General features: G+C 39.3%; 1 protein-coding gene and 1 long non-coding RNA gene across 3 annotated transcripts; both read right to left on the reverse strand.

Annotated features, from left to right (window-relative positions):
- Window positions 1-16,255: 16,255 nt before the first annotated feature.
- On the reverse strand, window positions 16,256-36,927 carry LOC103883880. The gene is made up of 3 exons (XR_646257.4): window positions 31,720-36,927; window positions 21,343-21,543; window positions 16,256-16,566 (listed from the first exon to the last, which is right to left on the reverse strand). It is a non-coding gene; the product is annotated as an uncharacterized LOC103883880 (long non-coding RNA).
- A 9,596-nt stretch (window positions 36,928-46,523) lies between these two features.
- SIM1 (SIM bHLH transcription factor 1) lies at window positions 46,524-121,674 on the reverse strand. 2 transcript variants are annotated; one of them, XM_003897950.5, is made up of 12 exons: window positions 121,181-121,674; window positions 119,881-120,503; window positions 110,307-110,389; window positions 106,816-106,905; window positions 106,140-106,248; window positions 105,912-105,997; window positions 105,030-105,229; window positions 104,696-104,802; window positions 103,837-103,984; window positions 77,368-77,536; window positions 50,129-50,531; window positions 46,524-47,771 (listed from the first exon to the last, which is right to left on the reverse strand). In XM_003897950.5, exons 2-12 carry the CDS (start codon window positions 120,053-120,055, stop codon window positions 47,041-47,043), a joined length of 2,301 nt encoding a protein of 766 aa, XP_003897999.1. In that variant the 5' UTR covers window positions 120,056-120,503; window positions 121,181-121,674; the 3' UTR covers window positions 46,524-47,040. The 2 variants fall into 2 exon arrangements, with proteins under 2 accessions (XP_003897999.1, XP_017813642.1); XM_017958153.2 differs by lacking the exon at window positions 121,181-121,674 and adding an exon at window positions 120,964-121,141.
- Between the last annotated feature and the right edge of the window lie 8,693 nt (window positions 121,675-130,367).

The raw sequence follows: 130,367 nt of genomic DNA on the forward strand, positions 1-130,367 counted from the left end.
CACCATAACTGTGTGAAAACCTTTTTTCTATATAAATGTAACATTTACAGACATATTCTCTATTAACTGGACAAAATCACTTTATGCCTAAAACTAACTTATTGTTGGTGATGGTGATGACCTTAATAAAGATAGTCATTGATGAGCAAACTATTTTGCCCTCTATCTGTCCACTAATATTCCTTCAACCAAAGCTAAAACTCCAGTGTTTCTTTGCTTCATTTTTCTCTTTCCCTTCAGAACCATCAGTCTCAAAGGAATGTTGCCAAGGTGTCTGATTTCCCAGAAGTCCACTGCCACAGCCGATAATTTGATATTAAACCACAGTGTTTCTTCTGCCCACCCTGTTGGTGGTGATCCCATTTCAGCTCAGTGCACAGCCTGCATTGCCGCCCATTCTCCACACATGTCTGCCCCCAAAGATCTTGTGTTGCCGACAGCTTTGCCACAGGATAGTCAGGCTGGCTGAGATCCAGAAGCACGTTGTGGGTGATCCTGCTTTGTGTTTCATGTTAAGTACGGCTGGTGGACGATGATGAGGGAATGACTGGAGGCGCCAGATGTGACATCTAGTGAAGGTTGGATACGATCACCATGCCAGAGAATTTCCATTTGGTGTGGAACTGGATGCCATGTTGGTTTCTCGCAGTCTTCTGTTTTGCAAAGGCTCATTGCCAATGTTCTCGATGTGATTATCTTTGCTGAGGAAACTGAATTAATCCAGGTAGCAAAATTCTTACTGTCTCTAATATGCTAATTAATATCATTTGTTCCATATGTGCATTTTAAGTCATAAAAAAACATGTTTCCAACAAACCAAAAACATTCCTTCAACTAATATTGCTTTATTCTGAGACCTGTGCTCAGTATAAGGATAAAGTGGAGAGTAAGATAACCTGTAGACTTACCATTAAATTGGGTCTGTATTTTTTCCCTTCTTCAATGAATTGCTTTGGCATTACAAACCTGATTCCAGAACAGTCTTTAATTGTGCTATCAGTGGAAATGCCACAGTTTTGGAAATATGCCAGTATTATACTATAACCTTGGACTGACTAAAAATACTGTGCAGCTAATTAATTAAACCATATCTCTTCTTGTTTAGAGTGTGGTTTGTTGCAATACCTAAATGTAGTTTTGTAGATATTCAAACTGAAAGTCTCTTACAGAACAAAATATGTTACCTTCTAATTCACTGCTTCCCATGCCACCTATGAAACATAGATGTTCATACACATATGCACACATATACACATATCTACTTTCTTCCCTAGAAGTAACCTCAATTGGTCATTTGGTGTGTGTGTCTTGTGTTTACATATATGTATGTTCACATCACAGTTATATTTCATGACTGTTTTGTATACATGTGAATACTACTATTGTTTCATGCATTGTTCACTTAAAAATATGTCTTAGAAATCTTGCCAAGTAAATGTGTGTTAAGTCTACCACTTTCTTTTCAACCACTGAATAATATTCTTTACTACAGATGGACAATATTGGATTTAGCCCAGGCCTCCACTGATGTATCATGGTACCATTTCTCATTTAGAAGGAATAATACTTTATTGCCAATTTTTTTCTATTTAAAGGAATTTCCGTGGAAAAGCTACACCATACATATGATCTCCATTTTCAATATGCTATTCTTTTTCATTTGTAGTGTTTGAAATGTATCAAAGCTCCGTAAGAGAATTCTGGGTCTAATTCTCTCTGGAGTCTTCTCTACAGTACTCATTGCTTGAAGGCATAAGTTTCAAGTTATATATTTGGTGGCAACAGTAATCTCCAAAGTATTTCACACTTTGCATTTTTTAAGATAATTAATTAGTTTATAGCATTACATACCCAGCACTGAAATTTAAAAACTGTACTTTGGAGCTATAAACCAAGTGACCTGTAAATCTTTATTTAGATGACTTGGAGAAGGTCATGTCTCATAAAATCTGAGAATATTAGTACAATTTGTTATCCACTTGATTGAATTTTGAAAATCTAGTCTCAATAGGAACAGAGGATGGATCAAGATTAAATCTGTGTGCTTTGATTATAACCTTCAGAGACAAGACATACAATTTGTCCCTTCAAATTCCTTTTTGGTGAAGATATAAACAAATATCAATGGAAAAGAATATATCTGTGAGTAGTGATAATGATGTGGTCCAAATAACTCAGAGCAGCAATTTCATCCACACTTCCAGTTACTAGTTGAATTTTGTCCCCTAACAGAGATGATAAGTCGCTCAAAATCACTATTTTTTTGAAATCTCTCTCAGGTTGTAAGCTTTTTGACATTCTGTTAATACAAAATATGTCAGCATACACAGCTGGTGCCATTTCAAAGAATGGGCATAATACCAGTTTCTTGAGAATTTCTAAGTTGAATATTGTCATTTTTATTATCTCATGCCTCTCTTTAAAGGATCAACTAATTGAATTTCAGTTCTCCACATATCTCTACACATTTAACCAAGTTCTGCATAAATCAGTATGCTTAATTTCCATAGTATACAAGATTGGTTTTGCAAAGATTTTAGACTAAAGAATAAGCCCCAGACTGTCTATGAAGCACATTTAAGGCCAAGAGCTTTGGGCATAATTATTGCTGACTCAGGAGTATTGGTTTTTTCTTTAACCCCTGCTCAGGTTAGCCAATAGTCTGGCTTTGTCCTTTCTACTCTCACAGACCTAATCCAAATGTTATCCCAGCACACCAAATTCTTAGCAGAAACTGAAGGGGAGATCATTGTCCAACAATGGTAAATATTCAATTCCATCCCCTTTGTTCCTAGGTTTAGGAGGTGAAAGAGTGAGTCAACCGGAGAAGTAGAATTTTATATTTATTAATGCAACCTCTATCAGCACAGTGAGAAAAGTAATCATTCAGCCTCAGGAATGTTTGCCTGCTTCTACAGGCTAAATGCTGGCACTCTGTCTGTCTCAGACTTTCTCAAGCAGCTCACAATACTGCTGCTGCCTCTGTGGCCTCATCAAAGGATGTCTAGGAGTCTGTTCATTTCAAATAAATCAAAATATCCATACTTCATGCTATCATCTCATGTGATAAAGTCTAATGTCTTTAGTTCCTCTGTAACGTATAATTTTTCTTTAGCTTCTGATTTTCCATTGTTTTCACTACAATAGTAGATAATAATTTTATGGCCTATTTTTACCCAAAAACTGTATGAAAAGATTGTATCAAAACTAATGGCCAACTAAACTGAGATACCAGTTCACACCCCCAGAATACTTAAAATTAAAAAGACTGACAATACCAAGTGTTGGCAAAGATGTGGAGCCATTGGAACTCTCATCCATGACTGGTAGAAATGTAAATTGGTTAAGCTACTTTGAAAAATAGTTTGGCAGTTTTCTACAAAGTTAAGTATGTACTTTTCATATGATCCAACAATCCTCCTCCTTGGTATTTACTCCCAAAAAATGAAAATATATGCCTACAACAAAGACCGTGTCAAAATGTATAGATCAACTTTATTCAGAATAACCCAAAGCTAGAATCACTCCACTGTTCAACAGTAGGTGAGCCAATGAATAAACAAATTATGGTATATCCATACAATAGAATCCTACTTGGTAATATGAAGAAGCAAACTACTGATACACACAACATGAGTAAATCTCAAAAATATTTTGCTGAACAAAATAAGACAGACACAAAAAAGTACAGATGATATGATTCCACTTACATGAAATTCTGGTAAAAGTGGAAAAACTAATTTACAGAAAGCAGAAGTTGCTGCATGGGGCCAGGGTAAGGAGTGTATTGACTGCTAAGGAATACAGGAAAATTTAGGGGAGCAATGGAAATGTTTTATAGCTTGATTGTGGTGTAGTTACATGGATATATATAATTGTCAGACTTAATGGAATTGTATATGAGCACATTTTATTGGGTATGTTATACCTCAGTAAAGCTGATTTTTAAAAAATTAAATGGCCAGACACTAAGAAAGAGAATTCCTAAATCTGTCGAGATGAGCCTGAAATGAATAAACAAAGAGCAATTCACACTTCTATAAGGAGCATATTTTAGCAAAATTTGGGGAAAACAATTAGGTTCAGAGATGTTTATATCGTCAAGCCAGTAATCTCACTTCTAGAAGCACATCTTAAGAACATTATGCGATCATTAGAAAAAGACATATGTAGGAAAATATTAACTTTGGTAGCAAAAATAAACATTATTTACAGTAGCAGGAGTAAAAATTTACAAAGGAATCATCCCAATGCCCAACAATAGGAAAATGATTATGAAAATTTTAACACAACTCAATAAAAGATTATTCAATGATTAAAAACATTGAAGATCATATAGCGGTGTGAAAAATGACCATCATATAATGTTAAAGAATACAAAATTGTGTCTGTACAATACATATCTCAGATATTTTGTTCACATATGACATGAATTGAAGGGAAACATAGAAAAATAGTTATATTTGTAGAGGTAGAAAGAGAAGCTGTTTACTTTCTTCTGTTAATGTTACCATGTTATTCTTAGAACAAATAATGAATAAATGTTAGATGACCCAGAAGTGCATTTTTTGTGTCCTAACATCATCATAAGCTATTCTGTAGGCTGCATGCTGCTTAGACACCTGGGACAGGGACAAATCAATGTACCCAGTGGAGTTGAGGGGACAGTACTCATCTGTAAACAAGAATGAACATAAGCCATGCTTTTCTCTTTACAAACTTGAAGTCCATACTTATCTTTTTCAAGCTTTTTGTTTCTTTCATTTTCACCTCTGTCGTTTATGATTTAACGGCAATTGCATTAGGTTTTTTAGCTGCATAACAAATTATATCCAATTTACCTGCTTAAAACAACACATACTTATTATCTCAGAGTTTCCATAAGTTAGAAGTCCAGGCATGGCTTAGCTGGTCCTCTGCTCAGAGTCATGTAAGGTGGCAATCTAGATGTAGACCATACTGTCTTTCCCCAAGCTCTCATAGTTGTTGGCAGAATTAATATTTTTTTGATTGTAGGACTGAGGTCCCTACCTTCTGGCCGGTTGTTATACAAGGCTGCTCTCAGCAACTAGAGGCTCCATCAGTTCCCAGCAATGTAGGTCTCTCACAGGCCCTCTCACAACACTGCAGTCAACTTCCTTAATGCTAGCAGAAGCATCTGTCTTTTCAGAAAGGGTCCAATCTTTCTTTTAAGGGCTTTCATTTGAATAAATTGGGCCCACCCAAAATAACCTCCCTTTGAATCAACTGACTTGGGTCCTTAATTACACCTACAAAGTTTGAATGAATTTTATTTAAATAAAGTGGACCCACCCAAGACAATCTCCCATAGTCAACTGATTTGGGTCCATAATTACATTTGCAAAATTTTGTAATCATAAGAGTGGCCCTCCATCATAATCATAGGTCCTGTTTATACTCCAGGGGAGGGGATTATACAGGGTGTAGGCGCCAGCAGGTGGAAATCTTGGGTTTCATCTTAGAATTCTGCCTGCCACTGTAATTGATATTTATTGTATTTACTTATTTACATTATTACATTATATTTACATATTACATATATTTGCTATGGTAAAAAGAGGATTCCCACAGAGATTGAACCTATCCTCATATGTGTTCACTACAATTTATAAAGGTATTGCCTGAAACAGACAAACACAACACACACACACACACACACACACACACAAACCAATAATAATGGAAAATGCTGTCCTTGCAAGACTGGCATCCCCATAAGCAGAGAGGCCACTCACCTTCATATGTAAACATAACTGGCCTCCAGGGAACTCACCATTTCCTTCATTTAAGTGATTTATTATTAGGTTAAGATAAGGATAATTAATATGAGCAGGAATTCCTCCAGTTCCTTTTCCATGTCAGTGACAGACATCACTAGTAGATCACAGTATTTCTTTACACTGTGTCCAGACACGGCTTCAGAATTCTCAGCACAGCTCTTCAGAATCCACAAAAATAAGTAGCAGTTGACACATGAGATTAAATCTACTTACCATCCCTGGTTTAAAATACTGTTTTCAGAAAGTGCAATTAAACAACAAATTTGAGTGCCAGCTATGGGTAAGGCACTTCAAAGAACTTACACCCAAATTCAGAAAAAAATAAAAATATTCATAATGTATTTCATTTTGTTTTCATTCAAATTAGCACTCACTGAGGTTCTTAAAGAAAAACATATATTCCCTACCATTTAGATCACTAACTTAACTGACAAAAAAAAAAAGAAAGTGGGAAAAGTTGTATTGTGCTTCTGAAAGCATATTTGAGAAGAGCAATGGAAAGACAGCTTTCTTATTTCTTATCGTTTTCCTCCATAGGACACTTCAGAATTTCCAAAGTGAATTCATGGTATGATATCACTTAATTCTTGAAATAATGTTGCAATACAGGCATTATTATAATCTTTCGTTTAAGTTGGAGAGGTCAATATAGGTCAATTGAGATCATACAGGTGACCACATCACTTGCCGAAAATGAGAGTATTCTCTGCAGATAGAACCAGAATCAGTTTATTGTAGTTAAAACTACATTTACTGTCTGCCAAAGAATCAGCCTTGAGAAAGGGCTTTAACAGAATTATTCAGGCTACAAGTAACACCAACTCAAGCTGTGTTAAATAATAAAGTATCTCACATAACAGGAAGCCCAGGCAGTTGTGTCAGTTATGTTAACAAGGACTCAGGTTTTTTCTGTCCATCTGCTCTGCTGTCCTCAGCAACCACTTCTTCCTAAAACTAGTTTCCTTTTCCCACTCTCCATGGCCTCCATACAGAAGCCTCCTACTCTCCCCAAACCCTCTCTGATTCATGCCTAACTGCTAACTGTGCACCCACCCTGAATCATTTTCTGCCTCTTCCTTATCCTCTCCATTTGACTACACCTTTTATCTTTAATGAGTTCTCACTCTTTCCAGTAGAAACATGATTTAGTATTTTTCTCTTCCTGCTCGGATAAGCAATTTCCATTTACAGGAATCAAAACATTATTTATTCTCAGCTACTGAGATGAGTAATATGCTCATGTATTTACATTCAGGTGCTAGAGCTATTCAAACTATCCAAGTACCTACAGAATAAGCTTTTCAAAACTTAAGCACAGTTTGCAAAAACATAGCAACAATTTTCCAAAGTCCACTTTTTCCTTTTTTACAATCTTTGCTAAATCTGGTTTTGAACGTGTATCTAATAATAATTCCTTAGATGTGTATAGTAATAGTCAAACCTTTTCAAACCACATAAAATAACTGATTTGAGCCTTACAACAATTCTACAGGGCTGGAAAAGTGTGTACTCTGACCCCATTTATATCTGAGGCATTTCTTTGCTCTTACAGAGGCATGAGCGTGATAAACAGAACGTCATAGACTCCTCTGCAAATTACTGCAACACGCATTGAAAGCTTACATTTGCCAGGCATGATTAACTCAGTGATTACATTGAAGAACACAGAGTGGTAATATGCATGTAGAGGATGTTATAATATACATCTTTATTAACACATATTAATTAATAATATATTCATATCGATTTGTGATTAATATATTAGCTATTATATGTTATATAATCAATAACAAGTAGGTATGTATTTCACAATACTTAAAGAGATTTGTAATTTACGATGCACTTTCACATCTGCTCTCCCATGGTAGAGGCTGCCATGCTTGCTTTGTTCCTGTGACCCTGCTAACTTAGCTAGCCCTGGTTAGATTTGGAGCCCCAGAACCCAACAAATACTTTGGCAGGAGGAATAAATACCCTCAGCTGTGTACCACACTAGGCGACACCTCATCAACTGATGACGATCCCATGAGACATACAGTGAGAGGACTCACTGGTTAAAAATGAAGAGAGAGCAGATAGAAAAGGAAAAGGGAAAGGCTGAGCCACAGAAATGTGCAACTAGTAGAGCTGCCACGTTATCCTGGAAGATGTTCCAGTCTTCGCTGACACCTGACTCTCCAAACCGGAGGCAGCTTCTCGGCTTCCTTACTTTCTCGTGAATCCTTAGAAACCCCCCACCATCTGAAGTCCCAGAATTTGTTGTTCCTTGAAACTTGAAAAAGCCAACACACTGATTTTATGAAGTGAAATGTCATTAAACATTCTCTGGATTAATCAACAAAATCAAATCTTTTTTCCTTCTAAATGAGAAAGACAAAGAAAAAATAGTAAAGATCGAATATTTTAGTATTAGGAGGAAATCATTTTATTTTCCTGAACAAAATTATGTTTTCAATTACCAAAGGGTTGAAAAATCTTCAGACTAGAAAAGAAAAAGTACTTTCAGTTTTCCCTCTTTCCCACCCTAATTAAATAAAATATATGTGCAAGGGACAGAGTATCACAATGTTTGCCATAAATGAACCAAGCACACGACGTCTATGCAATTTTACAGATTGTTCAGTTCCATTTAGGTCACATTGGACTTTCATTTAAAATGCATCACGTTTTATTTATTATTTATAATTATACTACTAAATGCTGCTAAACGTACCGAGTCTAGATGGTACTTGTAGCATGCAAGGGTCTGGGCCCAAAAACTAAGGTCACATAGACCTGGAAAGTGAGGCTTAATATCCACTGGCTTACAGAGTGAATGTTACTTTTCCAACACTATCCACCCTCTGAAACTGTGTTAGGATGAGAGAGTTAACTCCATTTTGTGAAATCATGTTTCAGGTTAAAGTTACCTTTAGCAGTTTGCTGCCCCCGCAGGGGAATAAATAAATATAAGTAAATAAGAAATAGGCATCTTGTAGCTTAAAAAAAAAAAAAATACACATCCCTCGTGTATGTTTTTCTTCTAGTGAGTTGTATGTGTATTTGGAATGGGTAAAAAATGAATCAGGAAGCAATGATTCTTGCTTTAAAGGAAGAAAAACATCACTTCTTATTGTGCCAATTTCCAACAGAGAATTAATCTATATATGTTGTTGCCACTTAGTAGTCTGACCCCAGGACAGCAGGCAGAGTCAATCTCTCTGTCTCTCTCTCTCTCTCTCTCTCTCTCTCTCTCTCTCTCACACACACACACACACACCTCACACAAAACTCTCTCTCTGTGTCACATACACCTGCATGTACTAAGGTCCAAAGTGTCATTAGTAGTACACACAGTCTCTGTTTAAAGATGATAACTCAGTTATTCCAAGATAGGAAGCTCTCTCTTACCCTTAACACCTGCATAAAAGTGCCAGGTATTTAAAACAAGTTGCCTGGTATTTATTTCCAAATACCAACAGTATTACTGCTGCAGCTAGATAAATACCACATGACATGAGGGATAATCACCATTCTGCCATGGCCCTAGATAGATCTGAGTTTACAAAGATTAAGGCAGATAACACTGAGAAACTCAGGGCAAGCAAAGAAACTAAAAACATGACTTTCTCTCAATGGTGTGAAAAGCTATGGGAAATTAAAAAAATAAGCTTCATAGAAAGCTTTGTAAAAATGACCTGGAGAAAACACAAATATGAATATCAGTAATAAATTAAACATACCTGGAAGTGGGTGTTGACTCTGACAATGCAAAATTTTGAAACTGGGACTTGAGACCAGTCCTTAGAAGGATATGAAATTGGCAGCAACAGGAATGGGCACATCACTCACAAACTTTGAAAAGTTAAAAATACTATCCTCAAGTAAAGTGATTTTTATTAAAGTTCAAAAAGCAGGACTTAAAGTTTCTTTTCTCATGCAGTTCTCAAGAGCACTCTTCAGCTTTCACTTCCTTCTTGCCCAAAGGCAAAGATGACATAGCTGTGTCTTTATGAATTTTCATCCACTCTTATAAGAAAACTGAGACACACCAACACTTTCAAAACATTTAAAGATAGTTCTATTCTTGAATCTGTGCGACCAGGAAATCCAAAATAATACATTGACTCAAAGTCTTGCAATGTTTTGATTCATATCCAAGATCTACACAAAGAACGGCTTTCATTCTTTGAACAAATAATTTCTGAATGTCTACCATATGCCAGGCTCAGCACTGGGCACTGGAAACTTAACAATGGTATAAGAGGCATTCAGTAAGTATTTTTTTTCACTCATTTGAACCAAAATTAAGATGAAATGGGGCAAAAGATGTAAGTTAGGAATTCTTCATTAAAGACTATTTTTAGAATTGTCTTAATTTTAAAATAATTTTATTTTTTAATTGATGCATAATAAATGTACATATTTTGGTGATATGTGTGACAATTTATACATTCATGTAATTTGTAAAAATCAAATCAGTATAACTGGGATATCTATCACTTTAAATATTTGTCTTTTCTTTATGCTAGAAACATTCAAATTATTCTCTTCTACCTATTTTAAAATATACAATATATTGTATGTAGTCATTCAACTGATCTCTCAAACTCTAGACTTTATTTCTTCCATCTAATTGTACATTTATACCTATTAATCAACTCTCTTCATTCCCCCGATCTCCAGTTTTATCATTGTGAAATATGATTACAACTCAAACTGATATAGCAAAATTAACTTGACAAAGTAATAAAAAATAAGACAGATTAATATATAATTAGGAACTCAATTTGTACACATAAATAAATACTTCTAAAATATTCAAAAACCATTTTTTCTCTACTAATTTACTCCTCCACAATTTTGTGCATACTATTAATTTTAAATTTTAATGTACTGAGATTTTAAGAAAATTTTTAACTCAGTTTTCTCCTAAATAATAAAAATTTCCACATATAAGAGACCAGATCCATAAGGTTTGGGGGGCTTCTATATGCTCTTCTGCGTTCTGCTCTTCACACTCCCATCCCATTTAGAGCCTTCCTCTTAGGTGTCTTGGTTAATTCTGAAGCTGGCTGGGCACATGAAAGTGTGCAGACATTCAGTGCTCCCATTGGAAGTTTGCCTCACAGCCCAAAATATAAACATTTGCATTCTCACTTAGAAGAGGGTGAGAGAAGAGAGCAAATCAAAGTAACTTAAAAGCTGTTACAGCATTTTAAATGTTCAGTCATTTAATCACTACCTTAACATAGATGTGTTAGTTATATTTATTAATACTAAAGAAAATCCTGTCCTGGTTATAACATCATTTTGTTATGTATTATAAATAAACCTTTGTCTGTTGGAATTGTTTTGTGCAAAAGTAATTGAGTCACATGACAGCATTCGTGATTTTAACAGAAACCTTTTTTGCTGGTGGAAGCTTCTGTTAGAATGTTACTCACAGAGAAATCACAAGTGCATTTTTTGTTACTAGGGAAAATAGAACAGATATGCTGTTAGACTTTACCTTCCCTTAAAGCCCAAAGAAAGAAAAGATTTCTACTGCCTTAACAGTTTGAAAGCAAGTGAAATAAGCTTTACTTCCCAAAGCATTCTTCTTGTTTAGAACACTATGTAATTCAAATTCACTTTGCAGAAAATAAAATCAGAACATTTAAGAGGAGAGAAATGATCCTAGAAGAAAAGACTGAAGGAAGCCATGTGTCATTAATTCAGTTATAAATTATTAGCCAAAAGCAGCCTCTCAGCATTTGTATTTGATGAACAAAAATTGATTGCTTCAAGGGCATTTCAATCCTTTTGATGTTCCCATCTTTTAGCCCACCACAAATCTGAATCCTTAACAGAATGATTATAGCATTATAGTAATCCTGAGAGCCAATACTAAAGGATTTGCAAGAGCAATGGAGATCAATAGTTTGAAAAAAGAATGTCTTTTTGAATTGACAGCGCTGTCTCGCCTGATCGTGAACCTGAACAAAATAAGTGGAGTCTAAGTACACAAGCAATCTCACAGGCCAAGCTGAGCTGCTGCGATGAGCCAGTTCTCTGAGAGCTTGAATAGGCCTGAGCGCTGAATATTTCTAAAGGATTAAACCCAAACTAATGGCAACCCAAAGATATTTTGCAAACAATCAGCTTTCCCCCAAAATAGTTAAGATAATACATTATGGGTCTTGGTTTGGTATTCAAAAGACTGAGTTCAGCTACAGGTTCAACATTTGCTTTTGCATAGAGTTTGAGATTATGGGAAATTGGATTAGCAGCCACGTTGTCTTAATGGCCATCTCCTTTGGGCTACTTTGAAATTGAGAATCCCCGCAGTATTTCAGGATGGACTGGAAAAAACTACATCCTTAACACATAACATGTTAGAAAACCCAACGAGCCAGAATTATTTAAAGACACAATTGCCTGCATCTATGGGATTTTCAAGTTGTAACATTATTTGATACCTCAAAAGACAGAGAAAGACAGCTGACTGTTAAAAGCTTCTTGAACAATTCAAGGATTAGCATAAAATTATACATAAAGGAGAGTAAGTACAGCACAGGCACTTGCTCACCACAGTAGGGGCATTGTTAGGAAACGCAAATGGACTCAGTGAAAGTGTGAAGGCATCTTAACATTGTCTGACGGCCCGCATGTTTTAACATTGATGTATATATTTTCCAGTTCTTTGTTTCCTCAAGAAGAGGCAGCTTAGTCCACTGGAGAAAGAAGTCAGAAGACTTCAGATGGCACACATCTGGAGAACATCCCATGGAAAATTGTGAATGGCTAAGTAATCTCTTTCAGAACCAAGACAAGGAGTGGTAATTTATGGTTTAACAGACTACAAAACCTGCCATTAGTTCTAACATACAAACTTTAAACCAATGATTTGGAAGAGTACAATACACAACAACAATTAACAGAAGGAAAATAGCCATCCTGCATGACACAAGTTCCACACTTTCAAAGATTAAAAAGAAAAGAAATCCTTTCTCTAACCGAGTTTATGTTTTCAGCCACCGGGCAAGACAGCCTTGCCGGCCATTGCACTGGTGGGATGGTGCTGATCCTCACATTTCTGGCATCTAAAAGAGTGGCTCAAATTAAAAGCATGTTGAAGTCACAATCCTTGAGAGTTGTGCTGGAGCAGGCTTAAACTTTTTATTTGGAGGCTATGCATGATAACATGTGATCCTTAAAGTTAACCTTTTTTTTCAAGCTGTTTAAAATGTTTTGTAGCTGTTCTTGTCTAAATGAATCAAAAGAAGGATAAGCAGGAACTAGCATAAATAATAGCTGCTTTAAAAGGGGGCAGCAAAATTGATAGCTCTACAAATGGCAGCCACCTGTACCAGGAAAACTCAAAGAAAGAGAATAAGTATTTGAAAGAAAGAATAATTGGAGATGTGACAGCAAAGAATAGAAATCACTCCCCAGAAGGTGTTTAAAAAGCTCTTCTCTCTCCTACTTAATCACTGTTCCCTTAAGCCCATAAATTAAAATGCAATGTGTATGTTATATGCATTATGAGCATGAATACTCGTGTAATCTAAAGAATCTTTGCTCAGCTTGTTTTCATACTGCCAGACTCAATTCCATAAATAATATAAGAACAACAAACTCTTACAGTGAACCGTTCTGCATTACATTATCTCACAGTTTTATTGAATTGTGGTATTGATAGTCTGTTACTTAAGACTCTCATATTAGTGCATAAACAAAGACTTGATTTCTCAAAAAAAAAAAAATATCATTCTTTCCTTTAGAAAAGGTATAACAGATACATCACTAAATGTGAAAGAAATTTATAAAAGAATAAAGTACTCGTTAGCAATATATCCCTGAGAACTTAAATGGTACACATGACGGATGATGGAGTGAGTCAAATGATAGCTTTGTTGTATTAAAAGAAGTGCTTTAAAGAAGTCCTTTGTTGGAAAAAGAAATGCACAACCTTGTAATTTTTGAAAGAATAAGAAATATTTAACCCTAACTCTTTAGTAAATTAATAATTCAATCCAACCAACTTGACTGGCATCAACTGGTCTTGTAATAGGGATTCAATGATAAATAAGACACTTGAAGGAGCATGAAATCTAGTAGGGGTGATCATTGTGCCCTTGAAATGTGCCTGTACTATAACAGAAAAATGTATGTCATCTTTATCCTTAGGTTCCTGGCACAGAGTTCCTAAAACCGTTGGAATTTCCTGAGTGATAAGAATGGCTTTTATTATTCATAAGGAGCCCCTTTTGATCCTGTCAGAGTTTATGCTAATGAAGTGACTTGGAATGGTGTCCCTAGGTAGACTCAGGATAGGTCTGGTCACCAGGAAGACCAAGTGATTAGAACTAGAACTTTCACTTCCTCCCACCAACATCCAGGATATAAGAAGGAGATCTAGAGATTAAGATCTGTAAAAACTCTTGACATGTGATGAGCTTCTGGTTGGCAAGCACATGGAGGTACTGGAAGGGTAGCTCCCTAGAGAGATCATGGAAACTCTGCACATACACACCCCAGCTCCCATACATTGCCCTGTGCGACTTTCCTGTTTGGCTGTTCCTGAGTTTTCCTTTATAGTAAACTGGAAAGTACAAATAAAATACTTTCCTGAATTCTGTGAGCCATTCTAACAAATTATCAAATCTGAGAACAGGGGTCATAGAAACCTCAATTTATAGCTGGTCAGTCAAAACACAAGTGGTAACTCAGACTTGAGTTACTGGCATTTGTGACTGGCATTTGAAGTGGGGGGTCAGTCTTGTGGAGCTCAGCCCTTTAACTTGTGACATTTGACACTAACTCAGGTAGATAGTGTCAGAACTGAATTGAATTGTAGGACACCCAGTAGAGAAACAGTTTTCTATTAATGTCATTAGTATTATGGTTTTATTATTGCCAACGTCACCTAAAAGTTGATCTGATTTTCTATAAATACCTATAATTTCAAAGGACTTTTAGCATCATTTACAAGTGAAAAAGCTATGTAATCAGTTAAAGAGCAGGTCAAGCCTAGCAACACTATGCAACACAATCTTCCCCAAATACTTCCCTTAGAACAATACACAACAAAGGTTATAGGTTTGTTTGCCTGGTGTGCAGCAAGTCAACATACAAGACATTGGGGATGGCAGCAGAGAAAGAACTGAATGGGGAGATAGAAGGGAATCTCAAATCCACCTCTCCAAGGAGCTGGTTCTAAGGAGTTTAAAGGGTTTGCAGGAGGCCGAGGTGTGAGGACTACTAATTAGTTGAAGAGTGTAGAGTGAAGTCATGAGAGAGAGAGAGATGAAAAAACTTCATTATTACACTGATGTGATTCCTCTATGGGGGTCTATAAATTGGTTGGCATCAGCCATTCCACTGGAATTCAAGATCTGAAGAACATCTTAAGCAATTCTTAAACATAAAGCCTTGTAATTCTTTTTTTTTTTTTTTTTTTTTTTTTGAGACGGAGTCTCGCTCTGTCGCCCAGGCTGGAGTGCAGTGGCCTGATCTCAGCTCACTGCAAGCTCCGCCTCCCGGGTTTACGCCATTCTCCTGCCTCAGCCATCAGTGATCCTATCTGTAAGACCAGTGGGAATGCAAATGGTCAGTATTTAGTGCTACATGACTTTTCATTACAAGGAAATGGGCCAAAGTGCAGTCTGACTAATACATAATTATAACTGTATTTCTGCCGAGAACCCAGCGTGTAATCCCCGTTAACCCTGTGGGGATGGTTTCTATAACATGTGCCAAGGAACACTAGTCTCAAAAGATGTTCTCTATAGAAAAAAGGTTCCATGGCCAATTAGTTTAGTAATTACAAAACTATACACAGATTAGAGAATCACAATATATATCACCATATAAAATCGCTTGTAAAAAAAATTAATGAAGAAAAGAACTTAACTCTCTTTAAATTCAGTATTGCACAGCATGTCTGAACATGGAATGCCTTTATTCATTACACCATTAACATCCTTGAAAACAAGAGTTCTAGCGAACATACGTTGGGAAATTTCTGTGGATCATCCTCAAGGACCAGTTTTTGAGCCAGACCAAAGCAGTGATTTCCTTTGCTCTGAAATTCTATCTCAATTGATACCAGAAACATTACATCATTTTGTTCTTTTTTAAACTTTTAAGTTCAGGGGTACATGTGCAGGTTTGTTGCATAGGTAATCTGTGTCATGGTGGTTTGTTGTACAGATTATTTCATAACCCAGGTATTAAGCCCAGTGCCCATTTGTTATTTTTCCTGATCCCCCCCCAACCTTTCACTCTCTAATAGTCCCTAATGTGTGTCATTCCCCTCTATATGTCCATGTGTTTTCATAATTTAGCTCCCACTTATAAGTGAGAACATAATGGCATTTGGTTTTCTGTTGCTTTATTAGTTTGCTAAGGATAATCTTTCCTAAACATGAGTTAGCACAAACCATTTCAAATATTCTTCACAGATTTAGAGACATCCCTCAAAACCTTGGTTAGAAATAAATGAATTAATCAATTATTTATTAAACGTTCAGCACAACTATAAAATTAGACTAATTCCAAATTTACATAACTAAAGCAGATGAACCGTTCTGTGTTCCAAATGTTAACAAAATTTAACTGTTTGAAACACACATGGAGATTGAGTTTCACTGCATAAAAATAGAAGAGCAATAGAATAACAGAGGGCCACAAAGGAGTGGCAGGAGCCTGTGGGTGGTGGCAATGGACTTGTGCACTTCATTTGAGATCATCGCTGATGAGAACCAGGAGTCTTTAAGGTATCTGGATGCTACTCTGCTACCTTAAATGAAAACAGAGCATTAGTTATATACATGGAGAATTCTTCATGAAACTGAAGGCCAAGAATGCAACTGGGACTGCACACCAGGAAGCATCCTGGAGGTCAGCTCTCTTCCAATCTCTCCAAACTGCATCTTGGCTTCTTTCTACTGTCTACTCCCTTCCTCTCTCTCTCTCTGCAGATAGGCCTTTCTCCACTCCTCACCCATGACTCATTGCAGCCTCTGGCCTCCAGGTCTACATGTTCAGCCACATGAAGTAACTAGAGGTCTAGTTTCAAAGCCAAATCATTGAACGAAAAAATGTGACTGGTCCATTGCAGATCAGGTGTCTTGACAATGCTGCCTAAAGGCACAAATAAAGATGCACATCAAAATGACCTCCAAGAGCCCACCCTGTGAAGCTGAAGCATAGTTAACCAAAGAACCAGAGATAGACCATGAATGAAGGAGGCTCTCTGATAATATCCACTGAAGGTACTGAAGCTGTGGTTTAACAATTTATTACTTCAGAAAACAGACAGGGTTATAGTTTTACACATGTAGGTAGATTGGCAAATGCCATTACTAACACTAATAATGGAAAGGCACGATGAGCAAATTAATAGTAAAAGCAGAATTTCAGCGGTACGTGGAATATTGTTATCTCACTTCAGAGGAGATGCAATGAGAAGCTTTTTCACTTCTTGTCTGATAACACAAACCAAATTTTAATAAGAAAAATGCTTTGTTTGTTTGTTTAGTTTGAGATCGAGTCTCACTGTCACCCACGCTGGAGTGCAGTGGTGCGATCTTGGCTCACTGCAACCTCCGCCTCCTGGGTTCAAGTGATTCTCCTGCCTCAGTCTCCTGAGTAGCTGGGACTACAGGTGCATGCCACCACGTTTTTGGGTTTTTCTTTCTTTTTTTTTTTTTTTTTTTTTTTTGCATGTGTGTTTTTAGTAGAGACAGGGTTTCATCGTGTTAGCCAGGATGATCTTGATCTCCTGACCTCGTGATCCCCCCACCTTGGTCTCCCAAAGTGCCTGGATTACAGGTGTGAGCCACATTGAAGTGAATGTTTCCACTTCAAAATAATTGCTAACATGTTCTGAGACACTATTCTAAGCTTTTTAGGTGTAGTATCTCAATTAATAATCCAGCAACCCTATCTATGATAAGGTATTAGTTTCATCTCCACTTTACAAATGATGCAACTGAGGCTTAGAGTGGTCAAGAAAATTTTCAAGGGTCACATAGCTAGAAAACAGCAGAGCCAGGGCTTCAACCAAAAAAAATCACACTGGAACCCTCTGAATAATAAGTCTGTCCAATCCAGAGTCCAGGAGAGGGAGAAACTGAGGCTGCCTGGAGCTGCATAGTCACATGAATGTTGCTTCAACATTAGTAGGTATCACCTACCTTCCTCATAAAACAAATATACCCAAACTTAGAAATGAAATTTAAATCAGTGCACTAACAAAGGCTCAAAACATACAAAATTCACCAACTTCTCAACACTAAGCATTACTGCCTTAGTAGACTGTTAAGCACACATGCGCTGCACCATGTGTAGAGAGATACTCATTCCACAGGTCCTGGGAGTTAAATTTTTTCCTCATTTCATAGGAATTGAGAAGAATTAAAGGAGTTTGTGTTGGGGTGAAAAGCTTTCCAGGCAGGTTTTGTTCACTGAAGTTAAAGGACAGTTAATTTTAAAATATGTGCTCTTAAGAACAGCGTTTGATCTGCCAACAAATAAACCAAGAATTTTCAGTAAAATGGAAAAAGTTTTAAGGTCTGGAAGTGATATAAAATTGTCATGAAAAATAAAATGTTTCAGTTGCTTGATAGCAGCTTGGTGCCAGTTCTGATAGACACACTAGGATCCAGAGATTTCCCAAACCAGGGGCATATGGCAGAGAATTGTTATGTACAGAGGTTTGATCTAGTACTGTACCACCCTGTTAGCATTCAGCAGTTAGTAGATACTTAAATGTTAGTTTTCATCTAGCCTTAGTTGGAAGGAAGAGAAGATCTTGAAGTTCCAAAGCAAAACTGGTGAAGTTCTCTGTGTCTTTCAAACTCACTGTTGCTACCTCTGCACACACTTCCCAGTAACCTGGGTGGGCTCTCTCATGGATGGGCTCACATTGCTCTCAAAGAGCACAAATGCTGTCAATTAAAGCAATGACTCTCAATGAAACAAGTCTACTCTTAGCTATACAGTTCTGTGCATGGAACTGCAAAGGCAACAAAAATTCTAATAGCAGGGATGGGAAAATAAAAGTTCAAAGATTAGGAAACCCTAGGGCTAGAAACAAATTCAAGGAGAGTGTTGTAGGGCTGAACAGAAGCATCCAGTGAGAGCAGAAACCTGAATATGATTATCACAGGACTTCCTAAGGGGAGAACCTGACTGGAATGTGAGGGAGAAGAAGGCACAGTGGGAAGCCCTAAAATACACTTTCCTTCTCTGGTCCTCAACAAATGAGCCTCATCATCATCCCCAGACACCACAGTTAAGTACCCTGAAAAGCTCCACTTCAAAATAAGAAGGAATATGAGTTAGAGAAAGTCAGTTTGTTGAATATAAATTATCCACAGCCTTATTAGAAATAAAATGTCCTTATTAATAAAGCACTCTGGTTATCATATATGCTGTATATGGATTACCATTTTTATCATATATGCTGTATATGGATTTTATCGTATATGCTGTATATGGATTACAGATATGAATGCAAAAAAGTACATTCACTGTCTTAAATGGAATAAATTTGTTTTTTTTTTTTTTTCCTTAATGGTGTGCAGGCCCTTGAGGATCCCATTCTGTACAGGCACAGCATCATTTAGCACCATTGATCATTCAGCTGAAGATGTGTGGAATTGCTAGTTAACACAATTCCCTTTGATGGCCTGTCAGATGAAAACTCAGTTCTCACTGTTCGCAATATGTGTTCTATATATACATTAATATATTATAACTGAAGTCAAAACCACAGCTAATATTGACATTGCCATATTTTTAGGCAAGGGTCCATTACGTGTTCAGGAACTCCAAGTTGCTGCCTTGCACAGATAACACCCACACTAACCAGCTCCTCGTTTCCCTCCCTCTCTCTCTTTTCCTCTTCTTGAGTAGCCCTTTGAGTACTTTCCCATCTTACTCCTTTTTAACTTGGACTGCTTTCCTTATGATGCCTTTTTATGTTCCTGTGAGTTAGAGCATCTATTCTTCAAATTTGAATGTAAAAATCAGTCCAGAATGAGTCAATCGATAGAATGTGCTAGAATTACTACTGGAAAGATAGAGGAGGGAGGGAAAGGAGAGAAGGATTTAACGCTTTGCAAAAAAAAACCAACCTTCTCTATCAGCAGAAAGCATAACCCATTAGCATTTCAAACAGGCTGTGCTGAACTGGTCCTGCCCCTCTCCTCATGCACACACATCCCAGGGGTATCTCCATCCTGGAGCCTCCACACACACGGCTGGCACTGCATCTGGAATTTTATCACCATTGCAGAGAGAGGATCTGGATGGACCCACTGCTGGTTACTCCAAATTTTTCTCATGACTGAATGGCTTGATATGCATTAACTTGCATGGTATTCTTTGTAGTTGATTTTTGCAGATATTTGCTCTTTCGACACATTTGTATTACAAAGAGGAACATATGGTCCTCAAGGAACCATTTCTATATGTATACGTTCCAGAGTTTTCAGATCTTTTTTGTTTCTAATTTAGCTTTTAAAAAACTTTTTTTATTTTTACACTTCAAAGATGGTTTTTCTACAAGGATCACATATAATACTTAAAATTCCTTAAAGTCAGTGGCATTTTAGTGAGCATACTTTACGTAGGAGACAAATATGTAAGACAAATACCTAACACAAATAGACAAGAGGCTTAAGAAAGAAGAAATACAAATAATATATTCCCATGGAGTAAAAGTATAGAGGGCTGCATTTTTGTCTGTAGAATGGCTATCCCTTAACTGGCATTTCCTCTATTCACACAAATTAACACAGGCCACCTCTAGCATCTCAACCAGGATCTTGGCGTTTTAAAGGCTGTTCTCCTTTTATAGCTGGAGTACAGAGAGAAATATGGAAGATGTGGACTAATGGGAACAAAAAGTAATCCTGCCAAATAAAAAAAACAACAAAAAAAATGGGTAGACATGATATGACATATCTCAGTGGAGGTATTGTGGCCCAGCTGAGAAAGAAAACTGTAAGGACAATGCATATATATTTGCATTGCTATAAGTGCTGCAATAATTATTCAGTGACCTAAGGACTGAGGTTTTCAGCTATGAAAATTATAGTTACTTGTAGCTACTTATAACAAGATTTTTTTAAATGATCAGAGCAAAAAGTTAGCTGAAGCTCACTTCACTCCATGATTTACTTCTTTAAAGCAAAATTAATGATAACACGATATGTTTTATAAACAAATGCCAAAGCAAAATGGATAAATGCATGAACTTCAAGGCCATTCTTCCCAGTTTTCAATCCTGGTGCTACCACTCATTATCTGGTGGCCTTGGTTAAGTGAGTTAACCTCTCTATGCTTCAGTCCTTGGCATTAAATTAACAGACAATAGGTGTTGCTACTCTTATTATTTTGACTCATTTTTGTATTAGCAAATATATAAACACTTATGCTAACTGGTTTAGGTGGGGATAAGTAATGTTAGCTAATATAACAAACTCCAAAATTTAAATTAGCTTAACACAACAAAAGTATTTCTCACTCATGTCAAAGGACAGAGTGTGGAGATAGTTTTACTCACCAATGTGGGAGCTAGGTTCCACCTATTTGGTAGTTGTAGTTTCTTCATATTCTATGGCCTTGGTGTCCATCACTGGATCTCCTGCATCCAGTCTGCAGAAAGAAAGCTCAGGAAAATGCAGGGGATTTAGGAGCCAGGCCTAAAAGAAGCTTGCATCATGTCCACCACATTTTATTCTCCAAGACTTAATTATGGCCCCATCTGGATACAAGGGGGTTAGAAAATACAGTCTTATAGTATGCCAGAAAGAAGAGGAGAAAATAGATTTTGGAGAGCACTACAGGTTTTGTGAGAAGACACTCTCCTTCTTACTAGCCATCTTTGACACAAAGGGCATTGGTAGGAGTTTACTTGGGATTTAAAGATGGAAAAAGGAAGCAATGCCTTGCAGACATACAAGTCTGCAAGCAATGCCTTAACAGACTTATCACAGCAATAGTATGTATATGATGTAACATTTATGACCATTAAGTGAGAGAGTATATGTAAAGAGCCTGGCACCTAGTAGATATTCAATAATTGTCAGCTGTTTCATTAATTATTGTATATGAATTTACAAATCTTGGGCACATCATATACCAATTGCCTTTTTTGAGAATGTAAAATATTCTTCCCACAGACCTTTCCATACTAGTGTATATATTTTATATTCTCCTTTTACTTGACTCAAAACGAATATCCTTTGTAACAGGAAGGTCAATCCCAAGCCCCAAAGCACACTGAATTCTATATTTTCTAATAATCTTATTACTTATTTCTCCTAGATCTCATCTCAGTTTCTCTTAGTTATTTTTCTGAGAGTCCTGAGAATGGAATAAAGTAATGGTGTTGGGATATTATATGTAACCTGAAAATACTGTTGTGTTACCAGTCAAGAACATGATCTTCCTCACAATTTCTCTATCTATCTCATAGCTTTCATTTTGAAAGTGATTCTGGGATTCCACATATTTTGCAGAAGATCTTGAGAATCAATTAAATTGAGAGTACCAATGTAAAGAGTAATAAGCTTTATACTAACTCACTACAGGTATTATAAAATGTAGTCCTGTTAGAATAGGAGGAAAATGTAATTACGTGATTCAAATCTAGAGGCAACTTGTGTCTGTTAGGTCATGGAAATACACTAGCAAACAATCTCTTCCATGGTACTATCCTGTAAGAGCTAATTCAGGAATTATGTTTCTTCTATAGAAACTATAGTTATCAATGTGGTGGTCGGGGGGCAGGGTGGTGGTGGAATTATTCTCTAACAAAGGAGCAAAAATTGCTCTGTTTAGAAATTTTTACTTTACTTTTGTCTAAGACACTTTGTTTCGATCATTTCTCAGCAAGAAGATCAAGCTACCTGTATAAGATTGACAAAAAAAGAACACAAAATAAGACTAAATTAAGCCTTCTATACTTCATGGTAAGAAAATGTCAGCCAACATATTCTGAGTCCTTGCTATGTGCCAGATGTTGTTCTAGGTCCTTTGAGGCAGGTTCTATTATTGTCCCCATTTTACAGACAGGAAATGGAGACTGGGAGAAGTAACTTGCCAAAGGCCAGGGGCTGATTTGGGGTAACACTGGAATTTGAATATAGGGAACCTGGCTCCAGGGTCTAAGTTCTTAACCATGACCAGCCCTTAATAACTAGAAGGTGACAAACTACCTGAAACTGATACCCAACATAATGCGTTAAATACTTCTCATGTCGTTTATGTGTAGAAAAATAACTATTTGTTATTCCAAACCAATAGCTGGCCCCATGCCTGAACATAGAAATTCTTCCCAAGCAGGACCTTGGGCTTAGCACATTGATATGGTTAGGCTTTGTGTTCCCACCGGAATCTCATCTTGAATTGTAAGCCCCATAATCCCCATGTGTCAAGGGAGAGACCAGGTGGAGGGAATTGAATCATGGGGGTGGTTACCTCCATGCTGTTCTCATGATAGTGAATGGGTTCTCATGAGATCTGATGGTTTTATAAAGGGCTCTTCCCCACTTTGCTGGTCACCTCTCCTTCCTGCCACCTTGTGAAGAAGGTGCCTTGCTTCCTCTTTCACCATGATTGTAAGTTTCCTGAGGCTTCCCCAGTCATGCTGAACCGAACTTCCCCAGTCATGAGTCAACTAAAGCTCTTTCCTTTATAAATTACCCAGTCTCGGGCAGTTCTTCATAGCCACATGGAAACGACTAATACGTACATATTGCCCTAAGGATCTTAGTTCCTATTAGGTGGCTCAAGACATTGTTACTTAAATATGAGTCAAATGATGTAACATATGAAACAGATGAACTTTATCCCACAGTCCCCATACAGTATCTATGAGCTTTGTCTTTCAACAAACCCATGAAAAGATAATAAATAGCGAAGAGTAACTCCAGGAGCCTAAGAGCTTGGCCTCAGTAGCAGACAGGAGGCTTTGAGGCCTAACACTCTCTTACCACTTGTGTGACCAGTTACTGTAATATGATAATAAAAGTACTTTTCCTATTAGGTTTTCCTTTTTTTTTTTTTTTTTTTTTTTTTAAGACAGAGTCTCACTTTGTCACCCAGGCTGAAGGGTAGTAGCGTGGTCTTAGCTCACTGCAACCTCTGCCTCCCAGCTTCAAGCGATTCTCCTGCCTCAGCTCCTGGGTAGCTGGGATTACAGGTGCACACCACTACACCCGGCTAATTATTGTATTTTTAGTAGAGACGAGGTTTCACCAGGTTGACTAGGCTGGTCTCGAACTACTGACCTTAGGTGATCCACCCACCTTGGCCTCCTAAAATGTTGGGATTACAGGCGTGAGCCACCACGCCTGGCCCTATTAAGTTTTCTTTTTTTTTTTTTTTTTGAGACGGAGTCTCGCGCTGTCGCCCAGGCTGGAGTGCAGTGGCCGGATCTCAGCTCACTGCAAGCTCCGCCTCCCGGGTTCACGCCATTCTCCGGCCTCAGCCTCCCGAGTAGCTGGGACTACAGGCGCTGCCACCTCGCCCGGCTATTTTTTGTATTTCTTAGTAGAGACGGGGTTTCACCGTGTTAGCCTGGATGGTCTCGATCTCCTGACCTTGTGATCCGCCCATCTCGGCCTCCCAAAGTGCTGGGATTACAGGCTTGAGCCACCGCGCCCGGCCCCTATTAAGTTTTCTAAGGCAATAACATTTCTCAATCTTTCTGTGTGGAAGTACAGAGGAGACTTAAGGCGTGATTTGGTAGATTATAAAAATGGCAGTGTTTTAACCTCCCTGTGACACACAGGCAGAATTCTAAAGATGGTCTTCCTAACCCCAAGATTTCTATTCCATGCCCATTCAAACGAACACTAATCTACATACTGCTGTGAAGGGAATTTGTAGGTATAAAGTTCCAAGTCAGTTGACCTTAAGGTATGGAGATTTTGGTAGGCCTGACACAATCAAGTGAGACCTTTAAAAGGAGAGAGTTTTCTCTAGCTGGTGGCAGAAGAGGAAGTTAGAGATTCAAAGCATGAGGGAAATTTTATAAGCCATTGCTGGTTTGAATATGTGCCAAGGAGTGAGAGCAGACTTTAGGGTAGAGAGAGGACCCTGCTGAAAACTGACACTAGGAAACAGAACCTCAGTCTTACAACCAGAAGGAGCTGAAGTTGTTACCCAAATTACCTTAGCAGAGTTTTCCCTCGAGCTTTCCAGAAAAAAGCCCAGCCTGGCCAATACCTTAATTATAGTTTTGTGAGGCCTTCAGTGGAGAACCCTGTTGTTCCTGCCCAGATTTCTGAACTAGAGACCTGTGAGCTAATGAATGACATTGCAGCCAGGCACAGTGGCTACACCTGCAATCCCATCACTTTGGGAGGACGAGGTGGACGGATCACTCGAGCCCAGGATTTCAAGACCAGCCTGGGCAACATGGCAAAACCTGGTCTCTACAAAAAATACAAAAATTAGGCAAATGTGGTGGTGTGCTCCTGTAGTCCTAGCTACTGGCAGGGCTAAGGTGGGAGGATTGCCCGAGCTCAGGGAGGTTGAGGCTCCAGTGAACGTGCATGATCAAGCCACCACACTCCAGCTTGGGCAAGAAAGAGCTCAATAATAACAACAAAAATAAGAAATGGGTATTGCAATAAGCTGTTACATTTATGAAAATGTGTTACACAGCAATAGAAAACTAATACATTCCCCAACCCTTTACTACTATACCCTTCATTTAAAAACTCTTAATCTCAGTAATTCTTAATTTGTTCACAATTTCACCAACTTCTGAAAAAAATGTATTTTTATTTGAGGTTTTCATGCCATTAAAAAGGCTGCTATAGACTGGATATTTGTGTCTCCCCGCCAAAATTCGTATGTTTGAAACCTAATTCCCCAATGTAAGGGTATTTGGAGATTAGGTCATAAAGGCGGAGCCCTCATGAATGGGACTAGTGCCATTATAAAAGAGGCCCAGAGAGTTCCTTGCTTATTCTGCCATGCTAGGACAGAGGAAGAAGACGGTCTTCTATGAACCAGGAAGAAGTCCCTTACCAGACACCTAATCCAAGCACCTTGATCTTGGACCTTCCAGCCTCTGGAACTTTGAGAAATAAATCTCTGTGGTTCATAAGCCACCTGGTCCATGGCAATCTGCTATAGTAGCCTGCATGGACTAAGACAGAGGCCTACACTGAGCAACTGTCAGCCCTAGGCAACCATTTTTGTTTAAAGTACGAGGTAAGCTAAGTACACTGCACTTCAGCCTGTAGAGAAAAGAAACTTCTCAAAGCACACTACAGATTTGCAGCCTCTGCTGTGTGCCATAGAGTTGTGTGCCGAGTGTCACACATCTTAATCTTTGACCAGAAAAATAAAATCTCTGCTTTTCCCTTATTAATCATATGAGCAGGAACTGGTTTGATTCAGCAGTACTTTCATCCATTCTCCTCTTTTTTCCAGGTTACAGGTTACATACACATTTCACTTTCCCTTCAAAAGAGTTATTTATATCATCAATTGACTGTCATCTAGAGATCCTCTTTATCACAAGCAAATATATAAAGAACAGGCTACCAAACAGTATATACATACACAGTAGATAGATATAGATAGACAGACAGACAGATAGATAGATAGATAGATAGATAGATAGATAGATAGATAGATATCCAGATAGATAGATCCATAGATCCAGATGGATGGATAAATAAATAGATATATAGATAGGTAGATAGCTAGATCCATAAATTCCAGAAGGAAATATACAGAAATTGTAAGAATTGTTATCTCTGAATGATGGGATTGTGAATATTTCATAATTTCCTCTTTATTTCTAAACTTCTACAATGAAAATGCATTTTTAAGTCTGAAAAAAATATTATTATAAAAGAAAAAATTTCCTGCTAGTGCATAAAGCAACATTATTCATGCACTTGGAACTTTTTCTTGGATCCTAGACAAAGGTTTGAACCACTCACTCGCCATGACAAAATTTGTATAGCATTTGCCCTGCACTAAGACACAGATGATCCGTTAACTTGAACTAGAAGATCCAAGTTCAAGTCCTAAACTTGCCACATGTGGCCTCTTCAGCAAATCATCCATTTTTCTCTTATTTTCTTCTTTATAAAATACAGCTGGTGACATCTGCTCAGTCTTGAGAGGATCAACAAGATCCATATGAAAGGAGCTTGTAAATTTAAAATCATTATGTACATGTTTAGGTGATATCATTTTTAGTTTAATTAGTGTTAACAATCCTCTTTCCAGAATTGCCTTGTGAATGCTGATTTTCCTCATCCCAGTCATTAATACAATAACATGTTTTTCCATAATTTGGAAACATTATTTTTGAAAAACCACTTCTTTCTTTCCTTTATATACTGTCCTTATAGAAAAATCTTTGTTTCAAAATATTTATTAAATCAATCAAATCAGTTAGATAAGATTATGGGCAAGTATTTCTCCATTGTTGCAAAAAGAACCCAAAGACTAACTCAGATTCTGTGAAGCAGTCTAATTTCACAGACCAGACCTTTCTCTTTTTAAAAAATTTGTATTAATTTGTGTACAAATGTGATTTTGTTACATGGATAGATTTCAAGGAAACACAAGGTTACAGTAAAGCCTGCCCTGGGCAAACTGAGATCTATCTACATGAATATTACCTTTCTGAATATTTTCCCTCACCCATTTTTTCCACTTACTATGTTTCTACTATATTTGTCATTTGCCTACTTCCATAACATGTAACATCCAGTGAAAAAAACCACGAACTAGTTCCCACTAAGGAACAAATAAATAATGAGGCTATGGTGTCCTATTGTAACAGACTGTCAGGAAGAAGTGTTAGAGTTTCAGTCTTCACAAACAGGTTGAAAGTCAGAAGGCCTGTCTAGACCATTGAAATCTTATTGTGTAGGCCCAATACTTACTCCGTACCTCCACCAACCTACACAGTGTGCTAACACCCTAAAATTATTCCTTATTGCTTTTCTCTTCCATCCCACCAGCCTGCATCTTACTCACACCCACACCACACCCACACACACTGTCAGTGTTGATAATATTAGTTATAAATTTCCAAACAAAGTTTAATGTTTGAGTGACTCATATATTAGGCACATTTAAAAAACAGGAACTTTTCAATTTGAATTATTTTTTTCTTTTGTAAAATATATGACTGACATTGTTTGATATCATCAACAAACTCTCCCATTTGTCTCATACACCAGAAGTATAAGTGGCAATTTAGTGCGATAGTTTTGCACAGATTAGAACATGAACTTAGGAGGCTCTGGGCCTTGCTTGGTTTCTATGGTGGTTCAGATCATCAGCTCTGTCAGAGCCTGTGTTTAAATCTCAGCCCCAGCACTAACTAGCAGTGAGAACTTAAGCAAATATGTTCCTGTGAATCAAGTACTATTATTATCTACATTGTGCATTCCAAACCTTCAGTTAGTTTGGTCTATACAATTGGATAATAATAGTACTTGATTCACAGGAGCTCAGGTAAAGATCTGAGAAGATACTACATATAAAGTCCCCAGCACAGCACAGGGTTGGCCATGTAGTACACATCTGATATTTGTTAATTATTGTTATTATACAAGTAGAGGGTGAGGCTAAAAATCTCCTCCTGCACTAGGATTCTATGATATAATTAGGGTGACATGCCAACGTTATTTCTCCCTAAAAATAGTACTTTATTTCAAACATTTTTTATCCAGAATATGCAATGTGAATTTCTTTCTTCTATTCTCCAGAGGGCCCGAAGTTTCCTTCTGAATGGAGCATAGTTTGCTACCTTCATTGAGGCACTAAGCAAGACAAAAGAACTTGTCCCTGATTCCCTCACATCATGTAAAAGCATGTGTGAAACTAAGGAAACTTTTCACTATTTCTCCTTACCCATCTCCTCATCAAAAACCTCTCCCACTGAAAGTGACTGCGTGCTTTTAGCACGGGCACTGAAGAGCATAGAAAGTTGGTGAAAGCAAAGAGAAATAAAGAGCCCAATGGTGTAACCTTTCGAAAGGGGATTGGGCAGGACAGGATGACAGTGTTGCAAGCACTGCAGAAGTTCATGCTCACATGCATCTTGAAAACAACATCTCCACTCCCAAATGTCTGGTCCTAATTCCACTTGGAGGCATTGGCTTTGATATGAAGGAGCACAGCCAACACCCAGGAGCTGGATCCTCATGTCACCAGCCTCCTGGGGAGGGCTGGAGGCTGCTTCACTGAGGATCCTGTCCCTCCCCGAAAAACTCCAAGCGTAAGGAAAGCTCAAGCTTACAGGAAAGCCACACAGAGGATGGGCTTTTTTTGCAATATGGGATAAATGGATAATAGATGGATTGCAAAAGAGGATATTCAAATGTCCTTGGTTCTTTTTACTTTTCTCAGTTGGTGTTTGCCATGCAAAGGGTGAGAAGCTTGTTCTCTTTTTTGTACATTGAAGGGTATTAACATTTTATGGAGAGGAGATGGATTGGTCTTTTTGAAGTGCTTGCTTTGCTATTATTGCTCAAAGAAAGAAATCAGTTCCGCATTAAGCTGCGGCTCTCATGGTAGCCTGGGAGGCCAGAGGGACGTTTCCACTTTCTGAACTCAACACACACAGCTAAGAGAAAGTCGTGGGATTCCTCAGGTCTGCTTAGAGCCACTTGCAAATTATGTGGCTAAATTGGATCCAAACTACCCAGCTGTTGTTTGTTGCTAAATGGGTGCAGCAAGAAGCCCCTTCTGTCCCCGGTGGGACTATCAGAAAGTAGGGGAAATGCCTCAGCCAGATTGCAGATTAGACAACAGTGAGGCCATCTCTCAGGCCTTAGGGAAGCTGTATCTTATACTCAAATTTCCCCAATTGTGGTATAATGAGAAAACTTGGAAGCTCACTTCAAAAATGCACCCAGCCACTCAGAGTGAAATGAGGAAAGTGCCATCTTCCATTGGGCTTCCTCATCAACACACCTGAAAACTCTCTGGCCATCCATCCTACACACCCAGTGCCAATATCCTCGTCATGGCGGTTTGGCAGCTTCCATTTGCTTTTGGACTCGCAGCTCCTGTGGCAGTCCAGGTTTTCCTAATACATTTAAAAAGCAGATGCCCACTACCCTGATATATGACCACAGCTTCATTCACCCGTAACCAAATTGTGATATTTTATCTTTATTATAAATGAAAAGTCTGACTCGTGACCTAGAGCAAGTCGTTTAAAAATCTCCAAGCCTCAATTTCCTCATCTGTCTAATGAAGATTAAGCATGAAAACGTATGGTAAGTTTCCAGGCTTGTTGCAGGCCCTCTTTCCATTGTCTACTGCCATAGTGATTAACTTTATGTTCTGAGCACAATACAGTTCTTTGTACATGCTGGCAAAGTTGTCCAAGAAGAAATCTTTATAGCCATTAAGAATACCTCACCAAACCTCAGATATTTATATAAATTTAAATGCTCAATTGTTCAATTACATTCCCTAAAGCTTATGATTTCAGCAAGAGAATAATAAATAACATTAAGATGGAAAATGGGTTGAAGATATCTTTACCCCAAACTTCACCTCCTCTAAAGGATTTTATTCATTGTTATGATCTGGACCAAAGAAGAAAGTGTTTTTTTACTAAAGGGAGAAGAGGAAGAAATAATAATGTGATCTACTGCCATTTTCCCATTTTTCTTTCAAAGTGACTCCCTGTCCATCACTGATAGGAGGCTACCTCTGGGACCCCAAGCCAAATCATATCAGTAGAGTTAGAAAACAGTAAATTTCTTTTTCCTTTCTGGGCATCAGAACAGCATATTTTATAGTGAGCTACAGATGCTAAATTATTTGAATCCTTGTTCAGATGTTCCTAATTTACATTGTCTGTGGCAAATAAAAACATAAGTATGATCCATATTGCAAATGCATCATACTATGATAAATCTGTAGCCTTCTTTCTCTGAGTCTTCTTCACCTCGTGGAATTTATATTGCAGTCATAATAATGTCAGACCTACACTATGAATATCTTCCTACTAATTATGCCAAGTTTTTAAACAGTGCCCATTTATGAAGACAGTATTATGGTATTCTTGATTATACCCTAAATAATTCTGTAAACATAAAACATGCTTAATAATATTGGAATTCCACTAAAGAACTGCAATAAAAATAAAACTATGACATACATTCCAACGTTTTCTTTTTCCTTTTATAAAGAATGCTTTTGATGAGATGCAACACCCTTTAAAATCTCATGAACTAAAAAATACTCATATATATTCTGACTTCAGGTTATTCCTAGAAACAGAATTGAGGCCAAAGAACAATGTGAGAATAATAATTATAGTTATGATAGTACTGATCATAATAAGTAATATCTATTGAGTGATGAGCTAATTATGTCCTGGGTTAAACTATGCTACCATGCTTTGAAGATATTACTTTAAATCCCCTTATCAATCCTTTAAAGTAGAAACTCTACCCCATTTTATGGTTGTGGATACTAAGACTTAAGAGAGTTCAAGGACTTGTCACATTTATGCTATATGATCTTACGAGTTTTCAGATTCCAAAATATCCAAAAGCAGAAATGGCAGAAAATTTCCAGTTGGACTTCCAGCCTATCCACATAATTTTTGGCAGGCGTGTATATAAGCTATAGAGACCTAGTAGGCAAACTTCCATTTGGGTCTTGTGGGCAGAATCCTCATAGCTATAGTAATCTCACAATGTAAATGCTCAAGGATCGGGCTCTGATTCCAGGTCAGATGTGTTGCCACACAGACACAGTGGACAACTTATAAGACCTCTTTCTGATTGCTTTCCTCCCAAGGCTCCTGATCACCCAGCCCTGCCTTACCTCACACCTGTCTCTATGTTCACAGCGTTTCTACTAGAAGAGTTCTTAGAACAATGGCCACAACAACAGAGTCTACCCTTTTAAAACATGGTCTTACATGAGTAAGGCAGCTGATGGGACAACTTCACTTTTCAAACTGTTCTTCTGACATTTTAAAACCTTGATTCCATGTCCAAAGCTTCATTCACATGCAGTTTGGCCAAGTTTACAGTTCTGAAGAGCATGTCCAAATCTGCAGCATGTGACAGATTCTGGATGGGAGTGGGGGGATGGTATTGTTACTCCTCTGTCTGTGATGTCATCTGCACCTGTAACATGCATATCAATCTGGGATAGTCCCATGGGTAGTGGGACAGTGGAGAGCTGGGTTCAGAGCACCTGGAATACAAAGAAATTCATTTTCATTCAAATGAACTATCCTAAACATAGAGAACAAAGTTAATAATCAAGATACACCATATATGCTAAGGATGCTGAAATGTGATTGATTTACTTTGACATACAAAAATAGATAAATCAAATTTTTCTATAATTTAAAATTTACAATCTAGTGCTGTAAAAAACTGACTAATAGCTTCATTAAAATCCACACTTCCCCCCACCCAACAAAATAGTCTCAAATCTTACTCAGTATAATTAAATGATCTGGCAACTTCTATATAAAGCATCTTGAAATAGCATGAATAGCTTCTGTGTTACCCCACACCCTAGGATATCACCGCAAACAAAATTTCACACTTAACAAAAAGAAAATGACTCCATGTGCCTTGGAGAAAATTGGAAACATTAGCAGGAATCTGTGCAAATGAATTTTTCCTGATCAATTATAATATATTAAATAGGACTTGGTTTGAGAAGAATATTATAAGGTTTGGGTACACCAATTTTTTAAATATTTAAAACGTTTATATTCTTCACACCTTTCACAGATTTTTTTTTCTCCCAAGGATAAATAAAAAAGAAAATCCAGTTCAATTCATTTCCTTCAATATAGCACACTAGGACTTCCTCATTTAAACCGCAGACAACGTCCCCTCTAGTCCCCTCCTCCCTTGAGCCTGAGTCGAGGGAGACTCTCTCAATGTATGCTCAGCCACCAGCTACCACAAGTCACTTAAGTAAACACAGAGGCACCTTGGTGAAAGCAATTGCATGGTCTGAATACCATCAACTGACACTTCTATTCAGTGACCCTCTCAGGTCTCAGAAATAGTCTTTTCAAATTCCGGGTCTTGAGGTATTGATTTCAATCAGCAGCTTTTCCTAAGAGCATCATTTCAAAAATAGCCCTGTCACAATTTCTACTATCTCATCTTAGTTTCATCTGGGCTTTGTATTCCTATTTGAAACCATTCAGTGAGATGACACCAGAGGGTTTTACTGAGACATTGATTCAGCTTCATGCATAGGCAATAGAACGTATTCTCCTGTATATGAGAAAACATTAATATTTAAGTTTGGTGGAGAAAGGTTTCAGGTTTAAACAGTCCAGGTATTATTTTGCTCTTCTTGTAAAAATAAAAAGCCCAAATTAGACCACTCTCATCATAAAATTCTCAAGCTTATTGCTAAACTGGTGACTTAATAAGTCAGTAGCAATCCTAGTCTTTCAGGACATGTAAGAGATAGTCTAAAAGCAAAAATGATAAAGATGTATATGTATTTCTGTTCATATCTGCATACATGTGGTTGAAGTAGGAAATATGAAGGAATGACCTATAATTTCAGTATAAATGTCTTACTAATTGACAGTGATATCTATACTATATTAAGGTTTTCTGAAGTTGTAATTATAATCTGCCCAACAAATGTTTTTGTTGACAGTGATCAAAAGAAGACTGACATCCACTAGTTCATTTTGCAGTGGGGGAGTGAAAGTTTAGAGTCACTCATAATCTTACCTGCAAAAAACTTCTTGGATCGCCCTGATAATTCTGCCATGACAGGTAAATCCAGGTTATTTTTCTATCTTAAAAGGAAAAAGAAGGGAGTTAACTTTAATTACTTTCACTGCTCTAAACACTGCCATAGATATTTAACATTTAACATAGATATGTAAATGTTTTTCCATTTAATCTTTACATTGGTCCTTTGAAGAGGTAATATCATGTTTTACAAATGAAGAAACAGACACAATGTCAAGTGACCTGCTCACATTTTTAGGAAGAGTTAGAATTGCGGGTTGAATCTGGGTCTGCAGAGCACAAACACAAGGCAACGTTTTAGCATCTACTATGTGTACCTAGTGTTATATGTGGTGTGGGTATGTATGTATGTGTGCTTACCCCGATGTATGCTGTATGCTGAGTGATGTATGCTTTCTGCCCTCAAAGGGCCCATATTCAAATAAGGACAAAAATAAGAAAATGAATTACAATGGAAAATATAGAAGAAAAGACTTGAAGTTAAACATTAGCACACTGAATACAGAAATATATTAAAAGAATAATTTGACCAAGCAGGTTTTGGCTAGGAATTCAAGAATATGTCAACATTAGGAAAGAATATCTCAAATTAGGAAATTAAGGGGGGAAAAAGTACTGTCATCTTGACTACCAAAATTCTGTTGATAAATTCAAGCATGATACTATTTTTTTAAATATACTAATCTAAAACTCAAAGAAGAAATATTTAAGTATTGAAAAATATTGTCTACATAGAAAATCCAGAGGAATCAACTAAAAACTATCAGAAATAATGAGGTCAATAAAAGATTATTTGTATAAGGCGAATATGCAAAAATCAATTGCTTTCCTATACATTATCAATTCCAAATGAGAAAAAAAAGTTATAGAAAAAGATCCACATGTTGATATTAATAGTTCAGAAAATTATTGAATAACCATGAATCAAGTTAAGAAATACATAAAACTTACATGAAACAAACTATGAAATTTATTAAAGGGCAAGAGTATGGTCTCACATCCTGTTGAAGGGAGTGTCTACTTTTAGAATGTCTTTGAAGGGCAATTTGATAATACTTATGAAAATTGAAGATACTCTTTGAATCAGCAATTTTACTTCTAGGAATCCATTCTACTGAAATTTAGTCACAGATGCAAAAAGATATATTTGCAAAGATGTTTATTATGCATATGTACATGATGTAAAATAATACATAAAAATTGGAAGGAAGTAGATGTCTGTTAAAAAGACAGATTTCTATCATAAGTAGAACTATAGCAAGCCTATACAATAAAATACTATAAAGATAATTGAGAGCTGTATGAACTCACATAGAATGATGCCTATGATATATTGTTGAATGAAAAAAGTTACAAAATTGTATATATTCTCTTTATTACTGTACACATTTGTGTATTACATCAATTTTTAACTAGCCCCTTATTTTTATAATTTTTTAAACCTTATAACTCATAGTACACTCAATAAATATTTAACAGAAATATGAACCATGCACTGCGGGAGCCAAGAAAGGAGTATAAAACGTTCCCAAAGAGAACTAGACATCACACGAGAACTATGTGCCTTGAAGGGTGAAGAGGAATTTTCCCAATAAATAATGGTTGTGGAGCATTCCAACCAGAGAACAGTGTGTGCCAAGGCCTGGGATAGTGAAAGGCAAGGCATATTGCAGGAAGAGTGAAAAACTCGGTACAGCAAAAACCTAGGGTACCCAAGGTGACAGATGGAGATAAGGCAAATGAGGTAGTTTAGGGCTCAGTTGTAAAGCACCCAGTGTGACAGGCTAAGGGATTTAAATTTCATTCAGCTGCTACAGGGACATAAAAGGGCTTTCTAAGTAGATGTACGATATAAACTATTTGGGAAGAAGACCCTGTCAGCGGTGTGGGAGATGTATAGAACAGGAGAAGGGAAATTTGGGGGAAAATTTGAAGGAAGAATGAGAGGAAGTTGAATTTGTGGTGTTATCTCAGTAACAGAGTAAGATTTGGGAAAAGTGTTTTTTAAAATGGATTTGTGTCATGGAATACAATTTAAAAATATGGAATATGCATCATAAATGCAGAAAGAGATTTGGGGGCAAATTAGGGGAAAATGTAAATTTGAGAGGGAAGAAGAGGTGGAACACAATTGTGTTCAGTCACCATAAGCCAGAGACTGTGCCAAAGTGTCTCATATATAATCTCCTTTAGATTGCAAATTGTGGGTAAAAGTCATTAACATGGGTGAGACTCAGAATGATTACTGTTCAGGTTTTAAAATCGGAATGTTGAAAACAACTTGCAAACCTCCCTCTGCCCCCACAACAAAAAGAAAGAAAATATGAAGAAGCTATAATCCTGTTTATACAATCCAGAGATTATCTGGGGTTGCACAAGCCACAGGAGGTTTTATAATGCTGACTGAAGACCAGATGAAATAATCTGAAATACATGACCATTTGCAAGGCACATAGTCACTCACCCAGCATATTCATTATGTTTCTCTCCTGTGTCAGGTGCTGTTATAGGGGCTGGGGCTGAAGGTAACAGCAGGCACAGGGAATAGTCCCTGCATTGAAGGCCTTGCTGCTGATGAAAGAGCCCACACAAACATACTAGAGAGCACAAGAAAACAGCTGGCAAGCTGGCCGGGAACACTTGGAGTTCAGAAAAAAAGTGCATCCCGAGGCAGTGCACAGGGGTCAGTCAAGGAGGGGGCCACGACAGGCAGGCTTCACAGGAGGGGTGGCATCTATGCAGAAGGAAAGGACTGAAAGGCATTTGAGATTATCTGTCGCCACCTTCCCCAACTGTGAACCTCGTGTGTCAGGGGCTACACGGATTTTTGTCTGTAGTGGCCTGGGACTAGCTGAATGTCAGTCAGTAGGTGGAGGCACTTCATAAATGTCAGTTAAGCACTGACTGAATGATGAATGAAGGGGAGGTAAATTCTTGGAGACCCGTAACACTAATAGCTAACATCTATTGAGCACTTGCTGTATACTGAGGGTGCCACAAGCATTGCTTCATTGAATGTTCACAAAGGTTTTTTGAGATATAAATCTTCTGCATCCCCATTTTACCAAGGAAAGAACCAAGCCAGAGTGTTCAAAGTTGCATCACTAGTAAGTAGCAGGGCTGGGATTCAAATCTAGGTCTGATTTAGCATGTAAGCACGTGCACACTGGCTACACTGCCAGTCTCTCAGAGATAAATGATGTGATATGGGAAAATGAGTACACCTCTGTGTTGGGTGTAGACTAATTATGTAGGAGAGTAGTGGAAGATGATTTTGAAAATGGCAGTAGAGCCACGTGCAATGACTCACACCCGTGATCTTAGCACTTTGGGAGGCCAAGGTGGGCAGATTGCTTGAGCTCAGCAGTTCGAGACTAGCCTGGGCAACATGGCAAAACCCCATCTCTAAAAATATAGAAAAATTAGCCAGGTGTGGTGGTGGCACAGGCCTTGAGCCCAGAAGGTCAAGGCTGCAGTGGGCCATGATCACACCCCTGCACTCTAGCCTGGGTGACAGAATGAGACCTTGTCTCAGAAAAAGAAAGAAAGAAAATGGCAGTAGAAACTAGATTGGAGGAAATCTTAAGTACCAAGAAAAGGGGTCAGGATGCTATATGAAAGACAATGAAGAGCTAATGATGACTTGTGCATGAGGGAACCATAAGATAAAAGGGGAAAATTGTACCTTAAGGCTTGGGAGTGTGTGTAAAATAGAAAGTAAGGAGTGTATCGTGTCATCTAAATACACTAATAAATGAACTATTTTGTTGGTAATAGGAAGAGAAGGATAGTATTCAAAGGACTATCCTTATTTTTGTTCTTCTTCTTTTTGTTTTTTTTAGTTGAGAGACTGAGGCATATCTAGAAGCAGAAATAAAGGAGTCAGTGAATAGAGAAAAGAAGGGAACAATTAGCAGTGCAACTGCCTCAGTATCACAGGAAGTCGAGTTACTCTTGGAAAGTAAAATCACTTGTTTCATGAGATAAGTAGGCAGAAAAGAAGGGCAAAGATACAGACACATTTTGAAGTGTTGGGAAGAGATACTGAAACATTTCAGGAAGGTAGGACTATAGAGCACTCCGTCTTCAGCTAAGAGTCGGATTTAGGATGCTCTCAGAATGGAAAACAGCTGCTGTGAGGATTGAACAAGAGCAACTGAGCAGCTATGAGGCCTGTGGCCTGAAGGCTGGGCCCATCTGGGAGCGTGTGCATGTGTGTGTATGCATGTATGTAAGCATGTGTTAAAAGAACACTGGCGTACCTAAAAATCCCGGGAAGAAGCTGAGAGGAGTCAAAAATGAGAGAAGGGGGAGAAGTGTGAGTAGACGAAGAGAGCTGTGGAAGCATCGAAGACAGAATGTCCAAAGGGAGGCAAGAGGACCTTGAGACAGAAGGAAACAAATTCACGCCTGATCACAGCCTTCTTTCAAAAAGTGCCACATATTGGATGACAGTAAGTTATTGTTAAGTTTGGTATGTATGAGAGTGGCATAATGGTTATATATGTATTTTTAAGACCTTATCATTTAGAGATGGTTCCTGAAGTAAAATGACATGATGTCTTCAGGGTAAGGGGAGCCTGGGAAAAAAGTAAAAATTTGGAGCAATGGAATATGACATAATATCCGTAATGAAGGAAACCTGACCATAAACCAACTAAAGAGGGCATGAAAGAGTGGCAGAATTCTTAAGCCATTTTATTTCCATTAAGTGAAGGAACAGCAGTGTCATGAAATAAAAATAAATTTCAAAAACAAGACATTCTGTGTCATTCATAACAAGGCATCTCTTATATATTTTAATTTTATGTAGGGAAACTAGCAAGGTTAATTAGATAACAGACATGGGTATTTAAACAAGGAAGCCGCGAGCCTGGAAGGAGTATTTAAGCAGTGTAAAAGCCAGCCCGCTCATCTCTTTTACTCCCCACCCTGAAAAAACTTTTCTTAGCTATCGACAACCCTTAATTATGTAACAGAATTGCAAATGTGAATTAAAAACATGCCTCTGACCTTTTAAATTGAAAAATAGTTTTAGCATGCTACCATGGACAAGCCCTGTCTAGCCTAACTAATGGGGCATGTGACTCACACAACGGCTGAAATTGGAAATTAGAAATGTAGAAATGCACTGAATAATGAACCTCAATTACTGCCTGGATGATTTCTTCTTATGTTAGGACCCAATTACCCATTTCCAAGTGAATCCTAGAGACTTCATCCACAAAAGATTTTTCAGGTTCAGGTGTTTTTTGTTTGGTTGGTTTGGTTTTTTGTTTGAGATATATATATCTCTCTCTCTCTCAAACAAAGTTCTCAGAAAAGCCTCATCAGAAACTGAGAATGATTTCCTTATGACTTGGAAGATACTGCCAAGATTTCCTTTAAGATCTAGTTAGATGACACTCAAGTAAGATTCGCATATGGAATTACTCCCCACACAGGAGCCTGGCCTGGAGGAAGCTGAACAAAGCAGAGATTATTTACAAATTCCCAAAGCGGGGGCTGTTTCACATTTCTCCCACCCTGGATCTAGTTCCATCAGTAACTACAGCACATATTAAGTTATAAAGTATAATTATTAAAAGGCCAAGAAGTACTACAGAGAATCGACCCTCCTGACACTATAAGGCAGAGAGGCCAGTGGCGGTGGATGGCTGGGTGGGCCTGAGAGGCTGCCTTAGTTCCTGATACCTATGGGTTACATAATTACCAAGGCAGCCAGAGACAGACTGATTCCAGCAGGCGTGCATCATTGCTTAAAGATATCCTATAGGAATCATCTGCAGTTAGAAGGGCAGTCTTCCTGTCAGATAACTTGCAACAAGTTCTCCCTCAAATAAGGAAAATACATAATGTGGTAGTTGAAATAGCAAAATCAGGCCCTTAAATAATGCAGTCATTGCTGACACATATTGACTCTTGCTTGAGTGAGTTTTGGTTGTTTTTTATCCAAACAGGAAGGAAAATTTTCCATGAAACAAAACAAAGTATTTAATGACTGTGATGAAAAAGTAAAACTTTTGTTTGGGTTCATGTCCTGAAAATGTTAGGTAAAACATGTATACAGTTTATAATTACTAATGAAGCCATTTGCATTTTGTTAATGGAGAAAGTCTCAAAAAAAAGTCAAATATTATGCGGAACCTTTCAGGATAACTTTCCTGTGAGCTTACTGTGCCCTAAACTTTTCTTGGTATCATGGTCATATAAAAGAAACACCAGAATCCTCATTCAGCAGGAAAGAAAAATGTATGTAAGGGGCATATCTATATATATGAAAGAAACGGCCTATAGAAAGAAAACAGAATGAAGTTAGGTAAAAGAAAACTTTATCTAACTTCATTCTGCTTTCTTTATATACATGCACACACACATATGCATATATACATATATATGTGTATATATATAGATGAAACATGCATTTTGTTAATTGAGAAAGGATGGCTGGGTGGGCCTGGAAGGCTGCCTCAGTTCCTCATACCCATGGGTTGCATGATTACCAAGGCAACCGGAGACAGACTGATTCCAGCAGGCTGATTTATTATATTAAATATTATATTATATTATATTACATATATAAAGAGCAGAATGAAGTTGGGTAAAGTTTTAGAGTAAATCGTCCTGAGTTCAAATTTCATCTCACCACTTATTAGCTCTGTGACTAAGTTACTCAAGTGAGACCTTGAGTCTCAGTTCCCTCATTAATCAAATGGAGCATATAGGTATCTTCCTCTGTGATGGTCTTCATTCAGACTTCTATGATGATCTGAGCTTGATTCAGCATGTAGCACATGATAGTTCAATAAGTGCTTGTCATTTTTACGATTATCTAAAGAATTTATACTTTCAAAGCACATAGAGAAAATCAAAGACCCATTGTATGTCCTTTCTTATTACACCCTGCAATGAGAAAGATTCTTGGTGCCTATCCCATTTGGGACACATAATAGGTATTCAATAAAAGTTGTGGATTAAATTGGAAGTGCAGTTCTTTTGGAGAATAAAATAGGTGACAACAATTTTATTTGCAGAAGCAAAAGCCCGAAAACAAGTATTTCAAAGAATCATATTTGAAAATATCTGATAAATGCTATAATATTAATAACAATGATATCTTGATATTTTGCTCACTTCATAAAAATGCTTTATAAAATACAAACTATATTTCCATTGAATTAGACAGATATTGTGTAGGTTCATTAAACTGGCCAGTAGTTGACAATTTCTGAGTACTTTAGGGCAAAAGAGAAATTCTCAGAGGAGAAAAAGAAAAGCACGTTGGGCATTATGAAAATGCTTAAAAGAGAAAAAAATAGATTGCCAGATAGAATAGATTGCTACCTGGCAATCTGTTTTTGTTTGACCTTAATTCTTCATTCTGAATTTTTAAACTACTTTGGATTCCAAAACAAAAATTATTCAGAGAATATTTTTAAATGACAACAAATTAAATAATCTCAATATTTTAGGTTTTCTTTTCATGTAGGCGTTAAAAACGTAATCTTTACTTTCAAATTTTCTGCTTTATTTAACAAAGAAGTCCTGCATTAAGTTGTCCTAATGAAACGTTGGAAAACCATTCTCCAGCGTCTAATAAAAAACAGACCCATTATTTAATAGTTGCTGTGCATATGTATATGCTTCTATTCCCAGGTCTCTTACAGTATGTGTGTGTGTACATATTTGTGTGTGTGTGTGTGTGTGTGTGTGTGTTTAGTGCTACCCATTCCAATAGAATCTAGAGCTAAAATGGTTCCTGTTTCTTTATAGTACTCCTTTGGTTGACAGTCTTCTTTGTCCTATAGAGATTTTTCTTTCAATGAATAACTCAGACTCAAACTGCATATTGGTAACTATATTTTAAACCAAAAAATTCCTCACATAATAAATACATTTTATGCACATTAACTTTGAATTTACTTCAGAAAACTATTTACAATATAAATAATTATAAATGGGAACACTTTGCAAGATATCATTGACATAGCTAATATTTTCTACTTTACATTCCAAAGTAAAATTTCAAATTACAGCTTTATACTACAATGTCACTAAAAACTATACATTGCAACATGGTGTTTGAAATACTGGCGATCAGTATCTTTTCTCACAAATATAATCCTTTTTATAGCACATTATTCAAAAAACAAATGTAAAATATTTTATCTTTTTTGAAGTGTCTACTCATAATGTTTCATTTTTTGAAATATTTCCCTTTGGAAAAAAAGAAAAAAAAATTACAGTACTTCCAAAATTTTTTCCAGGCCAATTTCCTTTCTTTTGAAATGTAAACACATCAGGGTTATTGGGTGTAAATTTGACTGTGATTACATGTGTCCCAGGGTCAGCAAATTAGGGTAAATTCCCCCCAACCCCATATAGATTTATGAAAGCAAAGTCCCATGCAGCAAAGTTGCAATAAACAAAACTGTAAATGTTTGGTTTTAAATTAGCAATTAGGATTTCTTATGTGAACCATCATTTATTTATTTATGTGTGTGTGTGTGTTATAATTGGATATGGCACATTTTCATGAATATGATATCATATTTTTGTCTGTGTGTGTGTGTGTGTGTGTGTGTGTGTGTGTGTGTTTGTATGCTTTCTGCATACAGTCCTAGAGAAGGAACTCTGAACAAACCCCTATTTGGCAATGACTCTCACTTTTTGAGTTAAGCACTATCCATACAACCCTTGCAAGAAATTAGCACCACACAGAAATTTCCCCCAAGAATATTTTCTATGTCTGATACCTTTTGCATGTGTCCATAACTGTTCTGTCATTCATTTAAAATTTAGAAAGATAACTAATGTTTTATCCACAATAAGTTCCACAGTAAGAACTGGTTCAATAGATTTTTCTGTCTTGGACATAAATCCCTATTCACAAAAACTTGCCATTTACATGAAAGTTGAATCATTTACTTGGAGAACCATAGGATTTACATTCTTTTAAAAATCATTATGAAAACAGGATGTATGTCTACATCTATGATTTGAGTGAACTAGGGAACCAAATCTGGGCATTCAAACATTTTAAATCAGAAAGACTTCATTTGGTTGTATTAAAGTGTAAGCTATTCCACTAGGCCAAGTGAGTAACCCCAAAATGGTCAAATGCTCAATTTTCCAAATATCAGCATTCACTCTGTCACTTTCAAGTACTACTAGGACTGATAGATTGCACTGAATATCTTAGTAATATCCTACTCTTGAAAGAAGAGCTATACAAACCAAATGTGTATTCAGAAGGTTTCTTTACCTTTGCTGCCGTCCATCAAACTTACTTGGTTTAGACCTTGAAGGCAGAAGTCTTGTATTTCACTTTAAAATGTCTATGCATATTTTCCAAATGGTCTTGTATTATAATTGATCCTCATCCCCCATAAGAAGGAGAAATAAAAATTGGAGCACATTATCTTTTTTTAGAAGATCCCCTAAAGTTCATTTTAAGTGGGATTCTTTACCCAGAGGCAGCATGTGACAACATGGTATAGAGTGAATTAAGAATAGTACCCAATGGAAAAATCTAGCCCTATAAAATATAACCAAGAAAGAGCAAGTGGTTTTTCTGTATAAATGCTGAAGGCAATCATTTATTGCATCCGGTCTCATTTTGAATGACACCTCAGCACTGTCATATTATCTTTTATCAGGCAATTACAGTTTAGTTAAGCGAGCATAATCTGACAAAAGACTTGTGGAGCTGAAGCACACCTAAATATCTGACCTGTAGTGACTGTGACATTAATATTATGCATCCCAAAATAACATATCAAATCTGTATATTCCCAATAACAATTTAAACAGAATTTTCCCAAGAAAGATTGGGGAAACATTCACTTACTTCTTTGGTCATCCAAATTTTTAAAGTAGGTATGGCAGGTGAAATGGGCAGTAAAGATACTTATTATTACTAGAAAGCAGAATTCTACAAAACCATGAGTTATGTTTTACCTAATGAACTGATACATATTATACCGGTAGTTGGATAGAGCACATTTTTATGTATCCCCAAGGTGATATAAAAATCATACTTCTCCATCTATTTCAATCAAAGTTCATATGTCTCAACATTTGGCAAAGTTATGGAAATCAAGAATTAAAACTAAAGCCACATTAAGTTTAACTGATTAAATTATCAGGAACATATTTATTCTATATACTATTTTTAAAAGACACAGATGACATTTTCATCATGAGGAAGTATGTTCCTGCACAGAACAAAATAATGTAGATTATAAACACATTTTAACACATTCACATGTATATTAAGAAGGTACATTGTCATCAAATGTCTTAACTTACCTTGGGTCATTTTGTGATAATCATGCCATATTGCAAAAAATGTAAGCTATACAATACAGTGAGTTAATATGATATTTTATGTAATGTAATAAAGCTGCTACTATAAATTATTGACATTCAGTAAATTTTAAAATGGTTATGTACTTAAAACTGGGCCAATCTACCAAAATTTTGAATCAAGATATAATTTAGTTAATTCTGTATTCCCTTAAAAATATTGGTCATGTCATTTTGAAGACCATTATTCCTTCTGATTACTCTCATCTCATCTGTGAAATTCATAATTTCTTCCTTTCACCAGTTAACTATCTTCCATATAAAAATTCCACTGAAATTCCTTTAGTGACAGCCTTTTCTTTAATATCAGTTCATTTTCCCTGGTTCTTAAGTTTCCAGTTCTTTTAGTTTCTGTCCCTGGCACATTTGGTAGAAAGTATAGCCACCAGAAATACCCATCTGTGAAAATTATCTTTCCAAAATACACCACATTCATCAAATATTTTTGTCTTCCAAACATTTATCAATCTACAGAATTCTACAAAACCTTTAGCATTCTTAAGACATTACTTCATGTTGCAAACTGATCAAAACTCCATTTGATGTATTCCAGGATTTCTCATAAATAATTTTCTCAAAATTACTAAATACTCTTGTTTGTATCATTCAAAATTTAGTTTTTATTGTACAGTCACCCCTTGGTATAAACAGGGAGTTGGTTCCAGGACCACCCCCATATAACTAAATTCTCACATGCTCAAGTCCTGCCGTTGGCCCTGTGGAACTCGCTTATACAAAACATCAGCCCTCTGTATACTCGGGTTTCACGTTTCTCCAAATACTGGGTTTTTGATCTGCATTTGATTGGAAAAAAAAACAACCACATATAAGTGAATCTGCACAGTTCAAACCCATGTTATTCAAGGGTCAACTGCACTTTGAATTTTTTGAAAATATATATAACCACTAACTTTCTCACTTACTTGCACTTTTTTGCATTTACAGCACAAATGTTAACATTATCTAATTTTATGTAGCCTCTTCTTGCATACACAAACAACCCAATATTCATCTTTCATATTATCATTCAGATTGTCACCTACCTATGGACTGTCAAAGAACTGTGTGTTAAATGATGAAAATATACTACTAATCCCTGAGTATTCAATTTCATGTTCTGTTTCCAAAATTATAAGTTAAGTTCTTCCAGTACATTCCCCTCCTTAAATATGGCAAGAGTTTTGGGCATGAGACTCCTAGGAAATATTATCTATGAAATTTCTCTAATCACTTATATCATTTTGCTTTAATTACTAAAGAATAGTGCATTAAATAAATCTTGATATTTTTCTTCCTTGTCATAAATTTCTACCAACTACATTTTGGCTAAATCTAGAAAGTTAACTGTAACCTGCCTAAAGGAGCCCACACACCTGCTTAAGTCACAAAGCATCTAAACTTCTGTGTACAGAAAAACCAGAATGATCAGTCTTGACAACTCATAGCAGAGAGTTAATTAGGTAATAAGTTCAGTTCTGCTCTATCACAGAACATGGAACATTAGGGCTGCCTTACAAACCAGGAAATTAGAGCCCAGGCATGGTGAATGATACAACTGTGATCGCAAAATTAAGTTATAGATAGGGCCAAAATTAGAATCCAGAGATCTAGTCAGCTGGCCTTTCTACTATACCACACAGATGTTAAGACCAAGTTTGTTGTTTACCAACAATAAGGAAAATAAACATTTTGCCTATTCCTTCAGAGTACTGCTCTTAGCTTTTAACTACTTGTCTATCAGCCTAAGCTTTTATCTTAGACCCTCGCCTGAGGCTTTCCACATGTTGTTACACTGGCACATATGTGCTTTGAAACGTTTTCAAACACTTACACTGCTGTCATGTAGCAATTCACTGGTTTTCCTTTTATTTTTGAATGTATCAGTCTTTTTTCTGGGCGAATTGGTTTGAATTTTTTTATTTAGTTGGTTTTCCAAGCAAACCCCAAATATGTCATTTACTTATGCTGAGCCTTTAAATTGTGTCTTTTGAGATATCATTTTATTTCACTCTGCCTCTGGCCTTTCCATATTCATAGAACTTCTTCCAATTGAGCACACCAGGTTTTTGATGTGCGTCCCAACATCTCAGTGTTTTTACTTAGAAAAACCCTTAGCGCCATGTCAGTGCAATCCTCGTCCTTGTCTAACTGAAAAGCAAGGTGAAAAATTATCTCTTCCTGATTGTTTATAATGGATACCAGTTGAAAACTCATTTTTGCACCATATCCAGAACCATTTCTCTAATTTATGCCTGAACCAAATGAGCTGGCTGATTTGAAACCACAAAGAAGTCAGTTTATAAGATATATCTCTCTCTTTCTCAGTTATTTTGGGAATGGAAATTTCTTTAAGAAGTTTAGGCCGGGTGCAGTGGCTCAAGCCTGTAATCCAGCACTTTGGGAGGCCGAGACGGGCGGCTCACGAGGTCAGGAGATCAAGACCATCCTGGCTAACACGGTGAAACCCTGTCTCTACTAAAAAATACAAAAAACTAGCCGGGCGAGGTGGCGGGCGCCTGTAGTCCCAGCTACTCGGGAGGCTGAGGCAGGAGAATGGAGTAAACTCGGGAGGCGGAGCTCGCAGTGAGCTGAGATCCGGCCACTGTGCTCCAGCCTGGGCAACAGAGCGAGACTCCCTCTCAAAAGAAAAAAAAAAAAAAGAAGTTTAGTGTGATAGAGTCCAAGAAAATTACCCATTTTTTATGTATTTACATTACATAGCCTATATTTCCATATGTAAAATGTATACCGCAGTTTGTAAGTAATAGTTTGTGTGTATGAGGATCACTGGATAGTCACAATGCAATGTTGTCATTCATCAGTCCTCTCATGTGGTATATATGTACACTTGATCTACATGAATATTTTTCTATTCAAAATTTATCTCTTCTGGTTCCCATATAATTAGAGGGGAAATTTGTGTATTCAATTTAGCTTCATTTTCTGTGTATAACCCTGAATGCTAGTGCTATGTTTTCTTTGATTTTATAGGAACACGTATCAAATACCCAGTAACTTAAGTTACCCTCTCTAACAATCTGTGGCATAGTAAATGCTGGTAATGGGGTATTAAACTATAAATACGTTTCAGAGATCCTTAAAGAACAAAATATTTCAGCAAAACATCAGCTTCCATTGGTTATTATAACAGATGTTCCCTTGTGTCCTTGTGCTGGGTCTGGTTGCATCCTTAGATGGGAAGTTACATCAAAGTGTGAGCCATTACAGCCCAAGGAATAGTTTCTAATGGTTTCGCTGTCATATAAGTGCTCCAGGGCATATCCAGTTAATGTGTAAGCATGCTTATCAAAATACTGCCGGTGAGAGCCAAAGCAGTTTGGAGAGACAGTAGGGTGGTCTCCTGCTGTTTGATGAGGAGATATATCCGAATGCAGATAGTCTTTAGCTAGGATCAAACTGGATTTTGAAATGCGATCCGAATTGGGACTACTTATCCGTGATAGTGTGGTGGGACTGTTGTCATAGTCATTTTCATGGGGGCTCAACATTTTTCCCTCTCTCTGCTGGATGTGGTCACAGGGTGAAGTGTTGGCAAGAGCAGAGCTGTGGCAGACTTCACCTGTTGGTGGGGGCTGTTGGTAGTTTGCAAAACAGAGGGAGTGTTTTTTCCCTGCCCCATTAATGGAAGCCAGTTGGTCTGAGGGGGCTTTCCTTAGCTGTAATCTGTTCTCTTCTTCTTTAATCATTTGCTGGGTGGCTCTTATAAGAGTTTCAATTTTGCTGGGTTCATGTGGGCTACTTTGATACTGCTCAGTACGATATCGATCACCTGATTCACTGGCCGACCCAGGATCTGGAGAACTGACCACACTATCTTCATCCCAATGACCTCGCCCTAGAAATTAGAAAAAGTCCAAAGTAAGTGATCTCAGAATTCACCCTCAAAAATAAATATATTTCATTTTCCTATTGAAATAAACTTTATATCTTTCATTTTTAATATGTGCACCAATATTTGAAACAGGCACAGGCTCACATGATACAGTGTCAACTCTCTGTACTGGATTCATATAAAATTAGTGAATTTTAAATGCAGACCAAGTTTATAACAAGTTTCTTAGAAGATAAACCTTGTTCGTTGTGAATTACAATTAGCAAAATGGTAAAGTGTGTTTATACTTCTCTATGGATATATGTTATTAGACTTGTCTGACTGGAAATAAGAGGAGGATGCATAGAATTTGGTTTACGTTATTCACTAGAGCACTGTCACATTAAATTGATGCTTGGAAAATGTTTTCAATTGGATTTGAGGGAAATAATTATATAGGCTGAACTATTCTCTCACTTCCAAATAATTAACCTAAAATGTTAATATTGCTAAATATATCTTAAGTAGAGTTAAAATAAAGCCCTAATATATCTTAAGTACAGTTACAATAAAGCTCTAATATTCATTTTTAGAGTATTTGAAGGTTAAAAATATACATCTATTCACATAGATATATATGTAAGCATGGATGGATATAAATGAAGATTATAGGTATAGATACAATCTTGCCCAAATAAAACATAAATATCATCTCATCAAATTTGGTGGTAAACATCTCAGCTTCACAGGTAATCATATAGTAACTCAGGTACCTTAGATTGTTTTTGAAGTAAGGTAAAGAATAAGGCCGGGCATGGTGGCTCACATCTGTAATCCCAACACTTTGGGAGGCCCAGATGGGTGGATTACCTGAGGTCAGGAATTCAGTACCAGCCTGGCCAACATGGTGAAACCCCATCTCCCCCATCTCTACTAAAAAATACAAAAATCAGCCAGCCATGGTGGCAGGCACCTGTAATCCCAGCTACTAGAAAGGTTGAGACAGGAGAATTGCTTGAACCCAGGAGGCAGAGGTTGCAGTGAGCCGAGATCGTGCCACTGCACTCCAGCCTGGGCGACAAGAGCGAAACTCTGTCTCAAGAAAAAAATTTTTTTAAACAATAAGGAAAGAAATAAAATATGGAGGAGTAGTGCATCCAAAGTATATTCCATAAACCAAATTATTCTCAAAACAGTCTGAAGTCAATATAAAAAGAGAGAAGAGAAACAAGTAGGAATATATGAAAGCTGTAAATTGCTTAATCAGCAGAGAAAGCCTGGATCACACTACTCATTGCTTTCCTTTTCTCTTTTCTTCTTGTTTTATTTCTAATATTTTCCTCCAGACCCTGTAGGTTAAGCCAGGATTTTCACTTAACTCTATTCTTTGGCGAGTAATTGCCCTTTGCTCTGGGTTTCCATTACCAGTCGACCAAACTAGGGATACTCAAAGTAAAATCAGAAAAATAGAAAGCAAGAATAGAAACAGATTAAAATTACTCAGCTTCTGAGTGGTATTTGACAGGAAGGTTTATTAATGGAAAGAATATTGCCTAGCACATTTCTCATTCTAAAGACAAAAGTAGTAGTATTGGGGCCTTCAGATCAATCCTAATGTCACTGGCTTTTAATGAAATAGGAAGGATTCCAAAGACCGGTCTGGACCCAACCTTGGAATGGACGGAATGAACTCTCCTTAACCAGTTTACTTTGAAATGAACAAAGGGAAGCATTAGCAACAATCAAGGCTTTAGCTATGGTGCCCATTTCAATGTGTTTATAAAGCTGTATAATTATCCCAAGGTGAAAATTCCAGTGCATTCTACATATTGCTTCATCCTTTACTCACGGGATCATCATTGTGGGTTGTCATAATGATGGGGAAAGAACGGGAAGTTACTGGCATTTAGTGCCCAGAAAGGTTAAACATCTGTGATATGTGTGACTGTCCATAAAACAAAGACTGGCCATCTCCAACATATCAATAGTGCCCTCATTCAGAAACACTGCTATGACCAAATGAGCCTACAGACTGTTCAAGTCCACATTTGAAGCATGCAAATACAAAAGAAAATAATGCACGAGGAATGTAAATGCGTACACACTACGAATTCAATAGACATATTCAATAATAAACTACATAATTTCAATACTTTCTGATGTTTAAAATAGGAATCTTTTTATTCACTTGTCAAAACTAAATGTATTTGGCAAATACTAGCAAAATTCATAACAGAGTGAACTTTTTAAAAAAATCCCATGGGTTCTGATTTGTAAATCAAAGAAGAGAACTATTTGGTCATTCACTCTAGTGTCACAATAAGATGAACCTGCCCGGGGCCTAAAGCTTGGAGTTCGGGAACCCTTTCGCCTGCTCTTACCATGGATCCTGTGGACTGAAGCGATGTGAGGCATGCTGTTTTCATAGGCTTCTCTGCTTTCTGGGGAGGCCTTGGTCAGGGGCAAGGCTGCGCGAGAGCCCCACCAGGGCTCCCTCCCGGCCTGCGGCGTTCCCAGGAAGTACCTGCCTGCCTCACACCGGCCTCCTTCACAGGCCTGGGTATGGAAATGCCTCTCTTCCACCAGCCTGGAATGGTCAAGCGCAAAGCCATAGCAAAGAGAGCTGCGGTCCGAGAACTGTCTGTAGGCGCACGATGCGTCGTGCTGGGAGCCAGGCCTGTCGGCGGGGTCCAGAAGCTGCGGAGAGGCCGTGTCGGTCAAGGGACTTCCGCCCCACTGGCTGTCATGATCAGATTCCGATCTTTCCGTGTGAAATCCCGAATACTGAAACCGAGTAGGGGAGAAAAGTTCATTTCAAAAATCGATCAATCAGTAAGCGAAAACAAACAGACAAACAAAAAACAGCTTTTATTTACTCTGCAAGCACCCTTAAGGTCTAATTGTCCTGAGGTCGTCAAAATAACCGTTGCTTTGGCATCACGGCTTGGTGCACAACTAGTTAGGTGTGCACACCTAACTTGGAATTACTTAATTCATTATGATGCTTCCAAAGAAAATCCTTTTGGCTGCTGAAAACAGGAGATAAAAATAATAATGAAAACCATCGACTGAAGTACTAGGCCCTGAATGAAGTGCCTCATATGAACTATCCACGTAGCTCCTATAGGAAACCCTTAATGGCACTATTAGTATCCCCAGTTTATGGATAGAGAAGCTAAGGCTCAGAGAGAGAAAGTGATTTGCCCAAAGCCACAGTGTTTGCAGGTGACAGAATGAAGATTATTCAAACCCAGGTTCTTCATCTACCCTGACAGTATTGCCAGAGAGAGATTCCAAGTAAGTTCCATATTTTATTTCTATTTGCTTTCTACATATTTTTTTTCTTTTTTTTCTTTTTTTTTTTTTTTTTTTTTGACAGGATCTGGCTCTGTCCCCCAGACTGGAGTGCAGTGGCGTGATCACGGCTCACTGCAGCCTCCATCTTCTAGGCTCAAGCAACCCTCCCAACACAGTCTCCTGAGTAGGTGGGATCACAGGTGTGCAAACATGCACAGCTAATTTTTAAATTTTTGGTAGAGACAGGGTCTCACTTTGTTGTCCAAAGTGGTCTTGAACTCTGGAGCTCAAGCAATTCTCCCACCTCAGCCTCCCAAAGGGCTGAGATTACAGATATGAGCCACAACACCCAGCCTACATTTTTTCTTAATTAAAACAAACAAACAAAAACCTAAGGTTTAAGGCACCAATGTCCTGAAACTTAATCTTCATACTTGACTGTTAACTCTCTGAAGGCCCTGCTGGATAGATGGCAGAATAGTTAATAAGTGCTTACATAATTCAATTGCAATGTAACTCTTAAGAAGTCTTGTCCCACATAAGAGCTAGGCCTATTCACTAGCATTTGCCTCTTGTTTAGAAGATACAACTTGAAATATGCATAGGGTCACCAGAAAATAACAAGCCACAGGCATTGCTGTGCCTTGTTGGAATTAAATGGCTTATCTACTCCCAGACTATTTGGTCAGGTTTTGAAAGAAAATATAAAATGCTTGGTAGATCTCCCTCAGAAGTTTGCTCAGTTTGAAGGCCCTCATGAGCCACTAAAATCAGTAATATAATAATAATTTTTACCAGTTTTGGGTTGCCTAATGCCAAACAATTCTAGGTACTGTAAAGAGATTACCTACTATGATAAAGATGGATGCCATTTATTGAGAGTTTACTATGTGTCTGGCAATATGCTAATCATTCCATATACATTTCATCATTTAATCCTCACAACCACCTGAACATAATATAGCTCCATTTAATAGAGGAAGAAAGGACATTACTACAAGTTTTAATAAGATGCTACAGCCACCACACAGTCTATCTGGTCTCAAAGCCTGCACTTAAAACCATGATTTTACATTTCAGATAAAACACTGTTAAGGAAGAAAGGAGAGAAAAGATGATCCAATGTTAGGGAGATTTGCAAAGAAGGAGGAGAAACTGTTTCACAGTCCCAGGAATCAAAATACAAGTCCATTTTAGACTTTTATTTCTTACCCCAGAATAAACAGGGGTGGGCATGTGTGGTGTTGTGGAGGGAAGAAGAAAAATTCCTAGTCTCCACTGCTGTTCCCTTGTCACCCATGATGAGAACTTCACAGGACAAAACAAACTTTCCCCTTACCAGTAGGCCCACCCTGTGGGAATAAGAATCCTGGCTCTTCCCATTTCAGTACAAAGAGGCATCTCAGCCAAGGGCTCTTGGGGACAGAGAGATGAACTACACAGGTTCCTCTGGGGAACCTCCAAAGTATGCCAATATAGCATGCTCAGAACAGAGTCCTGTGCAAATTCCAGGTCGAAATTTTTCCTTTGCCATTTCTAATTATTACTTTAATTATTTTCCATATGCACATATGGGCTATCACCATATTCCATCAAGAAAAAAAAATTAAAAATCCACCTTCTCTCCCTGCAGGGTTGTAGGATAGGAGACATCAAGGCATCCTGGGACTCAGATCCTATATCATGCCTTCCACATGCCATCATCCTCTTCTCCCAGTGAACCCAGACTCTCTTTTCACAAGATACCACCTTCACTTTCACCAAAGCAGGGCTGGCGCTTCCTCACCTTACTGAGTGGGGATCCAAGTGCTATACATGTACATGTGTTCCTTGAGAGTACCATCCATGTGCTTGCCTCAGAGAAACTCAGACCATCAGTGTTATTCCAAGCTAGGAGTTGCCCAGATTCTGCTTGTTTTTATAAAAGTATAAACTAGGTCTATTTCTGAGGTACTCCAGTCAAGACTTTTGAGCCCTGTTAAGAGGGGGAAAAGCTTTCCCTGAGTGTGTATGGGAAAGTGCTATTGGCGCAACAGAGAAGAACATTCTGTCCTTCAATCAAATGAAAATTCAACAAGAGACAACCTGGGCATACAGGAGGTATACATTTCAAGAGTACCCAAAGAAGAATTTGAAGGATAAGCCTCTTGTCAATAGGCAGGAAACCACAACACCACCAAATGCATTGCCCTGAGATATTCAAGCAGGCGGAAGTTGGGTGGTTCAGTTAGTCCAAGACCTCACACTGCTTAGGAGATACAGAGGAAAAACCTCACAGTAAACCTTTTTTTTCAAGACCTATAAATTTACACCAGTGGGCACCATCAAAACTCTGAGCCACATTCATCCCTTTAAAATGAACTGCACTTGGTGTAAACTCTGTTGAGGACACTACAGCCGCATTACTTGATCCAAAATGTTTCAGGTATTCATTATATATTTGAGAAAAGAGAGAAGGCAGAAAGAGAGGAAGGCAGCCGGCCAATATATGTAGTGTGTGCGGTGCAATGAATGAATACTGCATAAAAATGCAGTAGTGGGTTAGATTAGACTTTATCTAACTTGTCTTTCAGCTCTACTACTCTTTACAATATAATAACTATTCGGTATCCTTTTTAGTGTTGAAATGTTTGAGTCCTGTGCTTGTCCCTACATCTCAGTTATTGGAAGAAAATAATTATTGAGAACAATAATCCAAGTCTACAAATTTTTATTGTCATAATTATAAAAAGAAAGTTATTGTGTAAATTATAATTTTACTATAATGCCTATTTTTCCTCCAAGTATCCCGTTATGACACAATTTCATTAGGAATTACATGCTGCCTTTTGGTCAATAAATTATTGCATTCTAGAGGCTTCTGAGTTTGAAGGATAATGGCAACCACTGTAATCTGGATCTGTCCACACATTCGGCCCTCAAAACCTATAAAGTCATTAAGAAGCACAAATTAAGTCACACATTACCCATACTATCAGCATTACTTGGAGGCAGAAAATGTGACAAACTTCAAATATGCTCAACTGATTTTTGACAATTCAGTGAAGGAAACATAAACTTCTCAGCAAATGGTGCTAGAGTAATTGGATATTCATAGGCAAAAATCAAATAAATCTCAACCTAAGTGTCACAGCTTATATAAAAAAATAACTTAAAAGGTTCACAGACTTAAATGTAAAACATAAAATTATAAAACTTTTAGAAAATAACATAAAAGAAAATCGTCAAGGTCTAGGACTAGGTAAGGAGTTTTTAGACTTGAAAACAAAAACAGAATCCATAAAAGAAAAAAAAAGATAAATTAAACTAGATCAAAATTAAAAATTTTTGCTCCAAAAAAGACCCCATCGGCCGGGCGCGGTGGCTCAAGCCTGTAATCCCAGCACTTTGGGAGGCCGAGACGGGTGAATCACGAGGTCAGGAGATCGAGACCATCCTGGCTAACACGGTGAAACCCCATCTCTACTAAAAATACAAAAAACTAGCCGGGCGAGGTGGCGGGCGCCTGTAGTCCCAGCTACTCGGGAGGCTGAGGCAGGAGAATGGCGTAAACCCGGGAGGCAGAGCTTGCAGTGAGCTGAGATCCGGCCACTGTACTCCAGCCTGGGTGACAGAGCGAGACTCCGTCTCAAAAATAAATAAATAAAAAAGACCCCATTAAGAGGATGAAAAGACAAGCTATAGGAAGGGATAAAGCATTTACCGACTACATATCTAACAAAGGACTAGCCTCTAGAATATATACTGAACTCCCAAGACTCAACAAGAACAACAAAAAACGGTGAAAGATATGAAGTGGCACTTCACTGGGTAGGATATACAGATGGCAAATAATCATATGAAAAGATGTTCAACATCATTAGTGACTAGGAAGATGCAAATTAAAACCACAATGAAATATCACAATACACCTATCAGGTTGGCTAAAATAAAAAATAATGACAACACCAATTGCTGGCAAAGATGTAGGAAAACTGGATCACTCATACAATGCTGATGGGAATATAAAATGGTGTACTTACTCTAGAAAACAGTTTGGCAACTTCTTAAAAACTAAATGTGCAATTACCACATGTAATCCTGGACATTTATCCCAGAGGAATAAAAACTATATTCATATAAAACTTGCACACAAATACTTATAGCAACTACCTCTCTGCACTTCCAAGTCCACTTTAATTGTTTCCTTTCTTTTTCAATGTGGCAAAATACACATAACATAAAATTTACTATCATCCATTTTTAAGTATACAGTTCAGTGTCATTAAGTACATGCATGGTGCCATGCAACCATCACCACCATTCATTTCCAGAACTCTTCATTTTACAAAACTGAACTCTGTACCCATTAAACAATAACTCCCCATTCCCTCTTCCCTTCGGTTCCTAACACCATTCTAATTTCTGTGTCTATTACTTTGACTATTCTAGGTACCTCACATAAGGAAATTTGTAGAGTATTTGTCTCTTTGTGACTGGTTTATTTCACTTAGCATTATGTTCTCAAGGTTCTTCCATGTTGAAACAGGTGTTAAAATTTCCATCCTTTTTAAAACTGGAGAGTGTTCTATTGTATATACCACAATTTGCTTATCCATTCACCCATTGATGACATTTGGGTTGCTTCTACCCTTTGGCTATGAAGCTACTATGAACATGGATGTACAAATACGTCTTTGAGACTCTGTTTTTAATCCTTTAGGGTATATAACCAGAAATGGGATTGCTGCATCATATGACAATTCTATTTTGAATTCTTTGAGGACCTGCCATGCTGTTTTTCACAGAAGCTGCACCATTTTACATTCCTATCAATAGTACAACGGGTTCCAATTTATCTACATCCTCACCAACACTTGTTATTGTGTGTGCGTGTGTAGTAGCAGTAGTAGTGGTAGCCATCCCAATGTGTGTGAGATAGTGTCTCATTGCAGTTTTGATTTGCATTTCTCTAATGATTAGCAATGTTGAGCATCATTCCGCATGCATATTGGTCATTTGTAAATCTTTGGAGAAATGTCTATTCAAGTCCTTTTCCCATTTTTTAATTGAGTTGCTTTTGTTGTTATTGAGTTGTCATAGCTTTATTTTTAATAACCAAAAACAACAATTAAAGAAATGAACTATTGATACATGCACCAATGTGGATGAATCTCCGGTGAATTATGCTGAGTGAAAAAAGTCAATTCCAAAAGGCTGTATGATTCCATTTCTACAACATTCTTGTAATGACAAAATTACAGATATGAAGAACAGATTAGTGCTTGCTGAGGCTAATGACAAAAGCAGGAGCAGGAGAGAGGTAGATGTGGTTGTAAAAAGGCAACATGAGGAATCCTTGTGGTAGTGAAATTGTTCTATATGATGATAGTAACACTGCAATATCCTGGTTGTGATACTGTACTACAGCTTTGCAAGATGTTACCACTGGGGAAACCAGATAATGAGTAAATGGGTACTTTCTGTGATACCTGCATTTTAATTTAGAAATATATCAAAATTACAATTTGATTAAAAACAGAAAAATAGACAAATCAAGAAAACACATTAAATATAGCATAATGCATACAGTAAATATTAAATAATATGACAGCATTGAATCGAACATATCAAGCCCATCAATAAATGTGAATTGGCTTAAATCACAAATTTTAAAAAAGAATTTTCTGATAATTTATAGAACAAACCCAATTCTATACTGATCATGTGACATACCTGAAACACAGTTTCAAAAGGCTAAAAATAAAGGAAAAGGCAAACATAAACAAAGCAAATGTAGACAATAAGAAACCAAGAGTTTGGATTGTAAAACCAAGCAAAGTAGAATTTAGCCTTAAAAAAAAGCAGTAAATAAAACAAACATAACAAAAGACATTTTATGTTGCTAAAAGCCAGAATTCACAATGAAGGTAGAAATGTTATGAATATTTATGCATCAAATAACATTGCAATGCCATCTATTTGAAGCAAAAGCTATAGGAGATACAAAGGAGATATAGAAACACTGACAAATAAAAGACTAACATACCACTCTCAGTAACAGAGTAAAGTGAATTTTAAAAATAATAAAGACTACAGAAGGCTTAAAAAAAAAACGAAAACCAATCAGTTAAATTGTATGGCTATATATCACTTCAAATACTGATAATAAAGAAGAAACCTTCTTGATGTAGATGCCCAATCATCAAAATGGAGCAAATATTAGGTCACAAAGAAAACTTCAGCAAATTTCATGGGATAGAAATATAAACAACACCCTCTGATCACAATGCATAAAAATGGAAATTAAAAACAAAATTTAAAAAAAAACCCTTAGACCCCCCCCCCAAAAAAAAACTTTTAAATAACCTTTGGGGAAAATAGGCAACTACAAATTATGTAAATTAAATACAGAATTCTGTAGGTAAAAGCTACATATCCAGACCTATGAGATCCACAGTTTTGAATAGCTTTACATAGGAATGATAGGGACATATCAAAACGACACAGGAGCCAGCTGGAAGGAAATCCCTCTGGCCAAATACAGAAAAACTTAAGCAAAAGTAAATGACAGTAATGAATAAATTGTAACCCACTAAATAAACCCATGGGTCCAAACTGATAAACAAACTAGCTAATAAATAGGGAAACATAAACGAATCTTCCTTACAGGAGAGTGCCAACTGATAAATATGGAGGGAGTAGTTGAGTTAGAAAATAAACATTTTGCAATCACCTCGGTAAAGATTTATTTGGGCACAGATGATCATGGATGATAAATCTCGGAGAAGAACTGTTGAGAAATAGGCTATTTTTATGATCTTAAAGGGTTTCCCCACAGATTGCTTTTTAATTAGAAGGCAAAAAAAAAAGTTATACAGTAAAGAAACCAAATGATACTTTCACCAGGTGATCAAAATTAACATCACCAACCAAGTCAGAGCAGATGGACATTATGTGCCTCTGGATGTGACAGACACTCTGAAGACACAACCTCACTGATGAAGTATTCCAGTGGATAATGTATAACCAGAATCTAACCATGAAGAAGCAGCACACAAACTCAAACTGAAGAACATTCTGTAAAATAACTGGGCTGTGTTCTTCAAAAATGCCAATAACATGAAAGAAAAGTCCAGGCTAAAGAACTATTCAGATTAAAGGAGATGAAAGGGGCATGAAAATTAAATGTAATATAGATTCCGGGACTGAGTCTTGTACTAGAGAGGAAATAACAAATGCTATTGGGGACATTACTGGAGAAATCTTACATCTTACACCTGTAAGATTAGATAAAAATCATCTTATGAATGTTAAATACTCTGATATTGATAATTGTGCTGTGGTTATATAAGAGACTATTCTTGTCCTTAGGAAATACACATCGATGTATTAAGGTTTAGGTAGAGGCATGATATATGTAACCTACTCTAAAATGGTTCAAAAAAATAAATAATAATGAGGGCAGAGGGAAGGGAAAGAGAAAAAAAATGATAAGGCAAATGTGGCAAAATGCTAAGCACTGGTGAACCTAGTGTACAATTATACTATTCTTGCAACTTTTCTTGAAGTATGTAATCATTTTAAAATAAATATTTGAACATCAGAAAAATCCCATATAGTAAACTTATATCTTATTTTTATAGAATCATTTCGGACAAAGCCTTTTCTTAAACAACATTTTTCTGAAGAAATGGAAACTTGTTTTAATAAAGCTATAATTTAATTGTTTAAATACCTGTGTTTTTATTTCTGACTATTAATATTTTGCATATGAAAATATAAAGTTATCAACCAGGAATTTCAGTACAAATAAACCTTGGATTCAGACATGGGCACATCCTGATCTACTGCCATTTGATATGACTTGTGCAAAGGATCACTTTTCTTGGGCCTTGGTTTTCCCATTTGTAGAACAGGAACACACTACCTTATAGGATTGCAGTAAGAATCAAATAAGTAATACATATAACAGCACTGAAAAATACAAATGGTACAGATATGCATGTGTCAAGTAAAGGTCATTGATTAATCACTTTCACTTAGGTAAACAGAAGTGGTTACCATCTTGTAAAAATTATTTTCTGCCATAGACTATATTGTCTAGAAAAACCATGTTTTCAGTACCATCTTATAGGGAGGTAAAAGATAAGATATATATGTTAAAGTGTTAAAAAAAATCAATATTCCCAACTGCAGAAAGAAATCAGGCCACTAGCCAGTCATCTAAATACTGGGGCCTTTTCTTCCAAATACTGCAGTTTTCAAAGCTGGAAAGTAGTTTGGTACCAACAGTTTTTATCATTTACACTTTGATTAAGAGCCTAAAGACGTGTCTTAAGAGTGGAGAGGAGGGAGAATCGTGGTCAGTTAGGTTTAATGCAAGCCTGTGGATGGTTCTCCTAGCCTTTCTTGGTATTGACACTATTTTTAAGTAAAACAGTCATGCTTTATGAGTTAGAGAGTATTTGCTCTTCTTTCTTTGAAAAGATAACAATGTTTTCTCCTATATTTGAAGCTGAGAAACTGAATGATTCCTTTATTTTCATTAGATTATGCCAATCAAGTAAGAAAGTTCAGTGAAAATCTAGCTTTAATTTTGCTGAAACCTCTTTCTTCTTAGAAAATTTTTTGTCATTCTGAATACTATGCACCTTAATTTACCTCAATTTCATATTTAAGTTTTAATTTTCAAAACAAGCATTCATTTTGCAAATTAAAATATGAGTCAGATGATGGATGCTCTTGTTCTCATGAAACATGCAACCAAATGCCATCCACCAAAGGTGGACTGAGGCTGGCAAGCAAAGAGCTCAAATGACTGCCAAAACTGGATTTCAGATGACATCCACAGTCCCCCAGCTCTCCTCTGGAATTCAGCTTATAACAGAATCCTTCCTTCTAGAAGAGACTGATAGTTCACCAGGTTAAAGACCTGAGCCATCCCTCGGGGCTTAATATGCACCCAATGGGATCTATTTACAAAAATTCATTCTAACATTCATTCTAATATTTATTGAGTGACTGCTATTTGCAAGGCAGCATGCCAGGTGATAGGAGAAATACAGCCCCACCTTCAAGGTGTTCACATTAAGAGGGATATAAACAATGAACAGCACATGACTTTAATACAATTTAGAAAAGGCAAAGACCTGAACAGAGAGGAAAACAAAATAGTTTAGGAGTTCAAAGAAGGAAAACATTACTGTTTCCTTTAGTAAATAGGTTATTTAGGAAAAAGGAAAAGAACTGTGACTTATTAAGTAGCAACTTACTATATTATCTTCTTATGCTAACTAATACCCATCACAGCAATGGTTACCATTATAAAACACTTGCTATGCATTAGTCACTATGCAGATTCCTTAGACATTGTTTTATTAAATGCTAACAACATCTTTACAATATTATTAATCCCTTTACAGACATAACAAATAAGGTTCAAAAAAATTTTTTTGCCCAAAGTTGCAGAATTACGAAGTTTAAGAGGGGACATGTAATTCCAGAACCCTTACTCTTTTCACTGTCCCATGCTTTGATATACTGTACTTAGATAATAAAGACAACAGTGTCCTACCCTCTATGCAGTAATAGATTTCAGGTTCCCAAGCATCTTTTTACAAAGGGGACTTTCTCCATCCTCTACATCCCTTAATCCCCACACACCCTTACGTATGTCCTCTAATCACTCAAACAGTCTCCTACCACAAGTACACCCATAGATATTCTTCTTTTAATTACGGTCATAAGATTCATTCCTGCTTCAACAGCATGTTCCAGACAGGTGCTCTGCATTCATCTGGATGTGGCAGCAACCACCCAGCCCAGGAAAAATGCCAGATGTTCTAACAATAGATGTCACAGTTATCTATTTTTATTCTGGCAGCTCATTGAGGTTTTTATCATTTATAGCTGTAAAATATATAAAGAGACCCTCTTCTGGTAAAGTCCTGTTTTTCATGAAAAACTTTCACTCTATCAGGCATGAGCAGCTTTCCTCTTGATTTGTGTCTGAACCATGAGAAAAAAAAAAAAATCACAGATGCAGACTGCATTGTACTAAGAACATATGCATGCTTTTAAATCACTTTTATCTTTTTTTCTTTTACTAATGTAACCCTGAAACATAAAATATGTTCTTTTTTTTCATTCACTGTTATGGGAAGAACAGATGGTGAAAGGGTTAGATTAAAGTAATACAGCATGTCCATTAAAATAACCCCACTTCTCGGGATGCTTCCCTCAAACAGGAGTCCTGTTTACTATAAAGAATGGCTTTGACTTACACACATTGGAAATTGCCAGGAGTTTTCTCAAGGATAAACACAGGAGTAAGAGAAAAACTAATATCAGAATCAAATGTATTTTTAAATGACAATAATGCAACTTATTTTGCTAATCTGAGAGGTTGATGGAAACCATGTGCCTGTGATAATGTAACTGAACAGCAGTCAAATAATAAAGTTTATTTCTAACTGGAAAAATGTTAGTCCCTAGAAAACACAACTAAATAAAACTGCAAAGAGAATATCAAGTAGAAATTATTTTCCACATTCCTGCACTCCTACAAATAATAGAAATGTTTGCTGTCATTTCATTTCTAATTTATTACCTTATTAATAAACAGCAAGAATAAATCTAATCTAATATATATTAATAAAAACTAAGTATAATTTGATTTCTAGACAAGTCTCAAAAATTTTTAGCATTGGAAAAGAACCCTCCTGAGATATGTTTGTGAAATTTAATTCAATTACATATAGTTCCTAAAGAATTAAGCTTTAAAAAAACTTCAAGAAAAGTTGGAGAATATATTCTAAAAGAAAAATTATATCAATCTTGAGTCACATTCCAGAGTTGAAGATAATTTGGCTAGAGGAACTGAGCAGTAAATATACCCATTTATACTATAAATAATTAGATGGTAAATACTGAATCAAAATTCAGTTAATAGAAGTTTTAAATACTTTTTAAATATTTTGGCCATTTCTTCCTTCATTTTAAAGAATAGTATGAATTATCAGCTTCCCAAAATCAATTTTAAAGTATTTATTCACAAGATTTTCCCCCATTATGTTATAATTTGATTCATTTATAGTTTAATCTATTATTTATTGTGACTTTTTTACCTTTTATCCACATTTTAGTCATATTTAGCTCAAAAGAAACATTCTGGCAAGAAAGCTTTTATACCTGTAAATTCTCTGATATATTTCATGAAGTAGAAACATGGGAAGTTTTAAAAATATGCCTCAAATGTGGTTTGAAATGTCATAGGCCTTCTCTTAATCCACCCCACCCCCCAAAAAAGTTACAAAAATGTTCCTGGGATTTGGTTAACTCATTTTTCTCACAGAAAAGTAACCATAGTCGACATCTCATTAGCTGTCAGGGTGATGTGCAGCTGGAAGGGAATCAGCACGCAGGACCCAGGGCTGGGTTTCCTTCAGTGTAACTCTATAAGGAATCTCCTATAGGATTCCATATGGAGAGAGTTGTTCCCAAACCATGAAATCTACAATCTATCCTTTTTGTAAATCAAAGGTGAAGTCTTAAAGACTTACAAGCATTTTCATTGCACTGAAAATTTTAATCAGGTAACAACAAATTAGAATAAGTATTTAATTAAGTCCTTTATGTCATGGCATCCATGACTGTAAATGATTAAGTATATTCCAACTGGCATGGATAATTTAGAAATAGTTCTAGCCTACTGGGTAAAATCCTGGATTTCCAGAACCAGTAGTACTAATTTTAATTTAAAGTAGCCCATCTTCCATGATGGGTTTCAGGCATGTGCCACAATCACTTTGATCCTTTCACTGATGCTCTGACTCACTCTCTGATTTTCACATATAAGTGGCAGATTAAATGGGTTTGAATTAGATGGGTACAGGTGGTGCCACCTGCTCCAACCCCTCGTTGCAGCTTTGTTTGGTCTTCCACTGCTTTATTCTGTGTTTGGACAAAGCATGGACTGCCCAAGCTGTTCTTGGGAATGTCCTAGAACTAGGCCAACAGATTGGCAGGCATATTACCAACTTTCTGCACACTGAAAGAGGAGGTCTATCAGATTTGTAATTTTGTAAAAAGAAATTGAAGCTTAACGGCCCTCCACCAAGTTGAGCAACTGTGAATGGAAGGATAAGTCTACCTTTTCTTCTTCTAAGTCCAGTACAGTAAACATGAGGAAAACTAAAATAATATAAACTATATTAAACAATAGATATCAGAACTTTTCCTCAAGCCTTACTGCAGTATAATTGACTAATAAAATTGTATACATTTATGGTATACAGCACCATAAATTTAATGTAACTGTACATCGTGAAATGAATACCACAAACAAGTTTGTTAACACATTCGTCACCTCACATCATTACCTTTTGTGTGTGTGTGGTGTGAAAACTTAACATTATTCTTAGCAACTTTCAAGTGTACAATACAATATTATTAACTATAGTCACCATGCTCTACATGAGATCCCCGGAACACATCCATCTTATACCTGAAAGTTTGTACCCTTTTGATCAACATCTCCCCATTTCCCCCACCCTCCAAGCCCTGACAACTAGCATTCTCTGTTTCTATGAGTTTGATTTTTTTAGATTCTACATATAAGTGAAATCATGTATATTCTACATATAGAATATTCTACATTTTTTAGATTCTACATATAAGTGTAATCTACATGTAAGTATTCATTTTTCTCTATGTGGCTTATTTCACTTAGCATGATTATCCATTTTGTTGCAAATGGCAGAGTTTCCTTCTTTTGTGGCTGAATAATATTTCATTGTATATATATATACTTTTTAATCCATTCATACAGTATTCCATACATAAGTGAAATCATATAGTATTCACCTTTCTTTATTGGGCGTATTTCACTTAGCAGGTTGATTTATTTTGCTGCAAATGGCAGAATTTCCTTCTTTTGTAGCTGAATAATATTTCACTGTACATAGATATATTTTTTAATCCACTCATTCATCAATGAACATTTAGGTTGTTTCCATGTCTTCATTTTGAATAACGCTGCAACGAACATGGGAGTGCAGACATCTCCTCAACATACTGATTTTTTTCCTTCAGGTATATAAGAAGTGAGGTTGCTGAATTGTATCATAGTTCTATTTTTAATTTTTTGAAGACTTTTCATACCATTTTCCATAATGGCTGTATTAATTTACTAACAGTGCCTGGCTTTCCCTTTTCTACACATCTTTGTCAAAACTTACCTCTTGTCTTTTTTAATAATAGCCATTCTAACAGGTACAAGGTGATATCTCATTGAGGCTTTGATTTGTATTTCTCTGATGATTAGTGATGTTTAGCACCTTTTCATGTACGTGTTGATCATTTGTATGCCTTCTTCAGGAAAATGTCTATTCAGGTCCTTTGCTCATTTTTAATCAAATATTTCCTTCTTCTTTTCTTTATTTTTTCTGCTTTTCTTTTTTGTTTATTTTGCTATTGAGTTATACAAGTTCCTTATATGTTTGTGATATTAACTCTTTACCAGATATATGATATGCAAATATTTTCTCTCACTCCAAAGGCTGCATTTTCATTATATCATTTCCTTTGCTATGCAGAAGTTTTTAGTTTGATGTACTCCCATTGATTTATTTTTGCTTTTGTTGTCAATGTTTTCGGTGTCATATCTGAAAAATCACTGTCAAGACCTACGTCAAGGACCTTTTTCCCTTTTTTTTTTTCTAGAAACTTTATAGTTTCAGGCCTTACATTTAAGTTTTTAATCCATTCAAGCTACTTTTTGTGAGTTGTCTAAGATAAGGGCTCAATTTCATTCTTTTGTATGTAGATATCTGGTTTGCCCAGCACAATTTATTGAAAAAACTATCCTTTCCCCATTTTGCATTCTTGGCATCTTTGTCAAATATTAGTTGATCATATATACGTGGGTTTAATTCTGGGCTCTCTATTCTGCTCCACTGGGGTATGTGTCTGTTTTAATTCTGGTACTGTTATTGTATGGATTATTATAGCTTTGTATAATAATATTGTTTGAAGTCTGGAAGTGTGATGCATTCATCTTTGTTCTTCTTTCTCAATAGTGCTTTGGATATTCAGGTTCTTTTTTGGTTCTATATGAATTTGAGAATTTTTTTTCTATTTCTCTCTTTTCTTGTTTCTGGTCTTAGAGGGAAAGCTTTCAGCTTTTCACCATTGAGTATAATGTTAGCTGTGGGCCTGCCCTATGTAATCTTTATTATGTTGTGTTATATTTATTCTATACTAATTTGTTGAGAATTTTTATCATGAAAGGATGTTGAATTTTATCAAATGCTTTTTCTGCATCTATTGAGATGATCACATGATTTTTATCTTTCATTCAGTTAATGTGGTATATAACATGTATTGATTTGTGGATGGAACCAACCTTGCATCCCAGGGATAAATCCCACTTGATCATGGTGTATGATCCTTTCAACATGTTGTTCAATTTTGTTTGCTAGTAATTTGTTGAGAATTTGGGTGTCTGTGTTCACCAGGGATACTGACATGTTATTTTCTTTTCTTGTGGTGTCCTTTTTGGCTTCAGTATCAGGGCATTGTTGGCTTTGTAAAATGAGTTTGGAAATGTTCCTTCTTCTTCAATTTTTTGGAAGAATTTGAGAAAGATTGGCATTAATTCTTTAAGTGTTTGGTAGAATTCACCAGTGAAGTCATCTGATATTAGACTTTTCTTTGTTAGGAGGGATTTGATGATTGATTTAATTTCCTTACACATTGTTAATGTGTTCAGATTTTCTATGCCTTAATGATTCAGTTTTGGTAGGCTGTACGTTCTGGAAATGTATCCAGAAGAGTAAGTTATCCAATTTGTTAGCATTTAATTGTTCATAGGGGTCTCTTATAATCCTTGATATTTCTGTAGTATCAATTATATTTCCTCTTCCATTTATAATTTTTTTATTTGTGTCCCCTGTCATTTTTTTTGGTTAGTCTAGCTAAAGATTTGTCAATTATGTTGATCTTCTCAAAAAACCAACTTTTACTTCTCTTGATTTTTTCTATTGTTTTCCATTCTCTATTTCATTTATTCCTGCTCCAATCTTTATTAATTCCTTCCTTCTGCTAAACTTGGGTCTAGTTTGTTCTTTACCTTATAGTTCCTTTAGGTGTAAAGTTGGGTTATATGAGATCTTTGTTTTTTTCTTAATGTAAGTGTTTATACACTTTCCTATTAAAACTGCTTTTGCTGCAACCCAGACATTTTTATATGTTGTGTTCCCATTTTCATTCATCTCAAGATATTTTTTATTTCCTTTTTTATTTATTCTCTGACCCACTGGTTGTTCAGGAGTTTGTTAATTTCCATGAAATTGCAATTTTTTCAATTTTCCTCCTGTTACTTATTTTAGTTTCATACCACTGTAGTCAGTGTATATTATACTTGATATAAGGCCAACCTTCTTGAATTTATTAAGACTTGTTTTGTGGACTAACATATGACTATCTGGAAAACGTTCTGCATGAGCTTGAGAAAAATGTATATTCTGCATCAGAACCTTGACCTTACAGGAAAAACAAAGCAATTCAATGCCCTGTAATACACTAAGGCGGTTTCCTAAAAATCTGTGAAAGAAGGAAGAATTAAAGGAATCTACATTTCTTAGCTAAAGATACTCAAATTCAACTTCATTAACTCTAGAAGGGTCAAATGCCACCATAAACTGTCAAATGAGGCATTGCTCTCTTTAAATTTACTGTTTAGTTTTAATAATACTTTATTCCATAGATTTTGTTAAAATAAATTTCCCTAGATACATTTTGATAGTAGATTCAGCCATTCTGCTCTTCTCTTCTTTTCAGCTGGGGAGCAGAATCACAAATTGCAGTTTCACTTCCATTAAGCCAGAAGCAGAGGCTTCCGATTTGATTTAGCACAGTTGCTCCACCCACTGCCTGATTTCTTTTTGGAAACTAACCGTTCCCCAGATCCAAACCATGCTACACTATGGAATAGTGACATGTTGAACATAAATTATGACTTATATCCAGGAATCTGTGGGGATGAGAGGTGGAGCTGCAGCTGTGCTTTGATGGGTGGATAAGATTTGAGAAGCAAGTTATCCTCACACAGAGTTAACAGACTCTAGCTAGAGTGGAGTGCTGACAGGGGGGCGGGGGTTGGCAGGTGGACTGAAGTGGGTAGAGTGAGGCAGGCAATGGGCCAGACTGTCAAGATTGGATGTCATACTATAACCAATGAGGTGACTCTGTAGGTATTTAAGCAGACAAGGTAAGGCATAATGAAAATCATATTTCAGGAATCTTACCCCAGCAGGAATGATCAGAGACCAAAAGAATAATAAAGAGGCAGATTAGGTTCTCTAATTGTGATGTCCTGTTCCAGAGAGCCTGGAACCAGGCAAAGACAGTGAGGAGGGGACAAGAGTTGAGAAACATTATGAAGGAACATGACCCTCACAAGGCCTTTTGTGTCCATAAGATCAAAAACCAAGCCAAACAAACAGAAAATAGTTTGAGATACTTTCCCTTTATTGTGGAGAAAATCTATGTTTCATAAGCACAACACTATTAAAGATGTAGAACAAAAAGTGTACATAAACTAGTAGAATAATAGTAAGAATGTAATCTAGAAAGAGACTAGTTATCATGAGAACTGAGCCCTGGAACTAGGGCTGAGCCCATAAACACGGGTAACTGATATGGAATATAGGGTCAAATGGCATTTCCTACACAGTCACTCAACTGCCAATGCAAGTATTTTATTATCAAAACACACACACAAAGTGAATATCAGCTGTCACATATTTCCATTTTGTACTGGAGATGACAGTGAGGACAAGAAGACTAGAAAGCCCAGCTCAGGACTGGAAATGGATGGTTCTCTGTCCCTGGAGTATGAGACAGAGAGTGCTTGTTCAAAGTTTTACTCTCAAAAGAACCCTTAGATTCCACCACATCTAATTCCTCCTCAGCACTTAGGTGTTTGATTTTTATTACAGGATGTGGCATTTGCAGACCATCCCTAGGTTGTTTTGTCTCTTTACAGAGGTTATAAATTTCTTAGTAGCAGTATGTTCCCTTCCTCTTGGGGTTTTTAATATCTCCACAGACAATTAACAAAGTGTCCCCATACTTTTAAAATTTATTTATTTATTCATTAATTCTATTACCATTTAGTGAGTAAATATGTGGATGCTGGGGAATGGAGGGGGAGGGAGGTGGATATGAAAAAGACGTGTCATTACTTTCAAAGAGATTATAGTCCAAGAGAGGAGATATGACATGTCTAGAAGGCAGTAGAAGGCAGATTATTCTAAATAGGGGTCCAAAGGAGAAATATAACTCAGCAATATTTTATGAAAGAGGTGGTTCTCAATCTGGACCTTAAGCAGAATTTTGAAAAATAGGGGCAATGCATGCAGAAATAAATGCATAGGCACAAGCATGGGGGCAGAAAAAGACAAGGCATTCATCAAACAGTGAGTAGACCGGTCTGCCTAGATCACAAAGTTCAGGTAGGGGACCAACAAGAGAGAATGTGAGGAAGGTTATTTAGGGCCCAATTATAAATGACCTTGAGAAACAGCTAGGGCAGTGGTCTCTGATCATGGTCTGGGAGACATGGCAGACTGGGGAGGAAAATTTTCCAAAATAGGGAGAAAATTAAGATGCTGTTACAATTATCCAGGCTGAGGGACCTCCCAGGACACGGGCAATGAGGGGAAGAAGATCAAATGGGCGAAAGCATAGAAAATCACAGCTTGGGCTGGGTATGGTGGCTTGCGCCTGTTATTCCAGCACTTTGAGAGGCCAAGGTGGGTAGTCACCTGAGGTCAGGAGTTCAAGACCAGCCTGGCTAACATGGGGAAACCCGCCTCTACTAAAAATACAAAAATTAGCCGGCCGTAGTGGTGGGTGCCTGTAATCCCAGCTACTAGAGAGGCTGAGGCAGGAGAATCGCTGGAACCCTGGAGGTGGAGGTTACAGTGAGCCGGCCACTGCACTCTAGCCTGGGTGACAGAGCGAGACTCTGTCAGAAAGGAAGGAAGGAAGGAAGGAAGGAAGGAAGGAAGGAAGGAAGGAAGGAGGAAGGAAGGAAGGAAGGAAGGAAGGAGGAGGAGGAGGGAAGGAGAGTGGAGGAGAAAGAGAGAGAGAAAGAAAGAAAAAGAAAGAAAGAAGAAAGAAAGAAAGAAGAAAGAATGAGAGAAAGAAAGAAAGAAAGAAAGAAAGAAAGAAAGAAAGAAAGAAAGAAAGAACGAACAAGAGAGAAAGAAAGAAAGAAAGAAAGAAAGAGAAAGAGAGAGAGAGAGAGAGAGAAAGAAAGAAAGAAAGAAAGAAAGAAAGAAAGAAAGAAAGAAAGAAAGAAAGAAAGAAAGAAAGAAAGAAAGAAAGAAAGAAAGAAAGAAAATCACAGCAGGGTATTCAGAGTGAGCATGAGTCTGGTCCTTGAAGGGGCACCCAAGTACACCAGGAGTTTATTAACTGTCATCTTGCAGCCCCTCTGCAAATCTTGTAAACAGGGATAAACCCAATCCTGCTGATAACTCCCCTTAACATGTGAGCTCTCTAAGCCTAGGGGCTATTGGTTCTCTCACTATCTGCTTCCAACTCCTGCCTCCAGATCATTGCTGGAAGAGCAGGTCAACTCCCAACACATACCACCACCACCACATATACCACACTGACACCACCACATTCCTTTATCTCATTACATATTACATGTGTTTAAACAATGTTTACATTTTAATTTGCCCATTGAATCTGCTTTCTGGGGTGAGGATGATATCCTCAGGACTTAACATGTCTCATCACTCTCCTGCTTCTTTCTCCATCTACCCCATCACCTCGGTGGGAATCATCCATCCATTCACTCATGCACTCACTCAATATCTGCTAAGGACTTCTAGGTGGCCAAGGCAATCTGGTTACTAAGGGCAACATCTTCTGTCCTCATGAACCTTACCTTTACTGCCCCAAAATTTCTTCCTTTTACCATGTCATTGTTGCTAGGTCTAATTTCACCTTCCTCATTTATGCCACTTTTTCTCATTTTTTCTTCTTATTGGTCTTTTCTTATTCAATAACTCCTGCCGCCTTACTTAGAAAACTAATGTGACTAAATCTAGCCATCCATTTACTTAATTTTTATGAGATGTGTCATCTTTAAATTCTCAGTATCAGGAATGCATTCTAAATGCCATGTGTCAGTGTGTATCATGATGTTATGATAGTAAACATCAATAAAATATTATACCTAACATATATACCCACTTAAGTAAACTAACAAAAAAGGTATACAATCCTATATCTGATTCCATGTACCTACTTTATCTACCATAAATATCTATTTTATACTGTTGTGCTCCAAAGCAAGGTGAAGGCCAAAGAAGTTCTCTATTAAATAAACTGCATTGGAAACAACCACTTTTGCCTATCTCTACTGTTAGTTCCCTTCCATCTCTTCACCCTTCTGCACTGTCTCCTAAAATGTTCCCTTTCTCTGTGCTCCTTTACCATGCATATTCACTCGGCAAGATTGTGTGTCCTTTATAGCAGACTTCACTATAACCTATTTGAAAAAAAGCACGCTGGTTCCTCCTGAGACCCAGTTTAGAAAAACAGGATAATGACAAATAAATTTGGGGGTATAAGGAAGTTAATTAATGGAGAATAGTATGAACAGAATGTGATTTCATAAAGCAATCATGGAGAAACCCTGTTTGGGAAAAGGGATGGATGGGCAGAAGCCAACAGTCCCTGGACACCACTGTCTGCCCCTTGCCTCAGTCATATGCCAAGAGAATAAAAGGGCAGAAATTGTGGCCTTGAGGCCCTATGATCAATGACATCTTGTAATTCCTCTCTAATAGGTTAGCTTTGCCTGCCCAACTAGACCCTAGTCTCTTAAGAGTTCATCTGTATTACTTTACTGCACATCATAGTACTTAACTAAATGCAAGAGTTAGTAAAAACCAAACTACAGAGGCTTCACCCCACTGAGTAAAATGTTTTCTAAAATGTGAATCTGAGATTCATTTATGAAAACCATCTAAAAAGATTATAAAGGTCTACTCTAATAATCTCCTAAAATTTCAACAGGAGAAGAAGACTAATCTCAAATTTATCCATGGACAGGAAATACAAATGCACCTATCTAATATAAGACTTTCTATGAAAATAACCTGAATTTGTCTGGCAATATGCATTAAAAATTTTTGGTTTTAGTAGTCCAGGATTACATGTTTGGGTGTTACATATAAAACATGAAATGAAGGAATATCTATACCAATAGTGATCAAAGTGCTATGTATAAAGGGATAACTATGCTTAAGAAATTATTGACCCTTCTGATATCTGTGACTTAAAAAGTCAGTCTCTCAGCATAGTAGTCACTAATATATTTTTGAGATCAGAGAAAACCTTTGCAAAGGAAGAGTTTCTACCTTCACCAAAAGGAAGCCAGATTGCTGGCAATGAAAATTAAGAGATTTCTGTGGGATTATTTAAGGTAACAGATGTAGAATAAAATCTGCAAGTGTTACAATGTATCAGTAGCAAGTGATTAAATACTTTCAGATTTCAGAAGCATACAGTCTTCTGTATGCCCTGTTATTACTGAATTATATAGTGTATTGGTTATTACTGACTAGGGAAAAGGCAAGAGGAGGGCAGGATGATACAATAAAACAGGATGGCACGCACTGACTGTAATAAATGTAACTATAAACATGCCAGTGAGAAGTTTAAAAGGAAACTCTGGAATGAGGAGGCAATTTATTCATGATTGACATGACTAAACCATGGCAAGATAACCTCCAACTGGTGTTAATGTAGCTATAACTAGTTTTATTAAAATAGACAGAAAATATTGTAGCAATGTCTAGCAGATAAAGTCTTTGAAATAAATTATATAAACTCAGTATTTCTAATTCAACAGAACTCTGAAAAATACATTGCTATTTTCATAAGCATAACAAATGTCATAACAATAAAATACAACTGTCATAATGGTAAGATTGCCACCATACAGCAGCACAGTAGCTATGGGCAGAATCTTTGGAAATTAACTGTAATATTTCTTACAATTTTTCCAAAACCATTCTAAACAATTTTATTTTGACCTCTCCTGTCCCCAGTAATACCTTGAGGTACAAAGATAACTGAGTCATTCATTAAATGGTCATAATATAATCAAGTCTAACATCATTCCTAAGGGTATCTCATACCAGAAAGGGACCTAAAGTTTCATCTATTAATGGAGACAAACTGAGTCATGGTTGACAGAGCAGTAGCACCATCATCTTGGACAAACACCACCACTTTAAGTTCCAGCTCCCTTTCTAGCCTCATGCATTTCAAGGAAATCACTTCTCTTCTAACTACAAGCAGACAGAAAGAGCAGACAGTAAAATAAGATAAGACAGCTCGGGCACAGAGGGAGGTGGTGGGGAAGTCTCTTGGGTAACTGCCAAACTTTACCCTCATACAATGGGCCCCAGTAAAACGGTGGGCCTTAATAAGCACATTCCTTTTCCTTCAGGTTCACTAACATAAGGAAGCTAAAAGCCGACTCCGGAGGATGCCTGCAGCTGCATGAAGATGTATGGGAACAGACATACAACCCTCCTTCCCAGATAAGCACAACAAAGAGACACAGAAGCAGTCCCAGCCTCTAATAAACTCTCCCACCCTGAACCCTTAAAAACTCTTAGTCTGTAAGAGAGTGTGGCTCTGACCTAACTCAGCCAGAAGTCCCTCTCAGGTTCATTTTCTAAAATAAACCTGTCCTTGTTGACTGGCAAGCTACCCTGCATGTTTCTCTCCTCTTTCTTTAATTCTTACAGTGGTAGCAAATTACAATTTGTGCATGTCTTGAATATTTGTATAAGGGTGCCTACATAATTCCAAAACGCAGTTTTACTGCCATTTGTTAGGTATCTGTTAGAAATCTAGATATGCCTGATACATACTAGTCAGAGCAAAAAGCCTAATGAATAATAGTGATAGAATCATTAAATCACCATTTATATAAGTAGCTAAAGAGGCACAAGACATTACCCTATGAGTCCAATTTTGCTTTTGCTCAGGAAACTGCCTCTTGAAAATTTTAATGTGAATTTGCATGCCAAAAATATGTAAATAAGTAAATAACAAAAAAGACTGTCACCTTATTTTTGAAAAAATGGACAGAAATATTTAAAATTAAATACAATTGAAAGTTTTATCATTCAGTCACAAAAAAGGAATTTATTTTGCAGCTATCAATACAAAAAGGAGAATCTAATATGTGTGTCAATAACTACTAAAAGTAAGCTTTAAAAGTATAATTTCCAACTAAATCCATAATGAATGATCAGAATATATTTATGACAAGAAAAGGTACAAGCAACAAAGGATAAAACATTTTATCCATTCTTCCTCTACAGTCCCTTTTATTTCAGGAGAGAACTTTAGTTTAGATCTTCATAGACTCACGTCAGACTATTAAAATTAGTCCCCTAAATAGTTTTCCTTGCTTCAATCACATTAATCCTCTCATTTACTGTTCAAAACCTTTACTAGTTCTCCGAAAAACAAACTCTAAACTCTTTGGCCTAGCATATAGTTGGTACCACTCTATATTTCTAAATATATCACTTCTTCTTTGTTCTCATTAAAAGACACCAACCCTCCTCCACTCCACCCTCAGACCCAATCACATTAACAATTTATTCCTGCATTTCCTCATAATCCTAGGCTTCCTGAAGTCCCCTCTCCTTTCCCTTATGCCCATATGCCTGAGTTCTACCCTTGACTCCAGGTCTCCCACAATACCTTCCTCAGCCAGGCTAGAGTCCATATTGTTCATACCACCTGCAATGTCCTTTGTATATACCATCTCCTAGACAATACTTATTCTAGTATATAATTTATGACTTCATCTGTACTGCAAAACTTAAGGATATTTCTTTTACCACTTCTTTGTAGTCTAGCACTTTTTAATCCAACCCCTAACTCCCAACTATCATGATGACCAGAGAAGTATCTTTTTAATGCAGCTAGCATCTGCTAAGTCAAAGACATGTAATAGCAATGATGCATGAAAATTAAAAGTGAATTATTCCTTAACAATATACAAACAATTTGGACCAGATAAGATTTTTGAGAAGCTAATTTTTAAAAATTCTGAGAATTTAAAATCCAAGGTGGAGGACTTCTAAGTTGCCTCTTCCAACAGAAACGGTGATGAGTTTGCCCTGGACACCATAATTTTCCAGTGTGCCCCAGAGGAAACTCTCAGCCTATGAGAATTCACTGTAAATGCCTGCTTTCTTGTCTGTCTATACTAGCAAGGATAGCATGTTCCAATTCTGATCTCTAGGTTATCAACAACTCACGCAGGAGGAACTCAGTCAATGATTGATTTAGTACCATGATTATCTAAACACAATTAAAGAATAACCTTAACTAGGCACATAAATGTTAAGTAAACTTAATTTATGACTGTGCAATTTCAAGTGAGACATATGGTTGAAATTCTAAGGACTAGTTTATGTAAGTATTAACCACAATAACAAATACACAAACTTTAAGATAAATCCTATGTGGACATACGTGTGTGCATGTGCATTTCATAGAACATTTCTAGAAGAAAGAACAATTTTGGATAGAAAAAATGAAAAATGGGCACTATGGGAGGCTGAGGCACGAGGATGGCTTGAAGCCAGGAGTTCAAGACCAGCCTGGGCAACCAAGTGAGACTCCCATGTCTACAAAAAGTATTTAAAAATTTTAAAATTCATGGGCCACATTGTTGTGTGCCTGTAGTACCAGCTACTTAGAAAGCTGGTACTACAGGGAAGTATTGCTTGAGTTTAGGAGTTCGAGGCTGCAGTGAGCTAGGATCTTGCCACTGCACTCCAGCCTGGGCAAAAGACTGAGACCCTGTCTCCAAAAATAAATAAATAAATAAATAAGAAAATTTTCTACTTTCTACTCATCTGTGTTCCTTTTCTTTAAATCATAGAACGTGTATAACTTTCCAGTTAACTCCTTTCCGCCTACCCTTACCCCATGGAAAGGGTAAACTAATGGTAGTTAAAACATTTAGTATCCTGTTAGAGTGAACTAATAGAAATGTTAGCTGTTAAGAACTGAGCATGAAAGAAAACATAGACTAGACAGTGAGGATTTGGGGGTCCAATAGGGAGATTTTATTTTTGTGGCTTAATTTCTATATAACAATGGACAAACTCCTTCTACTTAGTACCTCCTAATTTAAATTCTTCTTTCATCTATGTGTCCAACACATCTACATATTAAAGGAGAGAACTACCCAAAGCCATAATCTATCTTTCCAAGCAGTAAAAAGAAACCATAAAACTCTCTTCCCAAGGTACAAGAGAGCAATAAGAAAAGTTTCTCATTAGATGTTCCATAAAAAGAAGCAGCTCCTGGCCGAGTATGGTGGCTCACCTCTGTAATCCCAGCACTTTGGGAGGCCTAGGTGAGTAGATTGCCTGAGATCGGGAGTTCGAGACCAGCCTGGCCAGCATGGTGAAACCCCGTCTCTACTAAAAATACAAAAATTAGCCTGGCGTGGTAGCGGGTGCCTGTAATCCCAGCTACTTGGGAAGCTGAGGCAGAAGAATCGCTTGAACCCAGGAGGCGGAGGTTACAGTGAGCTAAGATCGTACCACTGTACTCCAATCTGGGCAATGGAGCAAGACTCCATCTTACAAAAAAGAAAAAAGAAAAAAAAGCTGCTTCTCTGCAGTGACTTTGACTAAAATGTAATATTTTATGAATTAAGTGCTCAGTACTTATAATGGAAGTTGTACACTGAAAAACATCTGGGCATCACACATCTACTCTCTTTTCTTTTGCCAGAGTAAAGAAACGTGATCTTCTGTGGAAGACTTCAAACCATGTGACGTAAGTCTCTTGGAGGCAGAGACCATGTTGTGCTCATCTTCATACACCAAGCCACTAAAATAATCTAGCAAATAGCAGCCTCTTAGTGACCACTGGTTCAGTGAACAACATTTTCTCGAATAGTATACACTTATAGATATCAACAGAATAACATAACTCTGACAAATAAGAAAACAATAGTTTCTATACCTACTGGATTGTCATTTTTACTTACAAAACATATTTTAAAATAAATGACAAAGGTCAACTTGATGAATAAGTGACTCAGAAACCAGTTTGGTTTTATTTTTGTTTTTTCGAGATGGAGTCTCACCATCACCCATCCTGGAGTGCAATGGAGCGATCTCGGCTCACTGCAACCTTTGTCACCCAGGTTCAAGCCATTCTCCAATCTCAGCCTCCTGAGTAGCTGGGACTACAGGCACATGCCACTACACCTTGCTAAGTTTTGTATTTTTAGCAGAGTCGGGGTTTCACCATGTTGGCTAGGCTGGTCTTGAACTTCTGACCTCAAGTGATCCCCTCCCTCAACCTCCCAAAGTGCTGGGATTACAGGCATAAGCCACCATGCCCAGCCTCCAGTTTGGTTTTATACTAGCCCAGGAAGCATTTCCCGAGCTACTCTAGTGAACTGCAGGAGGTTTGACATGATGCTATTAAAAGAGAAGGATGGAGGTGAGGTGGCCACAGGATATTGGGAATGGGTAATTCTCAGTCCTGTCCTACTTCCTTCAGGCCAGGAGAGCTGTGTACACACCTTGACATAGTCTAGTTTCTATGTCTGTGACTGAACAGAAAAATAATTTTTTTTTCTTCCAAGAACCAGGAATCCTATTTGTACCTTGCAATGTTTCTGGAATACCTCTCGGGGTCTCATCTTCTCTCTACCTTGCAAAGATAAGAAGAATTTGCTTTTCCTACCATTCCGGCCATCTGGAAGACCCTCTTTATTTTATTCCTTCTAGTAAATAGCCAGTCTGTGTTCAAATTGCATGGGAACATGCATCCTTGTTCCTTTGCCTTCCCCTTTTAATTTTCTTCTTCTTTAGTTCCCGTCCCAAGATTCATTTTTCTACATCAAGCTCTTGTTTCCTGTATTTTATTTTGCTGGCTACATCATTTCACTCACTGGGTGGGAGGGAAATTCAGGATCAATCTCCTCAAAATCACAAAGAAGTTATAGTTCTGACAACAACCAGACTCTCGTGACCTTTATATTAATGCAGTAAACCACAAATTTTCAAATTTTCAAATTTTTACTAGCAGTTATTTTAAAAGGAGGCAGATAGTTTAGAGAACCTTGCAGATTTACAGAAGTTTTAGTTATTAAAACTAGATAATTCATTCCAAACAGTTTTAATACTTTCTCAACCTCAAGTTCAAACCATGTCACCAAAAGAAAGTTGCAAAACAGCAATGCACTTACCTGAGGGTATGGGGAAGTCCTGGATTTTGACTTTGAGCTGGAGAGCCGGGATTTGGCCCCCTTTCTGTTGTCAGTCATGGTGGGGGTGGAGCTGCTGGTAAAGGAGAAGGCTGGTTTGGAGACTGAGATCTGATCCAGGGAGAGCTGCAGCCCTTTGTATTCTGTGTCTCTGCAGGGTGGAAGGACAAAGCCCTTAATCAGCCACCATAGGAAATGGATTCATGCATACTCTCATCAGGAATGATAGTAATCCATATTTGAAAAGAAGACAAGCAAAAGTTAGCCCTATAACTCACTTCCACAAGCACCTGGATTATTCTAGCAAGGCATAATATTTAACTAGTGTGCTGATAATAATGTATTTCTCATTATTTGTATTAGTTAAGTGGAAAATAAGCACATAATTCATATTTTCTGAACTTCTGTGAGCTCTTTGATGAGATATGAATTAAACAACCTACCCTACAGGTTTCTTATGTGGGGTGGTCATCTGATGCTACCAGATTATTGGTAGCATGTCTACCACCAATATAAGGAGAATGTCTACTGTCAGCTGTTCTAAGATCAATCATTCTGGTAAACATTCAAAGCATTCTTAAAGTTAGCTAACTAGTTTAAGCAGGATTATAAATAGTTAAAAATTCCTCTCAACAGGTTAATTCAGTTACTTTAGGTACATTTTACCACCGTTTTTTCCATTCCTTCCTTTATTCAATAAATATTTATTGAGTTCCCAATATACACCAGACTTTGTGCTACATAAGGATGTAAGAATAAATAAGATACCTATAAACCCTGCCCTTGTGTGGATTATAATACACTGGGGAGAAGAAACAGTAAACAAATAAACATACATAATAACTGTAGACTGTGGTATGAAGCTTATCTTAGGAAGCTCATTACAAAGGTATACTTGAGATATCTAGGGGCCGAAGATAACAGCCTTGGCCTGCCCATAGATACAACCTCTGCTGGCTTCTAGACAGCAGTGAATCTCATTGGACTCCTCAGTTTTCATAAGAGGACATTAACCCTTTCCACTGGCAGCCAAAATAAAATGTTTTAGAGAGTCTTCTTTATGAAGACTCATGGGAGAATTTTCTCTCAGGTTCCGGAACTCACTGGGCTGCCCCGGGTAATTGATTTATTTTGATCTCATGAAACTGTGAATCATATAGCTCATCAAGTTTCCCTCTTTGCACTAAAAGTCAAAAGTCCCCAAGCCCTGAGTCTGATTTGTAATCACTTCTAGCAAGTGTACAAAGTCCTCATGCCATGCATTTTGTGCAACACGCTCCACTGGCTTCTCTTATTTTTCTTATTTTTCACTTTCTCTGATTCTCTAATGGGTTTGCCTTTTAAAATTTTTTACATGCATTTTTAATTGTCTTCGGATTGAGAAGCATATAAGGCCTGATAATTTTTTTTTTTTTTTTTTTAAGACAGAGTCTCACTCTGTCACCCAGGCTGGAGTGCAGTGGCGCAATCTCAGTTCACTGCGGATTCCACCTCTTGAGTTCAAGCGATTTTCTTGTCTCAGCCCCCCAAGTAGCTGGGATTACAGGCAGCCACCACAATGCCTGCCTAATTTTTGTATTTTTAGTAGAGACAAGGTTTTGCCATGTTGGCCAGACTGGTCTCGAACTTCTGACCTCAGGTGATCCACCCACCTTGGCCTCCCAAAGTGCTGAGATCACAGGCGTAGGCCACTGCATCCAGCCTAAAACCCAATAAATTAATAAAATCATATATGTAAAAGTGACCAGCACATTCAGTTATCAGCAAATATCCAGTGATCAGCAAATATTCAGTTATCTTCTTTTCTTTGTCCCTATTGGTTCTTCTATAGCAAGATCAGGCAAAAGCAAAAGTATAATTCAGTACTTGAAAATTGCTAATAGAGTAGATTTAAAATATTTTCACCACACAAACACACACACACACACACACACAGACATAATGATGAGTATGTGAGGTAATGCACATGTTAGTTTGATTTAGATTTTCCACAATGTATACATACATCAAAACATCATGTTGTACATCACAGATATACATTTTTTACTTGTCAATTTAAAATGGATAAAATATAATTCAGACAAGGAGACTCTTAAGTGAGTAAGAATATAAACCAGCTAAAACAGCTCCAACAATATCACTGCCACAAAACACAGGGAAGTGATGTATATCAGCAAATTACAATGGCTTCCTATCAAATAATCTATCCACTCAATGCAAGCTTTCTTTAAAAAAAAAAAAAAATGTTCTTCTACATAAACAGTAAAAATTTAGAAAGTGAACCTGCAATTTGTCTTTCAGGCCTGGGAAGTCCTATCCCATCACTGGTCTGCTTTTCAGCTCTAATCAACTCCTTTTAAGGACCATATAGACTCTGAGCACTCTGTCAGAAATGGAATAACTTTCAAAATGCTGCTCCCATTTGCTTTTTTGAAAATATTTCAAAATTTTCCTTCATCTACCCCTTACTTCATTCAAACAGTTGTCCCTGAATTGACTTTAAACTCTCTTGGTTCTTCTTAACCTATAAAACTCTTCTTAACTCCCACTTGCCTCTATGAAGCCCTTCCTGACTGCTAAAGCTATTTATTCAATCCATATTTACTGAGTGTCTTTTCTGTATGGGGCCCTGTTCTGGGGACAGGGAGACATCAATGAACACAAGAACTAAGTTCCTACCCCTCATGAAGAAGGTACCAGGGCCAGTTCCTGAGTATTGTGGGGAAGGAAGCAAGAACTATCCTTTTCCACCTCTAGCCTTACTTTTCAAGTGATTATGTCTTGTCTTTCTCAGTGGATTCTAAGTCCCTAGAGGACAAGAGTTAAGAGATATTTTATTATATTCCAATGACCATTTGCACAGTATTTCACATAGAAGAAAGAGGAAGACGATAACAAGGATGAAACTAAGAAAGATTGTTTTCCCCAGTGACTACTAATAACTTGCAACCCAATATCCTTTCTGCACGATAAAAAACTCAGATGGGCTATGAGTCCTCTGACCTACCTGCCATTAGACATCAGTGAGCCAAGTTAACTGGACTCTAACAGGAGGTAGAGCCTCCACCCTTGGGCATTTCCTGTGTCAAATGCACTTCCGTTCATTGGACAATAGTCCAGTAGACATTTAGTTTCTGCTGGACAGGATCTAGACAGACAATAAGAATTGTGCACCCATGAAAGTTTGGCCAAATAACTTGGTAAACCCATTCCTAGTGCTGCATCTCAGCCCAGGGGTTTTATTGCTATAAGCAGGGAATAAGCAAGGATTTATTTTTCTCTTGCACACTTTCAGATCCCGCCCCCGCCCAGGGTATGCATCTCACTGTTGAAAAAGTCTTACCAAAATTTTTGCATGGCTTCTAATAACAGAAATATTTCAAATTAAATAGGTTTAAATAACATTTAAAACCAAGACATAGTTTAAAATTTCACATATTCACATGAAAACTCTAAAAAAATAAGAAGAGTTATACAAATACTCTTGATAAATTAATACAAATATTAATGCTTTGGTACACATCAAAAATACAAAAATAATCCACCAAAATGTAACGGAAGACCATGATGGCAGGTTGATCAGTGGTTTAAGCTAACCTCTGCCTCTATGTATAGGCCTCAATTTCTTTCTTGTAACTCATACGGATTTGGTGAATTTTTTTATTTTGTTCTGTTTTGTTTTGTTTGAGACAGGGTCTTGCTCTCTCACCCAAGTTGAAGTGCAGTGGTGCAATCTTGGCTCACTGCAGCCTCAACCTCCCTGGCTCAAGTGATCCTCCCATCTCAGCCTCCCAAGTAGCTGGGACTATAGGCATGCACCACCATGCTCAACTGAATTTTTTATTTTTTTATTTTTGATAAACACGAGATCTCTCTGTGTTGCCCAGGTTGGTCTCATACTCCCAGGCTCAAGTGATCCTACTTGCCTTGGCCTCCCAAAGTACTGGGATTACAGGGGTGAGCCACCATGACTAGCCTTGGATTTGGTGAAGTTTAGATGAAATATTCTATGAAAAACTCATAGCACAGTGCCTAGAACATAGTAAATGCTCAATAAATAGCATTATATCTTACCTTCCAAACTGTGACAAGTTTTGGCACCTGCTATCCCCAGAACAATAGTTTCACTTTGGTAATGATTACAATAAATTTCATTATAAAAACCTTTTGCTGTATTTCATTCCTTTCTATCCCTGATATGGTTCAGCTGTGTCCCCACCCAAATCTCAACTTGAATTGCATATCAGGGACCCAGGGGGAAGTAATTGAATCATGGGGGCCAGTCTTTCCCATGCTATTCTTGTGATAGTGAATAAGTCTCACAAGATCTGATGGGTTGATCAGGGGTTTCTGCTTTTGCTTTTTCCTCATTTTCTCTTGCCACTGCCATGCAAGAAGTTCCTCTTACCTCCCGCCATGATTCTGAGGCCTCCCCAGGCATGTGGGACTGTAAGTCCAATTAAACCTCTTTTTTTTTCCCCAGTCTTGGGCATGTCTTTATCAGCAGTGTGAAAACAGACTAATACAATCCTAGACCATTTTAATTTACTCTGTTACTTTTTGGCCTCTAAAATCTATTGCAGTATGGCCAGAATACTTTTTAAGATAAATTCTTTATTGCTAAGTCAGCAAATGGGGACCTTATGGCAACACAGTCACTCTGAGAGGAATGTGGCCTTCCTGCCTCTCTGTTCAAAACTCCAACAGCTCAAAAGATGTGCTAGGATGGAAAGCACAATAAAAAATACCCACTTAAAGCTATTTCAAGTACGGTTGATGTGCTGCCAAGAGCAGCTCTGAATGGCAGATTCACTAAGAACAAAGCATTTGTTTTACTTTTAGAATTCTATTAAATTGAGCGTTTCACTTGTATAGCTTAAAGGGCTAAATGCTGATGGAAATCACATTATGAGCTCCATTTTCTTCCTCCTAACCCAGACACAAATTGTCTGGCCCTACCCTCTTCCTTTCATTTTGTGAGGCACTTTCTGGTATCGCATATGTCCTCAAAGTTACATGCATGCTCAGTAGAATCATATATTTAATGCTTCCTCATGGAGTGGAACAAAGTAAAATACTCAGCTGCACAGAACTTAGACTCTTAAATCAGTGTGGTAAGAAATTTGACTTATCCAATTTTCTAAATGAAGGACAGCACTGCTCTCCTTCTAAAGTTTTCTTGAAAAGTGCCACACAGACCCTGTTTGGGGCTCCATGAGGTAACTTTCTCAAGGGCAGTATATGCTGTTCTCTCAGACGTGATTGGCACATGGAAAGGAACTGTGGCACATGCATTTGACATATCCTTCAAAAGGCTACTGAGGAAAATTTACACTTTTTTCTCCCTTCAATGATTTCTAGAGAGCTCCAGACATCTTCAGGTGCCTCAGCTCTGAAAGCAATCTGAAATGGGAAATTTGCAATCACTAGGACTTGCAGCTTGTCAATCTCACCCATATTTGCACAGACCAAAGTAATCCTCTTATTCCATTACAGGCAGTCAGAAATCATTCAATTTGCAGAATTAACCATCTGAGTCTACTTTAAACTTTATAATAGTCATGTACATATTTGAAATAACTCAAATTCCAATAGAGAAAATGGGGCCATTTTTGTATCTTTGGGCTTCCTCAGCCTTCCCTTAAGCAATACACCGTGACCACTTATGAGGCAAATGCCAACATGCCATATGGGAAGCTCAGCGTGACACCCTTGGAAAGCCAATAGAAGGTGTCTTTGCCACAAAAACTGCATTGTCAGATTTAGAGAAATGCATTCACATTATTTCTATCATTTCAACTGGGAGAATAGCCTCCATAATACCAGTAGCCAAACTAATTTATAAAGAAATTTGGAGCTATTTACAATTTCAAGTGAGTTTGAATGAGTGTACAGAGAAAGCAATGAACAGTATTTCATCAGTTCTTGTTGATTCAAGATTATTTGCAATAACTTTTCTCTTCCACCCCACCATATTCCACTTTCATTTTAGACAACTTTATTTTTGCTTCTGTCATGTCAATTTGGAGTTGGCTGGCCAATCTGGAGCTTCTTTGTTGGCTTTATGTTATGTGGCAATTCTTAAAAGAGGTTGCCAGATTTCCCGATTGAGCTTTTTTTTTTTAAACAGCTGAAGGTGATCAAATTACCAAGGAAAACGTGGAAACAAAGACATACAATTGATTTGGCTCCAAAGGCGCTGATTGAAATAAGCAGAGGATTGCATTAAACCGTGATCGGATTAGGTGGGAATGACTGTGCCTTACACTAAACTTTTTAATTGGATTCTAGAGTCACTGTTACACGAAGTGCATGACCTTCTTTATATTCTGGCAGAGTTACCGCCTGGCCACTGGGTAAACGTCCGCAGCAGAGAGACCTACTTTATGTTTCATTTTCAAGCTCCCATGGAGCCCAGCAGAGAGAGCTGACAAGAAGGAATACTGCGAGGGACTCACAGACTAAGACAATCTGCTGGGAAATTAGGCTAAGGCACCCTTGGAAATTGTAATAGTCTCATACTAATAAGTGGATTTATGTTTGCTCCTTGTAGTTTTCTCCATTTGATCTGGTGATTTTAATAGTTGTCCCAAAGTCTTTGGTTTTACATAAACATACATTGCCTCTGCCTAGAAACCATCTTTCTTCTCCACTTTGAAGGTTTCATCCAACATGCTATGGAGTGGATGGCATCACAAGGGTAAGGAATGGTTCAGACACAAAGTTTGCTATCACATTGTAATTTCAAGACAGAAAGACATGAGTGTAATCAACAGGCAAACAATAACAACCAAAAAGTAAGGCAAAAAAATTGTGAAATGTTGATAAGATGTGCCAAAGTCAACCAGCCTCATAACAGAGATTGTTTAATACCTTCATACCAACCCATGGAACAAGTGGAAATATAGCTAAATCCAGATCTGCCATCACACTACACCTAAATTTGTTCCCTCACCCCTCCAGGCCACAGCGATTTCTCCCAGCTCCTTCCTCTGAGTTCCTATACCATTCACTGCCTCAACCACTCAACTGGCATTTCTAATGTTCTGTCTTACAGTGTGGTGGCTTCATATCTTGATAACCTCCTTCTAAATTCCTTCTTATAACAGCCTTTATTTACTGTCTAGACAGTATCTCACATAGAACAGATGCTCACTTGCAAGTGATTAACAAAATAATTATCTTTTAATAAACTTTTGCTCATCTCAAATCCAAATGAATAAAAATTCAAATACTGGTAAATATTTTTACATAAATGAGAAAGAGATATCTACTAAGTAAGTGAGTTTATGTGAGAGATTCTTAAATTCTCAGATTATAATTAATAATGATCATTCTGAAGTTCTGTAAGGTCTTAAATTTTAAAAAAGCAAATCATGGTTTACTGTTATGCACATTAATAAAATGTACTTATTTTATGAAATTATAATTCAGGCTCAGCATATGTGATACTTAGCCAAATTGGAATTTTAAATTAATTTCATCCTCAGGCATTTATTTGGACTATTACAATTGTATTGAAGGAATTAGAAAGATAGTGTTTTAGACGCCCAGAGAAATAACTTCTGCAAATCAACAAGAAATACAATATATCTGCAGTAGAAAAATAAGAAAAAATATATGAACAATGCACAAATTGCTGAGAAACATTTTGTAAAGGTTTAACCTCACGAGTAAAATGAATTAAAGCAGCTAATGGGTGCCATTTTTGCTTTCAAATTAGCAAAAAATTTTAAATGACAATAAATCGAAATGAAGATAAGGTGAAATAAATGGACATTCTTATATACTACTAGTAAGACAGTAAACTGGTAGTGTTTATCAAGAGTTTTAAGAATGTTCATACCTTAAATTCAGCACACTAGTGTCCCCTCATCCAAGGGAGTACATTCTAAGACCCCTAGTGGGTGCCTGAAATCATGGATAGTGCCAAACCCTATACATACATTATAGGAAATGTATGTATAGGAAAACACACACACTTTATTATATACCTATAATAAGGTTTAATTTTAAAATAGGGTATAATAAGATATTAACAATAATAATTGGTAATAAAATAGAACAATTATAACTACATGCTGTAATTGTATGTAAACATGCTCTCTTTCCCTCTCTCTTAAAATTGCATTGCACTCACTTATTGTTGGACTACAGTTGACCTCATATTACTGAAACCACAGAAAGCAAAACTGTGGATAAGGGGGAACTATGGTAATTCCACCTCTGGGAATATATCTTATAAAAATAATTAGAGATAAGTATCGAGAATCTGTATACAGGGCAGGGCGCAGTAGCTCATGCCTGTAATCCCAGCACTTTGGGAGGCCAAGGCGGGTGGATCATTTGAGGTCAGGAGTTTGAGAACAACTTGGTCAACATGGTGAAACCCCATCTCTACAAAAAATACAAAAAATTAGCCCGGCATGGTGGTACATGCCTGTAGTCCCAGCTACTCGAGAGGCTGAGGCAGGAGAATCGCTTGAACCCAGAGGCAGAGATTGCGGTGAGCCGAGTGCACCACTGCACTCCAGCCTGAGGGACAGAGTGAGACTCCGTCTCAAAATAAAAAGAAAAGAAACTGTATACAAGTGTGTTTATCACAGCATAATCTCTTAAGTTTAATTATAAATAATGAAATAAGAAGAACCAACAATAATAGAATTACTAAATTATGATATATCCTTGTGATAAAATATTATGCAGTTATTAAATATTTTTACTCTAATGACATAAAATATACATAATAAAGTAAAAAATTATCTCTCTTTGACATGTACTCTATATGCATATTGAGAGATAATAAACTAAAATATTTAGTTGATATTTGAAAATGGATTAAAGATGTCTTTCATCTTCTCTTTAAACATCTCTGCATTACCCTAATTTTTTCTCTAGTATGTATGACTTTTACAATCAGAAAAATATTTCTTTTAAAAAAATACTAATTGAGGCAAATTTCAGGTACTTTTCATTTCATATTAAAACTTTCTTTACATTTCCAGAATTTCTTCTTTGTGTATATTAAATTACAAAAGAGAAAGCATTAGTAAATTCCTTTTCCTCAAGGTTCAGCTCCTCAGGTATGCCATCTGTAATTTTAAAATATCCACATGCTGTCTCAGTGCCTGCATGTTTCACTTACTTTCTGATCTGTTTTCCACCCTTCCTACCTTATAGAATTATCTGTCTCTGAAGGCTTTCATGTGAGCTATATGACTTTCTGTTTCCTTCTTAGGACAATATAATCTAAATTATTACCACAATTGAAAAAAAAATAAAGTATTGTCATGAACTTTCTTAAAACAATTTAGTTTCATGTGGCTTATAAATGGTACATTTGTCATTGTTCAAATGAAGTAAACCCTAATGTGGGGGCCACATTTTTTGTTCTAAGGAACTTTATTCTGCTCAGAAATTCATTCCGTATTTAGCTACTAAAGTTTAAATATATTTGTGAATCCTTCAGGTTGAAGTTCTACATTCTATTGACCTTATATTTTTTCTGTTTCTTATTTTCTTGGAGGCTGGAAGAGGGTGTTGGTCTTTAAAAGTTAGATCTGAATAAACACAAAATATGCTGCCTCTTTCAAATGAGGCATATATTTAAAATTGTCAGTCTCTTCTTCCACAATCTAAACTCCTAATTGTAGCCCAGTTCTAGAAAAGAATCAAATATAAAGAAAAAGTAATATTAATATCATATTAATATCAATCACATTTGTATTACTTCTTTTATTTTCAAAAACTAGGAAATAAAATACACATATGTTATTCTGGCCCCCTCTTTTCCATTATTTCCCACCTCCCCACCCTCTGTGTCCATCCCCCTCACCAGACCCTTCACTGTCATTTATTAAGCTAATGTCTTTCAAGTGTACCTCCCCTTTAGAAGTCTTCCAATACCTAAAAAAGATAAGTAATGGAAGATCCCATTACTGAACATCTTACATTTGGTTGAGGTTCTATTATCACAGAAACAGCTTTCCTACCTAGTTCTTAGCAAAACTGATTCCTAAACCCTAAAAGTATCCTCTGGTGGAGGGGTGAAAAGAGCATACCTCCTGTTTTCAGCTCCACACAAACTCCAGGAACAAAAAAAGTTACCTGTAATCATAAAATAATTTTCCACGACACTGGGAAATTTAGACCCCATACCCAAAGCCACAGAGTCTCCAAATTCCCCACAGGATCTCACATGGGGAGACCCCATAAGGCCAAGCCTCACAGCAGGTTGGAAGCTCTGCCCTTTTCTGTACAACACAAAGACACTGGCATTTCTGTAGATTATAGAAAAGTAGAGCCTCAGATTCTGAACTCCCCAGAAAATGACACCGCAAAAAATGATGGCATGATGCAATGTTTTCAAATGCACAAATCTTCATTTGTTTAACTTAAATATTTTAAAATATGTCCTATAACATTTATTCTTGATTAAACCTCTTCTAGATAGTTAATCATTAATGGTTTCTTTACAGTTGCTGTGCAAACAGTTCATTCATACCTATGACATATCAAATCTCATAGACATGTTCTTTAATTGGATTCATTTATTTCTAATCTCCTTAAAGCCCTTACTACTGTAATGCTTGGCTAAATATACATCAAACTCTATTATTTAAATGACTAAAATAAATTTGAGATTTATTTTATGAATAAAAATCCACAATTCAACAAATGTCCTACCATTATTAGTAGTATTATTCTGTGCTTCAGTATTCAGACATTATTTTAAATTGCCTGGTAGATAAGTTGCGTTTAAACAAAATAAGTTCTGAGTAGTTGCTAGGGATTTCAGATTGCCCACTAAAATACCAAAATTTTCATTGTCTCTATACCTGAAGTCAGAGAACTTGCATACTACTATACAGAATACATAGTTATCAACAGAGCCCATTACCAAAGACAGAATAGGCAGCAGCAGCCAGTTTTTATGATTTATAGGGCTTGAGAAAGTTCCCTGGCCATGATGAAGATGTCTCAATAGTGGTCTAATAGCTGATGCTTAAAATTCATTTATTCATATTTTAATCTATTTGTCTTAAGCCGATGGCCCAGAAAGAGATAATAGTAGGGCTGGATGAGTGATGACTCATTCATTGGCCAAAGTAGGAGGACTGCTTGAGGCCGGGAGTTCAAGAACAGCCTGGACAACATAGCAAGACCCCATCTCTACAAAAGATAAAAAACAATTAGCCAGGCATAGTGGTGCACATCTGTAAGCCTAGCTACATGAGAGGTTGAGGCAGGAGGATTGCTTGAGCCCAGCATTTTGAGGCTGAGTGAGCCATGATCATGCCACTGCACTCCAGCCTGGGTGACAGAGTAACACCCTATCTCTAAAAACGAGAGAGAGAGAGATAATAGTGTATGCCTCATTTGTTATCATTTATTGTTTAGTTTATCAGCTACTTTCCTGAAAGCAGTAGTTCTAAAATTTCAGCACGCCTCAGAAGCACCTGAAGAGTGTGTTAACACGCCTCAGAAACAGCTTGCTGGGCTGTTTCCCTTAGAGTTTCTCATTTGTAGGTCTGCAGTTGAGCCCAATGATTTGCATTTTTAACAAGCCACTGGATGGTACTGATGCTGCAATCAGGGGCCATACTTTGAGAACTAAAGCAGTTGTTATCTGAGTTGTTGTTGTTATTGTTTTAAATGAAAGGAATCAGATGAAAGGAGACCACAGAGAAGATAAGAAACCACTGAAAAGGGAGGGTTCCAAGGACAAAATTCAAGCTTCACACTTTCCCCAAGGCATACCTCACTGGATATCTTTCAATGAAGTACTCCCACCCCTACTCCCAACTGCCTGTTTCCTCTTAACCTCCTTTTGAGTGCCTCTTATTTCTGCAGACCCCAAAACATTGCAGAGCCGCAGGGTTTAGTCTTCAGGATGCTTCTCTTCTCTATTAACACATACTCTCTGGGTATCTCATCCACTCTGCTGACTTTAAATTCCATACACTGTTTACCCCCAATATCTAGCCCAGACCTCCCAACTCCACAGACCCCCAGGTTCAAGTGCTTATGTGACATTTCCACTCTGATGAATGATGGGCATCTCAAAGCTAAACATGTTGTCCACACACAACCCTGGTTGCCGCCTCTGCCTGTTAAACTGTTCCTTCCCACCATTTACCCAAGTTGCTGAGGCTAAAAATCTAGGTGTTGTTCTTGACCCCTTTCATCTTCTCACATCCCGTATCCAATCTATCTGCAAATCCCACTGAGCCTACCTTCAAAATGTATGCCAAATCTGACCCCTCACCACTACCCCATGTTTCAAGCCATCGTCTTCCCTCACTGTGGCAATTACAATCATTTCTCAATGGTATTCTCTGTCTCCACCACCCATACTCCCAAAAGCCTATTCTCCAAACTAGTCAGAATGATCTTTTCATATACAATCAGATCATGTCACACCCGTGTGCAGAATTCTCCAACGGCTTCCCAAAACCTTCAAGATCCAACACGATCTGGCCCTGACTATTTTTCTAGCATCATTTCCTTCCATTCTTCCCCCTCTCTTACTTGGTGGCCACCACAGTGACCTTCTCTGTTCCTCAACATGCCAAGCAGGTTTCCACCTCAGGGCCTTTGCATTCACTTCCTTCTGCTGGGAATACTCTCCCTGTAAGACTCCACATGGCTGGCCCCTTCCTTCATTTATGAGTCTTTAGAGAAGCCTTTCTGACCATTCCCACCTCTTTGTCCTGCTTAATTTTTCTCCTATCACTTTCTGATATTATGTGACATTTTTTATTCCTTTATAATTATTTTATAAGTATATTAAAATTTATGCTCAAATTATCCAGGTGTGGTAGCATATGCATGCCATCCCAGCTACTGCAGAGGCTGAGGCCATGGGAGGATCGTTTGAGCCTGGGAGGTCAAGGTGCAGTGAACCATGATCTTGCCACTGCACTGCAGCCTGAGCAACAGATCAAGACTCTCTCTCTCTCTCTCTCTCTCTCTCTCTCTCACACACACACACACACATTTATTTTATATATATAATGTATACTATATATATATATTTAAAAACTTACATTCCATGAGGGTAGGGACTTTGTCTCTTTCAGCCACACTGTAGCCCTACCAGGGCCTGGCACACAGTAGGCACTGAGGAAATATTTGCTGAGTGAATGCATGAACAATCCCCAGCTTGTCATAGAGAGGACTACACTCTAAAACATTTCTTATCCATTACCTTAATTATAGCAACAGAGATTAAGCTGATTCTAATGATAGAAATTTGTTTATAATGAAGGTCCTATTGAGTCAACCAAGAAGAGACACAAATAGAAAAGAGATTAGACTGTAAAGTGCCATGTAACATCTCTAAATATTTTCCTCCTGGTTTTCAATTAGCCTTCACAATAAAATGCTATCCTGCACATTGCTATTTCTTTAACTGCTCTAATTGGAGGAATGAAATTGACACTCACTCTGCCCTCCCCTTTGTGGGCGTCATTCTTCTAGCATTCCTGAGCTGTAACCCTGCAAGGGTCCGTTATCCAAATCCAACACAACAGATACTTCACTATGCCAGGACTGTGGTAAGATTTCAACAGTGAATATAAATGCTGTGCCTTCCAATACTATTAGTCTCTTAATGGTTTATCAAAATTAAAATGAAAAACTCTGTGATGCGTTTGGTTTGATCTGATAACAAGCAGCTCTTTGACTGTCACTTGTTTGGACACCAATATCAATTAATGGGGGGTATTGAAACAAGTGAAGCTCCTGGTTCAGTCACAAGAACACATTATAGTCATTACAAGCACGAGAGTAAAATGAATGACTGAAGAGCAGCTGCAAACCCGTAAGAATGCTCAGAACCAAGGATTCTACTTTTGTTAATGGTTTTCAGTAGGAAGAGGTGAGAGACAGCACATTCTAAGATTGCATTTTACCAGAGAATGTTGCTATTCTTGGAGAGATGTAAAAAGTGGCAAGGGACTTGGGTTTAAAAGCACAAACACAGAGAGAATCCCACCTTAATGGGTACCATTATGATATCCAGTTCAATATAATGAGGCTATTTCTACAATCTGGCCGGCAGCCCGTATTAGCACGGCTTTACTGATGTGGATACAACAAATTCTGTTTGAACAAGAAATCCCTGGGGCAGGGGGAAAAAGGATCCATTCACAGGCCCTATCCATTTAGCAATCAATCAAAGAAAAAATATTCTTCTAGTAAAGACAGCAGCTCCCATTTGAATCCTGGTAAAATATTAAATGTTCTAAATAAAATAATGTTCTGTGGGTGATATGTCAGTTGTTGTTTTGTGAAAACATCATGACTGTTGATGCTAACATTAGTGAAGAAGAGATGGGCTCAAGATATTGACTGGCAATTGAGTAGGTTCCAAATATACCCAAACTCTGGAGAAACCGAGTCACCTTGTGGAGACCCCATATTAAAAAAGGGGGTAAACTATCCATAGACCATGCAAAATATTGGCAAAATATCATAAATGACTATGTAAATATTAGGTGGAATCATATAAAATTGCCAATATTGAACTGTTTTAATGTATAGAAGTGACAATTTCATATGGTTCACCCTAAAACAGCATTATCCACTTAAAGAAAACATGCCAAAGAGGAAATCAGGTGGATGCTGGAGTCCAGGCCCTGGGTTGGTATGCTCGCTGGACCACTCACTAGCTATATTGTATTGGCTGAGTCACTTTACCTCTCTGACCTCTCACACAAAGCAGCCACCCTTCAAATGTGAGTCTGTCTTACTCCTCAGCCTTCCTAAGCATGTAATGAACAAAACAACATGCCACCCTTCTTTCAGCTTAGAGCTAACAACCACCTCGCAGTCTCTCCCAGACAGAGCAGCAATGCCTGAGAATTACCTCTTATAAAAGAAAAAAGAAGCAAAAAAATTACAAACATCTAAAAAAAATTGACAATGTATTTCAAATGTAATAAATCTGCAAATACTATTTTGAATCTAGAATAATTCTTTAATTGAAAAACTCACTGAGATTCATAATCCTATCAGAACTCAACCCCCAAAATTTTGAAAAATCCCATTTAGAGCAGGACAAAACATCATTCCAACAGGACAAAAATCAACACAACTGCTCTCTCTCCCTGAGGCAATGAGATACACAGGGCCCACCCTGGGCAAGGTCCTTGAGAGAGTTAAAGTTGAACTCCTTAATCTGTAGACAGTTACTTTGCTGCCAGTCATGAACTCCCTTACCATACACATCACACACACACACACACACACACACACACACACCCCTTCCAAGGTGTCCAACTCCTCCCACTGTCTCTCCTCCCTTCCTACTATCTAGCCAGAAAGCAGTCTGACTACACCTGTGAGCTCTTTCCTCAGGAGTGACCCAAACAGTGCCAAGATGCTTTGGGCTGTCTTCCTTCTAATTGTGGATGGACACACTTTCCTCCATAAAGGCATCTCAGTTACCAGCAAGCCCACAGGGAAATCAGGCTAGGATACAGCTTGGACATATGCTTATTTCTTTTTCCTGCAGACACTGCCTTACTCATTTTGATGTCCTCTGAACTGTGCACAGTGCTTGATATATAATAGGTGTTCAATAAGCCTTTTATGAATGCTTAAAGGCCACTAGTTCTAACCAGTTGAAGGAGGATCTTTCCAGATGCATCAACATAATTGCTGATTTCTTGTTCTTGGGCCACTCTCTGCCTTCCTAAGACTCATGCTTTCCCTCCTTCAGTTCAAAGACTCACACACATTTATTTTGTGTTCATTGGCAGGACAAAAATTACTTTATTCAGTTTCACTAAAATAACCACTGTAATAATTCACATGTACTCAGTGTTACTGTGTCGGGCACAGAGCCACCAACCTTACACATGATCTCATTAAATGTTCCAATTGACTCTATGAGGTAGAACCTATTACTACCTGCATCTTACAGGTTTTTGTTGTTGTCGTTGTTTGTTTTTTGGTTTTGTGTGACAGCATCTTGCTCTGTCACCAGGCTGGAGTGCAGTGGTGCGATCTTGGCTCACTGCAAACTCTGCCTCCCAGGTTCAAGCTATTCCCCTGCCTCAGTCTCTCGAGTAGCTGGGACTACAGGCCCTCACCACCATGCCTGGTTAATTTTTTGTGTTTTTATAGAGATGGGGTTTCACCATGTTGGCCAGGATGGTCTCGATCTCCTGACTTCATGATCCACCCACCTTAGCCTCCCAAAGTGCTGGGATTACAGGCATGAGCTACCACGCCCGGCCCATTCTGCAGATTTTTAAAAAATAGAGAGATAGTGTAGTTAAGCAATTTGTTCATAGTCATTGGGCTAATGAATGGCAGTGCTAGGGAACAGACAATAGACCCTAGATTCTAGAGCCCAACCTCTTAACTAATATGCCATGTCATAGGATAAAATATTATGATACCTCATTTGATAACATATTTTTCAAATAACTTGTAATGCATTGCTATGTTTTTCAGAGTCTGAAACATCCAACTAAGAAGCCTAAGGTTTAGACTGCATCATATTCTAATAACAACAGGATGATAATATCAAATGAGACCCTCTGACCCTGCAAATCTGGAACAAGCTGTATAAGGACTTTGCACCTCCCTTTTCTCCAATCTTCTGGTGTTTGTCATCCTAATATATACCTCATATTTTCTTTCTGAAAATAATTTTTGAAATATACCCATCATACACTCGGTAGCACAGTGTATTCATTTCAATAAGATTTGCATTCAGAATATTGATATCCCTAAAAAAATTTTAAATGGTGTTGTAGTCTAGATGCTAAAAAAAAAACCATATTCATTACTAAAGCTGAGTGAACATTTTAATCATTTGGGAATGGCAAGAGACTGTGCCTCCCTGGCACAAAGAAAGTGCTCCATAAATGCTGACGTTTCTCCCTCTGCATGGAAATCTCTACTCCCTTTAGAGTATCAATGACAACAGTGAAAAACAGAGTGAGCCTGACCAAACTGCAGAAATCACCACATACAAAGAGCACAAAGCTTGGAGGTTTGTGTGTTGTGGGACTGGGGAAGGGAGAGAAAATAAACACCTAAATTTGTGGGTTAGAGGATATAAAAAAAATAGTTTCCAGTCCTGATGAAACGCTCAGTTCTGGAGCCCTGTCTCTCACCTTGTACAAAATTCAACTCAAGATGGATCAAATACTTAAATCTAAGACATGAAATCATAAATTCCAGAAGATAACTTTGGAAAAACTCTTCTGAACATGGATTTAGGCAAAGAATTCATGGCTATGACCCCAAAAGCAAATGCAACAAAAATGAAAATAAATAAATGGGACCTGATTAAACTAAAAAGCTTCTGCACTGCAAAAGAAAAAATCAGCAGAACAAACAGACAACCCACAGATTGGAAGAAAATATTTGCAAACTATGCATATGACAAAGAACGAGTATGCAAAATCTACAAGGATCATCAACAAATCAACAAGGAAAAACAAATAATACCATCAAAAAGTAGGCAAAGAACATAAATAGACATTTCGCAAAAGAAGATATACAAACAGCCAACAAACATATGAAGAAATGCTCGACATTACTGATCATCAGGGAAATGCAAACTAAAACCCCAATGAGATACTACCTTACACCTGCAAGAATGGCCATAATTTAAAACTCAAAAAGCAATAGATATTGGTATAAATGTGGTAAAAAGGGAACACTTTCACACTACTGGTAGAAGTGTAAATTAGTATAACCACTATGGAAAACAGTATGGGAATTCCTTAAGGAACTAACAGTAGAACTACCATTTGATACAGCAATCCCACTACTGGGTATCTACCCAAAGGAAAAGAAGGCATTTTATGAAAAAGAAACATGCACATGCACATTTATAGCAGCCCAATTTGCAATTGCAAAGGTATGGAACTAATCTAAGTGCCCATCAACCAATGAGTGGATAAAGAAAATGTGGTATATATATACCATGGAATACCACTTAGTCATAAAGAGGAACCAAATAATGTCTTTTGCAGCAACGTGGTTGGAGCTGGAGGCCACTGTTCTAAGTGAAGTAACTCAGAAATGGAAAACCAAAGGTCATATGTTCTCACTTACAGGTAGGAGCTAAGCTATGAAGATGCAAAGGCATAAGAATGGTATAATGGACTTTGGGGCTTCCAGAGGAAAGGTTGTGTGGGGTGAGGAATAAAAGACTACATACATATTGGCTACAGTATACCCTGCTTGGGTGACAGATGCACTAAAATTTCCTAAATCACCACTAAGGAATTTATTCATGTAACCAAAAACCACTTGTACCCCAAAAACTATTGAAATTTAAAAAAAGAAACATGCTCAGTTTCAGCAATGCAGTTCAAGGTAAAGAATGTAAAGAGAGAAAACCCAGCTTAGACAAGAGCACTGAGACCGTCACCATTTGAATCTAATTTGAAGAGTGATACTAACGACATTACAAGGAGTACTTACTGGAAAAGAACAACATGACAAATATATATAGGTCACTGACCCGTCTCAAAACACCCTACTTCTGCTTCAACCCTTAAAATTCCATCCTTTCCATGATAGCTCCACTGTCACTTTGAGCTCCTTTGTATTCTGTGTCCTTAGCAAATGGTGCAAGTATACTATAACATTGCAAACTGGGCTAATCTGACTTCTCAAAGATTTCAATGAAAACCTTCTATTTCGCCAACTAAATTGTCAACTGCTTGAGAAATGCTAAGATTCCTACTTCATGTAATCATGCAATTAATCATTGCAATCTGCTATACTCCGTGAAACACTGGTATACAGCCACACTCAGTCCGTGTAGAACAATGAGGAATATACAAAAGGCTCCACTGAACACCATCAGAAACGTCAGTGTTTGGTGTTTTATGCACATTAAATTATAACTACTAGCATTGGTAAAGTTGACAAAACACTGATTCCAACTAAATTACCCTAAATATTAGGTTAGTTTCTTATGATCTCTTTTTCCACAAGAAACTAACCTATGTAAACACCTTCCACCCTCTCTAGCACAAAGAAGGTGCTCAGTAAATGCTGTGTTTTCTCCCTCCACATAGAAATCTCTACTCCCCTTAGAGTATCAAGACTACAGTGAAAAACACGGTGAGCCTAACCAAACTGCAGAAATCACCACACACAAACAGCACAAAACTTGGAGGTTTGTGTGTTGAGGGACTAGGGAGGGAAGAGAAAATAAACACCTAAATTTTTGGATTTGAGGATATAGAAAGTCAAGTTAAGGAGAAAACTAGTAATTCTCTTTCAAAGTATTTTAGTTGACATTACATAATTGGCAAGAGCTAATAAAAACAGCTAAGAAATTCTGAGCACCTGCTTTCTGTCAGATACTGTGCTATATTCTCTCTCTATATTATCTCATTTAATCCTCCACAAATTCCCAAAAGGTGGGTACAAATATCCCCATTTCATATATGGGGCAACAGAGGGTCAAAGGGGTAGCGTAATATGCTCAAGGCCTCACAGCTACTATGTAGCCGAGTCTTCATTCTAACCCAGGCCCATCTGGCACTAAAGCTCATGCCTTTGTTTCACAGATTGCTTGGAAAATGATACTGTGGGTGTTTGTAAAAACAAAATCACAATCCTACAGCAATACCACTTTCTGGAGATGGCCCAGGCTCAGCCAGACCCCAGAACATTGTCAATGCCCTGCAAAGTAACTTCTTTCAGTTCCATGATCACCAAGGAGGAGCCCTCTTCCCTGCCAGCTCCCTGTCCTTGGAATGCCAGAGGCAGGAGAAAGGGAGATGGGGTCGGAGAGTTTACTCCCTCAGGCAAGCCAGAACGTTAAATTCCTCTATTGACAGGCACTCAGGAATTCCAAGTTTCATCTAATCTCCAACCAATCCTTTTTTTGCATGAAGGTTTAATTATAGACACTAGCATTTCAACTCCAGTGAATTTTCTATGATCACCTGCTCATCTAGAAAGACATCATAGGCCAAGAACCGAGAAGGAAGTATTGGTTAAGGTGAAAGCAGTAGCAACCTTTTACTAAATTATGAAGATATGTATAATCCACCCCACCCCCCACCACACACACATCTTGTATCAAACATAACAGTGTTTCCCTTGTGAGTAGACTAAGTCAGGAGACAAAAACATGTTTTTCTGGAGTTCAAGTAAAGCCTCCCTTGAATTTCTCCATCCATTCACAATCACATGTATGGGTCCCTGCCTTCAAATAAGGCAGTGATCCATGTTTTTCTACAATGTGAGTCAAAGATCAAAACCCTTTTTTCCCAACAGCCAGACTAAGAGAAAGCCAGAGGAAAGTAGACAGCCTGGTCATTTAGTACACACCCAGTGGCCTCTACCCGGGAACTAAAGTGAAACTCCTGTGAATCAGTGCCCTTCAGGTCAGGGCAACAACAGAGGAAGGACTGGAGGCCACAGAGGCCTGGGGAGGGAGAAGTAGTTGGGTAGTGGCAATGCGAAGGGGCCAGAGGATGGCACAGCAGCCCGAAGAATACTGGGAAGTTCTCTATCCCAGGCCTCTGAATAGAACCCCCAGGGGGCATCCCCTGCTGCCATATATCCCCTCCATTCTCTCTCAAAGGCAGAAAAGGGCCATTTCCTTCCTCCCATCCCATCCCCATGGGGATGTACACACACACACACACCATGTAAGAAATACACCCCTGCCACAGCAGGCAATTTGCATCACATATGACTTGGTTTGCAAATCTACTGACATTTGGGTTAACTCTTTTGTTTAGTAAAAACATAAAATGTTAAATCTGGTCGCAGAAATAGAATAATTAGTAATAGCAATAATGTACTTGTGTAGTCTAGAACCAAGCAATTCACTAAAACACTAAAATGCTTGCAGGCTACATTTTCTTCTTACAAAATGAAAACGCCCTTAGTGAAACTTATGGGGGAAAAATGAGACATTCTTAATTGAATGTCATTGAGAAGACAGAACAGCTAAATTTTAGCTAGGAAAATGTCAATGTCTGCACACACTTGTGAAGCAACCACAAAGAGGCAGTTTCTTAATCTTCCATCGTGAATTCAGATCAAAGCCTATCTTGAAGTTTTGTGGGCTGAACGCTACAGGTCTCATTCATTCAAATCCATCCCTGTCTCTCAGACATCTTTCCTACAACCACCTTCCACTTCCACCCCTATACACAGAGAACAGCAGGATGCAGTAGGAGTGACACACCAGCTTTTAATTCTGGCTTCACTACTTATTCAGCATAACTGAGCCTCAGTTTCCACACCTAAAAATACGAAAAGCAATCTCTGACCCAACCACTGTGCAGAGCCATCAAAGAAGCAAGTCAGGTAACCAATGTGACAGCACGTTGAAACAGATATGCATTCAGTATTTGTTTAAAAAAATACAAAGTCTTTAAGTTCATAAAAGATGAATTCAAAACCAAATACAGATCCTTTTGATAAAATACTATAATAAGGAAAAAGTGTATGAAGAATAAGATTATTTAAGTGAATATTTAACTTGTATTATGTATTTCAAAAGACACTAAATCTCCTGGCTCTTCCTTTTAACTAAGTGTTTTGGTAGTTATAAAATTAGTATTAATACAAATATGTCTTCAATTTGTTTTTATAATCATTAAGTTACATGAAAGATCATCTAAAAAGAAAATTGTGACTCTGATGTTCAATATTATCTTAGTAAAGATTAAACACAATTAAGGATCAAATCTAATTTATGGGTATACGTTAGTGCATGATTATTATTTTGGAAGATCAAAAGATTAAGTCTATACAAATGCTCCAGAGAGTAAATTATTTTATATTTTCTGTAGCTTGCTAAGTGAAAAGGAAATTTTATATTGTTTGTATTTATATTATTTGTAATATAAAAGTGATTTTGCTAACCAGGAAAATAAATAACTGTATATGTTAACTATATATGTTATTGGTCAAGTTGTTTTAAAGTGTTCTCTAAAAACTGCTATAATAATAATAATGCATCACTGGTCTTTAAATAAGTAATTTTTTAAAATTTGAAAACCCAAATTAACTCAGCACCAATAATGTACTTAAAAGAGGAAAGCAATATGAACATATTTTAATGTTTGCTACTTTATGACAAGGATATGTCAGGTTTTATACTTACAGAATATGTTAACATTTAAAATCCTTTTTAATTCTAAGAACTACAGTGGTTCTCATAATGGTAAATTGTTGTGGTTAACATGGTATGCAAACAACAACAAAAAGTATGGGATCTACAGTAATTATAATATAGAGACCCTTTTTATTTTCATTGACATGAAGGAAGTACTGTACGTCACCTTTGGTATTTGGCCTAACTTTTCTATGAATTCAAAAGGGGTATTTAGTAGACAGCAAATGTTAAATACACTACCAATATAAATTGTCTCTATTTGTTTTGCTTTTAGTAACACAGAAATAGAAATTTTAACACAGAAGACTACTTCCTTATATATGTTCAGTGAATCACTCTAAAACACCACGTGAGATTTTCTAGGAAAGCAATGTTCCATCCTAAACGTAGAAAATAAATAAGCAGAGAAGCCGTCTTTGCTAAGAAAAAGAAGTTGAGATGTTAAATCTGTCTGATTCCAAAATTTCCAAATTTCTCACTAAATCTATTCTCTCTCTTTTACTTTCCAGACATAATATCAGAATTGTATTAGCTTGCAAGTCTTATTAGAAAGCTAGTTTAAAATACAGTGTCATTTAGAACCTTCTATCCTACGAAGGTCTCCTCACAAAATATCTATCAATCAGCCTAATTGAGATCATACACCAATGAGTACTTGATGAACATTAGTGGCAGATTGTTTTTAATGGCACCGGTAAACTAGCTCTCAACTATATTTTTGCAAGCTCTACACACAATAATTTTTAACACTTTAAATGTGTCATCATAAACGGTACAGTGGCTATGTTGGAAAATGCTATTCAAGGATGAAGCACCATGATATCTGTAGCTTACTTTGAAGTGATTTAGTAGGAAAAAAAATACACATTAAAAATAAGCACACATATGGGTAGAGTGAGATTTAAAGCAAATATAGGAAAATAACAGTTGTTGGATGTAGATGATGTGAATATGGATATTCATTTACTTCTCTTTCAACTTTTATATTTGCAAAGTTTATGTTTTAAAATATTTTTAAATAGGAATTTTATACTCTATTGGGTTATCTTTAAAAGTGGCCGAATATTTCTTCTTTTAAAAATATATGTAGTCTAAAAACATAAATAGAACCAAGACTGTTAATTTTCTTAGAAATTGTTTTTCATAGTTTATTAAGTGTTCTATATTTTCAATTTTCTTTACATTAAAAACTAAAGCTTTCCATCTGAGCTGGCTATGAATAATTAATAATAGTAATTAAACTCAAGAAAACATGAATTCAAGAAGACTCACATAGGTCTTTACACAGTATACTCCATATATTCTGGACTTTGCCCGACATCCTTGTTACTAGACACTAATTCCATTGACCTACCCTCTTGAAAATAACCAGAGAGTAAGGCTTGTCATACTTAACACTTATTTCAAAGCCTGAGGATACTCATAACTTATAAGAAAAATCTTTTTAAAATGTGTAAAGTAAAGCTAACAGGGTATGTGTGTCTTACAGAAAATCATGAACTGATTAGTTTTGTTTTGTTTTGTTTTGTTTTGGAGCGAGGGTTTAATGAAGAGCTATAGAAGCTTCACTGAACCTCAGAGACCCAGAAAAACTAAGGGAATTTTCAGAATTTAATCACAGTATCTTCTCACTCACCTCTCCAGATTTTCAGAACATATAGTGGGCATACAAAAGTCAGTAAAAAGCACTAAGGCATGTACCCCCTGCCTCTAAAATCATCCAGTTTTCCTATATGCCCTGTTGCAACCACTTATTAAAATAAGGTTACTAAATAAGTCTAATCATTGTTGCTTTTGTTAGATAATAACTTATTTTTCTAGGCATATTTTAACTTCAGCAATAAATCAGGAAATTAGAAAATTAATGAGCTTACGAATGTTGCCTCTACCAAAACATCACAACCTCATTTGACCAAGGCTTATTTAAAATCTCTACTTTCATGACATGAAAATCCCTTTAAAATATATGCTATTAAAACATTTAAATTTGGAAAACATCTGGCATGTCAAACTATTTGGGAGCTTGTGATTTTAAGTACTTTGTTTGAGGTGGTGTATTTAGAAAGAATTCACTTGTCATTCTCAGGCTTCATAGGGAAGTAGCCCTAAAAAACAAATGTATGTAGTAGTTCACTACAACCATGGAGAATCAATAGCCATCTATTTAATTTGCTAAGACAATGTAAATTAGTAACTTCCAGCCAGATGTGTGATATGCACATCAAACAAACTGCAACCTGTTCATTATGAAAATCCTGTCAACATACACAGAGCCACTTGATGACATTTCATCTAAAGCAATTTCCACATTTGCAGCTATAAAAATTGTCCTAAGAATTTTCATACAAGAAACTGAAGCTGAGACTCATAAAAGGGTAATCAATTTCAGCTTTTCATCTTGTGTGCTGTGTATATATGCTTCTGTGTGTTTATTTCCATTTTCATTCAGAGGTATAAAATGTTTTAATGTGCACCATGCTCTTTTTCCTTCTATTAATCATTTATTTATCCTCATTACATCTTTTTAAATTTGATGTAAAGTTGATCCTCTAATTCTACAGTTCTGAAGGAGTATGTAAAGTCAGGAATGACACAATCAACAGAAGAAAAAATGTACACTTATCTACTGGAAAACAAAACAGAATATTTCAAATGGCTCCAAACATAAATTAAGTTTACCCATTGGGAGGTCTAACTTGCATTTGGATCATTTATATGGGTCTGTGTGACTATATACCCTGCTGTTTGATAGAAAATGATTACTAACCACAGGCACCCACCAGAGAACAGAGTGTATGTGTAACGCTTGTGATGTCTCAGACATACAAAGTACCTTCTTAAAGAATGTCCGTTTCCTTTCCATGGTAAGCAGACGTAATTTTTCACCCTTTAATACTACTGCTTCACAGAGTGGCCTATTTTATGAATTATGCTTTGCCATTCTCTCTTGCATTTATTTTAATAATATGAACAACTGTATTCATAAAATTGATGGTTTTGTTTCATGAAACCCAAAATATTGGTAAATTTTCTGTTTTGTATTAAAATATAAAGCCTTCTTGATATTACAAGAATTATATAATATTAACACTGTTTACTAAGATGAAAAAAAGTAAAAGATTATTCTTAATTGTCAGCTACTATTCTTGAATGTTGAATCCTCATCTAAGCCAAATTCATTTTCTAAGTCTATTGAATTAAATTTTCTTATTAAACAAGACACAGAATAAATAGTCTTACTGCCAACTACTACATTTTTAATTTGGCAATTTAAAACAACATGAAACGAATCTAGTCCTCATCACCTATAGTATAGTCTGATTCCAAATAGCACCCCTTCACCAACTTCCTAATGTCTAAAGAGCATTCTACTAAGTGCCTGGTGTGTCAACACTTCCAACTTCCAAAGTAAACAACCTATGAGATTCCCTAAAATCACAAGAATTTCAACCTCTACCAAAAAAAAGGTGGGGGGAGCGCAACTGCACACACAAAAGAGTTCTTCATAAAGGCTTCAACCCTAAGCAACTAGACTTTCACAAACATTATACAGAACGTGCTTTCTTCACCAGCCACACACCAGGCCACGTGATCAACCTGCAGGGCCACACTGGTAACCAGAAACTATTATTGTTTCTAGCAAGAATAAGGCTGAAATGCAGGCCTCTGCAGCCTCCCTGTCAGTCGCGCCCGCAGGTGGCACCCAGAGCTCCGCTCCTCACTCAGTGAAGCAATTACACCCCGCGCGGGGCCTGGGCACCGGCCAAGACTTGCAGCGTTCGCTGGGGTCCCTTAGCTTCCTGCGAGTTAAAGTCAGATCCTCCTGGTCACTTAAGCCCCCTTTGTGGTTCAGGGGGAAAACCACTCTCTCAGAACTCTTAACTTTGATTGGAGACTCTGGTTAAAATTAAGAACTTCAAACCCCAGATTTGAAAAAATGAAACAGATGTCCTGTTTGTTAACGATAAATGCCTCCGTACGTCGGATCCTTTCCTCTCTCTCTCTTTTTCTTTCTGCCGCATTAAGTTTTATTTAATGCAGAGTTCGCTTAAAAGGTTAAGAGAGAAAAAGAAAGAGAAGAAAGCAAATATGGACTGTGATGGAAAAACTCCTAAATCTTTCTCTAGAATATAACGAAGAAAGCCTCTTCAAAAAGATGAAAGTGTTCGACCTGCCTCCTCTTGGCGCAGCCAGCACTCGAGGGTCAAAACGGCATTCCCAGTGGCCCGAGCCTTGTCTAACCCGGCTGCGCCGCCACCCCGCACTCTCGCAGAGAGCAGGGTCGCCTGGAGTGGGTGAAGGGGTCTCAGTCTTGCACTCACGTGAGGACATAGTTGACGCTGACGATACAGTGTGGCCTGGAGGAGCGGCTGTTGTGCACGATGGTCGCGTAGCTCTGCACCCATACCCAGCCTCCGTGTTTCGCCAGGAACCTGTAGTACTTGGTGGTCACCTGTCCCTTCACCAGCACTGACGGAGAGACAGGAGGCAGATGGTGGTGAACCAGCCTGCTCGGGACTAGTCCCAAATGCAATCCCTGGTGGTGAGAATTGAGGGCCCCCTGTGGGTCCTAATAACCTCACCAGGCAGGAAAGGGAGAGGACAGGCAAATTCCCAAAAGAATTGATTGTCTTGTTATATTGCATCGAGCCCTCCGGTCACCCTTATAGGGATGATACCGGGGTGGTCGGATGTCTTCACCATTAGCAAAGAGGGGAACACTTATAGCTGGGGGTTTCCTCCAGATTTGCTTTTCTAACTATGGAAGTAAAGCTCTGGGCAGCTGAACTCTGGCGCTCACGTTCCTAGCCCGGGAGATTACGCTCAAAGCAAAGCTGTATCAAAAGCCAGGCGAGTCAACGCAAGTGAGTTCCAGCCTTGGTTTTTGTTCATCTTTAGTGTGGTTCGCAGATGGGAAAAAAATACCAATAGGAGAATAATATACCTTCGCGGGGGACGGGGGACGGATTTCTCCCAGAAATGCTTCTTCCGCCTGTATTAGCGGCCCGCGGATGTTAGAGAATTAGGTGGGCCCAGTGTTACAGCAGCCTCTCAGGAGGCCTCACACACCACCACCAACCTCCTTGGGCTCCCACCTGTCCCCTTAAATCGTGGCTCCCCCACCCCCTAACCAGGGGAAGCGCCAAGTTTGCCTGGGTACGGGGCAGGGTGGCGCCTTACGCAAATGGTGCGCGCAGCGCAGGTGGAAGGTGTCGCAGCCGTGCACATGGTGGTACAGGGTCTTCTCAATCAGGTCCTGAGGTTCGTACCCCGTCAGCTCCGCCACCCTGAGGAGAGCAATCCCTGCAGGATGAGTGCAGGTGGGGGTGCAGGGATACCCCTCAAAACACACCCTCGACAGCCCTCTGAGACCTAGCTGTCCGCCCTCACTTTCCAGGGACGGTTCAGTCGCCTCTTCTGCAAAATGGGCTCATAGGATAAACGGAAAGCTTTCAGTCACTAAGCAGGGCCGCCCTCAGGCTAAGGGAAGCCCTTTCCGGCCCTGCCCACCCACCTGGAGTCCAGAAAGATGAGCTTCATGTCCAGGCTGGCGCGAAACATAAACATATTGCTGTGTAGCTTGATCTCCGTGACGGCGCTGGGAGGCAGCGAGTGGCCCACGGCCACCAGGCCCACGTTTTGGTAGCAGCCATCGAAGGGGGACATGTCCAGGCTGTACTGGCGGATCTTCAAGTAGCCGCTGCAGTGGATGACCTGAGGCAGAGGGAGAGGGAAGGAGACTCAGCCACAGTGAGGAAGAGCCGCCAAAAGGTGGAGAAGGGGCTGAAACATGTTGAAACTCGACTCAGCCATAAACGCTGTGCTGACCACGCCCATGCACTAAGGAATCCAGTTATTGGTGCTCTAAGGTGTCTTAAGAAAGTGACTGTACAGCCACACTGAACTCACCTGGGAGCTCATAAAAAATGTAGAGGCCTGGCCCCACCAACCCTAACGCATCCGAATAGCGAAGTAGGGCCCTGAAACCTGCTAATGACGTTCAACGACATTCAAAGTGAGACCCATAGCTTCGAACTAAAGCTCTGGTTTCTAACCTCTTATGTAACGCTACGCATAAACTCTTAGGGATCCACCAAAGTTACCCGCCCCTTCAGAGGCCTTACGAACCCTTAAGGCCCATCTCTACGGGTCACAAGTTCATAGCCACCGCGGCCATCCAGTATTGGCACCCAGTTAGACTTTGTCTTTAAGCATAGTCCCCAGGTGTTCACAAAGTTCTGTGGCCCTCGTGGAGAGTCCTGGCCTGCGGCTCCTCGACGCAAGCTGGGGGCGCCCTCGCGGGTAGTCCTATGGGTGGGGACATTCCTCCCACCCGCACGCGCCTCGCTTCTTGCCGCCTCTGACTCCACCCGGAGCGGATCTTCCAGCCACGCACCTTGTAGCCGCCACAGGTGAGGCCGGCGTTACGCTTGGCCAAGACGCACTTCATCCGCAGGAAGAAGGAGCGCTCGATCTCATACTCTGGGAGAGAGGAATGGAGGGAAGCTCAGGACGTGTGATACCGGCGGCGTGGGACGGCAAGCGTCTCTGCCACGACTAATTGGGGGAAAATCAGAAGCGGACCGCGATGGGCCTGAGCTTCGCAGGCACATGTCTACCTTACCCTGCACGAAGTGAGAGTGGTAGGGCTGATGGGCGGTGAGCACCGCCGTCATCTCGTCGTGGTCTGCCGGGTGAATGTATTCATAAATGCTGTTTCCGGTCAGCTCTACCTGTAAAGAGGAGGATGTCGCCGCCCCCGTGGCGGTGGAATGCCCGGTGAAGGGACTGAAAGATTAGGCCAGGGGAGCTGCAGGACCATGAGGACAGCAGCCAGAATTCTGGATTCGGCCCTGAGTTCTAATGCCAGCTCTGCTTCTTGCCACCTATTGCAGCCTATCTAAGATTCAGCTTCTTTGTCTATATAACAATAAAAATAGCAGTAATAATGATGATGATAATAATAGCAGTAATAGTAGTAGTAGCAACAGCAGCAGCAGCACCCTGGCAAAGTTCTGATAAAGATATCATGAAATAGGTATGTAACCTCCTCTCATGTTTTCTGGCTTACCACAGGGACTCAAAAAATTAGCCATTGTTTGGGCCTAGGGTGGAAGGTAAAGGAGAAGGGAAGTGGAGAAATGGAGAGACTCAGACCCATTTAAGAGTCTTCCTGCCAGTTGTGAGATGTCCAGCTCCAGGTTTAGAGAAGTACCCCCTACCCACAACCCAGCCCCCTACCCCTGCTTCCAGCTCTGGCTGTAAACACTGCAGGTGGGATATGTGAACCACTCACCTACCTGAGAAAGACCCAAGTGGACTGAGGCTGTCTCTGAGATGTACATGATCTTCCCATCTGGGGCTACCACGAAGATGAAGCCATCCAGGGTCTGGGGAGGCAGAAACAGAGAGAATAGAGAGCCCTCTGGGCCATCTGGAGAAATGCGAGCAGGAGGACAGAAGTTAGTGACTTTCAGCCCAAAGTGTAGAGAGATGGAGTGGAGCAGGTCTGGCAGGAAACAGGTCATAGAAAACTAGCCACATGAACCCTTTTTGTTCATTCTAAATTTGTAAACATCTGGGGCATGCAGCCCAATGGGAAAGATCCAGACTAATTGGTGGACAAGGCTAATGCCCTGTAAGACTCAGGATCCACTGAAATGAACAAAGAAAATACATCCATATCACACACACACACAGAGTCTCTGTCTCTGTCTCTCTCTCTCTCTCTCTCTCTCACACACACACACACACACACAGTTCTGGGGGGGGGGAATCACAGCCTACATATTCTATAATGAGTAATAGCAAGATTTGGGAATAGTCGTGTAGTAGGCATTGGTTGGTCAATATGGAAGGGCTGGCAGTCTAAAGTTTGTAGGCAGAAGAAAGCTGGCCAGTGACTCTGGAAAGAGTCCAGGAGAGGCGGCGTTTAGGAGATGAGAGGTTTAACAAGGAGCAAGTCCATAGAGTAGTGCCATAGGGTGTATGTGTGTGTAAGTTTACACTGATACATCAAACTGACAGGCTCTCCATGAAGGAAAGTCTTAAGATTTTCATGGTCTCTATCTTTGTGAATAAGGCCTTAGTCCAGGCAGAGACAAGATGAGTCAGACCCTGCTCTCAAGGAGCAGGAAGTCCAGCAGGGGCAACTGGCCTGAAGACAGATATAATGACGACACAGCTGAACAGACAATGCTGAATAGGCAGGCAGCCCAGAGCCTGAGTGACCAGAGGCCTGGGGGACAATCAGGCCTTAGAGGAGCTGATATTTGAGCAGAACCTTGAACAGAAGCTTGGACTGGAGAAGAGAGAAAGAGCATTCTAGGCAGAAGGAATGAAGGGGCAAAGTCTGCTGGGTCTGGGGATAGGACCAACCTAGTGTATTCTGAGGTGATGAATTTGGTGAACCAGAGACGGCAAAGGAGCTACACCTGCAATAGATTTTGGAGCTTGAAATGTCAACTTGAGAAACCCAGAGTTGCTCTGTAAGCACTAGAGGTCTAACAGAGGTTTCTAAGGAGAAGAATAGCATGCTTAGATGTGGCATTTGTTTAATTGTATTTTGTTTGGCAGAATGAAGACAGTGATCTGAAGAGGAAGTGGAGGGGAAGAGGAGATCAGAGAAGGCAGCTGCAGCAGAGATGGTCAAGCCTGAAATGGGGCAGTCAGAAGGGGAATATAGAAAGGCGAGAATCTAATTCAAAGATGTTTCTGGATATGGACTTCATTGGTGGCAGAGAGAGGTTTACTTCAAGGTTTCAGTGAAGGCACTAAGCAGAAGGTGGCATCAATAACCAAGATTTAGTGAGATTTTGTATGAGTAGAATTCTGGGGGAGGGAGATAATGCATCCTTGTTTTGGAGATGCTAAACCTCAAGTGTATGCAGATTTCCATTTAGATGTGTCCAGTTTGCAGTAGGAAACAAAAATCTGGAGTTCAGGAGGAGAGTCTAGACTAGAGAAACCAGTTGGTTTCATGTGGAGAAAGGAGTTGAGAGGCTGGTGTTGGGTGAGATTACCTGGGTGGCCTTGAAGCTGTGACAGGAGAAATAGAGCTAAACCCTTGGGGAAATTACAGAATTTGCAGGCCAACCAGTGGCGGTGAAATCAAAAGGGAGCAGGGAGAGAGAGAGAGAGAAGAATCTGGGAAATAGTGCTATTTTAGAAACTGAGGAAAGGAGACAATGTTAAATAATCAGTATCACCTCCTTCAGGTCTTAGTCCGAATGTCACCTTCTCAGTGAGGCCCTCTACAACCATCTCTTATTTTAAAAGGCACTACTCTTTCTTCCTCTCCTCTTTATTTTTCTCCATGGCACCTATACCACTTGGTACACTACACAGTGTACCTATGTGGGCTTGTAAAACTGCTCTCCTTAGAATGTAAACTCCATGAGAGCAGGGCTTTCAGTCTGGCCTGCAATTGCCCCCCCTAAATTTGCGGAATGAGCGAGCTCTGTTAGGATAAGAGATGAGCATCTAATTCTTGCTATCAAAATGTGGTGAAGCCAATGAAGAGCATGATGGGTGGGAGAGATGTCAAACTGCAGGGATGTGGGAGTGAATGGGGGGGCATTGAAATTGGGAATGTAAGTCAGTCCTGCCAGAAATGTGGGGTGAAGAAGAGGAAATAAATTGGCAAGAGCTAGAAAGTGTCAAGGACAGTTTGGATTTTGTTTTCTTGTTTATGTTCCTGAGGAAAATTAGTTGGGAATATGAAAATATTGGGGGAAGGACATAGAGAAATCTGATAGAAGATGTCTAAGAGTTAAGTGCCTTTCTAGATAAATTCAAAGGTGTGAAGGCCAGGTCAGTGAACGAATGCTTGCCCAAGCCCTTTCTTTGTCCCATGAAACTAAAATCTCCTTGGTGTCTTGGAAGGAGAAAGGTATAGGGTAGTGGTAGGAAAAGGAGCTCCTGTCAAGAGATGCCACTCAGGCCAGCCCACAGGGAAAACTTGCTTAGATTCCCCAAATGCTGCTTAGGTTCAAGGCCCCCGGGGGAAGTAGCTCCCAGTGGGCTTGAATAATAATAATGATGATGTTGCAGGGTTAGGACAAATGCAAAATCTAAAAATGCCACCGGGGTTTTGCAATTTAAAATATTTGTTCTGTGACTTAAGTAGGCAAAGAGCAATTTAAAACTGTGAGCATTACAAACCACAAAGTAATGGGAGCCTAGCATTGGTTAGACTCATTATCTGGGGGGGTGTATGTGCTTAAGCAAAGTCCTGCACGCAGCCTGGGCTGGCTTGAAATAAAGGGGAATAGGAAGAAAAGAGGGAACATGGGCACTACAGGGAGATAAAACCAGTTGCAGATGTAGCTGAATTGGAAAGGTGTGGGCTTAAAGCACTGAGAGAAAAAACAGATTCATGTTATTTCCTTTGGAAATTCTTCGATTCGGATGGTTCTGTGGCCTTGCCTCTTCTGCCTGATCTGGGGTGTTCCAGTTCCCTCAGCCCGATGGAGACAAATGGTGCCCCCTCCCTTGGTTAGGTTGCTTTGATGGGGCCTCCTTGGGCTACCTTCCAAACCCAACTTCTCACTTGTCTACCTTGCCTCCCTCTCAACCTCTTGAGGCATCATCTGCAAAAGCTAAAATTTTACTTTGCAGCAGCTATTGGGCTCTGAGAGGGCCTCGTGCAATCCAGATCCCTGTTTTTTGTTTTGTTTTGTTTTTGTTTGTTCGGTTTTGTTTTGTTTTTCTGAGAAACTAAAAGCCCAACTCAGGGCCAGACACTCAGACCCTCAAAGCTTATGTGCCGCCGGAAGACCTGCACCTGTACCTGGAGCAGATGGGAGCCCAGTTCTCGGCCAACGTTGTCCAGGGGGCTGGTCCGACTCGAGTGGCCCCACGCCTCGCCGAGCCCTGTGGAGACACAGAAACATCCTGTAGCCACTGAACCCGGACCTGGCAGGCAGTTTGGGACCAAGTCCCGCGACTGTATTACCCGAGCGAACACCAGCCCTTTGACTGGATACCATACGGGATCCCTCTCAATGTGGACAGCGGAGGATGGGAGAGTGTACATTTCAGTCCGTCCTCTCAGTTTCTCAGCAGAGGTTAGATTTCGTCTTCTAAACTAGACCTGGTTTCTCAGGGAGAGCTGGGCCCAGGCCAAGGGCCCCCTGGCAGGACTCCAAGTGGCCCAGGCTCCGAAAAAGCCTCCAACATTGCACCCCACCGATAACTTTCGTATAGGTTCACTAGTGTGTTTACGGGGGTAAGGGCACTCTGTTTCTCGCCCAAAGTTTTCATCGTCATCCTTTTCCCGGGGCCGAGCTTGTCCCAACACCCAGCGAAAGCCACTGCCAGCCCACAGCGACCTGAGACAACCGGCCAGGTCCAACCGGTCCCTGGCGGGCTTTCTGATTGGCTGCGGGGCTTCTAGCCACTCTCCTCCCCTTGGCCTCTGGCTTTAATCCCCTTCGGAAAAATTAGTTCCCTGGCGGATGATTTCCAGCCTGAAGTCTACCAGCGTCACTGATCAACCCATCTTCCTATTCCTTTCCCCTCCTAGCCCTTTGCCTTACACACAACTCATGCCCCCTACCCACCCCCCTACCACTAAAACCCGCACGGGCTTTTTCTGAAGTTAGTTACTTTGGGGTGCTAACAACCTTTTTGTAATATTTTCGTTCTCTTCTCGAATTGAGACTCATTCAACTTTTCTACGTTCCGGGTACTGTATTCTATTAACATAGACCATCTCTTTCTCTCCTTGGTGTTTCCCCATTAAGATCTTTGGAGGCTTTGCTGCAAACTTTCTCTGGTGATGCCTAAAAAAATAAAACGCTCAGGACTCTTGTGGCCGATTTTTAAAAATTTAATATGGAGTATGCTAGAGTACCCTTTTGTGGACAGAAAAAAAAAAAAAAAGAAGGCAAAAAAAAAAAAAACTTTTGAAGGCCTGTGTTAAGCTATTTATGGGTGTTATCTTTTTAATAGTGCTGCTGCTAAAATTATTTTAACTAGGTAGTTAAATCCTTTTATTCTTACACCATTAAACAAAGTTTAACATGACCTCCTACACCCCAGCCCTCAGAAAGGTGATTTACTGCGTTAAGGAGCAAATCACCAAGAAGTACACAATGATGAACACTGGCCTTGTAATATGAGGTTGGGGGCAGATATTTCAAAATAAAACATGGAGTTGGATTTTTAAAAGGTGTTGGCTAGGAGCTGCTTCCTAAGCAAGCGATCAAAGCCTTGGTAATGAGGAACCGTGAGCGCCCCTTAAACTCAAATCCAGTCTTTCTGGGTGTTTGCACATCTAAATAAATCTAACGATTTCCCCACCACTCTGCAAACACTGATGCTCCCCGCCCGCACTCGGGACTCCTCTACCTCTCTGGCTCCCGGTCAACTCCTCCCGACTCTAGCCTGCCCCAGTTTTCCTCCCCGGAGAGACTCCACTGCCCTGGTCCCTGGGGTCCTCCTGGACCATTCTGGGAGGGCCCCCGCCAGAGCCACCTGTACACACCCCTTCGCCTTTTCACATTTATCGCTCTTCCCGTTTCAGCCAACCTGTTCTTCGTTTCTATCACGACCTGCTCTTTTCTTTTTAAATCCCGGCTCAGACATACCCACTCAGAAGGAGTGGCAGGAGGGATTGGCTGCGGAGGCCACACGGGGGAAAGGAGAAAGGACCCTGTCGGGAAAGCCGAGGACGCCGGCGACGCTGGCCCTTGGGCTCTCTGGGGCCTACGGAGGCCTTAAACCCCAAAGCTTGGCGGGGACTAAGGGCCGGGGCACTCGGGCGAGCCCATAGCGGGCGGAGACTGCGTTGTGACTGGGAGCAGGTCTCGCGCGGCTCCCGGAAGGGTACGAAGCCTGCGCTGAAGGCCAACAAAACGTCTTCAAACTAACGTTTTGAGGGTCTCCCAAAGCGGCTGTAAGATACCCGAGGCGGCCTCCCAACCAGAATGATCTGAAAATCCCCCCAGGCTGGGCTCGGGATAAATACTCGTTCTGAACTCCCGGTGCCAGCCTAGGCTGTTTGTTGTTTCGGGTTTCGGCCTCATTAGTATGCGCCTACAAGGGAAAATAAGACTTCCCCACTGGTTAATAAACAACCCGTCCGGCACAGGTTAACAGGAGCCTTCCTCGCCCTCTCCTGCCCCACCCCCGCCACCTTTTAAGGAACCTTTTGCTTTCCCGGAGGTTTGCCTTCTCTTTCTGTTACCCGTAGAAATCTCACGATTGTGTCTGAGTTAATGTTTTATAAAGGACTGGCTACTCTCGTCTACCTGTCGGGCTTTCCCGATCTAATATCGAGGGAACCTCCCCAAGTCCCAGTAAGGGGTCCCCCCTCCCTAAAGTCTCGAAGTGGGGTAGAGACCTCCTCCCTGGACCCCCTCGCCTCCTGCCTTCGTTGACGCGCTCTGGCAAACCCAATTTCAGTTGGCGAGGGGGTAAGCTGAGATTTCGTTTCTGCACTTGACCTACCGCAGAAAATTCGCAAATCCTTTGATTGTCTGTTTAAAATGAGGAGGAAACCAGCTCCCTTTGCGGCGGGATTACAGTGGGAACAAGATCTAAAGATTCTCTTGTAATTCGGTGAGGCCGAGGGAACGGGGTTTTGCAAAGGAGAAAAGGAGCTCTGTGAGGGAGGCGATAACTAAATCGGGTTTTAGACAAAAGGATTTTCCTCAGCTAAAGTGGCCGAAGACAAAGGAAAACAGAATCTATTTTGGAAGATTTCCAAGATATGCCACATTAACCTTAGCTGATAAATTTTGCTTCTCCCAGGCCCCCCTCTTCCCTTAAAGTCTGGTTTATCATATTTACATAAGTAGCATTAGAAGGGATGTATCTATTATGGATCTAAAGGGCTAGCTCACATTTCCTGTGAAACCCAGGCAAGTTTCACTGTTGCTTTACCCTCCGTTCTCGGTTGAGCCATTTCCATTTAAATACCCCCTGACCCAAGGATTACCTCAATGGACTGACTGCACGGGTTTTGTAATTTCCTGAAAATGAGATTTCGATTTATAAAACAAGAAACCAATTAGTAACCAAATGAGGCGAAGTAGATCCACTAAAATTGACCTAATCCCACAGGCACCATTTAGGCCCGTTCTTGGCGAATGAATGATGAGCCCCAGTCTAGCGTGAGCTCAAAGCATCATCCAGCTGTGTTATTGCAAGCAGCAAAAATAAATTGATAGAGCTTTTCCTTCGGAATGAATTTCATACCCTTGACAAAATATAGATTACAGACCCGGCATCATCACCGCCTTCACTCAGACAGGAAAAGGAGGAAGAGGAGAGTGTGTTCTGTTTTTTTTAAATTTTTCTTTATTTTAATAAATAAACGCTACATCTCAATAGAAATGTATCCTCCTTGCAGTCCTTCCCGGGAACCTTCACCTCCTCAACTAATTGAGGTGCCTTTTAGGCAATGGAGGAGGGTGGACGGAGGCGCTGTTTCATGACCTGACCACGGCTTGGTGACTGAGGAGGGGAAAGCCCTCTAAGGCTGAGGCCACTGCGGTTCCTGAACAACTTGTCTCAACCAACTGAGTGTCCCTTGAGAGTGTGTAGGAGAGTCTGATCCGGGGTTGGGGGGTAATCCTGAAAACCCCAAATCCCATGTATCCTTCCGGGCCTGCGCATCGTCGCTAAATGAGTACTGTCCAAGTCTTCCCCGGGCTGAGGCGTTGAGTGGCCTTTGTGTTTAGCCTCCGGGCGCCTCCGCGGCCGGGCTCTTTGGAGAAAAAAAGTGACTGCAAATGGGTGCTACCAGCCCGAACCAAGCTCCTGGAGCAGTCACTGGCAGGAGGCCGCTTCACGCACCAAGGCGCACCCGACCCCACCTCTGGCGCTGCTGCCCTCCTCTGCCTGCGGCCCTCTACTGCCAAGGGGCCTGTGTGGTTGACCTGAGGGCATCGGCTAGCGCGCCGGGCCTGGTCTTGTTGCACGCAGCAGCCTGGACCCCACAGTGTGTGCCTGCACTCGGCAGTGCCCTGATCTCTCCTGCCTGCCGATCCCGGTTCAGAGACACCGCGGCCGCGCCCAGGGAATCCACTAATGTTACTGTAAATGTGGGGTAGAGGCCTAAGGTTACAGCGCTGACTCTCTCTCTCTCTCTCTCTCTCTCTCTCTCTCTCTCTCTCTGCGCCTTCGCGGAGCTCCAGCCCCGGAATTTGGGCTTCCCATAGGGATAGAGCCTGCGGGCCAACCTGGCTGCCCGAATTGGAGTCAGCCGCCAAAAGACTGCAGAAACCCAAGGAGCGCGGGGTTCGGCCAGACTAAAACTGGGGGCGAAATTCATGCAGGGTTCACGAGACAGTCCTGCGTGACGGCCGAAAAACGTCAATCGATGTCGCCCTGGGACTCCGTGTCTTCGAATGCGGCCCAGCTTTGGCGATGCCACCTCTCTAGAGGCCCGCGCTGGCGTGGCCAAGCCCAAAGTCGCAGGCGAATCCACTTCGGTTCTACTTGGCGCAGGGACTCGGACGATGGCACCTAACCCGCCTTCCCGGGAACTGCCCAAACAGACTGGATCTGGACCTAAGATTTAGACGACTGCTTGCCCTTCGGGGGCAGTGGCCGGGACGGCATGAGGGGCTGCTGCACACGCCTGCTCCAGCGGGACCTCTGATCCGGGCAGGGGGTGGCACCTGGGCCGGCCTGGGGAGTGAGGAGACTGTGCTGAGACCACGAGGTAGGCCCTTGGCTGGGGCCACCGCAGACAGAGGATGGGACACACCGCGCAGACCTGGCTGACTGCGTGCTTTGGACGGTGCGGGAGGCGCGACGGGGGCCTGGACCTAACTGTCCCCTGTCGGCCCTGAGCCGCGAGGCCGAGAGACAAGGCGCAGGAACCGCCTATTGGTGGGGCTGCCTGCGGAAGGAAGTTTACTCTGCCGTGGACACTGTTTTAGCACTTTCAGAGTAGCAGGACCATCCCTAAATAATTGAGGTTCCCCTTCCTCCACACAAAATTTTAAAATTTCACGGATCAGAGACTGGCAATGGGTGGCCCATGAAAATCATTAGATGTTAGCAAAGTACAAGCCTCATTTTCCTGAGAAATACCTGGTGGTACGGAGAAATGCGGTGAGAATCTATGGGCTCTCATTCTGTGTCCACATTTGGGTCTGTAAAAGCTGGAAGCTGCCAAGATTTCTTAGAACTGAACAACAACTCCCCTAAAATTAGATTTGTCCTTTAGAAATTCAGCCCTGTTTTATCATTAGATGAGTGATTGCACCCTGCTTGAAAGCATCCCACAATAGCTTATAATACCTGTTTTTGTTGTTGTTGTTTTTATTAGTGATCCCTCCCTTAAAAGAAAAAAGTATCCTTTTTTATTGATCTGATCTACAATTTCTAGCACATAAATCCGCCTTGCAAATGCTCTGCACGGAGTTTAGTTCTGCACTCCACATTTTAAGTCAACATCAAAACTGGAATTAAACACAGAAAACCAGCACGGAGCGTAAACTGTGCTTAAAGGCCTTTAAATGAGAAAAACTTCTGTAAGAAAATAAACATGGAAACCTAATGCTCAATCATTTCCCCAAGAAGCAAGAAAAACAGCCTTAAATCACCGACCCACGTGGGAAATGGGGCCTCCTTTTCTTTTTCAGTTCTCTGCCTCAAAATATATATATATATATGTATATATATATATATAGCCATTAAGGATTTCAATCTTCAGGTGAAAATTATAGAAACCGTCTGCGGAAGTTGTTTAATCACCCTTCTCTGTTGTAGAGACGACCTTTCCTGAGTAGTTACTAATTTCAACTCTCTGATTATTTTTATTTTTCCAAGACATCTTGTCAATGAAATGGCAATGTGATGTTACCAAGATTTTGAATAGCTATAGATTAGAAAATATATCTGATCCTTTCAAAGTTTATTATGAAAGCCACTACAGACCCAGCCAAAATTGCTTTATAGCTGGATAACAAATATATATCTCTTTGTAGTTGAATTTGTCGTATTTTGCACACAAATAAAGTCATGCTATTTTTTAGATCCTGTCCCTCTGGCTTTGATAATACCAAAAATTGGTACATTTCCATGTGCCTCGATTTTTTCTTCACAAGGCTACTTTGGAATATAATATGTCACTAATTGGGAGATATGAAGTGTTAGTGATTTCTCAATTATCTTTCCTAATTTTCTTTTTCTCTGAAATCTCCAACCTAATGCTTTATTCTTAATTATTTCAGGTACCCATATCCCATTTCTCTGTTCTCCCATTCCCGCATTTTCACCTAAACAGTTTAACTTCATCTACTCAGGCAAATAAAAGCTGAAACTTGCCCCCAGACACGGAAGCTACTAGACTTGGGAGGAAAACAAAAAAGTGTATTCGGCAAATGAAAAGGGAAGGGAATTAGCTGTATTTAAGGTGTATTTAAGGATATTTATTCTTTCAAATATAATTATGAAATGATTTTTGTTAATTTAACTTATAGACTTTTGGCATTACAGTGTATTAGCGATGAAATAGTATATGAACAAAACTGAAGTTTTACAGCAGTTTTATACCTACAGCTATGTCACCAGATTAATAATTATTTAGATTATATAACTTACAAAATTCATATATTACCTGTGATAAGACATTTATACCTATCTTAATCTCATCCTTAAAATTCTGTTGAGGACCTACTATGTACTAGGATGGCTTCAAGATAGATGTAAAGATGAATTTCATGTTCTAACAAATTCCATTTAACACCACTAGAAAAAATTACATCCATATAAAGTGATCAGTTACCCCAACTGCCTTGGACCCCAATCTTGTCCACTCTCTGCCTTCAGTCAACACTGAACCTAAATTTGGCACCCCCTACAGGTTGTGCCTGGTCTTGCGATTGTGACTATTTTATTGCTTTGAAAGCTGTTGTGGTGTTGTTGTTGTTGTTGTTGTTGTTGTTGTTGTTGTTTTTGTTGTTTAATATTCTCAAGAGCTGTGTTTGGGTTTTGGGTTTTTGAAGTTTGTCCACCGTCAAAATTAAAACCTCATCCCTAGAAGCCAGCTGTTCTGATTACCCTGTCTAGCTCACTGGGTGGAAGCTGAGGGTGAGTTATGAGCTCAACAGTAGCTGGAGAAACAAATGATGTGCCCAGAGTTCACACATCGTCCACCCCCTCCACCCCATAAACTCACACTCACCCACAGAAGGGAGAGAAAGGAGGGGTCCGGGGCTGGAAGGGGGGGGGGAAGGTGAGGGGGTTGCAGAAAGCACAGTGGCTGTTAAAGTAGCCAGAGGGGACCATCCTGGCCACCAAGAGGACTCCAGCGGAAGCCTTCATTGGCGCTCTCTTTAAAAATAACGAGAGGTTGGCTGTGAGAGTTTACTTTTTGTTCCTATTTATTTATAACGCGACTTACAATGTGTAGAGTTAGCACTTAATTAAGCAAAAAGGCTTGCTCTTTTAAGAACAAAAACACGAACAACAGCAGAAAACAGCCCGATATCCTCCCAGCTGCGCCTGCCCCGGATCTGCACCAAGCCGACTAGCGTCCCTGGCCGGGCGACTCCCCGGGCTCTCCCGGCCGGCTCGGTGCCTGCCCCAGAACGCCGCGTTGCTATTCTCCTCCCGCGATTACTCGCAGCCCCACAAGCAGCACCATATGCTGCTTCTGATCAAACAGCGAGCGACATCGGCACAGATAATTGACGAGACCGGCTGGAAATCACGCAGAAAGGGAGCCCACTGAGACCGCAGGGGCTGACAAATCACTGCTAATAATCCTGTTAGGAACAGTGCGGCCAGCGGAGTTCGCAATAGCTTTATTTTTATAAAGTAGGCGCTGACAGTATAAAAGACAACGAGATCTCTTTTTTAAATAGAAGGCAGTGTGGTATAATGGTAATTATCCCATCAACAATTCATAGCACAGTGTGAATGGGAAATGTGGTTTTTGGTATATAAGTTCCCCTTCTTCTTCTTCTTCTTTTTAAATTATTTATTTATTTATTTATTTGCTTTTCAGGTACTTTAGACTTTCATTTCTTTTTTCCCCGCGGTTTCCAGGGTCAGAGAAGAACTGTTCAAGGAACTGCTTTAGGAGGGAACGACTAAAACATCACTTGTAGTTTGAAGGTAGAACTGAACTATAATTTGAAAGTTTTCCTTTGGCTTGGAGCATGTTTTGCAGGCTTTTTGACTTAGATAATAACTTGAATGTCATGATCAAGCAAAGTGAAACTGCAAACCCAATAATGACTGTTTCCTGCCCATCCATTCATTTAATGGAAAACCACAAACCCCAAACATCTAAAATCAACAACAGCAAACACCTCCAGGGGTCAAATCAGAAGTTCTCATTTGTAAATAAACAGAATTCTTTCTTTTGGATTTTTGTTTGTTTGCTTGTTTAGTAATCCCTCTTTTACACTTCTGAATCCCCTTCTCCCAGCAAAGACATATCCACTATATATTTTTTAAAAATCTGTTTGTATTATTTGAATGCAAGTAAAGGAAAAGATGGGCAAATGGAAAAGTGTACTTTTCTAATAAGTATAAATGGTTTTATACAGGACACTGTTCTATGAAAGCTGCACTGTCCTCACATAGTGAATCTTGATAATCTAAATACGAGTTTTAAACCAAGTCAACAGCTCAGCTATTCTAACTTCTAGGCCTTATTGGACGATTTTCTCAGAATCCATTTGCCAACCTGACACCCAGAAGATATTTTCTAAGCGGGCTAGCCATCTTAATTCAATCTTATGTATTTTAGGACTAGCCTATTATCTTATAGATAACACCAAGCCCACAGTTGCAAATCATCAAGCTCCAGAGTTATTCCAGAATCTGCGAATGTCTTGAAAACTCAGAATAAATTTGCTTAGAATTTATTTAAGAACCTGAGTAAATTCAGGCATACTTGTTCACAAATATGCATGTTACCCATTTGCAAAACTTTAGACATATAGAGAAATTATTATCTGGCATATCTAGCTCCAGGTACATGGGTCTATCTACACCTGGCAAAAAATACAGAATTTGGCAGTGCTCTGGCTTTTTACTGGACAAAATTCTAACAAGAGGAGTAAAAAAGAAAGTCATGTTTGGATTAGTAGTACTTTCAATTGAGCCTAGGATCTGAAGTGTTGACAAAAGGACTGTTGGGCTGCTTCCCAACCAAACATATCTGATGGACTGAAGAGAAAGTATTGATGGGGAAGTAGAGGGAGCCTCGAAAAAGCGACAGAAATTCTGAGTTCAGTGAGGACCTTAGTGAAGTAGCCGAGCTAAACTTCCCTTTGCAGAATATATATGTAAATATGTATGCATTTCTCTGGTCACTGGTTTCGGCTCATTGCCTGGCAAATCCCCTGCCCCTTCTGCATTTGAAATTCCATCTGGTCAAAGTCACTTACCTTCTGGGAACACGACTCTCATTTTGAGATAGCTGGTCGTGAGTCTGATTATGGATGCTTTGTCCAGCTGCGAGGTGATAGCCGAAGGCAAAGGCAGTAATTTAGCCAGTTCATAAAATTCACTGTTTTCCTTCTCCCTCCTAGTCCGGGCAGCATTTTTGGACTTTTCTTTCATTGTGTCTTGTTCCCCCTTTCTTCTTACAACGTAAACTCCGCAGATTCATCCAAAACAAAAAATAAACTTTCAATTAGAGATCATATTTGGCAAAAACATAAAACATACTTTGAATAAAGAGGCTGAAGTATTTGCACCAAGAACAGTGTATTAATGGCAGTAAAAGACCAGCGGGGGTGAACGGAAAATATTTTCTTTGAAAATGAGGGATGCAGTATAGGAAAGTTGCTGATCCACGGAATTTGGGCAATCCTGGGGGTCCTCGGGGTATCAAATGCCGGTGGGACCCCTGAGGAGCCAGCCTTTTCTTCTACTCCGAGCTGCGAACGCTGGTCCTCGGAAAATCGACATAATAATCCCCGACGTTTGTTCTTCAGTCTCGCGGCATTTAAGGTATCTCCGAGCCCCTTTGGGAAGAGCAGGAACTCCAGACAACTCTTTCAAGGCCCTGTGAAGACAACAACATCAGAGCATAAGAGATCCGCGGCTCCACAACCACTCACACATTTGTCCCAATTCCAAAAACACGGCCGGAAAGGGACTCAGCGTGCCTAGCCAGGCGTTTTGGGTTTGTTTTTAAAGAACCGGATAAATCGGCAGCGAGACGGCCCCCTGCAAATAATGCTGGCATTCCCTGACCCATGCCAGCCACATCCTCCAGACCCCTGGGAAGTTGCCCAAACAACAAAATGCATATTTTTGAAGACCCGCAAGAGACCTTCCGCTGCGGGTCCCCGAGCCCGCGCCCAGGTTGGGTGCATGTCCCACGAAAGCGGGTTTCTACAATTCAGAATTCCTCCACGGCGCGGCGGGGGCCTTTCAGCTCCCGACCTTGGCAGATGTGGACCTTGGCTACCTCTTTAACTTGGGCCTTAAGTCTGAGGGATTCCTCAAAAAGTGACACTTACACACCAAGTCCCTCGGGACTCCCAAGGCGACCCAGCGCTCTGGCTGCCCAGCAGGGGCGGCAACAAGCGGGGTCCGGCAGCGCCAGGTTAACAGGTGGCGCGCTCGCGACAGCCCCTCGCAGGCGCCCCGGGGGTGGGAGGGGCCGCGGCCTCTCCCACACCGCCGCGGAGCTCCGGGGTTGCTGGTAGGGCGCGGGATGTCTTCTGCTTCACCTACCTTCAGTCCCCACAGGCGGCAGAGGGTTCGGGGGCGCCCATCTCTTAATTGTACTCATGCCTACCGTCCAACCCAGCGGCTCCGCCAGCCTCTCCGCTTCCCACCGGCAGAGAGGAGCAGAGCATTCCCGGCTCCCTTTTCTGGATCATGAATTGGAGGAGCGGTGCGTGGCAGAAAAAGGAGGATGCAAGCTTTGGGAAGAGTGAGGTGATTTTAGAATCCTGGTCCTCCGTAGTTGCTACGAAGCCAGTTCACTATTATTCCTAATTGGAAGCCGAAAACTGTCCCCCGTAACTTCTTTATAGCTTAAGGGTTTAGCTTCAACTTCACTCCCGGGCCGCCTCTCTCCCGCCCTCCCTCAATGCCACTCACAAGCCTTCTAGCCTCCCATTGGCCTGGCCCGGCCAGGGGCGAGGCGCTTATTGGCCAACAGGGATGAGTGACACGAGTCGGCCCCGCGCCGCCCTCCGCGCGTCCAGGCTCAGGGGTCTGGATCTTACTATCCGCTCCGCCGCTGGGCTCTTAATGAGCCCCGGGTGCGGGGTCGGCGCTGTCCGGTTGCCGCCGCTGCTCGCGGCCTCCTGGGCCTTCCCGACATCGTGTGCGACCCGCGTTCCTCGGGCTCCCTGGGGTCGGGTGGTTAAGCGCTCAGTCCAGCGCGGCGGCCCAGAAGAGCCGGGGACGTCCGGAGGCAGCGGAGGTCGGACCGGCTGGTTAGTTCTACCGGCGGAGGAGGCAGGGTTGGCCCAAAGGCCCATCCCGCTGGCAGTCGGGGGCCGACGGCATGCGCGAGGCCGGTTTTGTGCTTTATTTTCTCTTTCTGTGAAACCATGAAGACACGGAATTCATTGCCAGAGGAAATAAATACAATAACTGTCTTTAAATTAATCCCAAAGAAGTGCGCCTTTTTCTAAACGGTTTGGGTTTGGGGGCTGATTTTTTTCACTGTGGAAAGCTCGATCAGGGAGTTTTCCTGTGGGGAGAAGCGAGGGGGACACTAGGGGAACACGTTACATTTCAGGGCAAAATAGAATGATTGATATATAGAGATACATATCACAACAGTCCGTTATCTTAAACATTAGCCAACTCTTTGTCGGATTTTGTTTCAGGAAACAAAAGTCCAACATGACTATTCCTTACAGAAAGGATACAGTCTGCATGAATGAACTTAACGATGCCCACAGTTCCCTAATAGGAGCTCACAACTCCCTAATAGGAGCTGGTTAAACAAACGCTCACCAGGACTCTCCCTGAGTAATTATCTCCTAGAGACCCTCTAATTTGAAACGCCTTCTCTTTCTCTCATCTGAGAAAACACAACAGATAGCATAGAGAAAAACTCAAATTGTCCCAAAACAATTGTTGTGCTCACCAATCACTTCCTACAGACTCGATTCCCGCCTTGGTTTGGGTACTGCCTGTGACCAGATTCGGCTCCCGGAGGTGCGTTTGGGGGGAGTTGTTTCATCTGTCATGAAAATCAGTGAGAACACCAGTGACTGGGCACTCATCCTCTCGTTTGTGGCGCTAATTGCCATTGAGAAAATAAATACTTTGAAGAGGGGTGTGTGCCATTCTGCTGATATTCAGAACAACTTTAAGAGTGTTTGTTCAAAAATACAGACATCTGCCACCTCCTTGCTGCCCGATGGCAGTGAGATCCTCGTAGAAGGACAACAGGAGCTTTCTGGTGGTATTTACACATCTGGGCAACACCTGGCTGGAGGAGGTGAACTTTTTGGATAGAAAGAAAAAGAAAGAAGCACGGAGATTTTGTACGTCTTTCAAAACTGGAATCCGGCTAATGGACTCCAATCCAGGAGGAGTCATTTCCCCAGTGACTGTAGCCACTTACAGACCTGGTTCTGGGCGGCTTTCAACCACGCAGTGATGCACTTTTAACAAACATATCTAGAAGATAGCGAGAGATGCACTGTGGCTCACTTATACACAAGATTCCAGAAAGATCAGATAAGGTCAAGTTGGCTACTACATGTAAAGTCGGGGGTGGAGAGTGCGTGTGGAGAGGGAAATAAACTTTCTTGACCCTCCTCTCCCCTCAAACCGGGTCAGATATAGCTGCCAGGCAGAGCAATGACACTTAGGGTTAAGAGGAGGTTTTCTATTCGACTGTGTTCTAGAGAGGATTTCCGTCAAGTCTGCGGTTACTCTAACCCTATCTCTACTTAAAACAACATGCCAGTGTGGAAGTGCCTCTCAGGGGTCTGAAACCTGTGCCCACAGCAGGAACTTCCGGGGAGTGGGGGGCGGGGAGTCAGGTAATGCTGGGTTTCCAGAAGAAGAAATGCAGTAATTTTGCCTTCAGAAGCAAGATGGGCAAAATGAGTAAGGAAGTCTTCACGCTTAAAGCGGACGTCCTGGGGGACTGGGCGGGCTGTTCCAATGTCCCAGCGAAGCTCAGTTGTCAATGAGACGAGTAGATGTTTAATAAACAAAGTGAATGCACGACCACGAGGTGACGGCCTCTCGCTAAGTCCTCAGCACACAACTGTCTGAGCCGCGTTTACCGAGAGAGTGAATTAGCATGACGACGTAACACCTGTTTTTCTAATCTTTGAACCTAGGTTGGAGCCTGAACGCTGCTCCTTCACTCCCCCGCCCGGGCCCAGGGACCCGGCTTTGCACCCTCCCCGCGACCCTGCCTGCCAATCCCCCGATGCGCCCTGTAGCCGGAGGCGTGAACAGTGAACCGGAACCTCAGGTGCCTCCCACGTGTTCTGAGAATTTGCGTTCGCCTCTATCATGGGAAATTTTAAATGAATTTCTTGAAGCTCAGAGACTAATCGTACCATCCGCTTTGCCAATATAAGGAGAAAAGCCCCAGAAAGGAAGAGACGGTCACCGGCGACCCACTATTCCTAAATAGAGATCCTTATAGAGTCTAGGCCGCCACTTCCTTGAGCCAGTGGCCTTAAAACTTAGCCTCTGGCCCTCAGGCATCCAGAGTGGGAGCCTGATGTGGGAGAAAACCCATGCGGGGCTGCAAAAAAAGTATCTCCCTCCTTCCCCTACCAAGCAGGGCGAACAGCCCAGTGTGATGGCGACACTGTTCCCCCAAGAGTCCCTGCCACCTCTGGGGCAACCCAGGATGCTGCCCTCATGGAGTCTGCCCTGGACCCCGGAGGCCAGGATGTGCAGGCTTCCGTGAGTCTACCCCAGTGGTTGCCGGGAGCCACTCCGGGTGGATTCGGGAACCAACGCGCCTGTGTGCACAATGTCCAGCATACCACGAGCACCCGGATAGAAGGGGGAGTGGGCATCTCAGGCGCCTTCTGACCCCTCCCCGCAAAAGGCAAAATCAAGACAAGAGAAGGTGAACTTTCGGTTGTAAAAGAACGAGTGAACACATAGTGGAATTCCGGTGCAAACCGCTGAACCGGGGTTCAATGCCTCGGCCCCCGACCCTTGCTCTGGCACAGACCTCCACCCTGCCTTCCGATAACTCCTCTAATGACTCTTCTTTGCTCCAGGTTGTTTGAGTAACTTATCAAAACTAGAATGATTTCTGTCCACTACCATTCTCTTTATTTATTTATTTATTTGCAAACTGCTAGGGACGCACACATACACATTTGCATGCTCGCACATTCCACATGCACAGTTGCACAAAGCACACAGACATGGATTTGCTCAATGTCCAAGGTGAGGATGAAGGATATATTTATAATCAAGATACAAAATCTGAAGATGGTCACTCGAACATCTCAGTATGTTATATCCAGATGTTCACTCTATCACTGAAAAGGACAAGTTATCTAGGGACATATTATTGTCTTAGGAAATATTAACATTTCCTACTTCCAAGTATATTCCTTAATGTAATCCTGTCCTAGACTCATTTTATCACCACATTTAGACATTTACATCTCTGTGAGTCGTTATGATGTTGAGGCAGAAACAAAGGCCACTTGTAGCCTTGACCCCAAAGTGTAGAAGGAGCCCCCCAAAATAGGGTCATATTTGCTATGTTAGAAATTATGGTAAATATTACTTGTCTGATCAAGACGTTTTGAAAAGTATATTTTATGTATATAAATATTTAAAAAAAACCTTTTTCCGAGGTACTGCTTTTCAGTTGTCTCCCTAAATTGACCCTTGAAATACCCCAAATTCACTTCAGTGGTTACACATTGGAAAAAGAAAAAGAAAAAAAAAAAGAAAATCCACCAAGTTGGAAAATGAGATTGGCGAATACAAGTAAGGGTTTCATATAGTTTCTCTAAATATTATGGTTAATTTTTCAGATATTGGAAACCGTGGTCTAATATATAACCTTGAATGGCCGCCGAGAAATAAGTGCTTCTTGAATTGTGCACTACTTTATTTGCAGACATAAATTTTAAGCTTTAAATAATATAATTATTTTAACATATAATTGCTAACTGGAAAGAGGTCTGATTCTGTGCATTCTGAGGATGGGAGCAGGTGGGTGCCTGCACTTTCACACTTTTCTTTTCCAGAAATCGAGCGGAGGAAGCTCTGTGTACATAAATTTCAGCAACGCTGAATACAGGCACACAGCTGAGGCGTTCTAACTCTGGAGATGAACACTAGATTGGAAACTCGGGTTGAAAAACACTTTGATTCTTAAATCGGATCGCGAATTTCAGACCAAACTCTGCTTTTGTTATAAGGTGGCCGCATCAGGCCCACGCTCAAGAAGCCCAGGCTGGCGGCCGGAGGGACTGGGGGTGGGGAGGCCAGTGGCCTGAAAAAGGGTACGGGACATCAGAATGGGCTGGATCCGGAGAGCAGGTACCTATCTTTGTAACTCCAGGTCTCCAACATTAGCCCTTCAGCCCCTCCGGGTTTGAGAACCGTTGGGCTAAGTTTCTAGAGGGTTCTTCCCTTCTCTGAACCCCAACATTCCTTCTAGCCCCTGCGCCAGTGAATTGTTGAACGATGCCCTGCATTCCCTGGGTAGGTAGGTAAGGGATTCTGAGGAGGAGGATCCCTCTAATAGGTAAACAGATGTCTGGCTTCTAGTCTTGGCCGAGCCTCTGGGTCACTTGGGATGGAGGTTGGGGAGGAGGGCGGCTTTTAAATATGAAGTCTAAGGCCCCACCTTGGTTTAGGAATCGGAAATCCCTGTCCGAATCTGGAATTGGCATTCCGTAAGGGTAAGGAGGGCCTCAGGCCACTACGCAGCTCCGAACGCGGGGAAGCAGGAGCAAGGATGAGTTCAGAGCCAGGGTTGCCGGTGCCACCCCGGGCTGCGCAGTTAGGGGTAGTGGACCCGCCCGGAGACGCAGCGGCAGTAGCAGCTTAACCCCGTTGGGGGTGCCGCGCCACTGAGGTGGTTGAGTCTCCAAGTCCTGAGCCTCCAACAGCTGCTCTGGCTTTCGCGTCTCAAACACAGGACCCCGGAAAAGTATCACTGTGCTCGTCTGGGCGGGAGATCCTGTGCTTCCGGAGTCTGGGGCACATTCCTGGGTCCTCCTGGACTCATTGCCTCTGGGCCCAAGACATGGGAATCTGCCCTTGAATATCTGGGCGCCTTCGCTCTTAGCGCGGTTTTGGAACTTGAGCGTGCATGGGAATTGATTGGAAGGCTGCTTAAAACACAGATTGCTGGGCCTCACTTCCAGAGTTTATGATTCAGTAGATCTGGGGTAGAACCCAATAATTTATTTGCATTTCTAACAGGTTCCCAGGTGATGTTGCTGGTGAGGGAACCACACTTTAAGAACCATTGCCTTAGTCTGCTTTTTCTCAGCCTACTTTTGAAGTAGAAGACTGTGAGTGGGGATAATATTCGAAGCGATGGCCCTAGTATTGTGGGATCTTGAACATACAGCATAAAATAATAGGGCGGTCTAGTCGAGGCCCAGGAGTGAGGCTGTCCTCCGTGATAGGGATGGGGTCGCTGAAGATGGCTTATTCCTGTCTCCTTAGGAAAGTGGCTGGTCTCAAGAAAAGGGAGAGGAAGCTGGGGCCTTAGCCAGACCAACCTTCCGTGGGGAGTTTGGCTTCAGAAGAGCAGGAAAATACACAGGGTGCTCTCAGAATGTTCCAGTGTTCCAGGATTCTCAGCTATGTTGCTGGAAATAAGTCCAGAGACTTTGGTTCAGTCAACCAGCGGTGGAACACACTGGAAAGATAGCAGACAAGCATTGGTTCTCCTTTTGGCCCGAAATCTGTTCCCTCATTTTTCAAGACAACTTAGGCATAAAGGGTTCAAGGTGTGTGTGTGTGCTGTTGGTGCAGGGGGAGTGGTCGCTAGAGGAGGGGACCCTGCCTGGATGCATTGGGCCAGGGAGGTCTAGGCCTCCCCTCAAGTGGTAAGTGCTTCCTCTTGTGCGGGGTCAACGTTATGATATAGCTTTGTTGATCCTTAAGCACTTTTCTCATGTTTTTTATGGCTCCATCCTGCATAAGAAAATATTTTAAAATTATATTTTTGTAACTTCATTGGTAAACAGATGAGTGTAATCCAAGTTGGTTTCATTATCATATATTCATTATTTTACATATTTATTTATTTTTCTTCTGATGGTAAAAGAAATAAACATTGAAACATTTTTCTCAGGCCGTAAAACTACATGGGCCCCTGGCACTGTGACTATTGTGCGAAATGGGTAAGTCAGTGCTGCTCCTGGGTACACCTGGGATAATGTGGATGCTGGGCATGCCTTTTCCCAGCGGTGGTTCCTAAGACCCTTTCAGAAAACTGGAGAGAGGTTTGGGATGACGATCTCTATCTGTGAGTCACAGCTCCATTTCTGGAATGAAACTGTTCGTCTCCTCAGGGCTCCACTGCAGAGTCCCTCCACCCTAAAACCAAGTGGAAAATCCAGACAGATTAGGCTACCAGCACCATTTCTTATCTTAACACCTGACCTACTTCAGTCATTTTCCTTACCTAGAAATCCAGATTATTAAGTGAAATACAATCTTAAAACACTATGCAAACCAAGCAAATGCATCTTGGGCTACCAGTTTATGTCTGCAGCTATACAACTACTTAGCTTTTTATTACTCTTCTGGAATTTCAAGCAAACGTTAAGATTTATATTATACACACCATTCTGCATCTTGATTTTTTTTTCACTTTCCATGACAGTATACAGAAAGCTTCTTCATCCTTTCTTTTCTAAACATCTGTATAGCATTCCAGGAAATACCAGTATAAATTATTTAACCTTTCACCCACTGAGAACATTTAGGTTTGTTTCCCATTATTGCTATCACAAACAATGCTGCAGTGGATAACACTGTACACATGTCATTTACCTGTGTACAAGTACACCCACGGGACAAATTCCCAAAAATGGAGTTGCTATATGGAAGGACACATGGATTGCACTCCTGATAAACATGGCTAAATTGCCCTCCATGACAGTTTTGCCAATTGACACTCATCAGCAATGTGTGAGGGTGACTGTTTCCCTACAGTCTTGGAATGAAGCATATTATTAACTTTTTTCCCCAGTCTAATAGATGAAAATTGACTTTTAATTTTTTTTCTGTTATTAGGGAAGTTTGGCATATTTTCATATGCCTAAGTGCTGCTTGCATTTCTCTACTGTAAACTGTCAACCCAAATGATTTGAGGGTGGGGGCCCTCTTGGCTCTGAGGTGGGTAAATCCTTGGGTAGGAGGATGAGGTGGGGTCTGGTTTTAAACACAGTTGAACCTTTCTTGAATCCCTGGAGTGAGCACACTCGTCAACACTGGGAAGTGGAGACAACGAGAAACATGGGCTCAAGGTTCTAGAGTCATCTACCAACACTTTTACTCACATGAAACATTTAACATTCTTTCATAGAAAACACAGAATAAGATAGATATGCAAATATAATTCTAATGTATCTTCATTCAACAGATCTCCTGTCTAATTATAATCAATTATATTGTACATATGTTAAAACAGTGGTTAATTTCTGGATTCTGTATGTTTTGAAATTCAATTGTCCCAAGTTGATATTTGATCAATCTGTTTCTTTATTTTACCTACAAACACATGGGAGACTTTACTACAGAAACAACTCAAGCATTAACATATGCCAGCCAATCACTTCTCGTGATTTGAACAAATAACTTGGAGGAAACAAGGGGATAGACTCATCAGCAGTTTCACAGGAGGAAAAGCCATAATAGTCTGGTTAAGAATCTAAATAAAAATGATACATAGGAGAAAACAGGGGAAAACAAGTGCACTGCAAATGTGCAGCCCATCTCAGTTTAGATCTGCTTTGATATTTATTTTCACTCCTGGAGATCTGATAACTAGTTTGTGAAGATACATCTTGTACCATAAGCCATTGTGTATTCTCTTTGAATAATCAAAAGTCACAGAAAAGAAATCTTGATGGCAATGTGATTGTTTTACTCCAAGCCAAACAACAATATAAATGAGTACTAAAATTTTACATTAACTTTCCTTAAAACTTTTGATTTCCTATTCATTTTAGGGCCTCAGTGCTTTGGAATTATAGTATAGTTTTATATCAGATGGACTCTCACTTTCTTTCTCCCCCAACCCCATAAGAAAGACATGATAATGAGAAACTATTCCAGCAGGAGGAGCCGGTTTAGAAACAAATGGATTCCATGGCAACTCCTGACTCCACATGACTTCTAATAACTGACATTTCAGTTGAAAATTGTCTGTCTGTTATTCTGCTCAATGCTGGTGCTTTATATGGGGTTTTTCCTAGTTTACATCTCAGAAATGGAACGTTAATCTCCAGTTTCATGAATAAGCAGCGGCAGCAGCAGCAGCAGCAGCAGCAGCAGCAATGTGTCACCACCTGTAACTATAATGTGGCCAGTGATTTGTCAAGTGTTTCTGTCTCCAATTTTCAGAGTAGCTCACAGAGGTGAACACTGAATAGAAAATATTCAGAGCTGGTATCACATAGTGTAGAAAATCTGGAAGGTGTGTTCCACTGCAAATTGACAGAGAGAGTCAAATGTTTTCATTCAACTCAAGACAATGCATGCATCAGGCCCCTGACAGCAAGTTGTGAATGTTGGGCTTTGTTGAGTCAGAGACCACTGCACTGGAAGAGGAAAACTAAACAAGGATAAAAATATCTGGTGTACCCCTGTCTTACTTAAAACTCTCTATTTTGTCCCAAGGCTGAGTGATCTGCTGATCTCCCAATGAGTACTGGCACCACTGTCATGATGATAATTAAGATGATAAATGTCATTATGA

Source organism: Papio anubis, chromosome 6, assembly GCF_008728515.1.
Source record: "Papio anubis isolate 15944 chromosome 6, Panubis1.0, whole genome shotgun sequence".
Classification (NCBI taxonomy): domain Eukaryota; kingdom Metazoa; phylum Chordata; class Mammalia; order Primates; family Cercopithecidae; genus Papio; species Papio anubis.

Bases quoted from the DNA above. Each gene is read 5' to 3' on its own strand.
- SIM1 (XM_003897950.5), bottom strand. From the start codon at position 120,055: ATGAAAGAAAAGTCCAAAAATGCTGCCCGGACTAGGAGGGAGAAGGAA. The intron at 106,249-106,815 runs GTAGGTGAGTGG...TCCTCTTTACAG, and splicing joins TCCACTTGGGTCTTTCTCAG to GTAGAGCTGACCGGAAACAG. The intron at 104,803-105,029 runs GTGGGTGGGCAG...TGCTCTCCTCAG, and splicing joins CTCATCTTTCTGGACTCCAG to GGTGGCGGAGCTGACGGGGT.